Genomic DNA, 144,179 nt, shown 5'->3' with positions numbered 1-144,179 from the left:
TATGAAGAATTTTGAATGCACATGTTCGGATATGCAATATTTTGCCACTTTACATTCATATGGTCACACCCTACCCTCGAGTATGTGTTAAAGCACATGCCAAAAATAAGTGTACCCCCTACATGTCAAAAGAAATTGAAATTACATATAACGAGCAAGACAGGCAATTGATAGGTTCAATTATTATTATTATTATTATTATTTGCTGAGAGGGGGTTCGGAATGTAAAGACAGAGAAAGAAATAAAGTAGATTTGTCACCTTCATACGTCGCTCTCTTAAAGCAAGCAAACCAGCCTCAGTACAAATTGCTTTGATATCGGCCCCAGAAAATTCATCTTTAGTCATCACAAACTCTTCTAAGTTGACATCATCTGCCAATGTCATTCTTGACGTGTGTATCTGCATTCCCAAAGAATACACATTGCAAAAAGATCTTTACAGAGAAAACACACTGAATTTTGTCAACAATAGTTCCATTTCTAAACATATTGTATCCAAAGTACCTGGAAAATGCGCCTCCTTGTTTTTATGTCTGGTAGAGGGAATTCAATCTTCCGGTCAATTCGACCAGGACGCAGCAAAGCTGGATCAAGACTCTCTATTCTATTTGTAGCAAGAATCACTTTGACATCTCCTCTTGAGTCAAAACCATCTAACTGGTTCAGCAATTCCAGCATAGTCCTCTGAATCTCACGTTCCCCACCTGAATGTGCATCGTACCTGGTAAAAATAAATAAACCAAAATATGTTATCAGAAGAATGTTCCGGAAAGAAATATGGCAGAGCTATATTAAATAAAGTACCTTTTTGTGCCCACTGCATCAATCTCATCAATGAAGACAATTGATGGTGAAAGTTCATCTGCAACTCGAAAGAGTTCCCTGACTAATTTAGGTCCATCGCCCAAGTATTTCTGAATTAATTCACTTCCGACCACGCGCAAGAAAGTTGCTGAGGTTGAATTTGCCACCGCCTGAAGTAAAATTTAAAAGCATAATCACAGTTCCCAACCACATCTATGATGGGTTAACATGCAGGGAAATCCAGGGTGAATTCTATGAGAATAGTTAAAATTGTGTTTTAGATGTTTAATGAAATACCACACAGGTGCCAAAAACATGCATGCATTATAAATGTTCTACTAAAATACAATTACACTTAAAAAAAAAAGAAAAAAAAAAAAGCATATCTGCAATGTTACAGAAAAACGTGCAATGAAAACTTAAATGTTTATCCCAACTTTCATAAAATATTCTACACTTTCGGAAATGAACCCCACCCCAAAGAGAAAAGAGGAATATTTTCCATCCAATTTGAAAGCAAGGGCCAAACTGACTCTACCTAACTTGCAGATGTCAATCTTCAAAATAAAATCTATCGATGCCAAACTGACTTCCTACTTTCATATTTCAAAGTGCAGCTCAGCATGTTCGAAAAAATGTATGTCAAGCCTTTGAACCTAAGCCAAACTCTTCTAGCAAAGGGACTCCAAAGCCTAAAAATACCCCTCGGATTCCAAGAGATCATTAATATATGTTTTTTTATTAAGTATATATAACTATTAATACATACTAATTGGAAAGAATGTGAAGAATGCACTCAAGAACAAGCATGGGACTTCAACCCAAATTCATGGGGAAGCTTCCAACAAACTTTTTAATTCTGAGATGACTGCGGACCATGCCGTATAAAAAAAAAAAAAACAAATTATTTACCTTGGCAAGCAAAGTTTTCCCTGTCCCAGGCTCCCCATATAGTATGACTCCTTTGGGGGCTTGATACCAATGTCTTCGTATAATTCAGGATGAGTAAGAGGAAGCTCCACCGCTTCTTTAATTTCCTGAATCTGGGCATCCAACCCGCCTATGTCAGCATAAGACTCCAGTGGAGCCTTCTCAACTTTCATCACGGACACCATGGGATCAACCTCATCTTGAAGAAGCCCAACCACAGAAAGGACCTGAACCAAGCATGAACAACAAGAATACCATTCAAAATCTCAATACCATTTGATAACAAAATACTTTTTTTTTATCGATAACAAAATACTGGGATGACAGATAGCTAGACCTAGTTGTGATGATTAATTTTTTAACCTATATTCCTCCTTATAATCATTCAGAGTCTTCCCATTTCTCTAGGTCATCGCCTTTGTATAGAGAGAAAGATGTAGCTAAAATGAATGTCAATTGTACAGCCAATTGCCTTTGGACCAAATGGAACCCCCTCCCCCACAAAGGGTTGGAGGGTGTGGTCACAGGTTTTGATCTTATGTAAATGTTTGCGCCGCATTTATAAAAAATTAGGGTTAATTACACTTTGTCTCCTCAAACTTTCATTCAATTCATAATGTGCCTCCGAAACTAATAATTGCATCAAATGAACTCTCGAACTTTCAAAACTTCCCAATCCCCCCTTCCATGTACCAGCAGCATTAAATCTAACAAAAATTCACTGCACGTGCTGCTCATGTGCATAACATTCACTGCAAAGATTTAATTTTCATCTAATTTATTATCATTGACCATATAAAATATAAAATAATATATGTTATCAATTAATAATAAATCATAAATCATTAAATAATTTTTTTATTAATTTATATATGGTTAATGAATATCAAATAATTTCATTGTGTATATAGATTATTCATACTTGCTTGCAACTTAGGTATAAAATAATCTTATATATGGTTAATGATTAATAATTTATTATTAATTGATATCATATATTATTTTATATTTTATATAGTTAATAATAATAAATTAGATGAAAATTATATATTTGCAGTAAATTTCTGTTAGATTTGACATTGCTGGTAGACGGAACGGGGGATTGGGAAGTTTTGAAAGTTTGAACGTCCACTTTGATATTATTATTAGTTTCGGAGGCATATTGTGATTTGAGTAAAAGTTCGAGAGGACAAAGTGTAATTAATCCCAAAAATTAATATCTCATTTAAACCAATACACAATTGAACAATATTTCGTTTAGATCAATACATGTGGCCTATACATATAACACAAGAACAACAATTACCACGTGAAAACCAACGAATATCTCACATTTAGTGTCAGAACTGTATTAATATTAAGTACTACTTTGACCAAATTTTTCTTTACTTAGAGACTTAAAAAAAAAGTAATTGATGGCCGTCTTTTGATTTTCCTTTAGACTAATTCAGAGAGTTAGGGATTTGCAACTCGAGACAGGGAAAGTCACAATAATCATCCTAGATTGGACGCATGGTTCAGATCCTACCGTTTAGCCATAAAGCATTATGAATTTCAAGAAGTTTAACACTCTTGAATCCAGCACAAAATTTCTATAATCCTTCCCTTAGAATTTTTTCCTAAACCCTAGAATTCACAAACTCAGCTCCACAAAAAATAAATAAAATAAAACCTAAAAACTACCGCAAATTTTTTAAAAAGAAGAAACAAACCTTATTGTGCATAAGAATGGCGCATCCGGGCTCCAGCTGATCCTTGTCCACAAACGAAAGGATCCCAACGTAGTACTCGGGCCCCACCGAGGACGACACAATGGCATGATTCTCGTCAATCAGCTCCTCCAGATTGCCTACACTCATGGGGGAGCCACGGAGATCGTCGACCTTGGAGCGGTCCTCTTCGTTCTTCTCCTCCTGGGGCTTGAGCCTCTCCTGGTTAGCCACGAACTCCTCCTCCATCACGAGATAGTCCGTGATGCGCTCGAGCTTCAGGAGTCGGAGCCTGCACTTGCTTAGAGGAGTCACAGTGGGGAGCCGGGCCGCTGCCTCGGGACCCTTTTGCTTACGCTGCTTGCGGCCCACGCGGGAGGGAGGCGCCGCGGGCTCGTACTTTTTCTCCTTTTTGTTGCCGTCGTCATGTTTGCGGTCGCCTGGGCGATTAGGCCCGCCGGATGGAGCCTGACCCATTTCTCAGAGGAGAGAGAGAGAGAGAGAGAGATTGCTTGAGAGAGGGGATTTGTAAACAATTTGGGCGGTGCTTTTCAAGATTTATTGGTGTTCATTTTGGCTTTCGAGCATTTCTATCGAGATTTTTTTTTAAATTAATGATTAAATAAGTATTTTTTTAAAGATGCTGTTAGAGCATTCTCATTAGATTAGTTAAAAGTTAAATTTAATGAGTATTTAGTTATTAGAGAGTAAAATATGCTTACATTAGATTAGTCAAATTTTAAATATTTAGAATTTAGCTACAGTGACTTTCAAAAGTTTTTTCAAATTTAAAGGTCACTATACATACATCAAATACATATTTTATTAATTATTTCTCTCTTCTTTTCTTTCTATCACATACTTTATCACAATTGATATATTAATTTGAGTTAGTGATATATTAATTTAATAAGAATATAATTATTAATTAATATATAATAGATAGAATAGTAAAATATGATAAAATAAATTAAATTAATAATTAAAAAATTTTAAAAATTTTTAAATTATTAGTTATTCATTATTATATAATGAATAAATATATAATCTAATGTGGAGATTTGATGTGAATAACTAAAACCAAATTGATCTTATATTATTTTATTATTATATAATGAAAAAATAGTTATTCCAATATGGAGATTTATGTGAGTGGAATAGTCAAAAGTTAAATTTAGTGGAATAGTCAAAAGTTAAATTTCTCTTATATCCATAAAAAATATCTTTTAATTTTGACTAATCTAATGAGAATGCTCTTAGAGCCACAGAAGAAGGCTGTCGAAGGTGACCACCAAAAAGAGCAAGGCTTCATTTGGTTTAACGTAAATCCATTTCAATTCATCTCAACTAATCATTACAATTTTTTAAAATCTTAACACAAAATATAATAAATAATTTAACTTTTTCAAATCTTAAAATAATAATAATATTAAAAAATAATATTCTAACAATATATTATCATCTTAACTCAACTTAGTTTAACATTCAAATGCAATCTAAATGTGTTTTTTTTTCATATATCTTTTTAAAAATTCATAATATCATTTAAAAATACTTCTTTAATCATTCAGTTAAAAAATAATAAAATAATGGAATTGGTGGCTCCTTTGGTGGTTTCATATGTGGGGTAAGTATTATTTTTTTTTAATGATGTTGTTAATTTTTTAAAAATATAAAAAAATATACGAAAAAGAAAACATATAACTTATCGAAATCATTCTCAACCTGAAACAGCTCGTACCCTTAAACATATCAAATCAAAATAAAATTTAAAATAATATTAGTTTATTACCAATAGTGGTATATAAATTGTTATTTAGTAATAATTTTAAGAAAAATTTAATTGTAAGCGATTCTGCACACTAATACGTACATTCATTCGATATGATTAGTCAGAAAGTATATTATATTGAAAATAATATTAATTTGAATTTATAATATGAAGGCAATATCATTCGTACGCAGATTGGTACGCAAATTTACTTGTATATAGCAAAACTTATAATTTTATCATTTTCTTTAATAGAATATAAATAGTAAGAAAAATGATATTTATAATTTAGGATATGTAAAAGTTATTAATATTTATATAACAAATTATTTTTTTAATAGTAAATCTTATTTTGTTTCAAAATGAATAAATGATATTTGCATACTCTATTTTAGTGGATATGGAGGAGCATGAGAGTTTTCTTACCCTTTCATCCATGTATACATAACATTCTACCCGTTTCATTTCACCTTTACCCAATAAATCTAAAAAAATACCTAGTAACCAATAAGTGGTTTATGAACACTTTACTAAAGTGCAACATATTGACCACAATAACCTAAAAGTTCAGTGCAATTATTACGCTAAGCTATACAGTTACTACTACAAGAATGACATTTCATTTATGATACACTACCTCCAAGATGCATGTGAAACCTCTCATTAGAATTAAAGGAGTTGAAAAAAGTCAATCCTCTAATGTTAAGTGGGATGTGGAGTGAAGAGTGTGTAGCCCACAAGATCTAGTGAAATATGATGTAAAAAAACTTATGATGTCAACTGCTAAGTTTTTAATTATGTGTGAATTGCCTTTTAGTAGAGTACAAATAGTTTGTTGAGTTCGTAGCTGATTTAGAGTTTGGATTTACTTTATCATCTTGAATTACTTTAAAAATTGATTGTATTAAGTTGTATAACAAATAGAAGAACAGTAAGAAATTGTTGGATGGTCAAATTATATGTCTTACCACCGATACTTGAACATTGGTGTAAAATATAAAACTACATGTGCATTACCGCACATTTTAGTGACTGCAATTGGCGATTGCATAAAAAATTCTTGAGTTTTGCCAAATTCTTGACTATAAGGGCGAAACTATTGGGAGGGTGTTAGACTTGAGATTCATTGAATGAGGTGTTGATAAAATTTTGACCATCACAATTGATAATGCCTTCTCAAATGATGTTACTGTTGATTACATGAGGAGAAAAATAAAGGATAATTATTGTACTATATTGGGTGGTGAATTTATTCACATGCGGTGTACTGCCCATATATTAAATCTGATTGTTATGGACAGCTTGAATGATGTTTATGAATTTGTAACAAAGATTATAGGTGTCATCATGTACGTGAAATCTTCATTGTCAAGATTTGTCAAGTTCAAGGCCTATGCGGCAAATGAAAAGATCAGTAGGATAATGATCTGCTTAGATATTCTTCCTAGATAGAACTTCACATATTTGATATTGTGTACTACTGAAAAATATAAACAAGCCTTTGAACAGTATATATTTGTGGATGAACAATTTGTGAACCCCACTAATGATGATTGGAAAAATGCACGAATCTTTGTAAAGTTGTTGAAATTTTTTTATGACATTACATTGAACATTCATGATTCTTTGTCTGTGACGACTAATGTATATTTCAAATAACTTTGCACAATTGAAGATACATTAAATGATATGTGCTTGAATAATGATATTATCACCAATACTATGAGCGTAAATATGAAAAGTAAGTATTTCAAATATTGTGATAGCACAAATAGGTTCAACTTGATGATATATGTTTCTTTTGTGCTTGATCCACGATATAAAATGATGACAATGAAGTATTGGTTGCAAAAGTGCAAAGGAGATGAGTTGGCGGATAAAATAGAGGACAATGTTAAACTCCTTTTAGGTTGCTTGATCTAGCAGTATAACACATTTCATGTGGCTAGTGGAGGGAGTTCTAATGCGGCTCAAGGAAGGCCAAACACTACTAGTGGGGAGAGTTCTAATGAGTCGACACCACCTTCGACTAAATTTTGGATCATGTTCAATAAATACCTTGAGGAGATGAGTGTAATGGAGTTTAGATCAGAACTAGAGATGTATTTATCTGAGGCGTGTGTAAATGACTCGCTCGGTTTTGATATCTTAGATTGATGGAGAGCTAATGCAACCAATTATCCTGTTCTTGCTGAGGTAACATGTGATGTGTTAGCCACCCCCGTTTTCACTGTTGTCTCGAAGTCCATATTCAATACTAGATGATGCATATTGGATCATTTTAGAAGTTCATTGTCTCAAAAAAACTGTCAAATCTCTCATTTGCACCCAAAATTGGTTAAAAATAAAACCTGTCGACGTTTAGGAATTTGTTGAAGGTAAGTTTGAAATTTGAAGTATATTTTTTAATATATGTCTAACTCAGTTTATTATCTATCTAATTTAGTTTTTAATTTTTTTTAGAAGGTTATCTAGCTTCATCTTCAACCGAGACTGTTGTGAGTCTCTCTTCTCATTTATGTTGAAAAATTTAGAACCTTTTGTCTCCCCTTAATAAATTAGCTCTAGAGATTAACTATGTATGGTTGTAAACTTGTAATTATTAGTTCTTCTATTTCGTCTTGGCAGGATTTGAGACTATGACCTATATGCTGCAGGCGTGTGCATTAATCCTTACAGCTCTATGATCTCGTAAATCTAGAATAAGTGCTTTTTTCTTGCATAATCAGCCAGTTCTTTTGAAATTAATTTTGGCCTGTGATGCTTATAAGTTATAACTAAAGTTGCATGAAGTTTTACTTATCATTAATGCTGTTAAAGACCTACTCTATTTTATTAATTTCTCAACTTATCCATTGATCTGACTAATGAGACTTCTATATTTATCCATTGATTTTGTTAGGAGTTCCTTTGACCACTGTGATTCTCTATTTTCTTCCTTAAATCTAACTTGACACCTCACTTTAGGTTATAGAAGAAGAAAACTGAGATTCAATTAGTAGGACATGTCTGTATTTTAAAGTTAAAGGATATGTGTATTTGACGGTTAAACACTCCAAACTTATATACTAGTGTGTGCATAAATTAAGATATAATGATCTCATATCAAGCTGAAGCCTGGCATCTCAATCTTGAAAATGTGGACCGTCCATTTTTCTGCACTCACCAGCAAAATCCATCCAGATTCCACCCTTTTCTCTGTGCAGTTGACAAAATCCGACACTCCTATTTATTGTGTAATCTGTAATTTTATAGCTGCATTGGTGATGGATGGATAATATTTAGTTTTAGGAAAATCTTCTTAAGTTTTATTTTACAATTTTCTCGTGGAAGTTGATGATGAAAATACCCTGATGAAAATTCATGGTTCCTTTATCTGCAGAGAAGAGGCGTGCTGAAGTTGCAAGGATTAGGGAGAAAAACCCTCATGGAAAATTTTCTGGTTTTTTTGTAGATAATTTGTTGTGTATTAGAGTTTGATTAAAGTAATATATTTGTTTTGTAATATTTTTAGGAAAGTAGTTTAAACAATATAATATGTAGTGGATTACATCTTCTATGTCGCATGCATTTTATATGAATAATATTGATTTTTTTTTTACATGCATTTAGTGAAACAATTAATTATTTGTTTATAGGCTTGTAGCTTTAGCTATTTTTTATATAAATTTAGTTCTCCATCTTTTAGTTTTATAAAATATATGCTTTTAGATAAAAAAAAAAAAACTTTTCAACACTATTTTTTCTTGAAAAAATAAATAAATAACATATAAGTTTTTGTTAATAATAATAATAATAATAAACCCGGGTTAACAGTCTAGAATCTAGATTTTCGAATTTCAACAACCATGATTCATCCGAGTTTCGGCCCGAGTCATATCCCGGTTAATCCGGGCCGGGTTCCTACTTGGGCTTGAAACTCGGGTATCCGATCCGGAATCCGGGTGATCAGTCCTACATAGGTGTTGTCAAGATTATATTTACCCAAATCGAGGCATTAATATTTCTTCAAAACAATTATAAAAATCTAGAAATTAAAAGACGAAAAAAAGGTCTAAATCCAATTCAAAGGCAACATTAATCGGTAAACGTTAGATTTGTTTTTAATAATTTAACAGGGAATATGTCATTTTAGATTCATAAAATGATTATGATTTAAATAAATATAAAAAAAAACCTCAAAGTGATAATGTATTGGAGTTGAGAAAATTTATTCCAAATTACTCCAAAGAAACAAAACAAACAACATAAAATACCAATTAGTAAACTCGTATATGTAAATTGGTTAATGGTAATCGAGGCCTATAACATTGGATTGTTGGTACGCAGAAGCAAAAAAAAAAAGTAAATGAGTTAATATTGAAATTTTTTTAAAATTAATTAGGATTAAGGAAAAAAAAGAGTAATGTGTTAGATACAATTTTAAAATGCATAAATTTTGCATACTTTTTTTAAAATAAAATGAAATTGAATATTGCAAATATAAATTTTATATTTATTATTTTTAAAAATAAAACACATAAAATTTACACACTAAAAAGAATCCACACAAGGGCCAATCGATCGTACTTACTCGTTAGTCTTATGTCTTGTTTGTTTTTATAATTATTATTATCTCATATTATTTTATATAATTATTATAAATTTTTTAAATTTTTATATAAAATAAAATAAATAATTTATTTTTTTTAAATTTTAAAATAAAAATAATATTTTATAATATTTTATTTAATTTTTAATTTTTATTTTAATTTATCTCTTTATCTCATCTGTAAAATTAAGTGTGATCGCGATTTACCATTATTAGCATCGTAGGATTTGGAAATGATTTGGTTTTTTTTTTTAAAGAAAAAAAATTAATTAAAAGGAAAAGAAAATAAGAAAAAGAGAACGGAGGGCATATGCTTTGGAGGAGATAAATAGATGCCAAGAGAACGCAGAAACCAGGGAGTGCCACGTGGGACACTACCTGGCACCCGGGCATCGCATCTTGGGGAAGAACCACGAAGAGAGACAGCCAAGGCCAAGCCACCACTCTTCTCTCTCTCCCTCTCTCTCTCTCGCCTATGGCGGTTCTTCTGCATCACCTCCATTCCTAATCATCACGGGGCATCTCACTCATTCTCTCCCTTCTTTCTCTGTATGCATATCTCCATCTCTCTCTGCTCTTATAGATCATCCGCTCAGAGCTGAAACCCACGCCGCAAAGCTTCAACGGAAGGTAGAGGGGGTTAAATTAGCTTGGGAGTTCCTCCGAAAATTCTCAGAGGATCTATTTACGACTGGGTTTCAGAATTTAGTCGTGGGTGTTTTGGTAGTCTCCAATTCAGGTACCCAGCTATCGTTTCTCCCTGGAATTGGTTGATTCGGGTTTTGATCTTTGGATCTTTGTTCAGAAATTTGGGAAATCTTGGAATTTCGTGGCGGAAATATTCACGTGCTCATATATTTTTTCTAGATTTTTTTGTCGTAGCTTTCAATTGTAGCAGTGGTTGTTATTAGGAAATGTGATGGTTTTTAGTGTTAATGATGAGTTTAACAAAGGAGAGTTTGTTGATTTGGATAAGTGAAGTTGGACTGCTTCGTGGCTTTGCTTTTGGGTTTCCGCTCCAATTTGCGACAATTTTAAGCTATATTGTGTGAGTGACACTCGTGCAATAACAGAATTGTATACTTGAGGCAGTCTGAGAACCCTGCTTATCGGCAACACGCTTCTCAATCTGCATACTCGATGGAAAGCCCTTGCGCAACCCCAAGGTCATTCTTGGGCTCGACCCCTTGTTCGAATGACGAAAGCCCGCGCGTGAAATTTTTGTGTAGTTTTTCTGGTAGTATATTGCCGCGCCCCCAAGATGGAAAGCTCCGGTATGTGGGTGGAGAGACACGAATCGTGAGCGTGCCGCGAGGTATTACTTATGAGGAGTTGATGAGTAAAATGAGGGAGCTTTATCAAGGAGCTACTGTGTTGAAATACCAGCAGCCTGATGAGGACCTTGATGCGCTTGTATCAGTTGTTAATGATGATGACGTGACTAACATGATGGAAGAGTATGATAAGTTGGGTTCTGGCGATGGGTTCACCAGGCTTAGGATTTTTCTGTTTTCCCACACTGACCTAGATGGGTCGCACTATGTTGAGGGGAATGAGAGGGAGACCGAGAGGAGGTATGTAGATGCTCTGAATAGTTTGAATGATGCTTCTGATTTTAGGAAACAGCAGCAGCCTGAGTCCCCCAGGATTAGTGTGGTTGAGGATATCCATGTTGCAGAACATTTTTTTAACCCAATTAGTGTGGAGGGTGGCCTTCATAGCCAAAGGACATCTGAAACGCCCTTGCCACAGTTTAACTTGCGTCACCTTACAATTCCCCACGTGGGATCGGCACCACACCAGCCGCAGAGGTATAATGAAATGGAAGCTCCATGGAGCCCTGCATACTATTCTCCTAGGCACTATGGGCCCCATGATCCTAGACAATTGGTAGAGTATCCATCTTCACCTTCTTCTGCTCGTTACCGTATGCCATTCACAGAATTAACAGAAAAATGCTTTGATAGAATGCCAGATGAATATTCTCGGCAGCAAGTAAATCACCAGCCCAGGCATGAGCACCAACCACAATATTCTGAGAATGTTGTATGGGTGCCAACTGGAGCTATATCTGGGGAGAAGTCTGTTTTTCCTGGTAATGTTTTTCATAGCCCAGCATTCTTGAAGGGAACAGTGTCTGTGAGCATTGCCGGATGACTTTCCATCGAAATCAGCCACATTTGGAGCACCCCCACATGGGGAATGGGTTTTCCCATTTTTCTAATTCATGTGCTGATTGTCCCCAAAATAGGGAGACTCTCATTCTGAATGCAGATGCCAACTCACACCATGGTATTTACCCCAACGAGCCAAATAGCGATCATCGATCTATTCATAATGAAACTCGAAATCATGAGAGAGGATGGATCCTGCAGCAACAGTTGAATGCTCAGGTTGATGAAGCAAGAATGCATGTCTCTGGAGCTGGAAGATTGGGCGATCACTTTATTGTAGATGGACCAGGGATGAGTTTCCCTCTTGGGCATGGTAATATAGAAGATAGCCAATCTGTGTCCACAAACTATGCTCATCACTTAGGTGGACCTGACTTGGGGAATGAAGTGTTGCATGACCAAGCTATGGCTTCTCTACCCCACATATGTGTTCCTCCTCCTGAAGAATGTGGGGTCCAGTATGGGAATCTGCCTTGCGCATATGGAGGAGATAATCTTTATCCAATGTCACATGGAAATGTACCTGGACATGCTTTATGGAGAAATAATCCAGTGCATGTTACTGCTTCTTATGAAGCCTCCAGTTCAGCTCAGCAAGTGAATGGTACTGTTAATCCTGGATTTACTAGGCGTGAGGGTAGTCCAAGGTTCTGTGTCGGTGCGGAAAGTCAAATTTCTAGGGTAGAGTCCTCGCAAAAAGTGATGGGTCTCGATGGGAAAGCTGTGCCAGAATATTCTTATGGCCATGCTTTAAAACTGAACCCAAACACATTTTATCAGGAAAGCCACCACTCATCTCGGCCCCTGCCCGACATGGCGAACTTTGCCGCCCCCTTGGAACCTGTGCCACCTTTGGATTCATCTTCAACTTTGGTTCATGATAAACTGGTTTCTTTGGCAACTCCTGGTTATAATTCAGATCCAAGAAATGTGAAAAGCATCCCTGAAGTGGTGAGATCAGAGGTGAAAAGTATACTTGGTGAAGAAAAAGATGCAAGTCAAGTAGAAAAAGTTGGGAACTCTGATTTTCGGACTATATATTGTCCAGAGCCAAAGAAAATTGCTGATAAGATTTGTGAGGAGACCAATTCAATCTGCTTAAAATCTGCAGAGGGAGTAGTGGTGTTGTGAAACCGGGTGAAAAGGACCTTTCTGCTGCTGAAGGTCCCAAGGTTTCAGTTGACCATTTGAGTCTCTTACCCGAGTTGATCGCTTCTGTAAAGAGAGCAGCATTGGGAGGGGCTGAAGAGGTGAAAGCTAGAGTCAAAGAATGTACTAACCTTAAAGAAGCAACTGGAAATGGAATGGAAGCAACGGTGAGAAACAAGTAAATTTTCTTTATAGAGGGGCTGTTGTTTGATTAGTTATTCTCTTCTAATGCCGTGTTTATTTGATAGAATGCCCATGGGGATCTAGAGTTGGATTATGATAATGACAATCTGAATACCAACAAGATTGAGCCAACAAAGGCTGAGGCAGAAGCAATTGACAGGGGATTACAGGTTACTGTTTTCTGTCTTATACACATCATTACTATTCTTTCTTCCTTATACTTCTTTTCTTCATTCATTCCCTTGATTCCTTGATTCTAAAGTACTGCTTGTATTCTATCAGACAATAAAGAATGATGATCTGGAGGAAATCCGGGAATTAGGCTCTGGAACATATGGGTCTGTTTATCATGGGAAATGGAAGGGTTCTGATGTAGCAATAAAGAGAATAAAAGCCAGTTGTTTTGCGGGGAGACCCTCTGAAAGGGAACGCTTGGTAGTGTCTTTGTCTAACGACTCTTGCTTTTGTTTGACTAGCATGCTTGAAACATATAATGGTTGACTTCTCTTTAGTTGTTGTGCAATTTACTTCGTATATTATAATGTTCTCCTGCCCAAGGATGCCTGTGAGTAACTGAACGTATGTTAGTTACTAATGCTATGTGCAAACCAGTGCTCAAGGAGGCCTGAGAGTATCTGGCAGCCTATTTGGTGGAGGACCACTAGTGTTACCTGGTACTAAACGAAATATGAAGGAAAAGCTAGTAATAAACAGTCCTTTTCTTCTCAAGTGAGAATCTCAAATTTGCTTGGGGTAAAACAAAAAGAAATTGAAGTCTTGACTATGCTCAGTTCTCAATATTTTTTACTTTTGGTCAGGTGCTTATTGTTTGTATGCTTTAGCTAAAGCACTTTCTTGCCTGCTCATGTAATGATGACCTGAAACTTTTGATGAAAACAGTAGTCATTGCCCGTGTACACAGGACATATACAAGAGAGACACCTAAGTAGGAGGTGTTGCAATTATTACTTTTGATATTATGCAGACTCGGATTTCAGGTGCAAGCTCAACAACGTCACAAAGTAAATTGGTTAAATATTTTTGCAGCTATTAGGTTGGAGGTTTTACTTGGTTCAGCATTGTGCTTGTCATACTGTCTTTTGTGAGCATGCTTAGTTTGTGAATAGGGGGATTAGATGTCAATGCAGAGGTTGCAGGGGAGAGCAAGAAAAGAATTTTTCTAGTCAAGAAAGAATTTTCTTGAGCAAATAAGTAGAACTTATCGCTGGCCAAGATGTAAATCTGTGTCATGAATTAAGTTATGAACCCAAGGAGGAAATTAAAAGGGGAAAAAATGAGGATAACATCTACAAGAGTGTGCTGAATACATATTGAGGTTTTCCCAGAGGCTTTGACCTTTGCTAGTTTAACATATTTGTTATTATTTATTGTGTTTTTTATTGCTATTAAGGCTTTAATTAGCCTCTTTAAATACTGCCATTTGCTGTTATTTTATCATCATTAAATAATCAAGTTAAAAGATCTTTCTGTCATATTTATGAGTGTTTTTTCCTTACTCTTACTGATGGCAATCCCACCTGAATGTCTGGGACTTCATTTTTGCTGTTTATGGATTCTGTGTAAAGAACTGTTTCATACAGATCAAATTTTCTTTTCTCAAGACTTGTGGTTATGCTAATGGAATTGGCTATGATAGTGACTGGCTGTGTGTAATGTTGTCATAGATTGCAGATTTCTGGAAGGAGGCTTTGATATTGAGTTCATTACATCATCCAAATGTTGTTTCTTTCTATGGAATTGTTCGGGATGGTCCTGACGGATCCTTAGCAACCGTGACAGAGTTCATGATCAATGGATCTTTAAAGCAGTTTTTGCAAAAGAAAGACAGGTAGCTGTTCTGTTGGCTTTACACTGTGTTTCGGATTTTAAATATTTTTGCAACTATCTTTTTATATGAAATGTATGCTGTATGTTATTTTGACTGTGTGCTCAAGTTTATATAAAGAATTCATTGAAAATAGAATGCCTGATGCCATAATGTAATTGAACAGAACTATTGATCGCCGCAAGAGACTCATCATAGCCATGGATGCTGCCTTTGGAATGGAGTACTTGCATGGAAAGAACATTGTACATTTTGATCTGAAATGTGAAAATTTGTTGGTTAATATGAGAGATCCACAGCGGCCTGTGTGCAAGGTATGATTAGGTAGACATATCTATAGGAATGACACTTTAAAAAAAAAAAAAAATTTGGTTTCTTCTATTTTCTTTTGGAACCACAGTTATTAAAAAAAAATCTTTTGGTACCTGATACTGTGGTGTTACCTGCTTACTTATTGTTTGTTTATAATAATGTCCTTTATATATTTCTTTGAAGTCACATACATTCTTTTACCAATACAAAAAATATACTTCAAATATATTTCTTTGAAGTCCGGAATTGTTTTGCTTGAACACAGTAATTTTAAGTAGGACCCAGTAGGAAATCAACTTGTGATGGTTTGTTTGTTTGTGTATTTTCTTTGGATGCTCCTTTTCACCTTAGTCACTTTTAAACATACTTTTAACCTTGATAATATATTTGGAGGTGCTTGGATTTGGAAACTCACATGATCTGCAAATATCCTTTTAGATTGGCGACTTGGGCTTATCAAAGGTAAAACAACACACTTTAGTGTCAGGAGGTGTCCGTGGAACTTTACCCTGGATGGCACCTGAGCTTCTCAGTGGGAAAAGCCACATGGTGACCGAGAAGGTAATTGTTACCAAGTGTGAATGCATAACTTTTGAGTTTCAGAGGTTAATGTTTCTTTTTTCTTTTCTTTAAGATGTTTTCTGCTGTTCTATTTCATTATCATTATTCTATATTGCTGTAGATTGATGTTTACTCGTTTGGGATTGTTATGTGGGAAGTGCTCACGGGTGATGAGCCTTATGCAGATATGCATTGTGCTTCCATAATTGGTAAGTACCGAATTTTCTTGCCAAATGTTAAGCTTTTGGTTGTGACCTTGTAGTTATTAGCTTTTAGAATTCCATTTGATATCTTACTCTATTACTTAGATTTTTTTTTTATAAGTATAAATTTTAGTAATCAAAGAGTACATATAGCCCAAGTACACATGACGTATATGAAAGGAAACACCTAATTAAGTAGGAGATATAAGAAAATCACGAAAATTAAGCCCATTACAGTTACTAGCTACTTAGATTCAATAGTTTATTTTTGCTTATCATCCAATTGTCAGAATCCACTGTCTTTCTTCCGCAAAGCATATAATTTCCTATTGTTATTTGAATTTACAAGCCAGTTGCTACAATATTTTTATTTTTTGCCTCCTCGTAATGTCCTCCCACATATAGATCTTTACAAGCCAATTGTCGTTATTATTATCATTTTTACTTATATATATATATATATATATAAGATTTTTATTTTTTGCCTTCTTGTAATGTCCTCCCACATATAAAGAGAATTTCCTGGGTTTGGTTCACAAGAAAATTTTATGTGAAAGTATTTCTCAAGAAAAGAAAAGGAAATGCACAAAAAAAAAAAAAAAACTTTTACAAAGTGAAGTCTTTTTATAAGTAACTTTGAAATCTCATGGTGTAATCTTGTTAAAAGGCAGGATGGTAGTTGGGGTGAAACATCTCCTGTTGGAAAATGGCTAGTGGTGGACTCATGACTTTTCCCGTCATTTGAATGCATGGAAAATGCAAGAAAGCGGTTCTATTTTTCTTTTCTTGTCGATCAATCACAACCTTAATGTCAATAGCTAGTTGGATTTCCTCCTTTCCAAAGTTCTGAGAGTCAGAAGAGCTAATTATGAATGAAATTGACTTTGTTTTCCCTTAAGAATATTTATTTTCCAGAGTCTTCTTTAAATATTGTGTTAGGATTTGGTTGTTTTGTGAAGACATAAGAAAAGTAAATGTGAATTCAAAACAATGTCGCCAATCATGGTCCCAAAAAAAGTCAATTTACTTTTATATGGGGAATGATATCGCAGTATCCATCAATTTTAATTGCCGGGGTTAAGAGAAAATCTGACATATGTATAGGTATAGGATTGTGAATGTAGGAATGTGAAGTGTTAGGAAACATGGTTTTTGGGAGTACTTGTAATGGCTATACTACAAAACTCAAGTATGTTTTCCTTCTTTTTTGATTTGCAGGTGGAATTGTAAACAACACATTACGTCCACAAATTCCAACATGGTGTGATCCTGAATGGAAGTCTTTGATGGAAAGTTGTTGGGCTTCTGAACCATCGGTAAGGCCTTCATTCTCGGAGATCTCTCAGAAGCTGAGGAATATGGCCGCAGCAATGAATGTGAGATAAATCTATTCGTGGGGTTGGTTTCACTTGTACTGTATCTTGAACGAGAATCGATGCAAATGGAAATTAAATGCAATGCAGCAGTTCAAGGCAGCCTAATGGTTTTTCAAGTATATGCTGGCTAATAGTGTAGTCGCTTTTTTTTCCGACTTGGTTCATTTTTAACGAACCTTTTCTAGTACTGCAGTAAAAAGGGTATTAATATTCTATTCTTTATAGAGTGCAATTGTATGCTCTCTACAATTGATTTTGCCAGAAGATTACATGATCAACAAGAGCTACTGCTGCACAATTAGTATGTGAGTATTTCCTATCAATTTTTATTAAATTTCTAACCTCTTAATTATTCTATTTTAATTATCCTCACTCATTGTTCGGGGCAACAGACTAGTTTTCTACTATAATGGAGCAATTTCACTGTATCTCGTTGTTTTCAATGTCATCAGGATGGCGTTGATGATGCCAGGTGATTCTAGTATCGATATTGGAGGTTGGACTCGAGCCTTTTGGAAGGATGTATATAAAAATTTGATGGTAATTGCCGTATTGTAAGCTTTACCTTCAGAAAATAATGAGGCATATTATATGTTAATGCTATAACTGGGATGAAACTGAAAACTTAGTTTGTTATAGTTCTCTCTCTCTCTCTCTCTCTCTCCACCATTTTGTTGTTAATTATCTGATATGAAATCATACACCCAGGATATGTCATATTTAAAAGAGAATGCATGTGATTATCTTTTAGGACCTACTTGCGTCTCATTAGCCATTGTAGTATTATATTGCTGTTAACTCTGGCCATTGGGAGTTAGTTCTAGGTTTTCTTTATTTACACGGAGGGTCTTAGTCACATTGATGTCCTGGATTACTTAATAATTACTCCAAACGTTAATAACGACCCACCTCAATGGCCAACCACCCTTCTCACGGCTATTGAGGCGGGTCATTCTCAATTCAAGAAAGCTGGATCCAAAAAATAGAGGGAGCTTGAGCAACTTAATTGGTCTTTGAATAAGGGTAACTCAAGTCGTTATAGGTCCAAAGGGAAGGGTACTGTTGTTTCTTTATAAAGTCGAAAATTGTGTTGTGGTACGTGTGTGGGCTGAATGAGGGTAATAAGTGTTTTCGTATAAAAAAACTTGCTTCGAGAAGGGAAGGTGAACATTGTTTGTTTACGAGGAATAAAGTTGAAATGGGTGACCAAAAAACTAGTGAGAAATGTGTGGAGCTACTTGTATTGTGATTGGATTTATCTGGCTTCAAATAGGGCATCGGGTGGTATTCTTGTGATGTGGGATAAAATGATAGTGGAGAAAATGGAGTTTGTAGAGGAATACATAGTGGCATGTTCCTTTAAGATGGTGGAGGATAATTTCTTGTGGGTTTTTGCAGGTATATATGAACCAAATGTTAACAACATCAGAAGTCATTTGTGGGAAGAACTTGCTGGAATATATAGCTGGTGGGACCTCCCTTGGTGCATAGGTGGTGATTTTAACGTAATAAGGTTCCCTAGCGAAAGATCTAGAAGCTCTCGTATACGCCTAATCATGAAAAATTTTTCAGAGTGCATTTTTTACTTGAACCTGATAGATCTTCCATTAATAGGTGGTCCATTTACTTGGTCTAATAGTCAGACGTGGTGTCAACTGGACAGATTCCTAATGTCGCCAAATTGGGAAAGTCGTTATCCGAAGGTATGTCAGAAGAGATTGTCGTGCCTCTGCTCGAATCACTTTTCCATTTTGCTAGATGGAGGCAGTATTCAAGGGGGTTGTCACTACTTTAAGTTCGAAAACGTGTGGCTTAAAAGGACTTCGTGGACAGGGTAAGGCTTTGGTGGTCATCTTATTAGTTTCATAGTACCCCCTCTCATATTCTTGCAGGCAAACTAAAAGCTTTAAAGAATGATTTAAAACTTTGGAATTCTCAAACATTTGGTGACATAAGGGAGCAAAAGAAATCCATGATGGAGAGGAATTACAAATTCTTGAAAGGATTATTGAAGATAGAGTCCTCACCTCAGAGGAAGTCTCACGTAAGACAAAGCTGGCCTCAGAGTTGGAAAGAGTATTATCTCTAGAGGACAGAAGTTGAGCACTTTAGTTGAAAGAAGGGGATCGGAGCACAAAATTCTTCCATAGAGTGACTAATCCTCATAGGAGAAATAATACCATTGAGATGCTGAAAATCAATGGTAGATACTGCATGGAGGCTCCTGTAATCCGGGAACATGTGGTGAGTTTCTTTGAACATTTATTTATAAAAGGTGAGGGTTGGAGGTCAAAATTAGATGGACTTGGTTTTGATTCTATTAAGCCACAGTTAGCATCTTGGTTGGAGAGATCTTTTGAGGAAGATGAGGTATATGATGTGGTCAGAAAAATGGTAAAAGATAAAGCACCAGGTCTAGACGGATTTTCGATGGGTTTTTTCCGAACATGTTGGGAGGTAGTAAAAAAGGACATTATGAATGTGTTCTAGGAGTTATTCTTGGCTGGGAAGTTCAAAAAAAGTTTGAATGTTACTTTTATTGCTTTGATCCTGAAGAAGACCGGAGCATCGAAAGTGAAGGACTTTAGGCCCATTAGCCTCATAAACAGGGTTTAACAACATCATTTCCAAGGTGCTTGCAAACAGACTAGGGGTGGTCATAGCTAAGATAATCTCAAAACCACAAAATGCTTTTGTAAGGGGTTGCCAAATCTTGGATTCAGTCCTAATAGCCAATGAATGTCTGGATAGTAGATTAAAGTCTGGTATTGCATGGATTATTTATAAGCTAGATATGGAAAAAGCGTATGATCATGTAAATTAGGACTTCCTCCTTTATTTATTGAAGAGATGTGGCTTTGGGGAGAAATGGTGTATGTAGATTAGATGGTGCATTTCAATGGCAAGATTCTCAGTTCTAATCAATGGCAACCCAAAGGGTTTCTTTAACAATTCTCGAGGCCTAAGATAAGGAGATCCCTTGTCCCTTCTTTTTTTTGTTGTCATCATGGAGGCACTGAGTAGGATGCTATCGGCTGTGGTTAGCAATAGTTTTATGGCTAGATTTTTAGTGGGTGATCCGAATAGGGGCCTTATCTCGGTTTCACACTTACTATTTGCAGATGACACATATTTTCTGCGAGGCAGAGCAAGACCAACTTAGGGCACTGAAGGCGCTTCTTCTTTGATTCGAAACAGCATTAAGTTTGAGAGTGAACTTGATAAATTAGAATTAGTGCCAGTTGGGAACGTCAGTACTCCTCGGCAATTGGCTAGCACACTCGAGTGTAAGGTCGCTTCTTTTCCTATGACATATTTGGGATTACCGTTGGAGGCTACATCACAGGCCTTATCTATTTGGGATACAATTATTGAGAAAATAGCACGAAAATTGGCATGGTGGAATAGATTATATTTGTCGAAAGGAGGCTGGTGATTCTTATCAAAAGTACACTCTAACTTACCAACTTACTTTCTGTCAGTATTTTCAATTCCAGCTTGCATGGCGACATGGATCGAAAAACTCTATCATGATTTCTTATGGAGTGGGATGAGGGATGATTTCAAGTTTCACCTAGTCAGTTGGGACAAGGTGTAGACCAATTCTGTTAGGTGGGTTGGGGATAAAAAACTTGAGAACTTTTAATCGGACACTTCTTAGGAAATGGCTTTGGAGATACAATATGGAACTGGAAGCTCTCTGAAAATTAGTGGTAGATTGCAAACATGACAGTTTATGGGGATTGGTGTACTAGAGAGGGGAATGGGTCCTATGGTGTGGGGGTTTGGACACAAATAAGACGAGGGTAGGGGTGTTTACTCGCCATACTAAATTTATGGTGGGGGAGGGTGGTTAGGGAGGGTACTCGTATAAAACTTTGGAGGACATTTGGTGTGGAAAGGAGGCTCTAAAGGACTCTCCCATCTGTTTTTCGAGTGGCATGTGATCAAGAAGTTTCAGTGGCAGACCACCTAGTTCGTTCAGGGGACCAAGTCTAATGGAATGTCACTTTTAGTAGAGCAGCCCAAGATTGAGAAATAAATAGTTTTGAGGCTTTTTTTCAGCATAGTGTATTCTATGAAACTGAATGAATTAGGGGATGATAAGCTATGGTGGACACTTGCAGATAAGGATACTTTCTTGGTTCGCTCATTTTATAAGTCCCTTACACTTATACCAAATACTCATTTTCCATGGAGAAGTTTGTGGAGGAATAAGGCGCCTCCCAAGACACTCTTCTTCTCTTGGATAGCGGCCCTGCATAAGATTTTGACTACTGATAATATGTGAAAGCACTGGGTAATTATCTCAGATTGGTGTTGTATCTGCAAGAAAACTGGCGAGACAATAGATTATCTCTTGCTACATTGTGAGACAACGATAGCCATGTAGAGCGAAGTGTTCAGTCGAATAGGGTTAAACTGGGTGATGCCTGCGGCAGTGGTTGAGTTATTAGCCAGTTAGGTGATGTCGGGTGGTGCTCCACAAATCAAAACTGTGTGGAAGATGGTCCCTACCTGCATTATGTGGTGCATGTGGCGAGAGCGTAATGAGCGGACATTCGAAGACAAGGGGCAGATACTAGAGGAGTTTCGAGTTTTATTTTTTGCACCTTATTTCTTTGGGCTATAGCTGTAGATTTTAATGGTCTAAATGTACATGTTTTTCTTTCTTCTTTAGCAACCTAAATAGGTCTTATATCTTGTATACCTTTTTGTGTACTTGGGCTATGTTCATCATTATTAATACTACCATTTACTTATAAAAAAAAATTCCAAAATTAATGAAAAGTGGCTAAAATTTCACTACTACACTTTGATTCTCGCTCGTTTGGATGTTGAGTTGAATTAATATGAGTTAAGTTCTTTATGAATAGTAGTAAGTTGAGATGGTGGAGTGGGTTTTGTGGGAATCACCTAAGATGTGTTTGGATGTTAAGAACACTTTCAATGGATTAACCAAAGTCAAACTCCACTTTTACCATATTTTATCATATTTTACCATTCTAATTAGACTCATCTAAAATTCTATATAAATGTCTTAATTACAAATCAAATTTATTCAAAAAGGCTACTAAACTACTAAATTGCACTACTAAACTACATTTGCATAAATCTATACTAAGAAAAAAGTCTACTAAACTATTAAATTGCACTTGCATAAATATGAACTTGCATAAACTGCACAACACATCCAAATGAAACCAAAATAAGTGGAAGTGCGAAACCAAAAACAATAGTAATAGTAAACAATTGATTTCAATAGAAAGAGAAACAAAGAAGGAAAAAAAAAAAACTAGAGGGAAAAGTAACAGATTTCAGTAAAAACAGAAAAAGCCAAAGGAGAGATTAAATAATAGTAAACAATTGATTTGTTAGTGCTACAGTGCATATCCAAATATAACCAAAAGTTTAAATTTATTGTAACTGAAGTCTATCTTAAATGAATTTGTCTAATTCAATGTAGCATATTTTTATGTCCTATTAGTCATTTAAGTGATTTTATTTGGACTTGACTAATCTATTGAGAGTACTCTAAAGAGAGTTTAGATGTTATATGGAAAGTTGAAAAAGATTGTAGGTCTTGCGTGTAAAATTGTGTTGAGTTAAAAAAAGTTATGGGTCTCATATGTGAAGATATTTTGAATTAAAATGAGTTTAACGATTTGAGAATTGAATATTTGAATATTAAATTCAATTTAAAATTAAACTAAATTGAGAGTTCAAATTAAAAACGACCTCGAACATGGCAATGTGGGGGTACGTATGTTGTTAAATGTTAAGAAGTATCTATGCAGCATTAAGTAAATATGAATTTTCAACGTCAAAATTATAATTTATACCAAGGAGCTTTTTTTTTTTTTTGAATCAAATTTATAGCAAGGGGCTAGTCGTACTTCTACGAGCATAAAAATCTTTCTGGTTTGAAAACAATTAAGATCAGTTGCATTAATTGTAGGTCCCGCTAGCTACTGACCCAAGACTGATTTAGCAAGTACAAGTGCACGGTTGACTTTCTTCGTGAAATTCCTTATATTTATATTTTTTTTTTTTTTTTTTCTCCAAAAACAACTGGGTATCGATGTGCTTATGCGGTTTGGTAATGATTAAACTATCAATTCTGAGTCGTCACAGAGCAATTTCTGGGTATTGGTACCAACAACTCTGAACTCCTATATATAGGCTATATATTATATTCTCCTCGAATCAATCGGTCTCTCGATCGGGGTATATATATATATTGGGAAATCCACTGGGTCAAATTCTGTGACACCATCATGATCGATCTGATTCTTCACACCTAGCTCCTCATGCAATACCTAATACACGGGGAAAGACTACTTCAGTTGCCACGTTAACGTACCAATTGACTTTTGCATATATATTAAAACTGCCCCCCATATATACGTACCATCAATTAATTTTAATGATTACCTGTCGATCTTATAATTAATTAAATTAATAGTTTTCCTTGTTGGTTTATTAATTTGGGCTTTGTTTGGACTCTGAGAAAGTAGCCTGTGTGGGTACTCGTACGTACGTGCAATATTATCTCTTCCAACAACTTGATCTTCTACCTTTCCTCTTGTTGTGACCTGGGTCATTATGCCCTCTGCTTGGGTTTAGAAGACATTTTCCAGTGTTTGGAAGATGTTAGAAAACAAAATCTCACAGTTTGATCAGGAGATAATTAAGAGCATATATATATATGTGTGTGTGTGTGTGTGTTCCTTGGATGCTCAAAGTTATATATGGCCGGTTTGTTACCAAATTAAATTAGTATATATATAGTTAAAAATGATTTTAATTAATTATATTCTTGCTAATTAGATAACTGCAACTATATAAAATAATATTAGAGGTTTGACAATTGTCGATGACTTGGGGAGTGGGTCGCGTTCCTATATAGGGAGGGACCTGGTATGAGTTCAGCAACTGCGTCCATTTGTAGCGTCTTGTGCATTATATTACGTAAAGTATATTGGAGATAGCAACGGCTAGCTTGATTGATTGATATATTAATTTTATTGATTGATGCTAATTAATTAATTATATATATATAAAGTCGTTAAAGTTAAGCAAATTATTCATTGCACTGTCTCATTCAAGAAAATTCACAACTTAATTAATTCTGTAAAATGTTATACGCTAGTCGCCAGCACTGTTAGCTAGCATGTTTGTCAACCCCCGTGACGATCATGATCTATATATATATATACTTTAAGTAACCTTCTGCAATTTTTCTATCTTATTTCTTAATAAATCAACCTTAACTTTTGAATCAAGATTAATACGAGAGGCCAGATTTCAAAAAGATTGATCATCAAGACGTACACACGGTAAGTGGAATTTCTAGAAACTGCGCTGCATCACGATGCGTATTCTTCAAGGTATGTAAAAAGGCAATTGAATAATAACCTGCTTAATTAATTTAGGGAGGAAAAAAAAACTGTTTAGGTAAGAAATATATATATATATATTATATGCATGCCTCAATTTCTCTTTTTGAGTTTTCTTTTCGATCTTTTTGTAAAATAATGATGAGAGAACAAATAATATCAAATGCGAAAATGATTATTTTTTATTAAAATAAATTTGTTTTCATCGTAATTAATAGTCATTCTCATCGTAAATAATTCATTACAAATATTCATTTTTATTATAGTGATGTCGATTACAGAAGTTTAAGCTTAGCAAGTACTACATGATCTGTCGATATATGGACATGAAGAAAATTGCAATCCTGAAATTGAGTTAATATATTATAATTAGCATGCCCAATCATTACGTAATAATTCTTATATATAAAGCTAGCTAGCTCAGTAGTGTTTATCCATACTTATCCACCATTATCGAGACCACCTTTATACCAGCTCTATAATTTATAATTACAATAGCCGTCTTAATTATAAAGGCTGGTCTTCTGGATGATATAATGCAGAGACCTTTCCTGTAGTTGTTTGATGAATTATTTTTTCTCTTTTTCTTGGATGTGAAACGCATTGTCAATGCATTGATTCTAGGATTCAAGTAAGACAAGCAGAAGCATGTTTTCTTCCTCACAAAGATATACATATATGACGAGTGCATCTGCTGGCCATTATGACATTAATAATTAATCAATAAAGGTAAGATTAATACTACTAAGTGCTTTTGAATTTTGATGGTTTTCCTCTTGTTATTTTTATGTCGGTGCGGTTCCCAACCTCGTTACTCTTAATAATTCCTAGCTACTTGATTATAAAGAAGCTGAATACGTACGTACCTAATTAATTGGAAACTATTAAATTAGAAAACCAAACGATCGAGATCAATAATCAGTAGCACTCCGGGTGCGTGCCTCAGCTTCTAATGTTTGAATTAATTTGAGAAAGCCTAGCCTGCCTCCTAATTTCTGTTTGGTATATATCTTTATTGTGTAAATATTGCACGCCTTCCTAGCTGCTCACTGTTCAATATATATTAGCCCTAGCCATGCAGCCTGCAAGGATTAATTAAGGGTTTTCGAAATAATATATAATAACAATAGCATATACGTACAGTACTAATTAATATTATAATTAGAAATAGTAATATCACTCATGCAAAGAAAAATGTTTTTCTAGACAAGATATTTGGCCGAAAATGACTTTTTTCCGATAAAAAATGTGATCGAAAATATATAAGTGTTTTTCTTGTAGCAAATTAGAATATTTCAAAGTAATTAAAGGCTGCCTCATTGAATTTTTTCCCCTTCTGATCTATTAATCATGTCCTGGTTGAGTTGATCAGTACTTAATTGACCGTGCTTGCATGGTGCTAACAAAATGTGCTCAACCATATATCTTGGCCAGGGATCGGTGACATGAGGCCGGCATCGAAATCATGATACTTTCAGATGATCTCATGTTGGGCAGCTTGGAAATTATTCATAATTGTAACGTACTGGATTTCTCTGTCTGCACCAAAATTTCATGACAATCTTGTAGCTAGCGTACGTGCATGTTCAAATGGAGTCATGAAATCCAGCTTGGGTCTATTCGGCATTTGGAGTTATATATATATATATATATATATATATATATGCTTCCGTGAATAGATTTCAATTTCTTGCGCCAAGCTAATTACAAAAAGAATTTCTTCATCTAGCTACGTACTCACAATTAGTGACTGAAAAGCATGCATGCATGGACTTGATCTATATAATTAAACTCTCGACTGTACGCACATACGTACGTAATTTATAAACTACATACAGTTTCTAATTAAGCTATGCCTGCCTGATCTTTTATGCATTTGTGATCCGGTACTGCTTAAGCACATGCATGCCTTCAGATCACATGTTGAGAGTACGTACAGTAGTACTCCTTGTTAATCTCTGATCATGATTCGATGATCTTGCGTACGTACTGATCTCCCGGGCCGGCCACCTAATGTGGGACATATGACCACGCAGCCAATGACCACCGCTACAATGACCTTGACTTCGTTGCTGCAGAACTTGGGGCAAATTGAGAACCTTTCACCTGCTCAGTTGTCTCTCCGCGTAAGAGGGGCTAGCTATTTTAGGCCATCAATGCGCCATCTTCCACTAGCAGTACTGTTTGCCCAAAACTTATATGTACAGTCACTTTTTGTACTCTCTGCATTTTACTAATTTGATTAGCTGCATTACTTTTTTTTAATATAAAATAATTATTTTGACCAATCATATTAGTGTAATACATAAAAAATATATAAAAGTGATTATATATAATAGAACTCATTTGTGATAATTAGTTAGAGAATGTAAGAGATCATGCATGAACCGATGAACAGACGAATATTACGATTATTCAGGGGACTATATCACTAATTGGGTCATTAATTGATCGCGAACATGAAACTTTAATAACGTACAAAAAAGGGGAAACCCATTAATTATTACGTACATATAATATAGATATATATATATATATATATATCACTGATCGCACCCTTAATGTATATGACTGATTGCTGACATTTTTATAGCAAATTATTTTAAAATTATAAAAAATTTTATATGCAGTGAATTTTATGTATTTCTAATTACGCATTTCACTAATGTGATTAGTTGCGTCACTTTTTTTAATATAAAATAACTGTTTTAGCCAATTATATCAATAAAGTGTGTAAAAAATACATAAAAATGACTATATGTAGCAAAATCTTTGCCACAAATTTCAGGGACATTGGTAAAAAAGACAGCCAAATATGTCATTAAATTAGAAAACATCTGCCAATTATGTTGACATATATATGCATTTCCTTGCATACCATTTTCCTTGGTATCGCCAATTAACGTTTAAAGGATAATAATGACATAATTAATTAGAGGATGGAGGCTTCTTCGATCAAATTGATCTACCTGCAGCATTGTGTTCGAATAATAAATTAATTGGATCAGAAAAGCAGTTTAATTTTTATTTTGATAATATAAAGTAGTTTAATTTCAAATTAGTCATGTTATACTTTTTCCAGTTGCATGAATATTAAAGAATTTACCGATGGACGAACTAATCCAAAAAGGAAGAGAGAGAGAGAGACCTAGCTCGCAAGAACCCTAAAAGAGAGATAACTAGGGTTGAATAGTGAGGAAAGAGAGAAGGTGAGGTGAAAGACTCTTTGTCACCATCACATCACCCACTATTCTAAGCTATAAATCTGTCTTCCTTCTCCATTTTTTTCTCAACAATCTCAGACAGGCGCCTCAGATATTTGCTTGAAGAGAGAGGAAGAAAGATATCATGGGTCGAGCTCCATGCTGTGACAAGGCAAACGTGAAGAAGGGGCCATGGTCTCCTGAAGAGGATGCCACGCTCAAAGCCTATATTGAACAGAATGGGACTGGGGGAAACTGGATTGCTCTTCCTCAGAAGATTGGTTCATCCTCGCATCTTGTCTTAATATCATTTATCTTTGGATAGGAGCGTGTAATTCTGAATGACCAAGTTTGACCATTTGGTTGGTTTGAATTCACAGGGCTAAAGAGATGTGGAAAGAGTTGCAGACTTAGATGGCTAAATTATTTGAGGCCCAACATCAAGCACGGTGGGTTCTCCGAAGAAGAAGACAACGTCATCTGCAGCCTCTATATAAGTATTGGGAGCAGGTCTCTCTCTCTCTCTCTCTCACACACACACACACACTCACGCACACAGTTCTATGAATTTTTCCCCATGAAGTGCTTGTCCTTTTTCTTTGTCCATGATGCTTTGGCCTGGAATAACTCCTTCCATGTTATAGATCCAGATCTCCTTCTGTAGGGCTTCTTATTAGTTGTTACTTCTCCTTTTTTAATTTCTTACTCCGACCTTGTTTTGCATCTACCTTTAGGTGGTCCATTATTGCAGCTCAACTGCCTGGAAGGACAGATAATGACATCAAGAACTACTGGAACACTAGACTGAAGAAGAAGTTGCTCGGAAGGCGCAAAGAGTCCAACATGAATCGGTTTTCATCCATTGGTGCAAAAGATGCCAATGACCTAGAAGATAACTCCTATTCAATAGCCTTAAGCAGCTCGGCCCTTGAAAGACTACAACTTCATATGCAACTTCAAAGCCTTCAAAAACCTCTGTACCACAACAACACTGCGTTGTGGCCAAAGTTCCATACCCTGCAAGAAAAGATGATCCAAAGCCTGCAATCTTTGAATGAAAGTCCTACCCATCTGTGGCAACATGCCTTTCCTAGTCCTCTGCAGCCTGGGCAAGGACAAAAAGTTGACTTCTATGAACCACCCACTGCAGCTATAATTCAAGAGGATTTTGCAAGAATCAGCAATACAAGGCCGGTAAGTCATGAGCTGGAGAGTTCTTTACATGCTATCCCATCCTCACATAACTCGATGGCCTTCGTCACTGGAAATAATATTCCAACGGATTCCAGTACTCTTGTTCCTAAAGCAGATGGTATAGAACATGAGTCTATTGCTGGAATTGAAGTTTCAGCCTTCCAAGCTGAACTCGATGACTTTCTTAGCAACAGAACTGGGGGTTTCGTATCACATGATCAAGATCATCAGATGGTTGAACTTGATTGTTTCAAAGAAATGAATAGTTCAAAGGACAGCATGATTTGGTGGTCTAACGTCGACTTCGACACAAACTCAGCAACCTCAAACTCTTGGGACTCCAGTACTTCTGTTCTTCAGTCTGAGAAGATGTTTCAAGATTACGAACTAGGTTACAATCTCTAGTTCGAAGCATATATAGAGAGTGGGCTATATATCGTAAGTTGTGATTCTCATAAAACGGGGAAGACGGAGAGAATTATGAATATGAGAACGCGTATGCCTTGTCATTAAATTATGTGATTTGTGAATATATAATTACGTGACTACGTCAATGTCCCCAGTTCTTACAAATTCTGGAGTTTGCTGTGAAAATTTGGTGCTATCCTGCAGAGGAATATTCAACTTACAGCTCCATTAGCTAATCTGCAGAAATCCCGATGATCAAAATTAAGATTCATATACTGACGTTCCTATATATATATATATATATATATATGTCCGAAATCATGACTAAATGTAGACATTTGTTTGAAGAGAAATCGGTTGTATTGTACAATGAAGTTTCTTGTCATTAAGGGCGGTTTTGTTATATATAATTTATGGTATCAAATAAAAAAAATGTGTGGTAGATTGTGTTAAAAGTTTAATTTATCAACAGAAAGTAGATGGAAAGAAAAATTTGCAAGTAAAAAAAAAGCAAGCTAGAGATCAGCGATCCTCTAAACTCATATAATATATATGTATCCAGTTGATATGATATATATATATATACACTAGATATATGGGTCATATCTTAGCACACATCATTCATGAGTTTGAAGATGTAGAAGCACCAAGCTAGACTCAAGCTAGATGTTCGAGCTTGAGGGTGCATGCATGTGTAATTGCAGGCCGTCCAGTACTTCTTGATCAAACTGATGATCTTACACGTTTTATGGCTGATCAGTGACCAAACGCATATACAAAACCCTGTTGGGAATTAAGTTTGCTTTCGATATTGTTGTATCATGTCTCCCATAGAGGCATTAATGTATATATGTAAATTGCTTGAAGCTTTCTTGTACGTGCAAACCCTCACGGAAGAGTCCAGGTCAATTATCAATTCTTGCTACATAATCACGGTCATTCCCCGGGAATAATTTGAATGTAATAAGCCAAAGCCAGGAAAATCCGAAGAAATTGAGACGATCGAATATGAAATATTCATATAAGAATTATATATTATGAATGAGATCGATCCTTTAAGTTATATATATATATATAAGCATGCAAGCAGGTGACTATATATTAAAGTTTACAAAGATTTCAATGATCCATAGCACTTCCATTAGTTTGAGTTTCTAGCATTAAAAAAATTAGATAGAACGAATACATACAATTTTAATAGAGTTTTGCTACGCACAAACCGGTGCATTAAAACACCGCTTATTATAAAACCCACCACACCATTTAAAAAAGGCAAAGTTAATTAGCTAATGTAGAAGCCTGAGCATCAAGACTTTCACATGATCAACGGTGTGTAGAGTGTATTAGATTGTAATGTAAACTCTTTACACGTGTATGTTTATTTTATTCTTTAATTAAAGTCGGTACATGGTGTATAGGCAATGTTTTGAATATCGTACCGGATGCCGTACCAATCAAGATACTGAAACGAAATATTTCAATACCGGTACCGTTTCGTATACCATTTCGGGATAGTCGATATATGAATAAATTATATATATAAATATATGTATATAAATTATATTTCAAAATAATAATCTATATATGAATAAATTATATATAAATACATATATATATATAAATTATAAATAGTCTAGTCTAAATTGGGGGTAAAAAAATGAGCTTGTAGTGTGAAAAAATGAAAAAAAAATTAAGACCGAAATATCGGCCGGTACAAGCCAAAATATTGGCCGGTATTTGAGCTAGTACGAAATATATATAGTACCTGTATCGGCCTAGTGGCCAGTACGGCAAATACCGGCTGTGCTGGCCGATACAGTACGGTATTAATAACAGTGGTATAGGTGAATATCAAATGTATAAATAGGATTTTAGTCTTGTATAGACATATTATTTTAATACAATGAATTTCTTACATTGGAAATTGGAGAGCTTAATATGGTATCAGAGCATCTATTATTCCACAATTACCCTTGCTTTCCAGAGCCTTCCATTTCGCGATTACATCTCCTTCACGATCTCATCATCCTCTGATTCTCATATCTGATTTCGAGTTCACAAATTTCGTTTTTGATTTCATTGTTTTGCCTAAATCACAAACCCTAGAATCATGCCTAAGAACGATTCATCCTCTTCTTCCTTTTCCGTTGTCCATGTCGAAGCCGATCCTCGCAATCCTATTATCTAACGACTGCGGATCATCCTAGTGTGCTCCTCGTCAATGAGAAGCTCCACACAAGTAATTATCATTCCTGAAGCCGATCTACGTTTCTCTCTTTGAAGGCAAGAAACAAGTTAGGTTTTATTGATGGATGTCTTGATCCTCCTGCTAAAACTGACTCTCTGTTTTCTCTGTGGAGCAAATGCGACACTATTGTCCTCTCCTGGTTTCTCAATTCTTTGTCCCCTAAAATCACTCAAAGTGCCATTTATGTTGACTCTTCTCGTGCGATGTGGCTCGAATTAAAGGAGAGATTTTCTCAGGGGAACGGACCTCATGTTTTTGAGTTACAGACTGCCATCTCTGCCTTACGACAAGATCAAAGCGATGTAAGTACTTACTTCACTTAATTGAAGGTACTTTGGGATGAATTGTTAAATTACCAACTATTGTCAGTATGCATCTGTCAAGGATGTACATGTAATTCATCCAAGACCTTTGCTTCATGTCATCACCAAAGTTATGTGATGACATTTCTCATGGGGCTTACTGATGCATTTGATGCTGTGAGAGGCCAGATCTTAATGATGGATGTGAGGTCTCTAATTTTCGTGTGTTTTAAATTCCCTTTTTATTTTATTAAATGTGTTATTTTAAATTATGATATTTTAATTTTTTTTTTTTTGTATGTTTCTATTTTGGGATTTTTAATTTTATTGTGTTTATATTATTATGTTGGGCTTGTGTGTGTGTGTGCTGTTTTTATTTCAGCCCGTGTGTGTGTGTGTTTAAAAGTGAACCCAGCCTGAGTAAAGCCCGAAGCCCAGCCTTCTGCATTGAAGGGCCTAGCCCGTGCGGTTTAACCCAGCTCCTCCCCTTTAGTTGCAACAATGCCATTTTGAGGAACCTTAGGGTTCCATCGTGTTCCTTCCTGCGCCGCACTGCCTCATCTCCTTTCTTCTCCTTTTCTTCTTCTTTCTTATGCAATTTTCCAGCTCCTACTTGTTCATTCAGCAGCTGCCGCAAGCCAGCACCTCCTCCTTCCACTTTTCAGCTTCGTGTCGTTTCGTGGAGGCTCCGAATCTCACTGTCCAGCTGCCGCTCCACGCGGCCACTACCATCCACCTCATTCTTGCATGAGCTACTCGGTGTTGTTCAGTGGGACTCCGAAATGCTCGCTATCAATCCGTCGATCCTCGCGGCCACTTTCACTTCCACCTCAAGCTTCCACTGCTTGCTGTCGTTTTTGCTTTTCTTCCACCCGTGCGACATGCATACCTCGCAAACCGCCACACTCGGTCTATTTATAGTCCACGGGTTCCTCAATAAAATCCTCTTAGTTCTTCATCTTTCCTCTTTCGTTTAAAGCATTTTACATCTCTAGATGTTTAAGGATTTGTTTTGAGAATATTTGTTGGTGAACCCGTGAGCTTGTGTCGTTTCTGCCGAGCTCTATTTGATTCTAAAATTGTGAATTTCACTTGGTTTCTTAGTGAAATTGTTAGTTTGTAGTGAGTGGAGTTTCCATCCTCTTGTAAATTGACCCAACCCGTGAGTTGAGAGGCCTTTTTGGCACTGCTTTGCCGTGAGCTCTACCGTGTGCCGCCATTGAGCCGTCACCTTGAGCAACACTTCCTTTCGCTTGATCTTTCAGAGTTATTTCCCATTTTTGTATATAATTTTTTAGTTTTAAAATGAAATTGTTATAATTGTTATTTGTAAATTGTTGATCTGTTAGTTTTGTTGGAAATTGGGCCTTAGGTCATTAAAGTGTTGGGTTGTGATTATAGTTGGTTTTGGTGTTGGGCCTTGGGCCGGATTGGAGGTTGGGATTACGCATGTATTTGTGAAACTGTATAATTGTAAATAGAGGATTATTTTATTGTAAATGAGATATTTAATATTTATTCCAATAAGCTGTTGTAATGCAATTTATCTTTTATAATAAATTGTGCTGTGATGTCACGTTATATGTTGGAATTGAGACTGAATATGTGGGTGCGTGTGTTTCACGACCCCAAGTCGAGATGGGGCATTATCTCGGTGGAGTTCCTCTGGTAACTCAGGAGCGTTACAGACTGATGTGACATCCCCTGAGTTGTCGCAGGGCGACGACGGGAACGGAAGAGACGGTAACGCTCTTGTACCGATTCCATGACCTTTTGGCTGGCGTGGTTAAAGGATGCTTGGCCATGTACGCGCTGTGTGTGGAACTGAGCATCACTCCTTACGAAGTCTCATGCACGGACGTTACCCGTGATGTGATGATGAGAGCCAGGGTGTGCGGACGGTCCATAGGAGAGACCGTGGTACATGTGTAATTTTGTAATAATTATGATCGGGGCCAAAAATGAGATTTTTGGTGTGAGTATTAAAAGTGTATTTTTAGGAAAAAATAATGTGGGTTGTTATTCTGCTTATTTGTCCGTATGGGGACGCGTGATTATTAATGTATTTTAAATCTATTGGATGTTGTTTTGGTTAATTACTTGCTGAGATGTCATAATCTCATTATGGTGTTTTACCCTACGGTTCTGTCTTATGGTGCCGTAGAGTCTGACGCAGAGCCCGAGTATGAACCCGAGGGATCAGCTCCGCCGGAGGTCTGAGTTGCTGTTATTGTTCAGCGTTATGAGATTTGTTTCCCTTATGTTATTTCTTGTTTTTAATTTATCTATCGGATGACTGTATAATCCTTGTAAAGTTATTTTACTTTTTTTGAACAAATTATGGTACTTAATAAAGAAAGACCTTTTTATTTCTCCACTGTGAATATTTTTTGTACGCTTATTGCATGTTGTATACACTCTGAGCATTAGTCGTTGGTGTGCGTGATCCATGTGGTCATTATCTCGGTGTCACAAACTCCACATAAATAACACGTGGGGGTCGAGGGTGCCACAAGAACTTCTGTCATCTATTAACAAAGCTTTTAGTCTTGTTATACTAGAAGAACGCCAAAGGCTAGTTAGTCAGAGGCATACTCCTTCTGTATCTATTAAGTTTGTTGCTTTAGCTGCCAAGCCAGACATTGTAGTTAGGAATTTCAAACCTTTTACCCGTAGCTAGGTCACTTGTAGTCACTGTGGCATTTCTAGCCATACAGTTGACAAGTGCTACAAAATCCATGGATATCCTCCTAACTATAAATTTCAAGATTAGACTAAAGGTGTCAATGCCTCTGCCAATGCTGTTCAGAACACTGATTCGTCTTCCTTGCCACTTACTGCGGATCAATATCAGTAATTACTAGCCTTACTCAAACCAGTTGCTTCCTCTCTACCTCCTTCGGTGAACATGGCTTTAATTCCTAATTTTTTAGGTAAATCTAACTCTGTTTGTGCCTTTGTTAATTCATTTCACTCAAATTTTTGGATAATTGACAATGGTGCATCAGAACATATGGTTTATTCTCCATGTTTCTATACCAGCAAGCCTGTTATTGTCTCTCATTCAGTCAAATTACCTAATGGTACATTTGCTCAGGTTACACATATTGGTGATGTTACTTTAAGTTCCTCTCTTATTCTCACCAATGTTTTATGTGTACGTAGTTTTACTTTCAATCTCCTAGTAGTCAGCAAAATTACTCAAACATCATAATGTTGTTTAATTCTTAAACCTCATCATTGTTTCTTGCAGGACCTAGTAATCTCGAAGATGATTGGTATGGGTGAAATGCAAGATGGCCTCTACAAGTTGACTTTTTCTCAGCCATCTACTATTTTCAGGAAATCTTCTACTCCTACATCTTATTTCTCAATTCAATCTAATGTAGCCTTGTGGCATTTTGGATTAGATAATCCATCTTCTTTTAGACTGCATTCTTTACAACAATTTATTCTTGTTTTGCATTCCAAATTTGATACATGTACCGACTTTAATTAAAGAATAAAATAAACATACACGTGTAAAGAGTTTACATTACAATCTAATAATGTAAGACTTATAAATAGAATATCTTATTCCAATATGATCTTAATCTCAATCCTCACACATTATATATTATATGCTTATAAAGTAAACATGTTATAATATTCACATCAAAGTTGTATAATTCACACGATCAGTACTGATACTACTCTCTCTTGACAAATTAAATTCCAGATGGAGCTAGCGGTAAAACAGTACTACTCTTATACTTTAATTTTAAATTCACAGATAAATCTTGGTTGCTAGTTATATGTATAAAATTCTCTCTAAACAACTATAATTAATTAAAGAAGCGTCCTTTTAAAGTAAAATACAAGGGGCCCCGAAGAAATTTTGAACATATTACCGATCTCGGATTAACGAAGATTTTTTGTTAGAATTCTATTTTTTTTTTTTTCAAGATTCCGTATTTGCATTTTTGTTTGTCCCCGAAATAAATGTGAAATTATAAGTTCTTATGAATAATAAATTGAGAAAATTTTGGAAATTCACCCTTTCCGAACACGATTAATTAGTTTCAATCAGAAGCTGCTCTGCCTCCAAAACCACGTACGGCTGCCACAATATTGCAGAACCAAATATTACCAAACGTGCTACAAACAGCTAGCTAATGAGAAATAAACAAGCGAATAACTTGTTCCTCTAGCTTCTTGCTCAAGTCCTCTAGCTTTGTGCCTTTCAAGACTGTGATGCGGTCATTGCATTATGTACTCTATCATCAGCTTTCTTCACCTACAAAATGAAAGAAAAAATAAGCATCAGATGAAATTGACTTGAGGTATGATATCTATGACAGTTTATGTTCAGAGTACTTTACTTCTTTCTCCCAATCAGTGCATAGAGTTATTATCGCCAAGGCCAATGCTTGCACAAACAATGCTACTATAATTCCCGACCACAGTCCCTGTAGATCAGACACAAAATAAGTGCTTTATTCAACCCAAGGATGTGATTACATACATAAAGCTAGCTAGCAATGGAAAAGCTAGGCAACTCCTTTACCTTTCCACCAAAATGGAAGACAAAAGCTAATACGATAGCCGTGGGAATGCCCACAACATAATAAGCTCCTAGATTAACAACAGCCCCTATCTTCTGCCATCCACACCCTGCTGCAGTGCCTGAAATTTTCAATCAAATTATAACCAGAATTAATATTGTTTTTCTAGTAATGATGGCCCAAAGTATCAGCTTACCTGCATTACAAGAAATAAGATTTAGATGTGAGCAAGAGAATGTGCGCTTAGAAAAATTCTATTTTCCATGGATTTCTTCTATATGTTATACACTGCATATCAGCTAGGACTCCACAGTAGTGGTGCTACTTTCTCTATCATTGGAAATTGGTGGTCCTTCGTTTATTAAGCGTACAGAAAATTAATTTAACTGTTTTCAGTGAATAGAAAAGGCAGAACATAAAGTTTGCCACAGACCTGAAAACACAGATTGAAGACCATCAAAAAAGTGGGAGACTGCAATCAAGATCAACATTTCTGCCACATATCTTACTACTTCTTCTTCCTTGCTGTAACAGTAGCCCCAAACATTACGACCCACTATCATGATAGTGGCTGCCAGAATGCCCTCTGTAGCAACCATCGCTACAGCAACACGTACTGCTAGGCGAGCTGCTTGCGGTCTCCCAGCACCCAGTTCATTTGAGACTCTTGTGCTAAAATAACAGAGAAGAAAAAGAATTGTTGGTAAACAAAGAGTCGCAAACTAGAGGATATGCAGCTGCCCAATTTAGCTCAGAATCACCTTGCTGCACCATTGAGCCCGAGGGGTATCATATAAACCAACGAACATGTGTTAAGGCTGGGAATACACCACAAATCGTTAGTAGGGGGGAAATTGTTTCTGTTACGCCTTTTTTATGGCATGCACACCAACATGTGTTCTTGGTATGTTCTTAGTATAGGTTACAGTACAAACCTGATTGCCAGCACTGATGTTTCAAGCTTTGGGTTAGGTAGAAGACCAGATAAAAGAACCATCATTTCGAATGACCAGATTTCGAAGCTGCTCCACAAAATGAACGTGGGAAATTAGCATTATAAATAACTTTTGTTCATTTTATTTTTGGCTGCTTGTTTATCTTTTTTCTATCAAATTTTCAAACAAAGAAAAATAGAAGGTTCAAAAGAGTTGGAACCAGAAACTTACCTGATCATTACAGCCGAGGGAATGGACAGTTTTAGAAACTCAAGGATCCCACGAAATGCTTCTTTTGAAAATCCATTCCATGTCTTCTTACAGGAGGGAGATATTCGAACATAAATTATCAATGACAATGCATTGATCCAATAAGATATGGCATTTGCCAGAGCCGCGCCCTTATTTCCAAGGCCGGACTTAAATACCAGAATCCAACAAATGAGTATATGAGATAATGTTGTAACTCCAGTGCTAACCACCATGGGAGCTACCTTACTTTGGGTTTTTAAGAATCTAACATGACACTGAAGGATCGCAAAAGCAAAAATGCAAGGTATCATGAACCGAGCATAAAGACCGGCTTCAGCTGAGATTTCTGGATCTTGTCCCAAGAATACAAGGATGTGGCCGGCATTGGCCCATATAAGGGCAAGGGGAATGCAGACCAGTAGAAGAACAAGCATAGCCCTCTGCATGTGTATACCAAGCATGTGATACTGTTTTGCACCGTAGGACTGACCACAGAATGTGTCTAATGCACTTGCCATTCCAATCTATCCAACCAAAGAGAGAGACTAAACTAAGATCATCGATCATATTAAGAAATGTTTGCAGCCAGTTAAAACAAAGATCGAGCAACTGTTAAATTAGAGAGGAGAAGAGAAGAATCTGAAGTAAGGGAATTATGTTCATTCCCACTAAAGAATTTGAAGGAATCCAGGATCTTAGATGTTAGATTTACAAGATACCCTCAACCTTCAGCATCATTGATCAGATGAAATTGGATGTGTCCCAATAACATTAATCAGCTCCCATGTAAATTAATTATAGGCAGGATTATACATAGATCACAAGCCTTTGGCAGCCAAAGCAGAGTATGCATGCTTCCGGCTTGAAGAAATCAATTCCCCAACCAATTCCTTTCCATCATACTAATAAATGAGAAAGAAAATACACGTTCAACTCTCTAATTAAAATGTTTTATACTTTTTTTTAACCCTAAAAGATTAAGACCGATATATCACGTCCTCTATTTTACAAAAAAAAATCACAATTTGCACCGTTCATTGTGATTCTACTGAAAATAACTCATGCTAAGAATACAAATTTTGATATCTAATGGTAGTGAAGGAGGCTTACGGTGGAATGACAAAGTCCAAAGTACAAATAAATAAAAGGAGAGGCATCGTCATCTTCAAGAAAAATAAATAAATATAATAAAATTAAAAACCTTTCTATTATGCTAAAGCAGATAAAGCCATAAGCTAAGCAACGTAAAAGAAGATAAGAAGAGTAGACTTTCATACCAACAAGCTGAAACCAGTTACTGATGCAAAAGAACTGGCCATGGAAGCACCAGCAAGAGCTAGCTCTCCAAGATGACCCACAAACATGATTGAGATCACCTGCAAACCGTTCACCAGGAGATTAACCAGCACAAGTGGCCCTGCTAACCACAGCTGCTTCTTCACCTCTGCTATAATATCCTCTTTGTCGAATCCCTTTCTAGATTCTAATGCCTTTCCTTGTGCTATTGGAATCAATGGTGACTCAAGACTTGACCTTTTTTCTTCCATTTCCGTATGCTATTTTTCCCTAACGCAGAGAGCTAGCGCAACGTAAAGGGCCTCGAGCTAACGGAGAGAGTAGTATCGTGAATGATTTGGCCTAGTAGCGCTTGCGATAAAGGTTCGTTCTTCATTCAGTGCATTTGTCAAAATGAATCAAGGTTTCGACTCAAGTGGCTCTGTATCTGCGTTTAAGAATGGTCATTAATTCCATAAAAAAAAAAAAAAAAATGGCCATTAATCGAGAGATCTCTTAAAAGCAAGATTTCCAAGAGCTTGCTTGTCCCAAATTTCAATTTGACTTCTCCACACATTCAATTACAATTGAATTGAGAATAAATAAATAAATAAAATACTATTTTGTCTATTTAATTTGTCTACCCCTTCGTGTATTTTAATTTTTTTTTACTCAATAATTAAAGAAATGTTATTAATGTATTCATATTTCTTATACATTTTTTAAAAATATTTTTAAATAATAAAAAAATATGAATGAAAAAAAATAAAATAAAATAAAAAGGACAAAATGTCCAGTCCAAATGAGCGAGTAGCCCCGCTCATAAATAAATATAGCCGCCAACTCTTTATCACTCCTTCTGTCCTCTCTGTCTCAATTTTTATTATATACTATATTTTTTGAGCAGCGCTAGCACGAGATCTGTTCCGATAAGAACAAAAAGCGTTTTTTATTTATTTTTTTTTTCATTTTTTTTTAAATAATTTATACCATCACTAAAAAATACTTTCTTAATCATTAAATAAAAAAAAAATTATCAAGACTCAATCGGTACCAAATGTGGTGACTGGCATTTTTTTTTTCTATCATTTGTTGATCATACTTTATTGAAAATCAGTCGCTTTTGACGGATGAAAATACCCCTTACTATGCGATGTAGCCTGCTTGGAGGAAGGATTGGCGTAGTATTAATAATAATTCTATTCGAATACTTTAACTCTATATATTATCTACTTTACAATAATTCTATTGGAATACTCTATATTATCTACTTTACAATTATTCTATTGGAATACTTTAACAGTATATATTATCTACTTCACATCATTTTATTTAAAATATCATTTGAGTCTTATAAATTAAATTATATCACATAAATAATATGTGATATTAAAGTTTTCAAACAACACTAATACTAAATCTTGATGTCACGTTGAAACAGAAAATAAAATATTTCGTACATCCAAACCGGACAAGGCTTAGTTTGGATTGATAAGAGTTCTCATCTCATCTCATCTCATCATTATAATTTTTATAAATTTTTACATAAAATATAATAAATAATTAAATATTTTAAAATTTTAAAATAATAATAATATTAAAAAATAATATTATAAACACCGACACTTTACTCTTTAACCACAAACAAAACAACATAAAAACTAGCCAACGCAATAAGCGCCGCCGTGACACCTAATCAAGACATAATTCTTAACATCAAAAGACCAATAATCAATCCACCGAACAATTACTCTCCATGCTTTTCCAACGACTCCTCTTTGATCTTACGTGTCCTCAATTTATTAAGCAAGGTGGCTGGAATTGGATGAAGCTGAACTCTTTGATTCATTCAACAAAGTTAGTTCCAGGGCTTTTACTGCTCCATCTTTAGTGAAAACCGTACCCTCAATCCCCAGGCCAATGCCACTGGCTCTACCACCCTCATGTTCAGCATCTGGTCACCGAAAAATGGCCTACAAATCATTGGCACCTTGCCCACAATACTTTCCAAAACTGAAAACTGAGTTCCATCCGCAGGGAGTCATAAACACTCCTACCGAACGATGTCTCAAGACATCCATTTGGGTAGCCCATGGAACAACTTTTCTTCTCGAACTAATCCTTTCTATAAGTCCCTTCGGCAATTCTTCGTCTACGTTGCCTCGAAATGACCAAAGAAATGAAACCTACTTGTCTCTAGTGCTTCTGCCAAAGCCGCCAGCTCATGAGGTGGGGGTGTTATTACCCTTCCGAAGCCAATGTATGCCACGGGTGCGGTTTTGTGCTTGTCCAACCCACTGTAGGCTGCCATGCTCATCAGAACTGAGCGGTGGCGCCCATGTTAGGGTGAAGGGACCAACATTGAGAAATTTCTGGAGTCTTGACTTGAGCTCATTCACGGCTATTCGGTCTAGCTCTTCAAAGGAATTTATGACAACCGCAGTTGCTTGCCCAAGCATTAGTCCCACACTGTGTAACATTTTTTAGAAGGGTGATTCTAGATTATCGAGAAATGATTTGTACAAGTTTTAAATAAATAAGTCACATACAAGCTTATGTAAAAAAATAGACCTCACTTTAAAAAAGTATAAAAAAAAATTATTATTTATTAGTTGGATCTATTATTTTATAAAAAATTTGTATGAAACTTGTAATTTGTATATAGCATTACTCTAGATTATTTAACAGTACTTTTTCACGCAAATCAGCCCCACGTACTTAGGAAAATCCTGGAATGAAATCAAGGGTTCTTTGGTCTTCAGAGTCTGCAGAAGGGAAAAACAAATTTCGCTGATCCGATCATGAATGGGAAAAAATAGCATAATAATTTAGCAAAACAGATCATAATTAATTTTTTGGTTAATTAACCCATAGAAGAATGCTACCAATTATACTGCAAATAAACGGCTCAAATAAATCATGCCTACCATTATCGTTAGCGATTATCAAGGGCAAAAATTCTATGTACAGTCATTTTTGTACTCTTTATGCATTCTGTTAATGTGATTAATTGTATATCTTTTTAATATAAAATAAGTATTTTAGTTAATTACATCAATAAAATAGCAAAAAATATGTACGTAGAAGAGTTCACATTTACTTCAGAATTTTCAATAAAGTTTTTTTGAATTTATTAATACAAGAGGTATCAATACAAATTTTGTACCTCAATTTAACAAGATCTTAAAAAATTTATTTAAAATATAAATAGTTTATTGTATTAAATATTAGATTTAGTATTATGTGGCCTTGCATACATTAAAAAATATTAAATTATTTCAAATTTTATTTAATAAAATGATTTTATTTTTTAAAAATTTTTAAAAAAATACATTATTTTTATTTTTGAAGTCTTACATACGGTGAGAGGGCCTAAATGACCTTACCATTGAGCCCGCCCTTTTGCTCTGCTCAAAAAGCCCCATTGCTACCTTACCTTAGTCACCTGCTGTTGCATGTGCAAGCCAACAGAAATTAAAAAAATAATAAATAAGTCCCGTTTGGATAGTAAGATGAGGTGAGATGGTTTTAGATAAAAATTAAAAGTTGAATAAAATATTATTACAACTAATCATTACAATTTTACCAAACTTTCAAACAAAAAAAAAATCAATTTTTTCAAATCTCTAAATAAAAATAATATTATAAAACTATATTCTAATAATATTTTAACTTTATAATATTATTTATTTATTTTTTTCTCTCTCATATCTTAAAATTTCAAAAAATATTCAATTCAAACTATCTCACTATTATTCATAAACTATTTTATTATTATTCATAAAATTTTCATCTCATTTTTATCTTTATTCGGTTAAAAATACATCATTAATATCATTATATAGCACGATTTTATTTGCAATATTCAAATTTATAAATTTTTCTTACAAATTAAATATTGTCACATCACCGTCGTATAGTTTGCATTATCTACACCACAATTTTTCATCTTGCGACTGAGAAGAGTGAGGATAAGCTTGGAGTGTGAGTTAAAGATATAATTTTGTGAATAGTAGTAATATAATTTGTGAATAATAATGAAATAATTTAATTAGGAAAATGAGAGATAAAAAGTTAAATAAAAATATTATAAAGTTAAAATATTGTTAGAATATAATTTTTTAATATTATTTTTATTTGAAAATTTGAAGAAGTTGAATTATTTTTTTATTTTTTGTTTGAAAGTTTGGGAATGTTGTAATGATTAGTTTGAAAAAGTTGTAATAATTAGTTTGAAAGTATTTGTATTTAAGTGATGTTTGGGAATGAGATGAGATGAAATGATAATTTTGAGATGAAAACTTTTTACAAACAAGCCTTTAGAAATAATTTCATCTCAAAATCTTCAATCATCTTATTTTATATCATCTCATCTCCTTCCCAAGCATGATTTAAATACAAAATTTTCAAACTAATCATTACAACTTTTTAAAATAATCATTACAATTTTCTCAAACTTTCAAATAAAAAATACTTCAACTTTTTCAAATCTTTAAATAAAAATAAAATTATAAAACTACATTCTAACAATATTTTAACTTTATAATATTTTTTTATTCAAATTTTTCTCTCACATTTCCTAAAATTTAAAAAATACTCAATTCAAACTATCTCATTACTATTCATAAATTATTATTCACAATATTTTTATCTCATCTTACTTCCCAAACTAACCAGCCCGCTATTGAACTTGAATAGAACACTGGATATTCAAGCCCGATCACAATTGATTCAGCTGATTTTATTTCAATTCTAGCTTTAATTCTTCCTCTCCCAGCAAATATCATAATCCATTTTAATGAACCTGAAGAAGAACCATAGTGATTTAATATTTTTTGTGTTATTTTCGGATAGTTTTGCATGTAATAAGATTTGAGTTCATATTTAAATACAAATTTGACTAGTTTAGTATTAGTCGCTTAAAAATTTATTGCAGTAGAAGAAACACGCCCGATTATCTTTTTTTTTTTAATCGTACAAAATATGCTAAAGGGGCAAAAGGATCGTGGGTATCTTTCAAAATAAAAATGCCCCATACGAGTATTGGTAATGGTCTAATTATTATGAAGTCTAAAATTTGACTAAAAATTGAGATTTTGACTTCAAGTCAAAACTATTAGAGAGGTTAATTATTCATATTGGACTATTCATTCAAAAGTCAAAATAGTAATATAATATTAGATATTTTAATAATATTTTGCAAATATATTCTATATATTAATTAATAATTTAATTTTTACTTAAAATTATTGTTTCTTAATTATTTTTTTCTTCAACTTAATTATCCAATAGTAGCAATTGGAAATATTTTTAGAGTAAAATATTATTTTAGAGATGAATAGTGATTGACTAAATTTAGAAAAATGGATGAATATAATATAGCTCAAAAGTGAAGTTTTGACTACTCCAATACAGATTACTTTTGAACTACTTAGTCAAAATTTAGCTAAGCACAAACATTTGACTAAGCTAATTCCAGTACTCTAAAGACGAAGGTCCCAAAAATTATAAATGCATTCGCACATTTAAAAAAAATTAAAAAAAGATAAATGTTATAAATTTATGATAAAAAACTATGATAAAAATTAAATCCTTGTATTGATGAGTGTGAAAAAATTTCAAAATAATGATAGTGATGTAATATTAAAATCTAATAGTTTTATTTTAAATTTTTGTAGAGTTTTAATTCGCATTGAGCTGCTGTCAGTGCAGGACGTACGTGCTAATTAATTGAGAAATGATTTATATAAATTTTAAATAGATAAGTTTCATACAAACCTTTGTAAAAAAGTAGACCTCACTTTAAAAAAATATAAACAAAATTATTATTTATTAATGAGACCTATTATTTTATAAAAAACTTATATGAAATTTGTCTATTTAGGACTTGTATTTAACATTATTCTAATTAATTTTGATGCACAACATTTATGGCACAAGTCCAATTAGCTACTTTCAACATGAAGTACATTGATATTAATATAAAATGAAATGATCAAAATACTCCGTATTTAGTATGAAATGGTGTCAATATAGGTCTCGCATAGAAGATCGAACAAACTTTTACGTATTTGGTCTTTAACACAAAAAGACAATTAAGCACGTTGTGACATAGTGATCCACTCAATTAGCTCCCCTCTAGTTAAGCACACTCAACCTACTAACAATTTATTTTAATTTATCTTATCTAATTATTATAATTTTTTTAAATTTTTACATAAAATAAAAAAAAAATTCAATTTTTTCGAATTTCAAAATAAAAATAATATTTAAAAAATATATTTTAACAATATTTTATTTAATTTTTATTTTTATTTTTAATTTATTTCTTTTCATCTATAAAAAATAAACGAGATCCCTTGTTCTTCGTATGCCCAGTTGTTGTGCTTGACATATTAATTAGCTTTTAAAGTTTTAAGGCACTTAATTAATGCATTATGGCTGGACATGATTTATCGGGAGTTGCAATTTGAAGGAGTTATGTATATGAGAAAAAAAAAAAAACGCTACTCTTTCGCGTCAAATGTACCGATCGGTTTGATGGTACGGTAATTTTTTTTTTTTTTTTTTACTGAATGATAATAGAAGTGATTTTAAGTATATTGATATATTTTTTTATTTTTTAAAAATATTAAAAAATATGAATATAAAAATTAAAAAAAATTACTCCCATATGAAAAAGTCTTATCTCTCTCTCAAAATTGTCTCTAGTCACGACATTCGTATACCGTAGAATATGAGTATTGAAATGATTTTTACCGCATGGAATACAACACTGGCGAGGAGGATGAATTTAGACAACCAAAAATCATGAAAAAGTCCGTAAAACAACCAAATTTAAAACTACTTGCTCGCTAAATAGTCTAATATATAATTTCTAAAAGATACCAAATCATTGTGGCCACACATCCCATACATATAAATACGGATAGAACAAATCATTGTCTTTCGCTCACTTCAACAAAAATTTTCAATTGTCCGATCTGATTATTATAATTTTTTTAAATTTTTATATAAAATATAATAAATAATTTAGTTTTTTTTAAATTTTAAAATAAAAATAATATTAAAAAAATATATTCAAATAATATTTTATTTAATTTTTATTTTTACTTATCTCATTTCAACTCTTTTAGGAAAACAAACAAGGCATAACTATTAATAGCCCACGCAGTCACCGCACGATCAGTTGGAGTCCACGTGGAGCGACCACCCCAGAATACATGATAAAACTCGATCGCCATCCAAGAAAAGAATGTGCGTTGTAACTTGCAATCCGCTTTTCTTCGGCTAGCCCACCATTATCTAGATCCCACATCAGGGGTAGCTCCGCCTACTTCATGTATGGCCTAACCAAGTTGTGCAATTAATTTGTCTCACTAATCAACTAGGCCTAGTTCTTATATTAATTCAAGCCGGCCCAATCGATGGAGTGGGGCACGCGGAGCAATTGGAAACTTGGAAGGGTAGTTGGACTAAGTTTGGTATAATTGCTTGCATGGTAGGGTCGTCTTGGAAGCGTGATGGTATTGTGGGCGCTCGTTGGCATTGTCTTGCATGGAATGTGACTTGGCTAGGTTTCGGTATTAAGAATATTTCAAGTGTTCTCAACGTTCTTTATTATTATTTATTATTTTATTATTATTTTTCATCAATTTTTTATTATTATTTATTACTATTCAATATTTAATTTTTACTTTTTTATTATTATTCATAAATATTCTCAATACTTTTTAAATATTTTTACTATTTAAACGTATCCTAATCAATTATCCAAGGACTTCTCGTGGCTCTTTGTTGTTTGTATTATGGGACATAGAGCCCACCATCGTGCATTCTAGAATTCAGTATGTGGTCTGAGAGATTCATAGACTCGTATTCCACGGTGGGATTTTCTGATCCCACACTCCGCATAAAATTATTATATACACATAAATCAAATTATCAAAGCCTTGACTGTTGTATTATTTGTTCCGATATACTTACAACTATTTTCTAATTATTTTATTATAATCATATAGAATTATAAATAAAAGAGTTATAAGTTAATATTTTTCCTATTTTATAAGATCAAAATTATTAAATTGTGTGTCTTGAAAATTAAGCATGAGAAAATAAAAATACAATAGCAATCTCATTAAAAGAAAACTAAATACCAATTTAAGGGATTAATATCTCATATAAATTTATATATTATAAGGTGACCTACTTATAGGTCTATTTTTCTATCTCTCGAACCCTCAAATTTGGCAATAACTTGAGAGATAAGATTTTTAATACTATTTATAATACATTTGAATAGATGGATTTAGAATGGAAGATTTAGGTTCTATTTAGATACAAAAATAGTTTTATCTTATCTTATTATTATAATTTTTTTAAATTATTATATAAAATATAATAAACAATTCAACTTTTTTAAATCTCAAAATAATAATAATTTTAAAAAATAATATTATAAAAATATTTTATTTAACTCATCTAAAACCATCTTATTTGATTTCACTATCCAAACAAGTACTAAATTTAAACATTTAAAAGTCAAGTATCTTTTGTACAACATAAACTAAATGTTATTAATATAAAAAAAAAACTAAATATTATTATTATATTTGGATTAGATAAAGCCCAAGCACGGAAAATTTTAATTTTCGAATTATATTTATAGAAAAGAGATTTTAAATCATTTCAGTTCTTTTAAAATTCATTCATACAAAAAGTTCTGAAGCTACTGCTACACCCACCGAAGCTATCTACCGAGTGTGTTTATTGAGAAGGCTAAATTTTCTTAATTTTTAAATATTTTAAAAATAAAAAATAAAAATCATAAATTTATTAAAAAATACTTTTTTAATTATCAATAATTTATAATAATAAAAAATCCTCGGTGAGTCCAGGATTATTCTATAAAATAATCAAGTCCTATTATGATTAAGGACACGTGTGCTGTGTGATGAAGGCTAATGGTTGGCTGAAAACTCAAAACTCCCAACGGGACCAGTTTAGAGGAAAACTAACCGTCGATGTCGAAAGCCAACGAAAGTAGAAGGTTCTCTCTTCTTCGTGTTCGCTTCCGCCTTCAATTACTGTAGCTTTTGCAACTCCCAGAGAAACTTCCTCCTGGCTTGCTTCTTCGTCCATTCTCCACCATCTCTCATTCATTCCTTCCTTCCTACTCATCCTTCTTCCCTTACAATTACATTCATTTCATTGTCTGTTCCATGATCGCCGCCGCTCCCCCACTCCGAACCACGTCCTTTTCGTCATTATCATCGCTTTCGTCGTCATCCTCTGGACCCTTGTCGCATAACCCGATACGCCGTGAATTCTTTGCCTTCTTCAACTTAGGGTTCCGATTTTTGACTCCGAGGCCGCTGACGGAGCTGCACGCGCTTCCCGCTAGCTCGATCAGGATGGAATGGTTGAGCAAGAAGGGTGGAGGATGCTTTAGGAGCAACCAGGGAAAGGACGTGCTTAAGTTTGAGGCCGATAGTGGCGGCGTGGATGTTTTCGATGCCACGCAGAGGGCAGTCCCGGACCACCTTGTCATCATGGTTAATGGCCTTGTTGGAAGGTATATGGATAAACGATTATTGATTCATAGTAAGGTTAAGTTTTTGAAGCATTGAAGATCTGTATGCTTTATTGGTTGTAAGATTGCTTGATCGGGCTAACGAAGCATATGGGACATGAATGTGTGTGTGAGTCTGTTCGTGTGTGTGACATGGAGGAGTTGCCCTGAGTACCAACAAATTTTGGTGCTTTATGCAGTTCTAGTGATTGGAGGTTCATTTTAGAGCTTAATTGTGTGGCTAATGGGCAAAACTGGGAATTAGAAAAATCTGGAGCTTAAACTTAGTTATACGACACAATTTTACGGTGAAATCGAAATTAACTTGCGTAGCACTTTGTTGGCTGGTAGGAGAAGACCCTGGAAATCCTTTAAGGTATATGGAGCCCTAAAACTGAAGCCACTCTATGAATTTGAGCCCCCAGAGGGGAGGAGGGGGGTAGTCAATAGAGAATTCGTACATTGCAATAATGGTTCTTGTATTCTTTCATCATAAAGGTGTGATGTCTTAGATTTCGAGTGCTGCCTCAAAGTTGCTTGTTAATTAATAATAGTTATTAGTTGCATCCTGCTTTTATTCACTTATTATTCATGGGAGATAAATACTGAATGTGGGAGGGAGATTTGTTTTTTAGTAGAAAAAAGCAGAAAGAAAAATTTAAGAAAATGAGTATAGCCAAAGTACAACTCTGAATCGGTTAAGACTAAAAGTGAAGTAGACTTACTACTCCCAAGCTAAAGCCTTTGGCCAGAAGAGGAACCTCTGCCACAAAAATGTGTAGAGCAATGTGAACTAATTGCCTCTCTGGTCTAATCTCCAATGTGTGCAATATTGTCATTGGTTCACTTTCTTGGAGTCTTTAAAATTTCTTCAAACAAATGTTGGAAAAACTTCATGTCTATTATATCTTCCTTTCATTAGTTGAAATTGGCCAGTTCGCTAAAACTATCTATGGCAAGACATCACCATTAACTATTAAGCTCTCTGATTTGCTTAGCAATTCATTGTCTTCTCGATAAATTTTAGGAGAATCATACTCTAATGGATGAAGGCTAAAATAATCATATGTGATAACTTAAACTGAATCACTAAAACTTTATCCAGTTGATTAAGCATAAATTCAGGTTGAGAGAACAATGAGTTTTAGCACAAATGACACCTCCTTCTCCCATAAGAATGCAATAGAGGGTTAGGATCAGATTCAACACCTAATCGGTGCGTGTATAAATTACCAAAGAAAGAGATATCAGCTTGAGAAAACAAGTTTATTTTTGAAGTTTTTGGGACAGACAATGTTGTTTTTCTTTAAAATTTTATTGTTTCTGTTCCAATGGGATAATTCTGTCGCTGATGCTGAAGATTTTCCATATAGTAGGTGTGCAGTATATACCTAACATTGTCAAGGATCTGGTTATATAAGTTTTCAAAGTCAGTAAATCGGACAAACCTGACACATGTTTGCAAATATAGAGATATATTACCGGACAGGTGTGCCTGCTAGACTTACTGATTCAAAGTTGTTGCATATCTCTCATCTGTTATGTCTTCTTTGAGTAAGTAGCTTCGGTTCGTTGATGCACTTAACCTGTCCTTAGTTCACTCTCAATAATTTTGTTTGCAATGGTACATACTTCTGGGTTAATCTTTTAGTCTGAGCCCTTCTATGTCTTCCTGATCCCACCAATCATCCACCTCAGATCTGATTTTCATATGAATGATTATTCTTTTTTCTATTAGGTAATGGTTACTTTGCAAAAAGAATTTCTGTTTGCCAATAGTTCAATACAGATTTTCTGTGTTCTCAGTGCCGCGGATTGGGGATATGCTGCAGAGCAGTTTGTGAAGAAGCTTCCTGATAAAGTAATTGTGCACCGTGAGTTCTCTCCTTCACAAGTAGATCCTTCTTTACCTGCACATTAAAGCCTTTTTCAAATCAAATAGGATGTTGAATAAATATCTGAGTTTTTATTCGACTCACAATATGTAGCTGATAGATGCTGATGAGAATAGCTTTTCATTTCAATATCGTTCTGTGAAATTTTTATTTTATCCGGCTATCTGTATGTGTATTGTTCCACGAGCAGACATGGCTTTGACCATGGTGGTAAATTTTTTTCAATTGTCCTATCAAAAAGAAGTTTTTAATTGTTAAACTGCAATGTGCTGAACACGAGCTCCAAAATTATGAAATATTTTTTTCCTCCATGATGTTTTATGCAACTTTGCTTTAGAATTGTGTATCTCAGTTTGCACTTTGCGTATTGACCTGGCATGATCAAGGCTTCCGTGCTGCATTCTACTTACTATCACACAAACTTTACAGAGTGGAACAAACATGCAATTTGAGGGGATGACATGATATGTTCTGTTGGAGTTTCTAGTTTTTGCTGATTTTTATATGAAGTATACTGACACGGATATATGTTGAACATACCAATTAAAAACCACGGATATATGTTCAAGAAACCAAAGAGGAGGAGAATGAACAAGTAATCCAAAAAGTAACAACCTTGGAGCACTTTGTCAATCAGAATTTCTCTTAATTTTATCTTTTAAACCTGTCTTGTATGGAGCCTAGTTTGATTTGAATGGAGTCAAAATTAATAGGTAATAGGTTCAGAATTTGGTTGAATTCAACAAAATCCTGGAAAACTTGGTGTTGGAAAAACTTTAAATTTATAATAATTGTGTCAAATTTGTAAAGAAATTTGACAATTAACTTAAGATTCATGGACAAGCTAATGCAAATATTCTAAAAAAAGAGAAAAAAATAGCCTATCCAAAGTCTTGAAAATTTAAATTAAGGCCTGGTTTGCTTTCAAGACTAAAACCCAAAACTTTGAAAACCTCTCATCTCATCATTACAACTTTTCCAAATTTCCACACAAAATAAAATAAATAATACAACTTTTTCAAATCCCAAAACAAAAATAATATTAAAAAAATATTTTCTAACAATATTTTCTTCAACTTTTTAACTTTAATCTAAACTCATCAAATGAGGCTTAAGTTGGATATAGGATGAAGTCTAAGTGGCTAGTTACTTCATAAATGAAACAGACTCATCTAGTTTTTTCTCGTGATTGTTAAGAGTTAATTTAGATCCTTATGCTCCCCAGTTACTTTTTGGTTTCACTTTAAAATTATGTAAAATTTGTTCATTTTAAAGCTTTCCGAAGTTTGCAAGTTATTGTCTTCTTTAGTGCCTTCCAAGGGCTGTATTTATGTACTTAATGCATTGACCTGAAACATAAGTGGTTTCAATTTGATATCTTTCAAGCAGGCAGTGAATGTAATTCCTCGAAATTGACATTTGATGGAGTTGACCTGACGGGTGAGAGGCTAGCTGAAGAGGTATTTGGTAATAACATTATGACCTCATAATCAAGGCATAATTGATATACTGAACTTTTCTTACCTGAACTTTCCTGGGTTGTTTCTATTGCTGTTGTTATTATTGTTGTTTTGGCTATTTATAATAATTACTAAATTAGATATATCTTTACCACAAGAATCTTGAGTTATAGATAATCATCTGATGCAGGTGTTGGCTGTTGTGAGGCGTAGGCCTGAGGTGCAGAAAATCTCTTTCGTGGCACACTCTTTAGGGGGCCTTATTGCAAGGTATGCCATTGGGAGGCTGTATGATCATTCTATAAAACTGGAACCTGCGGGTCTTACTGGACATTCTTCAAGTGAAGAGCACAAGAATTATATGGTGCAAGGCATCGGGCAACCTCATGAAGCTAAAATTGCTGGATTGAAACCCATGAACTTTATAACATTTGCAACACCTCATCTTGGTTCCAGGGGACATAATCAGGCAGGTTCAGCATGCTTATAGGCAGTTTGTGCACCATTATATATCTACACATACCTACACACGTACGTGCATACATACCTGTTGGTCATGTAATGACAATTTGACTTTTGACACATGGGAATATGTACAAAAAATTAAGAGAAAAGTCATAGACGGTTGTGGATATGTGGAGATTGTATTCGGTACAAATTCTTTAGAAGAAAGTAAATACACGCTTGTTGTGACCATTGATATGATGTAAATGAAGCCCATTGAGATTGCTATTTGGATTTCACCTTGATGACGTTTCAATTCGTTTATTTCCATGCTAGTCTGCTGTGACAATACTATCAATCTCAATTTGTTCTGGTTTATCTCTGTATTAAATAGTTCATGGTGTGTACTCCTCATGTACTTGGATTGTGCCTTTTTGCTCATTAATAAAGTTTATCTTACAAATAAAAAAGGGTATCAGATTTGTGCTGATTACAGGTGTCGGTACATTGATCCTCGTCTTTTGTTCTCATGTTATTTATTTATTTTTTTTACAGCTCCCATTTCTCTGTGGTCTTCCTTTTCTCGAGAGAAGAGCATCCCAAACTGCACACTTGGTTGCTGGGAGGTCTGGGAAGCATCTCTTCCTTACTGACAATGATGACGGAAAACCTCCTCTTCTCCTTCGAATGGTTAATGACTCTGAGGACCTAAAGTTCATGTTAGTGTTATTTCATCCATAACACTGATACATTCCCCAAATAACTTTATCTTCTAATTGTTACAATTATGGTAATATATGACCAATGACCTGTGCAGATCAGCTTTGCGTGCTTTCAAACGCCGTGTGGCATATGCAAATGCAAATTATGACCGTATCCTCTATAATACTTTGATAGCATTTGGAGTTTGAATGTCTCGTTTAAACATAAGCTCATGTCTTTTCTGTTTGTACGATCTTATGTTTTTTCTCTTCACTTATCATGAAGATATGGTTGGCTGGAGAACATCATCGATCCGGCGTCAGCATGAACTTCCAAAGGTCAGGTTCAGTTTTGTTCTTATATATGCATATAAAAAAGTACGTCTTATATGATAAAAAAAATTTCATTGTAATGTTCTTTTCTTTCCAGTCAAATCTTCTCGTAACGGATGAGAGATATCCACATATCGTATATGTTGACCGAGAACCTATGAACAACATTCATAACAAAGATTCTTTAGCTGTTGGAGACCAACAAACTGACTTGGAAGGTTTGTAGAACTTCCCTCTTTCTCAATGCTTTCAGTGTTTGGCATAACATTCTACTTTTCTGACGAGTAATGCTTAAAATTTGAAGCCTTTTCTGCTTTTCTTGGTTGGTTTCTCTTGGAGATAGAGATCATGGGATGTGAAACATTAAAACACATACACCCCCCATTAGATGTGAAAATGGTAGTGAAAAGAAAACAGTGCATTTGGGGAAAAAGAGAGTAAAACAACAGTAGAAAGAAGCAAAGTTTTATTTTTCTCTTACATTTTTTTAAAACTATTTTCAAGGAAAGAGATTGTGCTGCAGTGCTAAGGTTGAGACTGTGTTGCTGTTGCTGTTCTGGAATGAGTTTAATTTAACTTCCTATCAGTTTTCATTATAGCTTATAAAGATGCATTCACGGAGAAGGGTAAGCTTTTTTTTCTTATGAAGTGATTGTGTTGGGAAGAGAGTATCAATTGATTAGCCATTAGCAAGGGAAATAGACAGAGGAAAGGGCTTAAATTCAGTTCTTTAATTAAGTTAATATATATTTCTTTCTCAGGAAACATTGACCAGGTAGGGGCTTTAGCTTTAAGTAGGACTTGAGGGACTGAATTCTTAGCACATATGATCTTAAAGAATGATGATCTTAAATTTCTTGAAAAGAAGTGAGGATCAGACTTTAACTCCCTGACTCTAGACGTCCGAAATCAAAAGCTAGACCTTCATATAGTTCAAAAATTACATAAAGTAGGATTACTTGAACTCAAAAGACTCCACTAGAGAAGAGATACACAAGGTACCTTGAATTTAATTGCTGTAGAAATACAGTATTAAGATTATTCAGTTTGTCAGATTGGGGAGAGCGAAAACCTATTTGGGGAGGAGAATGGGATGTCTGCATTGTAGTGGGTCCCTGGTGATGGGGAGCCCACTCCTCTGAGTCGTATGTTACCGGATGAATTCAGTGTGTCAGATTGGGTCCTCTGCAAGGTAAAGGAACTCCAATTTTGTGTGGGTATGAAGTGTGTGGGTTTTGAGGAACAGTTTATGGCCCTTCTTACTGCCATTGAAGTGACTCACTCACAGTCCAAGAAATCTGGTTCTAAGAAACAACGGGAGCTTAAGCGACTCGATTGGTCGTTGAATTATGAGGGCAGCTCTAGCTGGGTTAGATCTAAAGGGAAGACGCTAGTCTCTCCTTTATGAAGCCGAAAATTGTGTCTTGGAATGTTTGAGGGTTGAATGAGGCAAATAAGCGACTTCATATAAAAAATTTGCTTCGGGAATGGAGGGCGGACATAATATGTTTACAAGAAATCAAGTTGAAACTGGTTTCTAGGAGAATAGTGCAACGTGTTTGGAGTTGCACTTACGCAGATTGGGTTTACCTTGCATCAAATGGGGCGTCGGGTGGTATTTTAGTGATGTGGGATAAACGAGTTGTGGAGAAAATAGAGGATTTTGTGGGGGAGTATTCAATGGCTTGCTCATTTAAGAGTGTGGACGATAACTTTTTGTGGATGTTTGCATGTTTATATGGGCCGAATGTAGACAATGATCGAAGACTTTTATGGGAGGAACTTGCCGGGTTACATAGCTGGTGGAATCTCCCCTGGTGCATAGGTGGAGACTTCAAAATCATTAGATTCCCTAGTGAAAGATCTGGAGACAGTAGGATGCGCCCAACAATGACAGATTTTTCAGATTGTATCTTTGACTTAAATTTGTTGGATTTCCTCTCATGGGAGGTTCTTTTACTTGGTCTAATAATGAGACATGGTCCTGGCTGGATAGATTTCTAATCTCCCCAGAGTGGGAAGAGCATTTTCCAGAGGTGTGTCAAAAAAGGTTGTCTCGCCTTTGCTCAGATCATTTTCCAATCTTGCTGGATTGTGGTGGAATCCAAGGTGGTTGTCGCTATTTTAAGTTTGAGAATATGTGGCGTAAAAGTGAAGGTTTTGTGGAAAGGGTTAGGCAATAGTGGTCATCGTATTAATTTGAAGGTAACCCTTCCTACATTCTAGCCGGCAAATTGAAAGCTTTGAAGCATGACCTTAAGCTTTGGAATTCTCTATCCTTAGGAGACATAGGGGAGCAAAAGAAAACCTTGGTTGAGGAGCTTCAACAGTTTGAGAGAGTAGTTGAGGATAGAGCTCTCTCTCCTGAAGAAGTAGAGCGGAAGACAGAGTTAGCCTCTTAGTTGGAGTGAATATTATCTCTTAAGAGGAGATTTCATGGCGTCAGAAGTCAAGAGTATTGTGATTGAAAGAGGGGGATCGAAGCACAAAGTTTTTTCATAGAGTGGCTAACTCTCATAGAAGACATAATACTATTGAAATGCTGAACATCAATGGTGTTGAGTGCAGGGAGGCTCTAGTGATTTGAGATCATGTGGTGGATTTCTTTGAACAGCTGCTGACAGAACGAGAGGGGTGGAGGCCTAAGCTTGATGGACTTGGTTACTCTATTGAGCTACATACCGCATCATGGTTGGAGCGTCCGTTAGAGGAAGCGGAGGTATATGATGTAGTAAGACGCATGGCTAAAGATAGAGCACCAGATGGCTTCTCCTTGGACTTTTTCCAGATATGCTGGGATGTAGTAAAAGTGGATATCATGAATGTGTTCCAAGAATTGTTCTTGGCTGGGAAGCTTGAGAAAAGCTTAAACGCCACTTTTATTGCACTAATCCCGAAGAAGATTGGAGCATCAAAGGTTTAAGGATTTTAGGCCCATTAGCCTCGTTAATGGTGTATACAAAATTATTTCCAAGATGCTCGCGAACTAATTAGGGGAGGTGTTGGGGAAGATCATAATGAAGCAAAATGCATCTGTTCGGGGTCGCCAAATCCTTGATTCAATCCTTATTGCGAATGAAGGCCTGCATGGTTCCCCTGGGATTATTTGCAAATTAGACTTGGGGAATGCATACGATCATGTAAACTAGGATTTCCTTCTTTATTTGCTGGAGAGATGTGGTTTCGGGGAGACATGGAGAAAGTGGATAAATTGGTGCATCACAATAACAAAGTTTTCAATCTTGATTAATGGCAGCCCCATTGGTTTTTTCAGTAGTTGTCGTGGCTTAAGGCAAGGTGATCCACTCACCCCATTCTTATTTGTGATTATCATGGAGGCCCTCAATTGGATGATTTTGGCGGTGGTTACAAATGGGTTTGTGGCTGGTTTCTCTGTTGGTGACCCCAATCGGGGGCATTATTTATTTGTCTTATTTACTTTTTGCAAATGATACACTATTATTCTGTGAGGCAGATCAAAACCAGTTGAAGGTAATGAAGGCACTTTTATTATGCTTCGAAGCAGCATCAGGCTTGAAAGTGAAATTCGATATGTTAAGAGTTAGTGCCAGTGGGGAATGTCAGCAATACTCGGCAGCTAACTAGCATACTTGGGTGTAAGGTAGCCTCTCTCCCCATGACTTATTTGCGTTTACCTTTGGGAGCTACTTCACGGGCTTCATCCATTTGGAATACAGTCATCGAGAAGATAGGAAGGAAACTGACAGGGTGGAAGAGATTGTACTTGTCAAAGGGTGGTCGGTTAACTCTTATTAAGAGTACCCTTTCTAACTTACCTACATACTTCTTGTCTTTGTTCCCTATTTTAGCTAGTGTGGTGGCTCGAATTGAAAAACTATACCAGGACTTCTTATGGAGTGGGTTGGGGGACAAATTCAAATACCACCTAGTCAATTGGGATAAGGTGTGTAGGCCGATCTTGTCAGGTGGGTTGGGCATAAAACATCTGAGAACATTTAATCAGGCCCTACTAGGGAAGTGGTTATGGAAGTATAACATGGAACCAGAAGTCCTATAGAAATTGGTGGTTGATTGCAAATATGGAAGCTTGTGGGGTGGTTGGTGTACCGGTGAGGTAAGTGGGGCTAATGGAGTGGGGGTTTGGAAGCACATCAGGCGTGGGTGGGGGGTGTTTAACCGCCATTCCAAATTAATATTGGGCGAGGGTTCAAGGATAATGTTTTGGAGGGACAAATGGTGTCGGGACGAGGCCTTAAAGGACTCTTTTCCAGCCATATTCCAAGTGGCACGTGATCAAGAAGCCTTAGTAGCGGACCTCATGCTTTGATCAGGGGACCAAGTCTGGACTGTTACGTTTAGTAGAGCGGCGCAAGATTGGGAAGTGTACAGCTTTGAGGTTTTCTTTAGTTTATTATATTCTGTGGTGCTGAATGGACAACAAGCTGATAGGATATGGTGGACACCTACGAGTAAGGGTGTTTTCTCGGTTCGCTCTTTCTACAAGTCCCTCACACTTTCACCAAACATCCAGTTTCCATGGAAGAGAATTTGGAAGAATAAGGCGCCTCCTAAAGCGGCCTTCTTTACTTGGACAATATTCGTGGGGAAGATTTTGACTACCGATAACTTGAGGAAGCACAAGGTCGTCATCCTATATTGGTGTTGTATGTGTAATCAATCTGGCGAGATAGTAGAACATCTCTTGTTACATTGTGAGACAGCTAGAGCCTTGTGGACTGAAGTGTTTAGTCAGGTGGAGTTTTTGTTTGTAATGCCTGCAATAGTGGTTGAGTTACTGGCTAGCTAGACTCTCCCAAGAGGTGCTCCACAAATTAAAGAGGTGTGGAAGATGATCCTGAGCTGCATCATGTGGTGCATTTGGCAAGAATGTAATGATCAGACTTTCGAAAACAAGGAGTGGTAACCTGAGGAACTTCGAGCGTTAATTTTCCATACTTTATTTCTATGGGCCATAGCTTTAGATTTTAAAGGCCTGAATTTTCATGATTTTCTTGTTTCCTCTACTTCGACCTAGATAGGTCTCATTTCTTGTATATCATCTTGTGTACTTGGATTATATCTATCCTTATTAATAATATTGTTTACTTATAAAAAAAAAAAAAAAAAGAGTATTAAGAATATTCATTCGGAGTTAAAAGGACATAAGCTCTTTGATGTTACACCTCTACTCTCTATGTGTCTCATTATGGATTTCACCATCATTGTGTTTGACTACATACACCTCTCAGATTTTTTGAGAACCATTTTTATTATTCATCTTTTCCCTTTCACTTCTGGTTCTTATAAGCATTCTTTCATTCCTGAATGTAGAGGAGATGATCAGAGGTCTCACTCAGGTACCTTGGGAACGTGTGGACGTTAGCTTTCATAAAAGTAGACAGCGATATATTGCTCACAATACCATTCAGGCAAGTTCTATATGTAATTGGGTTATTTAGTCTGAAAAGTTTTATCAGTTTCTTTTAATTGCTCTTTACATGTGTTCTAAAACGCCCTTTTTTTCAAATGGGTGGGACATTCCTCTTTCCCTGTGATGTTACGAATCATTTAATAGGACATTTTGACTTCTATATCATTGACTGAGGGGCTTTTTCCTTTTCTAGATGTTATTTTTAATGTGCCTTATTTATCTCGCAAACTTGCTCATTAACTGTAAATGTGCCCAGGCAAGCATAGTCACGTCCAGCTTCCTGAAGTAGATGTTCTAGCTATCATCATAACAGGGGACAAGTATGCGGTGCATTTAGTTCAATCTGGTCAAGTCAGCGAATAGCTTTCATAACTCTTCTACGTACTTCAGAAAGTGAAAGAATGGAACATGCTCCACTTTTCCTTTTGCCCACCACATGGCTGGGACGGACCTCTTCTGATTTCTTCCACCAAAATCAGACTACTGTCTTTCTGAACACAAAAAGCTTGACCCCTAGTTTAAAAGACCCCCTTTTTTTCTTAGTCAAGAAATTCCCTGTGCTGATCAGTGATCGTTAGCACATCCAAGGTCACAGTGGCCCAGCTCAGCTGGAGTGGCCTGCCAGCCTGATTGGAGAAGTGCTGGTCCAGGTCGGATAGACTTCATTCAAGAATGCCGCCACCCCTGGATTGATGAGAAAACAATTACTGAGATAAGATCAGAGAATAAATCTAAATGGAAGAACAGATGTTTCTTGCTCAGTGCCTAAAGCACTCTATGCTTCATATTTCTTCTTCATGCTAACAGGGCTAATCTCAACTAAAGAAAAAATAATTCATATCCATGGATAAATTAGTAGTTCTTAGAGGCTTTGGTTCTAATTTTGTTCCATTTTCTTTCCACTCGCACCTTGGACGTGAGACCTTCATATTAAACCTTGAATAGGTCTAGTTGAGTTTTTGGGCAGCAGGAATATGATAAACTCTAGACGCAATATCTAAAATATGGCCAAGTATGGTCAATAACAAATGCTTGGTTTTCTATGTTTTTTTAATAGCAATTATCTACTTATGCTTTCAGGTGAAGAGCTATTGGTTGAATTCGGATGGTGCTGATGTGGTTTTCCATATGATCGACAACTTTCTTCTCTAGTCCCTCTACATGTTTGGGTCGATGATCTGATGATGGGTTATGTCGCATCTATATTTTTTGTACCGAACATTGTCACACCTGGGAGATCTTGTTGTGTATATTTCATTTCAATTTGCAGAGAATAGGAGATTTACATAATTTCTGCTTCCTATTTACTTGTAGTTGTAGGTCTGTTTTAGCTTTTCATTTGTAACCATACCTGTACTTTATTTCTTAATCGATGAAATAGTTCATAATTTCTTGATAAAGGTTTAGGGGTTTGTATGAAAACCTTAGTGGTGGACATAGGAATCATGCATCGTAACTCCATGCTAAATGGGCCGAACCTATGCATCCGGTTTATGTAAGAGTTTAGAGGATGGGGCTCAACGAGACACATGAGGGTTTCCGAACCTCCATATCAAAGAAGCAAATGGTTGGTAATATTAGATGCTTCTCCCAAAAAAGTTGAGTTTTCCCTACGCCAGTATATGAATTCTCCCAAATTTTTGTTTTTTGTTTTTTTGTTTGTGTTTTGCTCTCACATGTCTTGCTTTTCTGCTGCCTACGGTTTAGGAATTTTTTTTCCCAAAGATCTACAAGCTTCGAGGACCAAGATCTGACCTTTCAAATTGCAGATCAAGGTACTATCCAGAAATAAAATGAATAAAATAGAGAAATTTAAAGTTCAGTACTGTCTTGATTTTCCTCTATTTTGCCAAATCTTAATGTTTAAAGTGATTCTTATGGTTGTAGACGTTGGGTAATGATTAATCTCCTGTCTTGTAAAACAGCACAGATGGGTAACTGTATGCACTTTTTTGTTCTTTTCAAGCAAAAATTATAATATTATTGATAGGCTTTATTTGTGACAGAAGAAAATCATTGTTACATTCAATCACCTTGGGGTTACACTTGTATGTAAAAGCCTTATGACGATCAAATCTATACAAAACTATATGCATTTTCATTTTATCTTTAGGTTGCAAATTCGTGGAATTGGCATCGAAATTGTATCATTTTTTTAGAAATATTTTTGGGTGAAGAACAATTATCCATGTAATTAATTATGTAAAAAAAAAAAAAAAATCTTGATTTCTTTCACCTCTAGTCTTTCTAGGATTACGGGAAGTTTCATAATTCCATGGTTGCTGCTTGAGGCTATAGTTGTGGGCCTTAGGTATTATTATTATTTAATTAATAGGTGATTATTATTTAAAAAACAAAAAATATCTAAATTCTGGGCTCTCTTCCTCGGTTTTTTATTTTTCTCTCTTGCTGTTCACGCCCTTGGATATATTTAGGAGGCTTGTTTGTTTTCTTCGTTTCAACTCCGAACCATTTCTCCTCTCATCCCTCTTATTTTTACCTAAATTGTTTTTTTTATACATTGGGAGAGGGGTGAACCCGTGATCTCCATTTTGGAGGAGATGTGGATCTTGTGCCATCAGGCCAGAGGCCGTTGGCATCCAAACCAATCATGATACCCTGAAGTATTATGCCAAGAAAGTTGCACTATCAAGTTTTCTCGACACCATAAACCTGAATCTATAATCATTTAAGACAGTCGTAAACTGAATAATAAAACGCTGTCCTACGTTTGTTGTTAGGCTAGGGCTTTGTTGGGTTTATTGTTCCTCGTATCTGTTTTGCACCCCAATTAGGTGTTTTCTCTTGTATACATCCGCCTATTAGTATTAATAAATTTTTACTTATATAAAAAAAAAAAAAATGTTCGGGCCTATTCCGCCTCTTTTAAGTCATTACCAGAATACAGTAAACAGGCAGTGCATATAAAGTTAGTGCTGTTGCTTTTGTTCAACTCAACTAAATAACTAAGACTCGTGCTCTTGTGATATGACTAAATTTAGGCTGGTTGTCGACCTACCACAATCCTTTCGCTGTTGCTGCAGTTGGGATTGGCGGGGTAAAGTTTAAGACTCTGATAGAGCCGCAACAGCAGTTCCAATTAGCATTTTTTCAAGGTTAGAAACTTCCCCAATTAATGTTTTGGGAACAAAACGTGAAAAATGAGAGGATAGACGTGAGAGTTCTGTAGCAATTGGGAAACACAGATTGTGGTCTGTCTTAGCCATTAATGCAAAGACTTTGTCTGCCACGTTTTGGCTGGGCTACTTAATATGGCAACAATTATCAAAGCCAGCCAAAATTGGAATCGTTTTTTTAAAAAATAAGGCTTAAAAGCGTGGGTCTCGTGGGCAATCCAATATGTGCTCCATAGAGCTTCGGCTTGACTTTGACTCTTATGAGTAAATGCTGCTGCCAGCGGTGAGATAGAGCAAGTTGGTAGGGCCTTGGCTATTTCTAGAAATCCCAACGTACCTACTCCTTGACACTAGGTGACGTGCTATGGATATGCGTTAAAAGTTATGTATTCCTTTCTAAATTCCGATTTCTTGTTAAATTATATCTATTGTAACTTGAAAAACTGGTATTATGTTATAGGAAACATTCTAATAACTTGTAGTTAATGTTCCCAGGAGTGTTGTGTTTAGATCCTATGCAGAACTAAGAAAGAACCTCTCTCCCCTCTCTTATCATTGTTTTCTTTATTTTTTTTTTCTTATATCTCTCACTAGTCTCTTGTAGGCTTCTCTCTTCCAAGCTCTGATTGGACTTATGTTGCAGTCCTATATAGGAAATCTGGATAGACAGGAGAGCTGATCTTTAACCATGGTTGATAAAATGATATCTGCTATGGCAAGCTGTCACTGGAGATTGTTCTAGTCCAATGACATATCCGATTAATTATGGGAAGTCAAATATGGACAGCCTAAAGTTGATCATGTAACTTGACGTATCTATGAATACTTTTAAGTTCGATGAATTTAAAGGATATCTGGTGGTATTGGATTCAAAATAGTGTTAATGTCCATTTCAGCTTCACAGAGTATCAAGTCAGAGAGTCAAATATTGAGGATCTAGGCCTTGATATGCATTATATTTTGAATTTTTTTAGGGAGACTTTGGTTCTTCCGCCATTGACTTCATCGCATAGTCAAAATTTTCAAATAGGATGTGTTAATATGATGCTTTTTCTTCCTGGATATCAAGCAATGAAAACGTCTTCTGTGGAAAAGTGTTACAGAAATAGCTTAGGAGATGATTTACTGCTTTGATACCTTTCAATTGAGTATAAATCTATGCAGTGGACAAAAGAATCACTAGGCCCAGGGTGGGAAACCGGAGGCACCAAAAAATTTACATTTTTCTGTCATTTATCATTCAGTAAGGATGAAACTAAGAGTTCCAACCTGTGGTATACATGTTTGAACAAGATATGTTCGTGATAGATGTTGACGGGAAAAGGAGCAAACGACAAACAATTTGGAACAAGAAAATAGCTCTGAAAATCTCAGTGTTGGCTTTCTGGTGGATAATAAAGTCTTAACCATGGGCAGTATCTCCTTTGAGACCTTAACTTGTAGTCGTTGGTTCTATGTGAAGTGCTTTACACCTTTCTTTGAGAATCTATCAGGAACCTGGGCTGAAGAATGTTGGAGACATAGACAAGCTAATCATCACGAGGATGAATAGCCACGGGGATCTTTTTTATGGTCTTTATAATTAGTATCTTCAGAGCTGCACACAACAGTTAAAAATTACTAGTGAGACACCGAGATAATTTATGCTAGAATGACAATTGCAAACTAGGTTTCACTTTGGTAACTTTACCATCCACTCTCTTGGATGTTTTTGCTATTTGCTGTGACTTCCTGCGGCTCTTTAATTTGTGATGAAATCTCCGATTTCTCTGTCAGCAGACTTGATAAACTTTTGCAGAACTGATTATCAACGCGGTATTAGCTCAGTAGGTAAACACTAATCCAGACATAACTATGTTAGCAGTATATTCTTTGTACCTCTTCGTACACTTGAAGCTCCCCTGAAGATTTTGATATACTTATTACACAATCAGTGGGAGCAACCTCAATCACCTGGAATTTTCCGGAGTGGTGAGAGACCTTGATATCTTAACTTGCATGGAGAGTACATGAAAATTGTTTACCTCTGCCGATATGTCAAGAGATGATCTAGAACATCTAGTCATCTTCTGTTTTGGATGCATCTTTATCTGTTTTGGTGCAGAGGAGTCATTAAATGTGCCAAAAAAAGTGTTCTTTGTTTGGTGGGGGTGTTGTTTGGGATGAAGAATCAGAGTATAAGCAGATTGTACCTTATGGTTTTTCATTCTTTCTACCGCCAAACTCACATCCATTGCTGCAGCTTCAATTTTCTTCATGGTTTCATGAATTGTATGCTTGGATCCAAGCCTTGTCACCTGCTTATTTTCATCCTGAATCATTTGGAAAAAAAGAACACTTTAATTAAAAAAAACGAACGAAGCAGTTTTTAGTATAATGACTGATGTTCTGACTTTTAGACTTGCCTTCTCTTCAAAGAGACCCGATAAATTGAGATCATGTGACATGGCTATCAACTGAAAGGCATTGATGAAATTTGAGGACTTGGGAATGTTTGCCTCAGTAGCAGTCTCCTGTTGAGAATTTCAGATCGTTAGTTCCATTTATGAAACTCTATATCTTGCTAATACAACAATCTTTTACCTCAATTGAATCAAAAGCAGCATTTACATCGTCCAAGTGAATTTTCTCATTGCATTCATATCCACAAGAAGGCACATAATCCTTTTGAAACCATTCATCTTCTACGATCTCTGGTATGGTTATTCGCTGTGGACATGAAACAAAAGGAAAATACGGACATCATTTTCTTTGTTAGAATCTGAAAATCGTAAATTACATTCAAAAGTTCTAAGGCTATTATTACCCTTTTAGGATTTGGATCAAGTATTCTGGAGAGCAGTTTCTTTTGGTCTTCGGTAAACCATTGTGGACATGTGTAGTCTGCTCTGCATATCTTTATGCGAACATACTCATCAGATAAGTGTTTGAAACTGAATTTATACATAGACTTTTGCCTGAATTTATACATAGACTTTTGAAGCTACCTTCTTGTATAAGTTTATCAGGTTACTGTCATCAAAGGGTAGGCGACCAGCAAGTAATTCAAACAGGATTACTCCACAAGACCAAATATCAGCAACTGCTCCATCGTAACCTTTATTCATCAGCAGCTGTGCATGAAAAAAATGAAGCCTTAGCCATGGTATAAAAGCAGGCCGGAGTTTTATCTTGCAATTGTTTTTCAGAATTAAGGAAAAGTTGTATGGGATGATTCTCACCTCAGGTGCTACATAGCTTGGGGAGCCACAAGCTGTGGTTAGAATGTCACCGGGCTGTTGATTTATCACGACTCAAGTCAATAACCCAATGGACATGTCAAGTTCAGATAACTCAACTGAGTATAAAAGAAAAAGAAAAGATGAAGAGCATTTGCAGCTCTTAACTGTTGCTACCTTCCGCAGTGCACTTAGTCCAAAATCAGATACTTTGAGATTTCCCTTTTGATCCAGAAGCAAGTTATCTGGCTGTAGATGGGATGCCAAAATCCCAGTCAGGGTTCTGAGAACGTCCTTTCGTAACAGAGAGATTGGCTATAATAGAACAATGGAAGATTGTATTCACTGACCTTTAGATCTCTGTGAGATACCCCTTTATGATGGCAATAGTCCACCGCATCAATCAACTGCTGGAAAAGCTTTCTTGCTTCCCGTTCCTCTAACTTCTTGGCATAAGACTGAGTGAAAAGACATGGAATATTAGTCAGAGTTTTCCCTAAAACAAGCTGCCCCAAATATCAGGTTTGGATCCCAGATGAAGGTATAGATTATTCACACAAATCTCACCAACTTGTCTGTGAGTTGTCCTCCTGGTACGTATTCCATTACGATGCAAATTTTCGTCTTTGTGCCTAGAACCTGTGGTTGGTTGGGATATTTGGACGCAGAGACAGGAATAAGTATAACTTCCCTGAGCCAATGAAAAGAATAAAAATGGAACTACTATGCCTCCAGAAACTGTCAAGCACACCTCATGTATTCGCACGACGTTGGGGTGATGCAGAAGCTTCATTGTTCTTATCTCTCTTTGTACCTGAAACAAAAATTAATCTCAGACGATTTAGAGAAAAGAAGAAAAGCAACGAATTCTTTACACAGAAAAAGATATGGAAATCTGCCTGGCACTTGAGATCGCTTTCCGTGACCATTTTCTTATCGATGATCTTGGCCGCAACATACTGCCCATTGGTGCTGTCAATAGCTAGCTTAACCTTGGCAAAAGTACCTTCTCCAATGGTCCGGCCAAGCTTGTATTTCCCTATGCTATTGGGAGCAAACCCCATTTTTTTATGGAAGTTCTTTTTTTTTTTCCCAAAAAAAAAAAAAAAAAAAACAACAAAAACGAAACCGAAATTCAAATATATATCTTCGATGATCTTCGTCTTCCCTACCAGCCAGACTATATATACTGTCTTCTAAGACCCTTGCAAATGCTCCTTACATCCGCTCTGCTCTATAACTATGTCCTTGTCGAAATTGGATGATGATGTCCGGTTTATTTGGGGAGATACCTCGTGGTCCTTGTCTGCAACCTTCATACTCTTGCTTCTCATGTCTTTTAAATGGGCAATTTGCTCTTAGAAAAATATACTTAAATTTATTGTTTTTAAGGGGTTGGACGTCTTCAATTTTGTGAGCCTTTGCTTTGGAAGGGACGATGACCGGTTGGTTAGTTGGAATGAGTAGCATGCATGTTTTGAATGGAAGGTAGCCGTTGATATCATCAACTCTCTCTCGCAAATAGCTTGTAGATATTTAATCCTCGCTGTTATTATTATTATTATTATTACTGTTTTCTGGGAGACTAATTAACTAGCTCAGCCAATTGCTGAAAGCCACCAATTAACATAATCTAATCCTAATTTGCAATTTGTTTCATTCCGACTATCTTATATCATTCATGAAAAATTCTTCTTATCGATAAGTAGTTATTCACCGTCCAAAACATTAATCATGCTCCACGCTTCGCTCACCACAAGTTATCCATTTATTTTTAATGGATAATTTTTTGGATTTTAGATAACATATTGACCCAACCGATTAGAACAGAATTTTAACACGTCAGCACGATTTAATCCCTGTCAATTTGCTTTCAGATTACAACTTATAAATATGTAATACTGTCCGTATCATCATGTTTTCAACTTCCAGACTGGTCGGTTCAAAGTCGGTTGCTGAAGTTTTTATATGAGCTCAACTAAAGAAATACTTGAGGATAAACTGGGAATTCAATTAATATTGGGAACATTTGAGGAAGGCTAAATAATCCATTCCTTTGATAAATTATTTACCAGTTAATTTGTTAAGTTACTTGAGATATTTCAGAATATAGTTGAAGTGGACAAATTTCGCGCATTTCAATTATTTAAAAATTAAAAAGAAAAAATTAGCGGAATGCTTTTAATATGCAGTACTGCAAGCTAAACGCTCTCCAGTTGTATACCATTTATTGACTTTTTATTATAAGAAATGTTATTTATCATTTTTACGCTATATATTAATATATAATTTGTTATTTTTATTATTTTATTAAACGTATCAATATGGATATATTTAAATAGAATAATAAAAATAATCACATATTAATATGTATGGTAAAAGATAAGAAATAAATTTATTATTATTATTATTATTATTATTATTCCGGAGTGAATACACGTGAAATAAAAAATAAAAAACTGTTGGAGGTAGCAACAAATTAATACGGTGAAGTTATTTCATGTTCTTTATTGGTCAATGTGCAATTAGCTGCATGCAGGATCACGAGATATTGTGATGATCTCCTATTATCTCTCTCTGTATGTGTATTATCTTTTTTTTTTATTAATTAATTAATGAATTGACTAATTGATTGATGATAATAAATAATATCTACGTAATATATTTCATAATATATAATTTAAAGTTAAAATATTTTATAAAAATATTTTTTATTTTAAAATATAATTATTAATATATTGTAAAAAATGAGGTGTATTTATATTTTTTTTAATTGATTGGTCTTCTGAATTGTTGGAGCTCTGGCAGATGTACGTACAGCTTCTTACCACAGCCCATGCGTGGCAGCGTGAGTCGTGGTTGGTTCCCGAGAATTTTCGCTTTCGTTTCTTCCTATTTTCTTAGGGGTAGATAGGGGCGTGGAAGTAGCTAAGCTTGTCCTGTATAGGTTATTTCGATTATCACGTTTTATATGTGCCGAGAAAAAGAAAATCACGCTATATATATATATATATATATATATTCCCTGTTGTGATGGGAAAAAGTCCACGTTAACGAAAACAGACCCGGAGTGTGGACCGCTGATCGGTGTAAATTACATACAAACAGACCCGGAGTCCAGCTTCCACCTTTGACCTCGAGTTAATTTCAAGGCTTATGAATTTATAATAAGAGATTACGAATTTGGTGATACCTTCAGCTTTTCCCGCACAACTAAAGACGTAAAAGTCTCGAATTTGAAAAAATCAATAAATTTGAGATTGAGATAAAAAATAATAATAATTTTTTTTAACAAAATTTTTAAATACAGTGATTTTTACGTATTTTTTAAATACTCTACTGTTATGATTGGTTGCGTTACTTTTTTTTAATACAAAATAAATATTGAGTTGTGCTACTTCAATAGAGTGCACAAAAGTAATTGTATGTAATATAATTATTTTTTTATAATAAATATGCATAAAATAACTGTATATAATATTATCTAAATAGATATGTATGTTTCAATTCTACCTAAAAGTATTAAAATCTATTCATCCAACCAGCAACGTACAATAATAATATTATTATTGGAACTCATCAAGTGCTAGCTAGCTGTATACTGATCGATCTTCAGAGATATGAATCATGAATGCATCTGCATATTGCTTGGTTGATTTTTTTTCTTCTAATTTAAGCAAGACTTCGATCCATTGATGAGCAAAGAGCTGGGAATGGGCAATGCATGTGAGTTTCCCAGCTCATGTCTAGCTATGACTTAACATGAGATAATGCATGATATCATGCTTTTTTTTTCTTTTCTTAATTAATTAAGCTACTATTTATAATTCTTATTACCCTATTATAAGATCAGTAACTAAAATAAGAAGATATTAGATGGATGAAATCTATTAAAATAAACAATGATCGTTAATTAATTATGTTTTTAACAAACTGTCATATATTAATCTTATTTTCTCCTAATTAACAGCGCATGATCATAATCACGAGGATATAATAATAATAATATTGTTGGTTGTTTGAGCGCATTATATATAAATATATATATACACATATATATATATATAGTCTAGTAGTACTGGAATAATAATATTGGACAGATTTTTGTGGTCTCAGAAATAAGAGTTGTGCTACACATAACCTTTACACTTTACACACCACTTAAAAAATATATAATTTTACTCTTTTATCCTCATGTTTCATATTTTATATTTTATAAAATATAAGGATAAAAGAATAAATTCACATATTTTTAAATAGTATACAGAAATGTGAGGTTTTTGTATAGAATTTTTTTAGAAATAATTGCATGCATGCATGCTCATTATCCTTATAATTTTATCCACAAATTAAGTTAAGCTTGTGAGAGGAGTAGTGGGGATGGCCGGATTTTTGCGGGCAGCTTTGAAATAATCTCGAATGATTCTCTATATATCTACAGGCAGATCAAATCTGCCAGCAAATCCAACCCCAAAAGCACCGACAATGTTAATGGCCGGTGGGACTCATGCATGAGTTAGGGATCAACTGAATTCTATTTTGAAATTTTGATTTGCTAAAATTTGGAGACATGATCATATTAATTTTGAGATTCTGAAACCTAACCAATAGCCTGAGAAAATAAAACAGGACAATCCATAAATAAAGTCTAGATCGAAATAATTAGTTAGCATGTCTTTATTTAATTCATCTCATCTAATTATTATAAATTTTTTAAATTTTTAAATAAAATATATTAAAAAATTCAATTTTTTTAAATTTTAAATTTATAAAAATAATATTTTAATAATATTTTATTTATTTTTTATTTTAATCCATCTAATCACAATTTACTATTCAAACCATCACTAATATCGATGAGAAAGCAATAAAGACGCGAACCCTCCATGTGGCTAACAATACTGCATTTTATATATTATAAATGAAAGTCAATAAAACAATTTATAATGGAAATAAACTTCTGCATGCATTGTAATTAACTATTAAGCCGAGAAAAAAAAAATTAACTATTATTATCAACAGAAATAAGTCAAAAAATAATAACCTGCAATTAAACTCGATTAGCTAGACTTCCTCCAGGATTTAATATTGCAATTTATGGTAAATTATTACACTTCAAATTTAATTGCTACGCCTTTGCCTCTCGAAGCCCTTTTTTTTTTTTTTTTTTTTTTAGGGGTGGTTTTAACCTTTAATTAAGGTCTCATTTGGTTGTAAGATTTAGATTGCGTTTAAATATTAAATTGAATTGAGTTGAGTTGAGATGATAAAATATTGTTAGAATATTATTTTTTAATATTATTATTATTATTTTTAAATTTGAAAAAATTGAATTGTTTATTATATTTTATGTTAGAATTTGAAAAAGTTGTAATGATGAGTTAAGATGAGTTTAATTTCCAAACGAACCCTTAATTGAGATTAATTCAGTTCAATCTAATTTTAAGCTAAATTTAACATCTAAACACTCAACTCTTAAATTACTAAACTCATTTCAATTCAAAACCTCCTTACACGTGTGATCTATAATTTTTTTCAACTCAACACATCTTTATTATACGTGGAATCCACAACCTTTTTAAATTTATCATAAATAGTATTAAATTTATCTTAACATCCAAACATATTTAAACTTATTTTAAATAAATCTCACATAACTCACTCCACCTATTCAACTCATTATTCTCATAAAAAGTAACTTGGAAATAAAGAAAAACTGCGTCATAGCTACTTAGCTAGCTAGTAAAGATGAGAAAACAAAACAATTTTTATCTACGACTTGCATTCCCTTTTATCATTAATAATTCTGAGAAACTTGTTGTTATCTATCATCATTCGAAACTGTTTAATTTATTGTAAAATGTTGAAAATTAGGTGCCCTCAAATCAACCACTGCCGTTTGTTGTCACAGGTTGTTGATGAAAAACGTTAGTTCTCATATTACTAGGAAAGTTTAGTGTCGTAACTAGAGATTTGTCGTAACTACTGGAAAGTCTCCATGCATGTTCTAAAGATCAACCACATCATCCTTAAACAAAAAACAAAAAACAAAAAACAAAAAACAAAAAAACAAAAAAGCTAAATGATGAGGATCGATTAGATCCCCTCCTAATTGCATGCAGGATGGTTAGGAACTTAGGATCGATGATTAAATAAATGGTGGTCTTATCTTATCCTTCCCGGGAGAAAAGACACCGTCGCATATATCTTTACCTTCGAAAAAACAAAAACAAAAAATCTGTAATTTCCTTCAATAGCCAGTAGATGGTGTGAAGCTGTCGATGTCGATGAAAACCTGACGTGGAAATTAAAATTTTAAATTGTTGAAATGACAGCGCGTGTCAATTTGTAGAGGGAAAGTATTGAGAGTAGTTTGTGTCATCAATGACCTCAGTTTTTTTAGCCTCGTCCAAGTACGGCAACACGGAATCATGTGCATGGCGGCCGATGCATTGATGTCATCAATGTTTCTTCCAATTTTACTTCCTTTTAGTAGCGGTTTGGTTAATATTAAGATGGGGTAAGATATTACTAAATTATTATTTTTATTATTTAAATTTTAAAAAATTGAATTATTTATTATTTTTATATAAAAATTTAAAAAAATTATAATAATGAGATAAAATATTTTTACTATCCAAATAAGACCTATCCTAACATTTTATATTAAAAATATTCAATAATTAGAATATTCAATCTCGATTTCCATAAAAGTAAAATAAGATAAATTTATAAATTAAAAGAAAATCCTAAAAATATATGTTTAGAAAACTCGATCAATTAAAAAATGTAAACATGCATATTTTTATTGGCCGGTCTCACTGAATTAAAAATAAATCTCATACAACACATCTTTTATTTTTTATGAAACTTTTTAATTAGTTGTGCATTTTAGGTTAGAGTCGGGCTACTCTGCTGCCTAACCCTCTCACTTTAATCGTTAGTTATTTTTGTAATTTTTTTTAATTTTTCTATTCATATTTTTTAATATTTTAAAAAATAAAAAAATATACCAATATATTTAAAAATGATTTCTTTAATTATTAAATAAATAAAAAATTCTCAACGATCAGGGTAAGAATTAGGAGGCAAAATAATTTTTTCCTTTATAGGTTATTTGCCGTACTTCCTATACAAGACTCCAAAAATGGCCAACCCTGCCTGTGGGGCACCTAACTAATAGCAGTTATCACCTTTGAAACTATCAACCTTGAAAATGCTATCAATTAAACTAATTAATCAATTAAAACTCTTATAAGAAGAAGAAATATGCATATATATATATATATATATAGGACGTGAAAACACGGATTTAACAATGATCTGAGAGTTAACACTCAACACTCTTTGCAATTGCCTAACCTGCTTTTCCATCTATATCTAGAAGTATTTGAATTATCTACACATAATTAACATTAATATGCACTTGTGCCGTATGGTACATATGCATTCACAAATATATAATATATATATATATATTCAAGATTTAGGATTTTTTATAGTACATATGAGATATGAAAGATACATTTTAATTAAAAACAATAAATGATTGGTAAAAGTTAAAAATATGTACATACATTATATTATACGTGTCAAATATATGGAATGATGTCAGAATAGATACCGTGTGCAATGACTTTTTTATATCTATCGTTCAAGCCATCCTTACGATGCACCTAACAATATAATTACCATCCCACCGAAGTCTATATATATACATACACACATACAACTAGCATGTAAGATCTACAGTACCCAATTTTCTTTAAAATTGACTAATGGGTGTAATTAACTTATAAGATAGAGTATTCGGTTATGTTTTGATAGTCTACTGCTATTTAATATTTTATCATTACTTTTTACTTAATATTTATTTTTTTATTACTATTCATTAATATTTAATATTTTATTAATAATTTTTCATCACTTTATTATTATTATTTATAGATCATATAAAATCATCTCAATACCCAAACGTAACCTAAAACTGACAGATTATTGCATGCATAGTGTGTACTAAAACTGACCCATCTCTCATGCAATGATCCAAATCTTGATTAATCATTTTTTAAGAAACTTAGTTATCTGATAATTGAACCAATCAAAATTATTGAACCATCTCGATCGATCGTTCATGTCACCAATTAATTGCATGGGGCATGTGCATACATACATACATACATTGGCATATATCGCAATAATATTACATCGGTAAACTATATATATATATATATATATATCTTTTATGTTTACAGAGTCTGTTGATGGGGTTATATATATTACGTGCCTTCTAATTAATTAATTTGTACCTCTCGCGGGCGGGATTAGACCTTTAATTATTCAGGTAGCAAAATAAAAGGAACTCATCACTACAACAAATCTAGTTTTTTCTCAGGAGGGAGTGTGGTCGAAAAGTGTAGACTTCATGGAAAATTGTATGTTTCTTACCAATTTGTGTCATGGGAGACCTGTGAAATAAAATTGGTGGGAAAAAATTTTTTTTCCACCAACTTTTGATTTCATGAGAAAAACCATCATTTTTGTCACGACATGAATAGGGGATAAAACATTTTAATTTTGTGGCAACTAAGTTCACTAACATTAACTCGTGGTCAGTAATAATGTCTTTATCCATGGAAGAAGTTCGTGGAAAATTAAGTATATCCATAAATTTCATTCGTAACAAAAGATGTGTCTTTTAAGTTTTACCCACCAATTCGATCGTGGCGAAAAATTATTATGGATGATCAGTTTGTTGGAAATAAACAATTCCTACCATAATCATCTAGTATAACGCGGTGGAGAATAACACCATTTAACTACTGTACTGGTTCAATTTTTTTTTTCTTCGTGACAAATAAGATTTCATCTAGTATGATGTGGTGGGAAAAAACTCTTCACATTTCCCTTGGGAAGAGGTTGTGGCAAAAAGTGTTTGCCCATGCCATATTTTCTTGGAAATATATATTTTCCACAAAATACTTATTTACGAAGAGATTTATCGCTGCAAATGAAAACACATTGTTTTTATATTTCAGTTGTATGTAGTATAGAATTGCAAATTTATGGAAAAGCCATCCTCTAGATCTATAAGAGCTATTTTCAAAGTGAATGAGATAAATTTCATTTAGGTGAAGATAATAAAACAGTAAAGAATCAAAGGCTTGAATAAGAAAAAACACTTACTACATGTCCCAAAGACCACATTTGAAAACGAAGACCTTTGGTATGCACGAAATCAATAAGGGTCCGGCCATCAACTGGCGAGAGCTCCAGTGAGCCAAAATCTGCTACCTAACAGGGTAGAGAAGCTCATCTAACTCCCAATCAAATTCACAGAAAATCTGCAGAGACAAAAATAGAATAATCAAATTGCATATAATTTAATAGTCCATCTATCATATTTATTCCAGCTCCAATGAGCATCATAGAAAGTGTGTATAAACACAAATTTGGATTATTAGATGCACTTAAATCCATCTATATTGAAACAATGATAAGAATAAGTTTTTTTTTTCCCTTTTTGCCATCACATTTTGTAACCTACAATGTTTGGTTGTCCCGAAAAAATTATTTGAACTTCAGTGCTTTGCTTCAGCTCGTCTTCCTTGAAGGGCTAGTAGAAAAGTGCCAAAAAAATTAGAGCAACCCTCAGACACTGGAAAAGTTACATATAAAACAGAGAGAGTTCGTCTACAAGTCTTCTTCAGAAACATCTAGGGATTGCCTATGCATTTTTGTAAACTTGAAAAAAAAGAATTGAGATTTTTACAACTTTTTACTTTGTATAACCCAGTTACATGACTTTTTTATATCTATCGTTCAAGCCATCCTTACGATGCATCTAACAATATAATTACCATCTCTCTGTAGTCTATATAGACACACACACACACATTCAACTAGCATGTAAGATCTATAGTACCCAATTTTCCTTAAAGTAGACTGATGGGTGTAATTAACTTATAAGATAGAGTATTTGATTGTGTTTAGATAGTCTACTGCTATTCAATATTTTATCATTACTTTTCTTTTAATTTTTATTATTTTTATTACTATTCATTAATATTTAATATTTTATTATTAATTTTTCATCACTTTTTTATTATTATTTACAGATCATTTAAAATCATCTCAATACCCAAACGTAACCTAAAACTGACAGATTCTTACATGCATCAGTGTGTACTAAAACTAACCCATCTCTCATGCAATGATCCAGGCATGTACGTACATTGATATATATCGCAATAATATTACATCGGTAAACTATATATATACATATATTAATCTTTGATGTTTTCAGAGTCTGTTGATGGGGTTATATATATTACGTGCCTTCTGATTAATTAATTTGTACCTCTCGCGGGCGGGATTAGAACCTTTAATTATTCAGGTGGCAAAATAAAAAGAACTCATCACTACAACAAATCTTGTTTTTTCTGAATAGGGAGTGTGGTCAAAAAGTGTAGACTTTGTAGAAAATTGTATGTTTCTCACCAATTTGTGTCGTGAGAGACCCGTTAAATAAAATTGGTGGGAAAAAATTCTTTTTCTATCAACTTTTGATTTCATGGGAAAAACCATCATTTTTATCACGACATGAACAGGAGGTAAAACATTTTAATTTCGTGGCAACTAAGTTCACTAACATCAAGTCGTGGTTAGTAATAATGTCTTTATCCATGGAAGAAGTTTATGGAAAATCAAGTATATCCATAAATTTCTTTCGTAACAAAAGATGTGTCTTTTAAGTTTTACCCACTAATTCGATCGCGGCGAAAAATTATTATGGATGATCAGTTCTGTTAGAAATAAGCAATTCCCACCATAATCATCTAGTATAATGTGGTAGGAAATAACACCATTTAACTACCGTAGTGGTTCAAACTTTTTTTTCTTCGTGACAAATAAGGTTTCATCTAGTATGATGTGGTGGGAAAAAATTCAGAAATATATATTTTCCACAAATTACTTATTTAAGAAGAGATGTTATCGCCACAAATTAAAACACATTGTTTTTATATTTCAGTTGTATGTAGTATACCAGCCATGTAGAATTGCAAATTTATGGAAAAGCCTTCCTTTAGATCTATAAGAGCTATTTTCAAAGTGAATGAGATAAATCTTATTTAGGTGAAGATAATAAAATAATAAAGAATCAAATGCTTGAGTCAGAAAAAACACTTACTACATGTCCCAAAGACCGCATTCGAAGACCTTTGGTATGCACGAAATCAATAAGGGTCCGGCCATCAACTGGCGAGAGCTCCAGTGAGAGGGTAGAGAAGCTCATCTAACTCCCAATCAAATTCACAGAAAATCTGCAGGGACAAAAACAGAAGAATCAAATTACATATAATTTAGCAGCCCATCTATCATATTTATTCCAGCTCCAATGAGCATCATAGAAAGTGTGTATAAACACAATTTTAAATTATAGATGCACTTAAATCCATCTATATTGAAACAATGATAAGAATAAGTTTTTTTTTTCCCCTTTTTTCCATCACATTCTGTAACCTACAACCTTTGGTTGTTCCGAAAAAATTATTTGAACCTCAGTGCTTTGCTTCAGCTCGTCTTCCTTGAAGGGCTAGTAGAAAAGTGCCAAAAGAATTAGAGCAACCCTTAGACACTGGAAAAGTTACATATAAAACAGAGAGAGTTAGTCTACAAGTCTTCTTCAGAAACATCGAGGGATTGCCTATGCATTTTTGTAAATTTGAAAAAAAGAATTGAGATTTTTACAATTTTTTACTTTGTATAACCCAGTTACATGATGTATGTCATCCAAATAAATATCAAAAAGTGGAAAAAAAATGTGTCGACTATTGCCTAGTATCCTTTGCTAAGTGGTGATAAAGCTAATGTAGAATGCAACAATTTATACAGAAGTAGTTCGAGAACTAACACGATAAACAATATTCATATTTCTTGACACGGTCTATCTTCAAGTGTTCATAAAATTACAACCAAGGATTGCTAGGACAAAAAAACAATTGAAAATATCAAGAACCTCATGCTTCTTATTAATTCTTGCCTAGTAAATTTGAAATGAAGACAAAGTAGAAAGTTTAGTGCAGAGAGAACTTTACAAATTTCCAAACATCACTGTATGTCACTTTCCTTCACCTCTCTGCTTGTCTCACTCTAGTTGAGCTTCCATGGAATGTACATATACGAATCAAGTTAATATACATGAAAAACTTCAAATCCTTTAAAAAATCTTACATAACATAAATCCAAGGCAAACAAGGCATGGAGCTAATTTAGTTACGACGCTCCATACCATCACAATTATTTAAGGCAATACAAAAACACAACAATTGGATTTGAGAAGCAAAGAAGTGTACACCTTCAATTTTCACTTATGAAAACATAAGATAATCAATCCCCCCTCCCTAAAAGAAAATAAACAGAACTAACAAAAATTGGAAAACAGAGAAGAAACACACCTGAACTCTACTCTCTTCATTCCAAGTGCTAAGGGCATGAAGTGCTTTCATCTCTTCAGCTCTATTTTCATCCACGACTAACCCAAAACTATTTTTAGAGCAGACTCAGAACCCTGTGAGGTGCAATTTAAGTAGTTGAAAATATTTGAAATAGTAATTTACATAGATACAAATTTGCCAAGGCCCTTAACACCACACCATACACGTTTATATACACTAAAATAATACACTTGAGACACAAAGGTGAGATTTTTACCATGCTTAAGGGTTGGACAGCAAAGGAGGCTTGCGGGAGGTGCTACTGTGTCTATGGGTTGCTCGTGGTGGTACTGTGTCTTGGCTGGAGGCGGCAATGGTGGCTCACGCCCGCGGGGAAGGCCCATTATAATCAAAAAACCGTGGGGGGTGTGCGGTGGAGACCAATGAAAGAGACCATGCGAGGGAGAGAGATGTGGGAGTTGGGGTGGAGCGATAGTTGGTGATTGGAGGAATTGTAGGGCGGCTGAGGGTGGCGATGACCATGGCTGGAGACGACAAAGGTGCATGGATCTGCTAAGATCCGAGACGGAGAGAGAGAGAGTATAGCGCAGGTGCTTTTGTTAGGGGGAGAAAGGAGCAGAGAATTTAATTTTATTAGTATTTGTGGTGGGTTATTATTGTTGACAAAGCTCATAACACCGTCTCAAGTACTAATAACATGAATTAAAATGGTTAGTCTATTTGCGGCAGATAAGAGTCGCTGCAAAAGATAAAAATCTCGTAAAAAAAACTAATAACCCGAAACCAAAAAAATAATTCTAGTAAGACTATTTGCAGCGAGACAATGTCATCGGAAAAAAATAATAACTTTGTTGCAAAAAACTAATAACCCACGAAAGGAAGGCGACTTATAATCGTAGCAAAAAATATTTATTTCATGGCAAAAAGCCATTTTTCCACAAAGTTTTACTCACTGACGTGATCTTGTAGCAAAAGACTTGCATTTTTTTCCCACGAACAATTTTCGTGTCATAAGCCTACTATTTGCCACAATCGTATATCTTAGAAAAAGAATTCATGGAAAAAACTTATATTTGTTGTAGTGCATGTTTTTAGGGTAATTTCTTCTTTTGGAACAATCTACAGCTTATAAAAAAATTAAGTTTATAAAATGAGTTTTGCTACACTCATCATCCACACACACCACAATTTTATTTTATTTTAAAAAAAAATTTGATTATTTTTTTTGTTTTATTCTTCTTAAATTAATTGAATTATTCTATTTATCATCCATATACTACACATTTAGTAAGAGAAAAAAAGTATAGTGTGTGATGTGTAGATCAAATAATGAATAAATTTTTTCTTAAAAATTTACAAGGAGCAAAATCCGCTAAGTATAATTATGCCCTGACCCTCTCAATTAATTAAGTGGATGTATGTCACTTAATTATGCACGGTTAGTACTACCACATGAAGAGTGAAATTTTGTAAGCTTATTTCTTGTTTCTGCTTGTCCACCGATCAATTCTCTCGATAAATTTGTTATATACACAACAAAAAAATCATAAAAGTAAATTTATAAATTAATATAGTTTCATGTCATACGTTAGATTTAATTTATAATAAAAACAACTTTATAATCAATGTGATATATCTTTGTGATCAAATCATTTCTCTTCTGGTGTGGGAATGATTCTTTGAGATGAGATTTGGAAGATGCTCTTTACAGCTAGCAAATCCGAGCATGAGATCATTGATCCTATGGAAGTTGAACTTTTGGCTTTGCTAAGGGGTCTGCAGTTATGTTTTCCATTGAAAATTCATGAGCTTCAAGTGGAAAGCGATGCTTTGTTGGTTGTTCAAGAGCTTACAAAAGAGGAGAAATCGATGTCTATTTGGAAAAATCTAGTATTTGTGATAAAAAAAAATATATGTTAAAAATATTTCCTAAAATTGAAGTACAACATAGAGGCCGTATGGCCAACGCTGCAACTGATTGTTTGGCAAAGTACTCTTCTTGGCATCTACATGACTTAATAGTTTGGTAGAACTCTTTTTTTGAGATTGTTTCCTATATCATTGAGCATGATGCCCTCCTTTCTTTTATGATGAATGAAGTTGTTTGCTTTGTTAAAAAAAAAAAAAAAAAATCTCTTCTCTTCTCTTAACTATATTATTCTAAACTATAAATGGATGTCTTAACTCCCTCATTTTTTCTTTTTTCAAATATTAATTTGTGGTCTGCAATATTATTTCGACTGTCGGGTCCAATATTGTAATTAGATAATAGATCCAAGTCAGAGAATGAGACAAGAAACTGAAAGCTTCCCAAATTAGGAGTTTCCACACTTGCGAATAACGAGTTTGACAAGAAATTAAACAAAAGTTTCCAAATTTATATATAGTAGATGATCCCTTCCTGGCGGGCGGCCATAATTTTATCCCAGCTGTTTCCGTTTTCCATATAATTAGGAATGGGTCGGGCTAAGATTAAGCTCGAGCATTATAAGGGTTGGGCCAAAGTTAGATGTGGCTGAGGTGGCAATTCAGGTAGGTCCAACTGTCGGAATTGGGAGTTATATAATGCATCGGCATCTTTCTTTCTTTCTTTTTTCCTAGACCGTTGGTTGGATTGTCATTTTGCCCTCTTGCGGTGTCTAGTCTTTCTCAACAGCAAAAGTTAGCCGTGGATCCACGGATATATCATATCGTCCAGTCTTTTCTTCCTCCACTTGTTTAGTCTTCTTTTGAAAATTCTAAACGAAAAATCTTACACAACTTACTTTTCTATCTAATCAATATATAATTTATTATTTATATTATTTTATCTTAAATATTTAAATAAAATTGATAAATTACATACCGATTTGATTAGATGAAGGTATATGATGTAAGCTAGACTTCTTGTAACTTTTTTTTTTTTTTAATCCATAAACTATCACTCTTTTTTTACTTGAATTTGCACTAAAAAATGCTAAAAGCTTCCGATTTGCATCCAAGTGTGTGACATGCATGACAGCTTTTACAATTGTGACTTGCGAGCGTGACTGCACGCATGCCTGCCTAGAAAAGCAAACACAGTTGCTTTATAAGGTACTGCTACGACGTACGTTCCAAATTGTATAAAAACCAAGTACCCCGTGTTCATTATTATGATCGTCCCGTTACACTAGAACCTTGAAATATATCCTTGCCTTTTTTTCCTCTTTTAAAATAAAAAGTTAAACTATGTTGGAGGTCTTAATTACTCTTCAGTGTAGTTGACGACTGTCCAGATATTATACTCCGCGTGAACAGAAATAGCAAGGCATGAATAAAGGTCCTAGAAGAAAGTCATGCCAATACTAGAGCTTAATTTGTAATCATTTCAGTAGAATTTTTAAGCCCATTTAGATTTAGAGATGAATTGAAATAGTTTTAAATGAGTTGAATAAAATATTATTAAAATATTATTTTTAATATTATTATTATTTTAAAATTTAAAAAGATTAAATTATTTATTATATTTAGTGTAAAAATTTAAAAAAATTATAATAATAAAATAAAATGAAATAAGATATATTTGAAATCGGAAGGTGGCCTTAATATTTTGTACCAATTTGATTAAGCTAATGGCTAAGCTACCTACTGCTAGCCCAATATACTTGACTCTACCATTCAGCGACGCTCTTGTCCGCTCAGTCAGTATCATTTGAATTTTGGATTTATTTTGTCATCCACGAGTACTTCCTATCACTATCAAAAAACGGAAAATCTATTTAAAAATATGATATCATTTCCCCCTTCAATTTCAAATATATAACCGATCTATTTGAAAATATGATATCATTTCCCCCTTCAATTTCAAATATATAATCGATGTGGGACCAAGTGTTACTCCCTTTGAATAATGCTAGAGGAAGTAGATATTTTCGTTTAGAGTGAGTACATCTGTCTTCTCTGTAGAATAACCTAATTTTCATAAGAGCCATTGTCAGAGAGGAGGGTGGAGTTGTGTCTCTCACCCTCTTCTCATTCTCCTTTTCATTTTCGCACTGTATTTACACTTTCTATGTAGTATTTTTTTCCCTCCTCTCTCTATCGGTTCGGTTTTGATCAGATCTGCTACTCTTCAGCTGCCATCCACCTACACACGCCCCACCACCCCATCCTACAACTGTCGATCTATTGGGACGGCGTTGAGTCGCGCCAAAAAGGTCTACGCGTGGACCTCACGTGCGGCTTGTTTCCGCGCGTGTTCCCCACGCACCGCTACACAATGACGCTTTTGATGGTTACACGTGTCGTTCCAGCAGCTTTGTCTTGTCGAGATCTTTCAGATCCGGGCCACCCAGCCTCCATCTCACCAGCCATCACATGCGAGTGGGAATGATGATCAACATATCAGTCCACTTGATACCGATTTTTTCCTTATGTTATCGCTTTCCCTAAACCGTGATCTCGAAGAAGGGATTGATAATCTTTCCAAAAATCATCTCAAGACAACAAACAATAGTGTACCTTCCACTCTCATCGCTTTCAGCGGACGTTCCACTGCTATCGGCGGTGGTTCCATTGTTTGCAATTTTTTACGAACAACTATTTCCGTCTTTTAAGACGGCATCCACTTTGTAGGATATGGGTGATGACTAAGAAATTGGTCATAAAAATCTATTTTTTTCTTTTTTATCCACCACTTTGTACTGTTGTTATTGTTTGGGATGTTTGTTGGGGAACTTCATCCCCTCCTCTTATATTATTTTTCCTAATGAAATATATTTGCTTGCTTAGAAATATATATATATATATATATATATATAACTGACGTAAAAATGTAATTGTGAAATTACTATTTGTTCAAAAAATTTAAATTGATGAAAAAAATTTAGATTTATTATTTAATTTATATTTTAACACCATTCCTTAATGAGTGAATCCAATAGTTACAATATTTAATTAAATTCGAGAGAATGTAGAATAAGGTTCAAAATCAGTTATGCTACTTTGATACTATGTAAAATTACAATTTGTTCAAAAATATTTTTTTTAATACATGGATGAGAGATTCGAACCTAGTTCTCCTATTTAAAGATCAAACCTTATGCTATCTAGTCTAAAGAATCCAATCTCTCTTCTCATTTTATTCTCACCCCATTATTCTTCATTGGGTCAAAGTCTATATGGGCCCAAGCTCCCAAAGAATTAATCCATCGATGCAATTGCAAGCACGTGACCCAAGTCCACTCTAGAAGTCCGAAGTAAGAGAACAATAGATTTGGTTTGGATAACCATTTCAATGGATTTCATTTCACCTAATTTTCTTCAAAATTTTTTTAATTTAGGTGAAGTTTGGATAGTGAATTGAGATTAAAGTTAAAAATTAAATAAAATATTATTAAAATATGAATTTTTTATATTATTATTATTTTAGGATTTAAAATAATTATATTGTTTATTATATTTTATATAATAATTTAAAAATATTATAATACTTAGATGATATGAGATGAAATGAGATGAAATTGACTCTGAATCCAAATGAGACTTAATCATTATAACTTTTTAAACTTTCAAACAAAATATAAAAAACAATTCAATTTTTTTAAATCTCAAAATAAAAATAATATTATAACAATATTTTAATTTTATAATAATTTTATTCAATTTTTTTTTTAAAAATATAATAAAATATTTTAATTCAAACCATTTTATTACTATTTATAAATTATTTTACTATTATTTACATCTTTCTCGTCTCAACTGATGATTTAAACAACACCATTAAAGATAAATTAAAATGTCATAGCTGACTCGGACAGAACAAATCCAATCCATTATCATTCCACGTCATTAAAGAGTGTTATGACTTATGAGTCATAGTCAGCCTCGCGGCCTCGCCAACCAATCTATAGACAGAATAACGAAAGTAACGATACTGCCTCCCCTCACGAGAAAACAACTCTATCGCCGCTTTTTAAATTTAGAAAATATCCATCTCCTCTTCATCGGAATGGCATTTTATGCAACAAATCAAACCCAGCCCGACACGTTTGCATGTTGATTAGAATTAATTAGTCAATTGAAATTGTCTCCAACATATTGATTATTAATGTTGATATCGACCAGTATACTATTTATACATGTAATTCTTAAGAGCTGTGATTGTGGGAGGTTTCTTTGTTATGTTCGTATTGCAATAGCAGGAAGGCCAGTTTCAATCTGTAAGTCTTTCCCTCTTTCGTTTATTGCTTTTACTATATACAGCAGGCTTTTTTGTTCCTTTACGATGATTCTTTTGTGAGTTTGTTGCCGTGGAGGTGAGTCTTCTATTTGCTTGTCACTGATAGGTTTCGTGCTTGAGGGGTCATTTTCTTTTTAATCTGCTGGTTTGGTCATGAATATTTCCCGAAATTGGTGTATTGTTGGTTACGGATGTTCTCCAAAATTGGTCAAATTTTGTGTTAAGATATAAAAATAAATAATAAAATCTACTTGAGATCTCTCCTTGATGCTACGTGAATCAACCCCACTTGTTCCGGAAGCTTAACTGAAGGGAAGGGGTCGATTGTATTATTTATTTTTCTATCATAACACTGGGTATTCTCCGAAGTTGGTCTATTGTGCGAGTCTAGAAATTGCCGGGTGAGGTTCTTTGTTAATTTGACTTTGGGTAGTCTGTACCTTTGTTTATTGGCTGATGATGAGTGGTTTTATGTTGCTTACATTGCAGAGGAGTTTGCATGAGACTAGAAAATGATGGTTCTGAAGACTTTGTTGCTTCTTCTTTTTTTGGCACACATTCAGTGGGACTGGGAAGATGCACCAAATGGGTCACTACCAATTCAGTGGGACTGGTAGTGACCCATTTGGTGCATCTACAAAGTATTGGCCATGGGAAGATGGAACAAATTCAGTGGCCATGGCCAAGAGAAGAAGTAAGATTGATCTCTATGAGTTCATTTTCTGTTTATGGCATTGATAAGTGTGCAAGTGGAAGTAAAACGAATCCTTTTAATGCATAAAACAGTGAGAGCCAATTTTGAGTTCATAAACAAGCTTGGAGTCGATAGATGGTGCTTCCATGACAGGGATATAGCCCTGATGGCAAAACCCTGGAGGCGAGTCATCTTTTAAGGTCAATGTGCTAATCGCATTTGTTCTATTCTTGTTTAAACTAGAGAGAAAGGAAGTATAGGAATTGAAATTGTATTGCTTACTCAACGTGGCATGGCATCAAAAGATGTTGCTCTGAAAATTTTGAAGTTTTGTGTTGTTTCTACTTCTCGATAACATTCAACTGCTCTGACTATACTTTGACAAAAACAGTCATTTGGCATTATTACCTCTGTCACAGGAAAGTAATGCAAACTTGGATGAAGTAGTGGCCCTTGCTAAGGAGCTTCAGGTATGTTTATATGAACGAACAGGCCAATTGTCATGTCAATAACTGTGATGTAAGCCACACCATCATTTACTGCATCTTGCCAGGATTAAGAGTTCTGAGGCTTAAATCTCTATGGAGATTACCGTTTCCTTTATTTTATCAATTTGAGTGCATGTACCCATTGACCAAGTGAAACCCTTGATAGTTAAATCGTGTGCTTAAAGACATGGCCTTCCCTTTTTTGCAAATCACTAAAACCAATATAGAGGAGAATTTTATTATGACTGGATGATAATCTAGATGATGAAGAGTTTTTTGGAATGTTTTGTGCAATAATATTAATAGTCATTTTAAGCCACACTGATTTTTTATTGTACCCTTTGTAAAGGAGCCAAGCATACCCAAGCTTCAAGGAACTGGATACTTTTAACCTATAATGGCTTCAAAGATGAAGAAGGGCAAGAAGAAAGATTAAAAGCTTATGATGAATACATTCATCTCTTAACAAATTGTTGTTTTCAAGGCTGTATGTTTGTGCACCTGTTTTGGCAACAGCAAATTACTTTCTTCGATGTCAACTTAGACCTTTATTTATGTTTTACAGCAATTTTTTTTTTTTTTTTAATGTTGCCATTGCTGATATGAAGTCTGCCTCATTTAAATGCTTCTATCATGCGACTGTTTAGGGAACCAAGATCCGCCCTCTGTGGGGTACAGCTCAGCTGTTCATGCATCCCCGCTACATGCATGGTGCCGCTACAAGGTAATTTATATATATGTACGCATGTGTTTATGTAAAAATACATATATATATCCTAAGTTAAGCGTGCTCTTTCATTCCTGGACTTATATATCAGAGATACTTGGTTTACAGCTCTGAACTAGGTGTATATACATATGCTGCTGCTCAAGTCAAGAAAGCCATAGAGGTGGTATGTGTGTGTGCATGCAATGCTTATTGCAGAAATTTGGCTGTATGCTTTTCGGTCATGCTTACAATTTTGTTTTTCTTTTATTTTACTTACATAATTTTTTTTCCTACGATATTTTAAGGTGCCTTGTTGACTCATTCTACAGGTCACACATTATTTAGGTGGAGAAAATTACGTGTTTTGGGGTGGTCGTGAGGGTTATCAGACTCTTTTGAATACAGATATGGGACGAGAGCTTGATCATATGGTGCGTTCCTTGGGATCTATTCTACAATTAAATCTCTAGATCCTGAACCGCAACACAAGCTGGGAAGTTTTGCCAAGACCCCATCCAACTCTGTACAATTTATTGATGGTAATCAAGGGCCTCTCTGTGGAGCTGAAGCACTGAGAAGTGCAACTAAGCCAACTCTTGTTGATGAACAAGATATATATTGTGCTGATAAAGTGGGCAATGACTTTATTGGGTACACTGTGTCTTGATCTTAATTTGTTTTGATACTACTGTGCCACCAAGTGGTCTTAACTTTATTTTTTTTGTAATCTTCTTTTACATATCTTTACTCATGGGTGTTATTTCTCTTATTCTTTATTATTTATCCACTGACAGGCAAGGTTCTTTGAGGCAGCTGCTGCTTACAAGAAGAAGATTGGATCCATTGGTACCCTTGTGTTTGATTTATTGCAATGCCGCATACTAGTTCAGTTGTGTTATATCATATACAAAATTAAAAAGCCGATTTTTATTGTCTATTGGGACAGACAGTATGAGTAATTTGTATCTTAATCAGTTCTCTTTTCTTCTTCTTGTGCTTTTTAGGTACATTGCTCATTGAACCCAAGCCCCTGGAACCTACCAAACATCAGTATGTTTCTTAACTTTTCTGTTTAATTCTTATATGGATTGCACTTTCCATTACGCTTACATATGGTAAATATCTCCAGGTATGACTGGGATGCAGCAACAGCTGCTAATTTCCTATGAAAATATGGTCTTACAGGTAATTTAAAGTTTGTTATTCATGGTCCTTTTTTTGCCTTTAATCTAATGGTAACAAATTATTTTTAATATCAGAATTATCATTTCCATACTGTTTTCATCTACATTAGTATTTTCATGAATTAAATTTTGTTGAATTGAATGTTTTGCAGCCCTTGACTAACATTTAATTGTGAGATGAAAGCCTTTCTATATCTAATGTCAAATTCATGACCTTGACAAATTCATGATATTGTTGTCCTGTTTTCTTTTGTAGGAGAATTTAAACTAAACATCGAGTGCAATCATGCCACCCTATCTGGTCACAGGTATGCCCTATTTTGTATCTTAAGCACGTGGTAAATTCCCACCTGTAACTTTTCCATTGAATTAAACAAGCAAGGAGGAAAGTGTGAACCTCTACAAATATGTAATGCTTTTGTACTTGCAGCTGTCATCATGAACTTGAAACCGCAAGACTCGATGGTCTGCTGGGAAATATTGATGCAAACACGGGTGACCCACAGATTGGTATTGAATAGTTATAAACAAAAACTTTTCCTAGTTATGTACTTTTAAAAAAAAATCATGGACTTCATGTAATTTAGAACGCTGCAATTTTCTTATCTGGAGCTGTTGTCGTTTGCTACAGGTTGGGATACTGATCAATTTCTCACAGATATTGGAGAGGCAACTCTGGTTATGCTCAGTGTGGTAAAAAATGTAAGTGATAAATGTGTCTTTAATTTGTAATTACAAGCATCAAATTGTTTTGATGGATAATGCAATTTCTGCAACTGTTGTTGTTCCTATCACAGGGTGGACTAGCACCAGGAGGATTCAACTTCGATGCAAAACTGTCAGGCCTTTCTTTCATTTTGTTTTTCTTAAATTTGTGCTTATCGCCACAGTCATCCCGTTTCCTTTTTCATGATCGATAAATGAATACAATTGACTTTGTTTTGATACGTTTCTTCACTTACTGACATATAGGCGAAGAGAGAGTACGGATGTTGAAGATTTATTCATTGCTCATATTACTGGAATGGATACCCTGGCCCGTGGACTTCGGAATGTTGCCAAGCTGATTGAGGTGATAAACTAATGTTTCATCTATGTCTTTTATGGGCTGGCTGCATGCGTTAATTTAAATCAAAAGTTTCTATTCTCTCCTCTAATTTCAAGACTAAATGGTTCTTTTTTATTGTCATAAAACAAAGGATGGTTCTTTAGCTGAGCTTGTTCGCAAGAGATACGAGAGTTTTGACACAGAACTTGGAGCTCAAATAGAGGTAAAATGTTTTCATATCATCCCCCCCTCCTCCCCCTATGCCCGTGGCTAATGCAAGGTCGCATCTTTCATCAGGCTGGTAAAGCAGATTTTGAAATGCTCGAGAAGAAAGCCTTGGAATGGGGAGAACCCAAAGTTGCTTCGGGCAAGCAGGTATTGGAAGGATAAATTTCTTTTATTGAATTATTTCACGATATTTCAGAGCATCCTTCTCCACCTCTGAACTGGCGCATGTAGAACTAGACATAGTAAAGACTAATAACTGATATAGGTTAGTCAGTGAAAATGGGAGATGGGAGAGAAGAAGCGTGAAAAAGAATTACAGAATGAAAATCTCCGCTCTCGTAATAGCACAAGTGTAGTCAGTGTATTTACTTCCCATTCAAAATCAACAGTACCATTTAGCATAAAAAAAGCAGGAAACAGACGTTTCTTCTTTTTAGTTTCAAGTAATCTTTTGATTTTCTGGTGGATATATCATTTAATTTTCAGGCTATTATTGCTTGGAGTAATTTGTTGTTTTTACCTATTTATTTATTTAGTGACTATCTCCATTCGGCCTCAATCTGAATCTATTGTTGCAGGAGCTGGCGGAGATGATTTTCCAATCTGCAGTGTAGAAAACAGCATGAGGGACTCTCTGGTCACCAGAGTCTGGTGTATTAATTAGTTCAGAGAATAAGACAGGGAGATGGATGAGTCTGGCGTGGGATGATATATTGAGTCTTCAGTCTGGACTCGCCAACTGTCACACAGCGGAAATGATTTATGATTATTGGTAGATTCGCGAAAATAAACATCCAACCCACAATATTGAATATACTTTCTCGAATTCAATTATATAAGATTATTACTCTCTCTCTCTCTCTCTCTCTCTCTCTCTATATATATATATATATATATATAAGAGTAAGTTCCTTTAAGGTCTCATCTTCAAGTCATATTTGGAAAGTAAGAAAAAAAAATGAATAAAAGTATTATAAAATTAAAAAATTATTTATTATTTATAATATTTTTGTTTTAAAATTTGAAAAAGTTATATTATTTTTTTTTGAAGAAATGATAATTATTAGATAAAAAAATTAAAAATTAAAAAGTATTTTATATTTAGAAAATATTTAAAAATATCTAGAGTCACTTGAGAATAGTCGCAAGTACACAGAAAAAGAGAGAAAAAAAAAAAAAAAACAGAAAATACAAATTTCACCTCAGCAGATTTGAAATCATGACTCCCCAAGTTTTATTCTTAACCACTCGCCTCAGTCGAGCCAAGGACGTTATCTCCCCTCCTATACAGAACCCCACAGGCCACAAGAAATGAAGAGACACAGGCACAGCAGCAAAAAAGGAGAAGAAATGAAACTCAATCTGCTTTGCTTGGCCTCTCTGATCTTCCTTTTCGTGAGTTCTTCCGCTGAATTGCCTCGTTCCACCCCAACTCCCTTGCCATGGCCCGAGCAATTTCACGCAATTCTCTTCTTGAACTTGAACTCCACTCGCCTCCAAATCAACGACCTCTGGTACGACTGGCCCAAAGGCCGGAACGTGAACATAATTCAGAGGCAACTAGGTGAGCTGCAATATGATGTTGAATGGAACAACGGCACTTCGTTTTATTATACGGTAGGTGCGGGAGGGCATGCGAGGTAATGCATTTCGAGGTGGGTATTCCTCGCCCAGATTTTCTTGATGGGGCTAATTACCTTGGAACTAAGGCCACCGATGGGTTTCTGTGCAACGTTTGGGAGAAGGTGGAATTTATTATCTACTACGAGGATGTCCTCACGAGGAGGCCAGTTCGGTGGGATTTCTACGATGGTATGTTTGTTAATTTGTTGCGAAGTATTGTCATTTTTAACTATCAAGTCATGTCAGTATGATCATTTATCAAGAGTACTCAAGATAGAGACTGATATCATTTGGAAATTTACCTCTCCAAGCTAGTAATTACTAGTTTGTTTCTTCATTCAAGGAACTACTTAAAATGATAAATCTGAGTTTGAATCATGTGACCGTGCATTTTGTAGGGATCTCCACACACGTGCTTACGTTCGAGGTTGGTGCGGTACTGCAAGATTCAGTCACCCAAGCACCTGCTTACTGTTTCGATCAGGAAACTAAGAGAGAAATCTTAGAAAGCAGATTCGATCAGGAAACTAAGAGAGAAATCTTAGAAAGCAGATTAATCTAATTTGTATATGAAGAACATCATGTGTATGCCCGCTTTTTTTATCCGATGATCTCTTACTGTACTGTGCTTGAACTCCGTCGTCTCCAATACTGGTTGATGTTTAGCTTTGGCCTTGTAGTTTGCATTTGCTTGGAAAAACCTCTAGTAAAGATGCACTTTCAATGTGCTGGGGATGCATCCGATAGATATATACAACACTTATGCCATGACAAAAGTTTCGAGTACACTTCAATTCGCTTAAATGCACGTATGCAAATGAGGAATACTAACACAATGAAGCAAACAATTAGTGATTACTGACTCTCGCTAGATTTAGACTTGAGAAATATAGCTATAAAGATATCTATAAAAGTAAATTCATAAATTGAGATAGTTTCATATGATAAGTTGAATTTATTTTATAATAAAAATAATTTTATAATCTAAAAAAATTTATGGGCCTAATTGATCTCATAAAACGATTTTATAAGAGAAGATTGCTCATTCTTTATAAACATGCACAATATCTTGTCTACAAATAATGTGAGATTATTCTTTAACATCCTCCCTCACGTATAAGCTAATATTTTTTTCCTGATCCTTGTCACGAATAAAGTAGAGTGGGGCCCTATTCGTCTTGTGGTAGGCTCTGATACTATAAAAAAATTTATAAGCCTAACTCATATCATAAAACCGGTTCTACAAGAGATAATTGTTCATTATTTATAAAGATGCCCAAGACTTTATCCACATGCAATGTAAGATTATTTCTTAACAATATAACGTATCATATCAAGCTACATCAGTTTGTAAATTTATTTTTATTTGATTTTTTTTATAATTTTAGTTTTATTTGATCTCTTTATTAACTATAACATTTTTCTTTAAACTTACAACGTCAAAAACCAGCATTAGTTTGTAATTCGGACAAAGTTCCCAGAATCACAAGAATATTGGTCCTTCTCGATCATCAAGAACCCTTTTAACTTGGGTTGGAAGTTGGAACGCGAGCATTGCTCCTAGCATACGACTGCGATCCAAATTTAAAAGCCCATAGGATTAGATGGGCCTTGAGAGACTGCTAAATTATAATCTGCAAAGCTTTGTAAAAAAACATGACTACTAATTATCTAAAAAAAACATGCTACTAAAAGCTACAGTATTTAATTTTCATATAACTTTTAATTACAGAAATCTCTGATAGAAAAACAAAATCTACGAGTAATGGAATGGGGCTGGCAACAGCCAACAGGAGTAATTACCTTAGGACTACAGAAGTAGGCCCTACAGATGTTACAAAAGAGCAGAAAAAAGGCTAACAAGCGGGACTGTATCTATTGCACCGGAGAGAAGCATGAGTATCACCTCAGGTTCCCTCTTCTATGCTTGCGCTTGCGATTCACAGTCTCTGGCGACTCTCTGCTTCTGAGAAACTGAGGTACTCTGCTCATCCACAGTCCCTAATTCCTCCGAAAAGGAAAAAAGATTCCCCAAGATCTCGAAATTCTTTTCAAGCGGACCCTCTTAGGACCAGAGGGTTCTGCTTCGAGATCTCAAAGAACTAAAACAAAACCGAATAAAATTCCGTCTGATCTGCTCTCAATTTCATGCACCGAGAGTGAATCTCTCAATATGGGTATACTGTTTACGAAAATGTTCACGTCCCTCTTCGGCAATAGAGAAGCTCGGATTCTCGTTCTTGGCCTCGACAATGCCGGAAAGACCACAATCCTCTGTAAGTTTCTCTAATTCCACTCGTACCCGGTTCTTAATTTCTCACTTTCGAATAGTGGGTTTCTGTTCAATTGGGGTAATTCAATGGTTTGGGTTTGGATTTTGTGCAGATCGGCTTCAGATGGGGGAGGTTGTGTCCACGATTCCAAGTTGGTATTCTTTCCCAGTTCTAACATTTATGTTACTTTTTACTTATCAAAAAAAAAAAAAAAAAACATTTATGTTTCTTTACCAGTCCATTCTTTTCTCTCCAATATTATTCAATGTTTGTTTGGTAGGAAGTTGTGGTTTCATTATGTTTTCAAGTACCCTGGAGTGTGTTTCTTGGGTTAAATCTGTTTACATATTTTTGGGTGCAGCAATTGGATTTAATGTCGAAACGGTGCAGTACAATAACATCAAATTCCAAGTATGGGATCTGGGTATGGAAATCTCTTCCCTTGATCCGTGTCTTCAATTTACGATCATCACATTTGTCAACTAGAAAGCCAAAGGAGTATTCTGATATTTGCTTAATTTTAATTGCTAACCATTATAAAAACAATGTGAGTTTGAAAAAAAAAATGCTCATTCTGTGACCGTCATTGACTAGAGATTGACTTGATTTGAAGTTGTATGCATTTTTATTTATTTGATAGATTTTGTATTTTTGGTGGACGTGGCCGTGGACTCTATGTGTGGATCATGAATTGGGTTGTTGATATGAGTTATTTTATTTTCAAGTCAGTGTGTAGAACACATCATCCACATCACTTAAATGATAAGATTTGATTTATAAGATTCAATTTTAAAATTTATTTTCCGTATCAAATTATATCACGTAAGCAGTGTGTGGGTCTTAAAATAGCAATACTCTGTTGATATATATAATGAAGCAGCTCATTAGAACTTGTTGGAGCCCCATCACTTTTTTTTTTTTTTTTTTTTTTATAAGTAATCAAAGTGTATGAATAAAAGAATAGGCAAAGCCATCTGTAGTACAAAGAATGCCCTAACTACATAGGGACATGAGATACAAAGAAATCATGGAAATCTTGTCCATTACAATAAACGGAAAAGGCCCAAGTACAAAGAGTACTAAAAAAGAAAGGAATAAGTTCCTCCATCGATCTCTCTTTGTTCTCGAACGTCCGTTCATTGCACTCCTGCCATACGCACCACATGATGCATATAGGAATCATCTTCCATACAACCTTGATCTGTTGATTTCCTCTTAGATCTGTCCAGCTAGCCAAAACTGCCACTACTGTCTTGGGCATTACCCAACCCAAGTCTAGTCTACTAAACACCTCATTCCATAACCCTCGGGCTACCTCACAGTGTAGTAGAAGATAGTCCACAGATTCACCCCCCATTCCTACACATACAACACCAATATGCGATGATCACCCTTCGTTTTCTCAAATTATCCGTTGTGAGGATCTCACCCAAAGAAGCCGTCCACACAAAAATGCTGCTTTGTGAGGCGCCTTATGTCTCCAAATTCTTTTCCAAGGAAACTGAATAGGGAGCTCATGTGAAAGGGATTTATAGAACGAGCGAACCGAGAACACACCACCTGAAGGTATCCACCACAATGACTCGGCATGCTGATTATTCGGTTTGAGAGAGTGCAAAAGTCTGTAAAAGGCTGCAAAGCTGTCCACTTCCCAATCATCTGCCGCTCGGCTAAAATTGACGTTCCACTGGATTTGTTCCCCAACTAACACTATGACATCCGCCACTGAAACATCTGTATCTTTGCAACCTGGAAGAGGTCAGGAAATAGATCCTTTAGAGCACCATTACCACACCAAGCATCATACCAGAATTTGATCCTGGCCCCATCTCCTAAGCATAATCTTGAGTGACGAGAGAAGACCCTCCATCCTCTTTTTATATGTTTCCACAACCCCCACTCTATATGCCAACTTGAATGCCTAATTAAAGAACTTTGTGTTTGAAGTTATGGCATAAGAAAAATTCTAGTCATCATCCCACACACCACACATAATTTTTTATTTTTTATTTTTTTTTTCCTTAGCAAGTATATGGTATAGGGATGGTGAATAGAAGTACTCAATTAGTTTAGTAGGAATAATAAAAAAAAAAATATGCGATGTGTGGGATGATGAGTAGCAAAACTCGAATAATAGTGAGATGATTTGAGTTAAAGATGTTTTATTGGGTTTTGGAAAAGGAGAGAGAAAAAAGTTGAATAAAAATATTATAAAGTTAAAATATTGTTTGAATATATTGCACTAATTAAAAAGCCGGGTGCAATAGAGGTACAAGATTTTAGGCCTATCAGCTTAGTGGGCAGCATATACAAGATACTTTCCAAAGTCCTTGCTAATAGGATGAGTACGGTTATGGACAAGCTTATCTCTACGTCTCAAAATGCATTCGTGAGAGGGAGACAAATCTTGGATTCGGTCCTTTTAGCAAATGAGTGTTTGGACAGCAGAATCAAGTCGGGAGAACCAGACATCTTATGCAAATTAGATATGGAGAAGGCCTATAATCATGTTAATTGGGACTTTTTGCTATATATGTTGAATAGATGTGGGTTTGGGGAAAGATGGAGGAAGTGGATGAAGCATTGTGTGTCAACAACCTGTTTCTCGGTATTGGTTAATGGTGACCCTGTGGGCTTCTTTAATAGTTCGAGGGGTCTAAGACAAGGGGACCCATTATCACCCCTTTTATTTGTTCTAGTCATGGAGGCGCTAAATAGAATGGTGTCGGCTGCGGTAGCAGGGGGATTTTTCTCAGGATTTTCAGCAGGAGCTAATAATTATGGGTCCATCATCATTCCCCACCTTTTGTTTGTGGATGACACATTGCTATTTGCGAGGCAAGTGTTGGACATGTACAATCCTTGAAGGCTATCTTACTTTGTTTTGAGGCGGTATCAAGGTTAAAGATTAATCTTGCTAAGACGGAGATGGTTGCGGTGGGTGAGGTAAGTAACATTAGGGGGTTGGCGAATATATTAGGATGTGTGGTTTCTTCGTTGCCATTGAGGTATCTCGGTCTTCCATTGGGGGCTTCTTTTAAGGCTAAAACAATTTGGGAGGAGGTGGTGGAGAAAATAGAGCGGAGGTTGGCTGGGTTGAAAAAATTGTATTTAATTAAAGGGGGGTGGAGCACTCTTATGAAGAGCACTTTATCCAACCTTCCCACATACTAGTTGTCTCTTTTTCCTCTCCCTGCTAGCATTGCAAATAGGATTGAGAAACTTCATCGTGACTTTCTTTGGGGTGGAATAGAAGATGAGTTTAAATTTCACTTAGTGGGGTGGGATAAGGTGTGTACTCCTTTGAGAGATGGAGGATTGGGAGTTCGCAACATGAGGGCTTTTAATAAGGCTCTATTGGGAAAATTGTTGTGGCACTATAATAATGAGAGGGGAGCTTTTTGGAAAGGAGTGATCGATATGAAGTATGGAAGTACACCGGGGGGGTGGTGTTCTAGAGAGGGGAGGGGGGCATATGGTGTGGGATTATGGAAGTATATATGGAAAGGTTGGTGCTCCTTTGTTCGTCATACTCGGCTGCGTTTGGGGAATGGCAATAGGATTAGTTTTTGGTATGATGTGTGGGTGGGAGACATGGCTTTGAAGGAGGCTTATCCCACTATTTTCAGAATTGCACGGGTCAAAGAAGCTATGGTGGCTGACTTGCGGGTTATAACTCATGGCACACAAGAATGGAACATTAGCCTTACTCGAGATGCACATGATTGGGAAGTGGCGGAGCTGATGGAGTTTCTTAATCTGCTGTATAATGCTGCTATTGCTGCCACAATTGAAGATGAGATGGAATGGAGACCCTCTAGGAAAGGGATTTTTTCGGTACGCTCCTTCTATGAAGCCTCTACCATGCAACATCAACAGAACTTTCCTTGGAAGAACATTTGGAGAAGTAAAGCACCTACAAAGGTTGCTTTCTTTGTCTGGACAGCAGCTTTAGGGAAGATTCTGACTGTGGATAATCTTAGAAGACGTGGTTTTATTATCACAGACTGGTGCTGTATGCTGTATGTGTAGAAATAGTGGTGAATCGGTGGACCATCTACTCTTATATTGCGAGTTTGCAAGAGAAATCTGGAATTATTTCTTCAGTAGAATGGGAATGGCATGGGTAATGCCGGGAAGGGTGGTGGAACTTCTAGAAAGTTGGAGAGGGATTACTGGGACATCACAAATAGCAGTTGTGTGGAAGATGGCTCCTTTATGTATTCTTTGGTGCATTTGGTGTGAAAGAAATGATAGACACTTTGAGGATCATTAACGCTCATTGGAAGAGTTTAGGAGTTTTATGTGGAAGACTTTATTTATGTGGGCCATTGCTTTAGAGTTGAATGGTCTCAGCTTCCATGATTTTCTTGTAACTGTTTTTAGTTCCTAAATAGGTGTATTCACATGTATACTTCCAGTGTACTTGGGCTATGCCTATTTTTGATAAATAAAATATCTTATTACTTATAAAAAAAAAATATTGTTTGAATATATATACATATATATTTTTTTAAAATTTGAATTTTTTTTTTTTTATTTGGAAGTTTGAGAAAGTTGTAATGAGTAGGTAATGATTAGATGAAAAAGTTGAAGATTTGAAATTGAGAAGTATTTTGTGTTTGAGTGATGTTTGGAAATGAAATTATGAAAAATTTTGAGATGAGATGATCTCATCTAAGTGCCCAAACACACTTACTGTTTAGCAGATTACAACTGTTTTGTAAGAAGTTAATGTATATGTACATGCCCGTATTCAAAAAGTAGAATTTCATGATCTCATATTATTGAGATTTTTAGGTATTATAAATGATGTAAATTTTTGTTCTAATGGCATTTCTGCACTTGTACAGGCGGACAGACAAGTATCAGGTACATGATTTTCACTCTATTCTTTTGTTTTTTTTTAATAGTTTTGAAATGAAAATTTTTGCCCATTTTATTGTTGAGAGCTCTAAAGTGGACATCATTCTTACTTTGTGCATGGAGTTGGGCAATATATCCGAAACTTGAACCCTACTGACCTGACTCGACCGGAAACTGTTTCATATTGCTTGGTTTACGAGAATCAGCTGGTCAATGTTGATTCAGGAATTAAAGAAAAAAAAAACAGTGGGGTTTGGATTTTGGAGGTTCAACCATGCAAATCTTTCTTTGGTTTTTCTCTGTACGCTAGGGTTTGGGATTAGGTTTGGTTATGGAGGTCATTTGATACCATGGCTTTGCTGTCCGATGTGTAGCTTTGCTTTGATCTTATTGTTTTTTAAAAATGTGTTGTATATTTGAAAGTTGAGTATATTTACCTCGTTTTATGATCAAATTTAGTTTATATTAGGTTTGTGGCTGGAAAAAAAAGATTTAAGTTATTGGTCTCCTAAAAAAGTGGCTTTATAAGAATTTATCCTATAGTAGCTAGTTGTCATTAGCTTTTATTTATTGATGATATCTGATAGAAGGAGCCACACTATTTATACTGGTGTTGAATTTGCAAACACCATGGAAGATCAATTAATCACTGCTTTTTGCATTGTCTTGGTGCCTTCGGAACCTTGGCGCCTTGTATATTATTTATTTGGGGTGTCTGTGTTATTTCCATTTTGGTCTTTGAATTGCTTCAAGGTTGGTTTGCCTGGTTTGGATAGCTTCTCCTCTACAAGTACTCTGGTTTATATGAACTTAAAAGAATGGCTTGACCCATCTTTAATACAAATGCTAAAATGGATTTAAAAATAACCTATTTTACAGCTCTTGAAGTTTATAATAGATTTCTGCCATAAAATATATTGGCTAGAAGACAAAAAATATTTGTGCCATAAAATATCCTTGATTTGATGTCACCCGCTCATCTTTTTGCACTCTTGAGACTATTTATTCAGTTGTCCCTTTTTTAATCGTCGACTTGATGTTGTCTTCTGCCACTTTAGTACATGGGGTTGTAATTTTCCTCTGATTTCAAGTCATTTATTTTTCATTAACATTACATGCTCAGCTAACTGCTCATTGGGTTTTACGCCACAGGCCATATTGGAGATGCTATTTTCCAAATACCCAAGCCATAATTTATGTTGTTGATTCAAGTGACACTGATAGGTTGGTCATAGCGAAAGATGAGTTTCATGCAATCTTGGAGGTATGCTTGTTCCATGTTAATGCTTAGAGGACTATAGGATTAATTCGCAAAGTTGGTGGATATAATTTTATTATTTTAGTGCTCTACGACCACCTTTTATTAAATATCCAAAATCTTGGATTGGCTGCTTATTTGAAATGAGCCGAGTCCTATTGATAGTATTGATAAAAGTAACCTTTTATCAATACTATGTGATATTTGAAATGAGCCGAGTCCTATTGTGATATGTGATATGAGATTTTGTAACCTTTTTAACATTGAAATTTGGCACCAGAAGGTGGTGGTGCCATACCTGGATTCGTCCCCTTCGATTGCATTCTCTAGACAAAAACATACATGCACAAAAAAACTTCTTCCCTTCACTTTCCACAATGGTCAAAGATTTTGGTTTTCTCACTTAGCGACGCATTTTTCTTGCATATGTTGGAAATCTTATGATGTAGGTTTACATCTTAATCTTTGTCAGGAAGAAGAATTAAGAGGTGCTGTTGTTCTCATTTTTGCAAACAAGCAGGTTAGTACTACTGCCATATTATTAATTACTCAAGATCTTGTCTGTACAGGAAAAGATTTCATGCCTTATTGAGTTTGTAAATAAAGGTAAAGAAAATTAATATGTTGTAGGCCCTTCGCTATCCAAATATATATAGAACCTTATGGCATGTGTCAAAAAGAATGACAATGCCTTTTGTCATCCATTGTACAAGGAGTTGAAGTCTGTTTAGTATGTGTTCATGTTCCTGTATGCCTTCTGAATACAAGTTGCAAGCTGCTAGGTTTTTTCTCCCTTTTCTTTCTGTTCTGTTTTTTGTTTTTGATATATCCTTTTGGTCCTTACAGGATCTTCCTGGCGCACTTGATGATGCTGCTGTTACTGAGGCTTTAGAGTTGCACAAGATAAAAAACCGCCAATGGGCTATTTTCAAAACTTCTGCTATAAAGGGTGAAGGTCTCTTTGAGGGCTTGGACTGGTAAGTTTAGTTACAGCCAGGTGGTATACGTTTTGGCATTGGTTTAGAGGTTACCGCAATATTGCTTCTACACTTTCCATAGACTTCAAATTTACACATCGCATCGTATTAGACCTGCACTTCCAATACTCTTAAGTACAAGAGGCAATCAGACATGTGGCCTCATGATCTCCCTGTGTTCTATGATATTGAGCAATGCAGTATAAAACCTTTCGGGATGAAGTTGCCTGAAGATTGGTAGGTGAGGATTATTTTATGTAGCAAGTGGTTGGTTAAATTATGTGCTTGGATGCGGTGATTGGGTTATAGAGGAAGTTAGACAACTACATAACCCTTGAAGAGTACAGTGCTGGTTCTGCACCTGAATCCGTGCTGTCTGTTGCCTGAATTTCATCTCCAACCATAGCAAGTGAGAGGTCAGACAAAATCACAGCAGGTGATCTATTTGGGTGAATAACATTTTCTAGAAAGCTTGCATTTATTATGTGTATAGTTTGTTGAACTTGGCAGTGATTGCTTGCAAATTGTTTTGGTTTATTGAGCCATCAATGGTCGCTAGGACAATATTGACAGTGGTAGTGGATGGTGATAAGTGATAAATGGAGTGAAGATGACTTTAAAACATGGTCTGTTGTGATGGTGGTGGAGATACTTGGTGAAAATGGTTGGCTCAGATTGATTATATGAAGGCAGTGATTTTTAGGACCTACGATCTAGAGTGAATTTAGACACTCGACGAAGGCTGAAAGAGAATGGTGGCCGTGATGCAAGAAAGAGTGAGCAAGGGACTTCTCACACAGTAATATGGTGTAAAGGTGGGCTGGGACAAGAAGTAAATCTGGTTTCCATTGCAACCATTTTCACATCACGAGGAAAGGAAGAGTGCGAGGGGCATTTCAACCTTTCAAAACTGGTACAGCACCGTCCTGAAGATGGGGAGGACACCTTTCTGGTATATATATGCATACATAATGGTTTGTTTTTGGCTGTGAATACTTGAAGGTCCAAAAAGTTTGACCGATGAAGACTCAACCTAACTACCTCAATTTCTAGCAGAAACAAATACAATGAAAGGATTATACTATAAGGTACAGCCCTCATCCAAAGCTCTTTCCACTTCTGTTACTGTATTACAGGCGTGGATTGTGACTACAAGAATTGGGAAACACTTGCAGTGATCGAATTTGAATATGCAAACAAATCATCCATATTGGCTGGTGGATCTCTTGTCACTCTGTTCTTAATTGGCTAGTAGATAGCTTCTGTGCCTTCACTTTCTTCCTATCAGGATTAGTTGCGTGTTGCCAAAATCAGTCCTGGATCTAATGGAGAGTGGATTTGGGTGCTATGTGGGGAATTTTGGGTTGGACAAGCACCATCATGTGTGATGTGGGCAGTTTGGATGGAGAGAATGTGATGCTTATTAAGTTCTTAAGAGTTGGTTTTTATCACTGTGAGTCTCATATTGTTCCATTTCCGGGTGTTTTTGATAATTGTCTTGATTCATTTCTGTTATGTTAGGGGCTGCGTGATTGCTCTTGTACTTGGTCCTGCAAATCCCTTACTCTGTTTTTCCATTTGTTTGTTTTTTGATAGTGCCTTTAATTTTGGGGGTTTTTTATTTTTTATTTTCCCTGGAAGTTCATTTCTGCTTCAACACTTCTACTGTGACATAATTAATCCACAGAGTACCACAAGCTGTGAAACTAGTAAAATGCATTATCAAAAACCGTTCCGTTTCCTTTTCCCTTTTCCTTTTTGTAGTCTTTTAGCAAAAGCCTAGTGAAATGAACAATTTGTTGATGCAGGTTGAGTAACACGCTCAAGTCTGGAAGTTCCTAACTCTTTCAGTTCCAGTAAAGGATATAAGCCTGCTGTTGTTTGGCCAGAACGGAAAAAGGGTGAAGCGTTTAGTTTGGATTAACTCGGTAGACTTCTCTAATTGATTTGGGAGTAAACCAACCATACGTGTAAAATTTGTGATCATATTCATGAACCATTTGGCTCTTATTTTTGTTGTGATACTTTTCTTTATTTTCTATCCAAATTTCTTATTTGTTTTCCCCATGTTTGTGGATTATGAATCTTTGCAATTTTCTGGCGTAAACTTCCTAAAATTTAAAGAGATATGGATACATTATCTGGACTCAAATGTATTTAATATGAAGATTTACATTGTTCCATGTGCAGAATTTAATGTTGTGGCCCTTGTGGGGGTCCTTAGACTCTGTCTCTCTGGATTGTAAGAAGTGTTTGAGTAATTGAGCCGGAAAATGATGTAAATCTTAGGCCCGTTTGGATACAGAAGCTCATCTCATCTCATCTAATTTTAACTAATAATCTTATTACTATTGATAAACTATCTCAACTCATTTCAACTAATAATAATGTCTTCTGTTCTATTCTTGAGTACTTTATCTTTAATCTTATTTTTTTAACCTAGATGCGGTAAATTTTATGTTGGGAGTGTGTAAGGCAGCATTCATCGATCTATTTTCCCACTACTAGTTCCTTCGTCGTACATCCATAAATTCTGAATATTAGTTCTAAAAGCCAGATTTGAAACCTTTATGAAACTCCTTATTTTGTTGGTGCACGTCTTCTCTTACCAAACCGTCAGCAGTTAACTTCGTTTCCCGGAGTCCTCAATAAACGTTAGCTTTGAACTTCTATAGATGCATTTGAACTGCTTAATTGTCTCTCTTTCTTTCAATTGATCTCCATCCAACGCCATTTCAGCTTTATATTCATCCATCCAAGGAGCAATGGGATTATCTCTCGCTGTCTAAGGAGCTTTATAATGAGATTTCACAGTTATCTCATTATATATAATTATCTTTTCTTATTTCTGTATCCATCAAACATGTTTTCCCCATGTTTGTTCATCGCAATCAATCAGCTTTATATATATATAACGAACTGATTGATTGCGATGAACAAACATGGGGAAAACATGTTTGATGGATACAGAAATAAGAAAAGATAATTGCCCACCGAGCATGAGGTGCTCTCTGACTTTAGCGTTAACATTAACCAGTAGCCAACGACTACTACTACTATTACAATCGTAAGCTAAATCGTCTCATTTAATAAAGTTCCTATTTTTTTGGCGAGCTCGCACCTCTAACATTCATTTGTGTACGTGTTAGTTGTTATGTAACCTTATCATTTTTATAGTGATGGTACAGTTTTTTACAACAAAAAATCTTAATACCCAAAAATTAGTTATTAATTCTTAATCAACGGGCCTCGTAATAAAATATTTATATATACTCCTACGATTTAAAAAAAAAACAAATTGATAATCTTCATTCAGTTATTTTATAATCAATAAATGTCATATATAATTGTCACTTTATTTAAAATACTAAAAGAACTTTCTATTTGAATTTAAAATTTTACTTAGCTGTACTTTAGTTAAAATATAATTATAAGAGATTATTAAACGTGCATCATTAGTCCCATAAAAAAATTTAGGATAGCGTTATTTAATTTCCAAAAATTTACTTCTCTACATGTCAGTTATTGATATGCTGAAAATTATAAAATTTAAAATTTAAAATTAAAATTTTAAAAAAAATAACAAAATGAGTATTATAAGTATAATTGTAAGTACACGTAGCACTACTCTTAAGCGAAAACTTGCATTTAATCTATCATCTTCGATAGGGACATTTGCTCCACATGTTACCCGTGATGAATCAAGTGCTAGTTAATTTGATACTAATCAAAACAACATTTGTAGAAATATTTTAAAATTCAAATAGGATTGGATTGGATATATATCCTAGTATGCTTTGTGTGAAATTTTAAAGAGAAATATTTTAATTATAAAAAAATAAATCTACACCTAACATGAGGGTGGACAAGTCTGATTGCAATTTGGCACCACATTGCGGTACACATGCGACGTCCATAAAACCAATGCTATTAGTATTCACTAATTTGTTGCCCTCCAGCAGGGCCCAATTAGGACGTTTGTCAATCAAATCTAAAACATCGAATAAGACATCAATCAGACGCCCGCCCCGCCTAAATCAAGACTTTAATTTCTCAGAAATTGTTTCATTTGTCCGCTTCGGTTACCACGGTTTACACGTGGATCATCATGCTCCTGCTGCATGCACATAATATATATATATATGAAAAAAGTATATTCATCATCTTTTTTTATTATTTTATTCCTCTCATCATATTATAATTTAAGATTAAATTATAGATTTATAAATAAAATATAATAAATAATCATCAATTGTTCAATACCTCATCATCTTAATGAGAATTGAAATGATGAGAAGTATTATATATATATATATATATATATATATATATGCTTTCAACATACTTACTTGTAGTTGTTCGATACGATTCTTAATTATTAATACGTTTACATTTTCTGTAGCAGTGAATGTTAATTTGTGTTTACTACGTACGTACGCACTGTACAACGAGATAAGCTAACTTAAGATTAGGTTTTTTTGTATTTAGAGATGAGTGCTAGAGATAGTTTTAAATGAATTTAATAAAATATTATTATAATATTATTTTTTTAATATTATTATTATTTAAAAATTTTAAAAAAATATATTATTTATTATATTTTATGTAAAAGTTTAAAAAAATTATAATAATAAAATAAAATAAATTGAGATGAACTTTTAATACAAACCGGACTATTTTTCTATGTGCGTACGTACCTATGTATCGAATAAGGAAAAATATTTATTGCAGCCAACTGTGTGCTGCAGCTGCAGCATACCCTGTGCTACGTATAAAAAAAAAAAATTACATGTGGAGTATGCGGAGAGTGCGGCTGATGTATAGCCGCACTCTTTTAAAAATGTTTTTGGGTTCACATAAAACTTGTTTGGAGAGAGCACAAATCGTGCACGTTTGGAATGAGCTCAATTTTTCTTTTCCTAGTAGTGACGTTGAATGTGATCGGTCCACCATATATATATTGAAAAATTATTCTTATTATTTACTATTCACTATCTCATAGCCTATAAAAAAAGTTATAAATGTGAGATATGAAAATTAATAATGATTGATGTATAAAATTCCTCATGTATATCTTCAATTATAAAATCCACTATAGGCAAATGAACAGGAATGAACAATGTCTTTGTTTGACACTTCCTAAAGCTCTACGATGCTAGGAGCCTTGTAGATTGTCCTCAACGACTCCAACTCACCAGGAGTCACCATCAACTACCACGAGAACCCGTCGAGTTTTTGTAACTCGGTGCAGACCTTAGAAGGATTTAGGCCCCCGGGAGCATGCAAATAACTAGAAGGCTTGGCAAACTTAGGATTTTTAAGAGTAGGACGTGAAGAGTTCTTTGAAGCCAAGTGAATGAAAAGACTGAAGAAGGGAAAATGAAATACCCGCAGAGAGAAGTTTGAAGAGAAAAAGAGAAGCGCGAAGAGATCTGAGAGAGGAAGAGAAAACAAAGTGGGCTCCAATGCCGAAAAGGGATTTAAATCAACTCCATTTGATGGTTGGCATCCCAAAGTCATGGGAACGCACGCGCCCACGAAGCTGGCAAAACGTGCATGAATCTTACGACATGTACTATACAATGTGATGTAGAGAGAAGGAACCACCTGACACCATCAATGCTGAAGGAATTGGAAGGACATAATCAAGTGCAAAATTCAACTGTCAGAAAACGTGCCAATAAAGTCAGAAGGGGAACCATCACCTGATATCGTTAAAATGACAAAAAAACCATACGGATATAACCTAGAGCCCAGAACCTGACAAGTAGAAGAGTTGGGAGAGTAATAACCATCCATTTCTAGAGAAGATAACCTTAACGGAAGTAGAAAAATATATAGCATAAAGACTAAGGCAAGAAGGAATTCCCATCGGACTAGTCCGATAAAAATTTACGGGATAACTGTAAGGGATTTTTTTCTCCTATAATTCCATATAGCAAACCCACGAGGGGAGTAAGTTGGAGAGCCAAACCAAGCCTAACAACTCTCTTGTAAAAGGAGTCAGTGGACATCTACAAAGTACTTGGCCCACTAGCAAAACTCACCCAAGAAGCAACCCACGTGTAAGGAAAGCGAACAGTAGGGACAAATGAGACTCACTGCCCTGACACCACCCTCATGAAACCCTACTCTCAAAAACCTACACAGGCAGGTGGAAGAGAAATATGGAGAGCCATTGGTCTCCTGATAACAAGCATGAAATGGGTTAACAGGGAAGTCCATAGGGTAAAGTGAGTCAGGAAGTCATGCTGCATTAATGACGTCGCTCCTTGGACTCTACACCATATTTATGACATTGTCCTAAAAGTCATACCGTATTAAAGGATTATGACTAAACAAACAGTGGAAATGACATAGGCTCTTCAAAGTCAGGTATGAGCTGTCCCCACCAGAAACCTAGTATAAAAGTTGACCTTCAGGTATGAAGAGCTCTCTCTAATTTTTCTAAGTTTACACACAAACTATTAACGAGATATACTAATTTTAGCATCGGATACTCCTTGACCTCTAACGAGGCCCCCTACTCTCCGTGTTTCCTTAATTGTGCAGGTGAAAAAACTCAAAATCTAAATTACTGGAACTCGGTCCAAAGACGTACGAAACACAACGTTAACAGTATTCTTTCTTTCTCCTTTCCAAATTAATTTTCTAATAAACATTGTTGGCTGGCTTTACGGATATATCTGAAGAAAGATTTAGGTAGTTCTAATCCCGTTTATAATTTTATATTGTTATGACAGTCGATGTGTATCCCATATAGCTGCAGCTATAGAACACACACAACTTAATTATCACATGGTGAGAAATTAATTAAGAATAAGATTAGGATACGATCTTGCCTTTTCCTTTTACTATATATAGATATATTGTATACTACAAATCATCATGTGTAGCTAATCCATCGTTTCTTTTGATTTGTATAAATTAGTAATTCGTTATAATTCCCTGGCCCATATGATCGTTATCCTTTACCGAGCAACTATTCATATAATTAAGTAAACAAGGTAAACCCATCTGATGCATGTAAGATTTGGGAGAAAAATTAAATAATAAAAGGATAGTTAGAATACTTAATTCCCTTTGGTCACTATTGATCAAATATCTGTAGAGGCGATTATTATTTTTTTATTGTGAATCTTCAATGGAGTATCTCATACTTTTATATAGATAAACCAATACCCTTATGATCTACAAGTTTCCAAACGTTATTTCCTTTCATCAATAAACATAACCGTTCATTAATTCTCAGATTTCCAATTAGCATTTATCTTTTATTTTAATTACTGAGAGTATAATATTAATAGAATATATTTTAAAATAATACAATATATATAATACAATATTATTTATAAAAATGTGGTACTTAGCCTCGTTTACATTCAAAACTCACTTCAACTCATCTCAACTCATCTAATCTCATCATTACAATATTTTCAAATTTTTACACAAAATATAATAAACAATTCAACTTTTTCAAATACCAAAACAGCTTTCCCAGATCTCTACACAAAATATAATAAATAATTCAATTTTTATTCTACTATTCACAAACATTCTCAACTCATCTCTGAATCCAAACCACTAAGAGTCGTTTGCATTCAAAACTCATCTCAACTCATCTCATCTCATCATTACAACTTTTTCAAATTCACACACAAAATATAATAAACAATTCAACTTTTTTAAATCTCAAAACAACATTAACTCATCTTTGAATCCAAACCACTCCTAAATTCTCTTAGAGTACTGCTACATCTCCGTAGTCCGAGAACCCACCGAAAAGGTAAAAGTAATTCTTTTTTTTATTTTCTTTATTTTCATATATTTTTTTAATTATCATAAACATTTTAAAAAAAATAAAAAATTTATAACATCAATAAAAAACACTTCTTTAATCACTAAAAAAAAAATCTCAGTATTTCTGACTCTCCTGAGTCTTTTATAAAGAGACGTGCTCTTAAACAAATAATTTATCCAGTTTAGATTCACAATCCATCTCAACTCATTTCACTATTATTTATTATTTATCAATTTTAATTTATAAATTTTATTATTATTCATAACTTATCTTATTATTATTTATAATTAATCTCAATTGGTCTTCAAATCCAAACGAGGCAACGTGTTAAACGTAGGCTCTAGGAAAACCATTGACGGCATCTTCTTATATATAATCCAAGTAGTCATCGTCAGAACGAGAATCTGAGTCTGACGTACGCAGAGGTGAGAGTCTGATAGCAACGTATAAAGAATTAAAGCAAGGTAGGAAGTAGTCTCATCGTATTTAAAAATGTAGTGGACTCTCTTTATGTAAACATGCCTAGTCAAATCAAGCAGCGCAGCATCTCATCCCGAACAGAGACAAATATTAGGAATATTCCGAACAGAAATACGGTTTAACGTAGAAGTTTATTTTGTGGCAGCATAGCAATAGTCTCCTTCGTTTGTTACGTAAACTTATTTCAATTTATTATTATAATTTTTTTAAATTTTAATATAAAATATAATAAATAATTTAAATTTTTTAAATATCAAAATAATAATAATATTAAAAAATTATATTTTAACAATATTTTATCATCTCAATTCAACTCAATTCAATAAACGCAACCTTAATTTTATTTTTTAAAAATGTTTTGATGAAAGTAACGATAACAAGTTAATTTACACTATATACGATGGTCTCATAATTTCTATATTCTAAATATAAAAAATATATATATAAACTCATGTTTTCTTCTACATTCATGATCTATTTTATTGGTATAAATTCATGAAAACGAAAAATTAGCAAAACGAAGTAATTTTCTTTAAGAGAAAAATAATATTCAGAATCCAATTGGTCATAAATAAGGTGCTTTACCCACACCCAAGAAAAAAACATTGTGTTAATATCTAACCAAAATAAGGTTTAGTATCACGTGTATAAAAACAAAATAATGTTTAGTGTGAGTGACACTGTGCGAAACACATGCACCCACGTCTTTTTCTGTGCACGGGAAAATGACTATCCACGTTTCCTGGTTCCAACGCGAGACCCAACTTCCCTGTCCAGTGTCCCACACTGTTCTGCATTTCCTATAAAACCCGTTTAGCGGTATACTCATGATCAAGCTCTACCTTTGCCTACAGCCACTAGGTCAGTTCAGCAGATCCCCCAACCATTTCTGCTTCTACTTCTTTAGCTCTTGAACAACATTTTTCTCAAAGGCAGACATGAGTTCTTCGGTCCTTAGAACCAGTTTTGTTCCATGTTTCTGTCCTCAAGATGCGCGTTCTTTTCCAATCTCGCAGAGTTTAAAGACTACTGGTCGTCTGCCCCGGGAACTGAAGGTCTCTCACTCTCTCTAGTTTGTTAAAATACACTTTTGTAACTGCAAAATTAATAGATGGCATTATCTGTTTCTACAATATAATAGGTAAAAGTGTGTTTTGACAGTATATTCTCTTTCATTTTTCAGCTCAATAGAACGATAGTTGCTCAGGAAAACAATGCAAGCGATGATCTGGTGAACAGAGGTCAGATGACAAGGCATAACAGACTGGCCACAAAGTTCCTCAATTTCTCAGAAGAGAAGCCCTCCACTCCAATTCTTGACACCATAAACTACCCTATGCACATGAAAAATCTTTCCATTGAGGTAATAAACTTGAAATGATGCTTCTGTACTTGGTTGCTAAGAGAACCCAATTTCAGAGTGCATGTGAATTGATCATTCATATATGTATATGGTTCTCTTACTTCGCTTAAATTGATGTTTGAGCAATATTTGTTGTTTTAGGAACTTGAGGTTTTAGCCAATGAACTCCGAGAAGACATTGTTTATACAGTGTCAAAGACCGGAGGCCACCTAAGTTCAAGCCTGGGGGTGGCTGAGTTGACAGTAGCACTTCATCATGTATTCAACAGTCCTGAAGATAAGCTTATATGGGATGTTGGGCATCAGGTGATCCATCAGTCTTTTTCGATTTACATTTTTATGCAGTCTTTATCCAATTCTCCTCGTGCCTCTTATCTTCTTCCATTTTTTTTCTTGTAGAATTGAAAGTAGTTTATTGGATCAATTTGGGTGCGTGTTTGCAGGCCTACCCTCATAAGATTTTAACCGGCAGGAGATCCAGAATGCATACAATTAGGCAAACATGTGGGCTTGCTGGCTTCCCCAAGAGGGAAGAGAGTGTACACGATGCCTTTGGAGCAGGACACAGTTCAACAAGCATTTCCGCTGGCTTGGGTATAGAAAACTCTTGAAAACTTGTTTCTTGTGCGTATTTTAGAGTCAAAAGTTCATTGACATCAACAAATAAAAACGTTCCACATCAAATAATTTAAAAGCCATTAATCTACACTTTTGACCAATTGAGATGGTGTGTAATGTTAAATCGAACACCAAGAGGAGAAAAAAGCCCGAATTGAATCCCATAGCCTTGGCAAATTTCATCGGCCATCCAACACAGGATGTTAGATGGGCTTTAATCATTGCTGATTGATTGGAACTCTTACTAAAAACTCTCTGTGTGAAATGGCTTATAGGGATGGCAGTAGCCAGAGACTTGCTGGGGAAGAACAACCACGTGATTTCGGTAATAGGCGATGGGGCCATGACAGCCGGACAGGCATACGAGGCAATGAACAATGCGGGTTACCTTGACTCAAATCTTATCATCATTTTGAACGACAATGAACAAGTTTCCTTGCCAACTGCCACTGTGGACGGCCCTGCTCCTCCCGTTGGAGCTCTGAGTAGATCCCTGACTAGGCTACAATCCAGCAGAAAGTTCCGCCAGTTGCGTGAAGTTGCGAAGGTATTACCTCTACTCTCATTGAGCAACAAAAAAACTTTCGTACTTTGATGGAAAAAAAAGGCAAAAGAAACAAAAAGGGCCCGAGCAGGCCCAGATGCCTAATATATCCAGACTATTGGATGACAGCCCGTGTTGGAGATGAACCTGGTTCAAAAGCCCAACCTCCTGTCAATTGTCGTATTAACTCGAGCATTATCAACTGCAAGATAACAATTTATGACTTACTTGAACAGAACGTTTCAAAGCAAATTGGAGGGAAATCGCACCAGGTTGCTTCTAAGCTTGATTTCTATATGAAAGGGATTGTGGGTGGTGCTGAGGCATGTTTGTTTGAAGAACTAGGACTATACTATATTGGTCCTGTAGATGGCCATAATGTTGAAGACCTTGTCTATATTTTGAAGAAGGTCAAGGCCATGCCAGCCCCAGGACCTGTTCTCATCCATGTTATCACTGAGAAAGGAAAAGGCTATGCTCCGGCTGAAGTAGCACCAGATAAAATGCATGGTGAATGTCATTCTTAAAACTCACCTGAAAGATTTTCTTTTTATAATTTAATGTTAACATGTGGTTTAAGGGGTTTTGGTTTTACATTCAGGTGTCGTGAAATTTGACCCCAAGTCAGGAAAACAGCTGAAGTCCAAATCGAGTACTCGTTCATACACCCAATACTTTGCAGATTCATTGATTGCAGAAGCAGAAAGAGATGATAGGATTGTAGCCATTCATGCTGCTATGGGAGGGGGTACAGGACTTAATTTATTCCAGAAGCGATTTCCGGATAGATGTTTTGATGTTGGGATAGCTGAACAACATGCCGTTACCTTTGCTGCTGGCCTAGCTGCTGAAGGGCTTAAGCCATTTTGTGCAATCTATTCTTCTTTTCTACAAAGAGGATATGATCAGGTGAATAAAGTCATCTCTCAAATAATGCTTCATTTTGATGTACTTGTTTACATTACCAGGTTACTTTTCTACATGTTTTTCTTCTAAAAATAATATTTTTGGAAAGTCTCGAATTGCTTAGAGGTATGGATGGTGATGCAGGTTGCTCATGATGTAGACCTACAAAAGCTTCCTGTGAGGTTTGCGATAGACAGAGCTGGCCTTGTCGGTGCAGATGGTCCAACCCATTGTGGGGCCTTTGACACAACTTTCTTGGCTTGCTTACCTAACATGGTGGTCATGGCTCCTTCAAATGAAACTGAACTCATGCACATGGTGGCCACAGCTGCTGCTATTGAGGATCGGCCTAGCTGCTTTAGGTACCCTAGAGGAAGTGGCATTGGGTCGATTCTTCCACCAAATAACAAAGGGACACCCTTAGAGGTACTTAAATATAAAGTCTCATGATCCCAGCTATTTGTATATATATCCCATTTGCCTAATATTGGAGGTACTCAAACGTTATTCTGTGCGTTGTCCTAACTTAAACGTTTGAACGTACGTAGGTTGGTAAGGGAAGGGTGCTAAAGGAGGGAAGTAGGGTGGCTATTTTGGGTTATGGGACAATAGTACAAAGTTGTGTGGCAGCAGCAGAGCTGCTTCAAGTGCTTGGCATTTCAGTAACTGTAGCTGATGCACGATTCTGCAAGCCTCTTGATGGAGATTTGATCAGACGCCTAGCTCAGGAGCATGAGGTCCTCCTCACTGTTGAAGAAGGGTCTATCGGAGGATTTAGCTCTCACGTTTCACACTACTTGGGACTGAATGGATTGCTTGATGGAAACCTCAAGGTTTGATATTTTATGTTTGGTTAATGCATATCTTTATATATATATATATATATATGTATGTATATGTATATATGTTTAACTAGATCAGTGCTAATTAAATTTTGGGTCTTTTTTGTGAGTGTAGTGGAGGGCAATGATGCTTCCTGATAGATATATCGACCACGGTTCTCAAACCGTTCAGATCGAAGAAGCAGGGCTTAGTTCAAAGCATATCGCCACTACTGTATTGTCATTGATAGGTGAACCGAGGGATCAGAACCTTCATCTTCTCCAGATATAGATCATGAACTCGTTCCAGACATTATTAATGTCACTGCACAAAATTGTACCTTATACTTATTGGACCAACCAGCTGATATATTAGCAATGAGTCCACTCAATTATATAAATATATATATATGTAAAATGTAGCTCTAGAATATTCATACATAATGTAATTAATTAATTTAAGCAGATTTGAGCTTCATTTTAGAGAAAAAAAAAACATGTTTACCCTCCTTAGTATTTATGCATTTACAAGTATGTATCCCGCAGCTAGCTAGCTTGTTTGAACGATGAGATCCTAACAAATTCATATTATTTAACATATATATATGTATATATAGAAGCACGTAGTAGTACTGCAAGGAGTAATTCAGATTACTTGGGCTTAATTAATTTCCTTTCTAGCTAACCGGACAAGCTGGTCAAGTACTACTCCGAATCTCGGGATGCTCTGCATAATATACCGTATTCTCCTAAGCTAAATTAGTCTGATTATTGATGTTGAATTATATGATTCAAATATTCTCATGATTAGTATTCTGGACAAATAGATAATCAATTAGTTAAATAAAGAAGAAGTTTAAAATGATATATTTTTTTGAAGTTCAACATAGTAAACTGTAGTGGATAGGATAGTTATTGTCGGAAATGGCCGAAAGCATAACCTATAAATTACTTAGACTGATTTTTTAATGCTCACGACATGACCATTATACCCCTTTTCAACAAGAAAAAGTCTCGAGAGCAGCCCTTGTTCATGCATCATCCAAAACACACATTAGGTGTCAAAGTAAATTGACAAATTTATCCCTAAACAAATTGACAAGTCCCACAAAGTCCCCTTCCCCCCTCCCGAATTCAAGTTGAAAACACTCCATTTCGGGTTGCCGTGACTGGGGTTCGACGATGGGGGTTGCTGCGAGGTCATGAGGCTCGATGGTGGTGGCTGGGCTGGTGTACGATGGCGGCGAGAGATGGGGGAGACCCATTTCAGGTTAGGCTGATCTGAGCTGCAATGAGGGGTTGTCGTGACTTGGGGTTGGCGGTGGGGGTTGCTGGGAGGTCGTGTGGCTCGGCGGTGGTGGCTGGGCTGGCTTATGGCGGTGGGCAGCGGCATTTCGGGTCTACATTCGTGAGACCCATTTTGGGAGTGGAGAGGGGGCTGCGCGTGGAGGCTCGAAGGTGGCTGGAGGGTCACCGGTGTGAGGGAGAGCCGGTGAGGTGGTCGGTGGCGCTGCTGGGTGGCCGACAACGGCGGAGAGAGGCCGAATGCTATTTTGTTGCTTGGCAAGGAAGAAGTACGCGGCGCGGCGAGGGAGGAGTACACGAGCATCAGCAGTATCGACGGTGGGGCTGGAGGCTGACGATGGTGGTGGCCGGTGATTGCAGGTGGCGCACGGCGGGGTTGGGTGGGCTGAGAGAGGGAATTGGGTGGAGGTAGGGGCTGGGTGGGGAGAGAGAGAGGGAATCAGTTTTGGATAAAAAAATAATAATAATAATAAAAAAGAAAAAAAGCACAAGTCACGTCTGCTACGGATCAGTCGTGAACAGGGGCTGATCCGTAGCACAGCTCTTTCAACAATTATCACGCGGTGTGCCGTATGATCCTCTACTCCTTTCCGACCTTTCACCTTGTGACCGCCCTATAAAGCGACCTCTTGACTCAATACATTTATTTTCAAAAAAAATCTAAGACTTTTCACGTCAATTATTATTTAAAAAAATGATTTTTCACGTCAATCTACGCGCAGTTACTTTCGAAACCACCTCTTCTTTGATCACGACTTAAAAAATCATAGAATCGGGATTCAAAACCATGCATTAGGTAATTTGATTTTCTTATTTTATTAAAATGCAATATTTATTTGGATTTTTTTTGTTCCCTCCTATTAGGACTGAAAACTGAAGGTATCAAATCAAAACCGTACCGATACCTAGAATATATGTTATTCTTGACCGAAATCGGTTGACAAGGAGAAAGAGAACCGATTGGAGTTTGACGGTCGGTATCGTATCAATTCAGCGATTAGGGGATCTTTTTTCCCATCACCGGACAACATCACGGCACGACACAAACCAGAAATCCATCTCGATTTTTCTATCACTATTCTCCAAACACAATCCACAAAACAAAAGTTTGAACTCAATACTATCTATCACGATGTAACAAAACCATTACCTGAAGTTTGAACTCCCAGATTTTTTCATAGGCGGCAAGATGAGTGACAGAGTCACGGAGGTTCGAGGACGATGAGGAGAGGGCAAGATGGATGTCATGGATTGTTGGAGGAAGAGGTTGTGCAGCGTGAGAGATGAGAGATTCGCAGCGGGGTGCGGTGGCTGTGCATGAGAGAGCTGAGAGAGAGTCTGAGAATAATCATTTCGGGGGAGAAGAACTTAAGAAGAAGAAGGAGAGGAGGAGGGAGGACACAAGGGTATTAAACCCTAAAGTGAAACGATTAAACCAAACGACGTCATTTCACTTTACTTTTTTCTTTTTCTTTTTCTTTTTTTGTAAATGACAAGTAAAAAATGACACCGTTTCTATCAATTAAGCGAAACGGCGTCGTTTCATATATATATATATATATATATATATATATGTATAAACATTTATAACCTATCAGCCGGTTCAGCGGTTTGAAATTGGTTTAAACCGGGATCAAACCGGTTGATGATGGTTTTAAGAAATTCCAACTGCTGGCTAACCGGTTCTCCATCTGTTCCTGAATCCGATGGCCGGTTCCCATCGGTGACCGCCGGTCCAGTCTGTTCCTGTACACCCCTACCTCATACTCATGTATTTTTAAGTTTTTATTATTTTATTTTGCCCATAATTTGTTTTTCCTTTTCCTTTTTTATAATTTTTTTTTTAAATACTTCATACACGTTGCAGTTTATAACTAATTCTCTAGAACTGGAATGAATCTTGAGAAGGTCGCTGGCTCCATAAGCTAATAGGAAAAAACTGTAATAACTATAATATTTTTCTATATATATATATATATTGGCGACTTGTTAACCGTTTTGTAAGTGCCTAGCTAATTATTCATTTTATATCTGTGTGTGTGTATGCTTACTGAAATAAATAATTCGGGTCATGATTAGTAATTGAGAGTATCAAACTCAGACCAACAAGATTAATTTTTATTAAAATACTTTGTCCTGCTCCTGTTTGGCGAAACATATTATTGGAAAATTTATTGTTATATAGATCAGTAATGATCATACACAAATATTTTCACAATTGTTTGTAAAACTATGCTTTAAAATAAAGATATCTTTATAAAATGATATTACTTTTATTAATTTATATTACAAAAATGCCACTTATTTAAATATATATATATATATATATATATATATAGTTGTTTAAAAGATTGTAAAAATGGACGTTGTATGTCTCTTATCATTTTTCAAAACTACTTATTATAATTCGGATATATGTTATTACAGCAGAAGTTTTACATGTCGGGATGCATGTCATGAAGAGTTGACTACACGAGCCTCTATGCTTAAATGAGCAGTAAGCGATTGTCGACAGATTCTCTCAATATAAACCAGTTATAACTTTTATAATTAGTTGATCATGACTTGATGTAAACCTCCCATAATTTATAAGACGTAACAAAATATGGTGGTCTTGCCATTATTCTAGTACCAAAAGAAAAAAGAAAAACAATGGTTCTAATTAAATATAATTTTCTAGATATTTCATTTAATATTGTACGTATATGTTATCAAGCCTTCATAGAATTTCGGTAAAATGTTTTGTTTTAGTTATTTATCATAGCTCAACAAGAAATTAAATTGTATTTATAAAGAGAGATTTGACTTCAGTTTTTCTTAGAATCAATGGATGAAAATAGGACAGAATCTTTCCCTAAATTAGCTTAGAAGAGTAATTGACATATATATGTCTTTTGAATATGTGAGAAATATATATTTTAAAGGGACAGCCAACTTTTTAGGTTAGACTTCTAGAAAAACATATACATGTCACGTGCTCAATAAACACTTCTTATTTAAAAATGAGTTAGAGAAAGTTTCTACAACTTAATTTAGGGGAAAGTTGTAACAGAGAAGTAGTGTTTTATGTTTATAAAGAAATCTCACAAAAATAATTTATAAATTGACATAATTTGATGTGATACATTAAATCTACTTTTATATATAATTTAACATACCACATCAAATTATGTTAGTTTATAAATTTATGTTACAATAGTTACAATACCTAATCAACGAATTAAATCTAACCATGCTTTAAAGTCTCGTTTGGTTACACATATGAGATGAGATGAGATAAAATTTTTAAGTTGAATAAAATATTAGAGAATACCTTAGAACCGGTCCATCTAATTTTAACCAATTAACAACCTGCCAATAGTAAATTGACACGTAGGCTTCCTACCATCCCTATCATAGAGTGCATCGCAGATGAAATGAGAGCTACTTTCTTTTGCCCATAAATTTCTTTCAGGATAGAACCATAAGAATGCACTTGCACTCATCTGTTTTCTTAGAAATTACATGCTAGAGAGGAAATCTAGACATGGCATTGGAGTGATAGTCACAAGATTGAAACATTTCATTTTTATTTCCTTTGTAGGATTCAAACGCGAAAAGTTACCGCATGGCAATATCATTAGGAAAGGGAAATTAAACCGGGCATATTATTGAAAAAGAAGACACGAAAACAAAAAGTGAGGAGTTGTTTGGCCTCATCTTGACTTTGTTGTGGGAGATTAGGGTCCACACCAGCGCAGCCATGCACAACTATAGCCCACCCTCCCGTATTTCTCTTCATCTCTCTTATTGTTGTTGGGCAACCGACCAGTGGCGGCAGAAATCTTAAGGGGCAGAGTAAAGTGATTCGGCAGCCGTGTGAGAGGGGACAACGAGGCTAAAGCCTTGCGAGATGTGCAAGAGGGATGCGAAGGGGAGACAGTGGTGTGAAATCAGTCAAGGCAATGGACCGTTGGCGTCGGGCTTATCTGGTGGTGGTGGAACTGACTTTGAGGTTTTCTAGTCGTAGAGGTTTTCTGGTAATGGTGCAAAGAGAAGAAGCAGTGGTGTAAAGTGACGAAACAAAGCAAAATGGAGGACAATTAGACTTCTGGTCGTGGAGGTTTTCTACAGATGAAGTTATTCAGTGTGAGTGAGACTATTGAAATTATTGTGTGATTTCTAATATAGCAGTAGATGAAAGGAGGGCTATTTTTCTTCTAATAACAGCCTGACCGCTTAGAAGCGTAACTGAAAATATTATTAGAATATTATTTTTTAATATTATTTTTATTTTAAAATTTGAAAATTTTAAATTATTTAATTTTTGTATATAAATTTTAAATAATTATAATAATAAGATGAGATGACTCATCTTCCAAACCAAACAAGGCTTTAGTTTTGTGTACCCGCATACAAAGGAAGACTTTTCCAGCTCTGAAGAGTCAATGAAAAAGGGTCCCCCGAAGGCACGTATTTTTTCTTCCTCACTCTTTAGCGTCTCTTGTCATATATATAATTCTTTTTTCTATTTATTTGTTTGTTTTCTTTGATAAATGATAGATGTAGACGAACCATACCCATCTTTCGGTGTTGTGCTTGACTTGATCTTCTCCTTTTCCAGTCTTCTAAGGCATATAATATTACAGCCGAGCGAGGGAGGTGATTTTGCCGTCCGATGGCTTATCCTCATACATGCTTTATTAAATTACTTGCGTGCTATATGGCCCATACCCATATATCATTCCCCTCTACATAAGTTTGCAAAGTTAAAATATTGGATCTATATATATATATATATAAACACATTGAATCTAGGCTCTAGCCACCTAGGCATGCAGACAATAGTAGTGGTCTCGGTTAAATGATTTAGTAAGTTCCTGTATAGTTCTTAATAGAGAAACACCATAGTTACAATTTTATTTTATAAAATTAAACTCATAAATTGATATAATTCATGTAATATATTAAATCTATTTTATAATCTAATATACCGCAAGTTACGTTGATTTATAAATGCGTGAAATTACTTTGTGATCACGAAAACACTTATTTTCTTACTATATACATAAATTAGGTTCCATATATATCATTAATTAATGATGCTCGAGAATTTATAAATAATGTAAATTCTATTTTATATGACTATTTCCTCCTACTCTAAATCGGAATTAAAATATCTAATTAGAGACTAAAATGTGAAGTAGGGCTTCCCACACACTCTACAACATTGTACCACCTAGTTGAAAGTGATTAACATCAAAACAATTAACGAATGCTTGACACGACCCATTTTCTTGGGTGTAGACTACATGAACGATTATATATGTTTGTCTGATTGAACCTAATTTTATCTTGAATTAAATCCTTTTGACGTTAGTGTGTTGTTCTAAATTTCTAATCAAGTTCACGATAGAGGACAAAGCTAGGCTCTTTTCAATCCCGTGCCTCCCCAAGCTTAAGCCGATCGATACTCTTACTTGACAAATAACCGATATTAGTTTGGATGCTGACATAAACCATAAAATACAAAATTAGGTTCAAGCAAATAATATTTGTAAGCTACCGCTAGTTATTATAAAATCTCATCAAGTTATTAACATTCAATATTCGAAAAAAAGTTTCAATTGATTCAAGTTGAATCGGTTAGAAACCAAATCAATTTTAGTAAATTTGTTGAATCGTTCACTGAACCGTTTCAATTGACTGATTTAAACATATTCTACCAATTTTGGACCAAGTCTTGCCGATTCTAACCGATTTAAAACTATATTTATTTTTAAGTTGCCTAATAATTGTAATTTTTTCTTTTAATTTTTTGTACAAAAACATGAAAGAACTAAACTATATTAACTTTCTTATCATTGTATTCGATAAGAATCGTGGAATAATTGAAAAATAAGATATGTAGTGTTTTATTTGTTAGTTGAACAAACAAATTAATTGATGAATGAATATTTTGTATTAAATGTGAGTGTGCATAAAATATTACATTTGTCATGTGCTTATAACCTAATGGTTTTTATCTTCTTCATATTTGAGGTAAAAAAATCGAGAATTGAGGCTAAATATATAAATTACATGTTTATTGAAATTATTTAAATTCATATCATATTTTTATTGAAACTAGTTAGTGAATTTATATTTTATACATGATATTAAAGGCTTGAATTATATTATATATGATTTTTAATATTTTTTTGCTAATATTAAAATAATGAATTCAAAATTACCATGAATGGTATCAATTGGATTATTTTTTTTTTTTTTTAGACTTCCCAACATCTTGAATTCGTGAGGGAAGGAGGATCAGAACAAAGCTCAAAATTAGGGATGTAATCGGTTCGGAAGGATCATAGACCGAAAATTTCAGTCCATCATTTTTGCTAGACCAGACCATTAGCTATTGGTCCATTCGGTCCGATTCGATCCATGAATATTTTTCTTCTTCTTTTTTCTTTCTTTGACAAAAAATTTAATTATATTAGTAAAATTAAAATTAAGTGATCTCTTTAATATTTTATATATGGTTAATGAATATTAAATAATTTCATTGTATATATGGTCAATGGTGATCCCTTGGATGAAATTTAAATAATTAATTTATACAACTACTATATAAAATAATATATTATATATAAAAAAAAAAAAATATATATATATATATATATATACCTTCAGTCGGTCTCAATTCGATCTGATCCAAAAAAATCACACCCTGAGACCGACCAATAAGACTAGTGATCTGATTGGATCGATTTTTCTAGCCCATACTGATAGTCTTACAACCTTACTCAAAACCTTAAATTAAACCTCAACATTGTTGTATTTTGTTTTTGACAAAAATCATTAGTGTTGGTTGAATTTTTTACTAAATCTTAGTTGAAAAAGATTTTTCTTAAATTTTTCTCTAAATGTTTATCATATTTCCAAAACCTCCTACTTCTCACTTCATATTATTTGTTTGTTCTATTAAAATAATATTTTTCTATTTTTTTACTAATTTCTTTGTACATCTTTAACTACTCTTTTTTTTTTTTTTTTTTGGTCTTTCCGGAAAAGAGCCCTAGAAAAAATTTTAACTTTTTTTCACATTTTTGTAATTATTTAATTATTTTTTGTGCCCATGTTTTCGATTTTTCATTTGTGACAAATTTTTTTAAACAACTTACCTCTCTAAAAGATAATATCTTCAAAATCAATGCTTTTTTAATAAAAATATTTTAAAAAAAAATCATATTTTCACAAATGGCCAATATTTTAAAAACAATTGGATCATCTCAATTGTGACATTTTTTCAAATCTCAACTATAATAAATACGAGCATGAGAGAAAGTGTTGATGATTGGAAGAATGATTTGTTTGATTGGTTATAATAAAATACTTATAAAAAATTATTTATGGATGAACAGTAACTCCCCATATTTACGAAGTCTCAAATCTCAAAATTTTTCCTTAAAATATCAGCCAGATGGAGAGGGATTTTTATTAAAAAGTTAAGATTTTTTACTAAAATTTAAAAAATGATGGATAATGATACCCTTACACTTCATTTAATATTGCTTTATTATCAAGTTTTTTTTTTCTTTTGCTATTTAAATATGGATTAACAATCTCAGAACATGATCTTCTTTTATAATTTAAAAGAAAATAAATTCAATCAAACAACGTAATCATATAATTTAATTAAAATAAATTTGATTTTATAAAACTTGACATTTTTTGCTCTTTGAATAAACTTTTATAAAATTAAAGTTATTTTTAATTAAATTACATGATTATATTGATTGATTAAGTTTATTTTTTTCTAAATTATATAAGAAGATCATGTTCTAAAATTTTTAATTCAAATTTAAATAATAAAAAGAAAACAAATAACTGATAATAAAATAAAATAGGTACAAGGATATCTTTACCAAAAATGAGATTTTATGCTCAATCGGAGGAATATGCTTTCAAGGAGGAATATGCAAATGCCAATAAAAGGAAGAATTTGGCTAATAGAGCATAAAAATGTATTGCATTAGATTATGCAAATGTAAAAAAAATGACGTTTAGCTACAGTAAACTAACTCCTTAAAGCATCCTTAATGGATTAGCTAAAAGTTACGTCTATTGAGTATTTAGCTATTAGACAAAAAAATATTATCACAATGGATTAGTTAAATTTCAAATAATTGGACTTTAGTTATAGTGACTTTCAAAATATTTTTCAAATTTAAAGGTTACTGTAGATAGACCAAATACATGTTTTATCAAATTTCTCTTTCCTCTTTCTTATCTATTTCATATGAAACAACATTAATTTAATTAGAATATGATTACTAATTCACATATAATAGGTAAAATGATAAAATATGATAAAATTAAATACAATAATAATTAAAATAATTAAATATTTTTTAAAATAATATTTTTTTAATAATAATAATAAATAAATAAATAATCTAATGTAAGAATTTGATATGAATAGAATAATTAAAGTCAAATTCATTTCATATTATTTTATTATTATATAATAAAAAAATAACTATTCTAATATAGAGATTGGAATAGTCAAAATTAAATTCATCTCATATTAGCTAAAAGTATCATTTAATTTTGACTAATTCATTGAAAATGCTCGAAGATATTTGATGCTTACTGTAGCTAGACCAAAACTATAGAAAATGAGTTTTTTATGCTGCTCCTATCTCTTTTTGTCACTTTGCACTTGAAGTGTTGTTGTTTCTCATTAAACGTCTTGTATTGAATTTATTTTACATTAAAATATTATTTTGCTATTAATTAATTTTTTTCACCAATACTTAAAAAAGAATTCTAAGCTCATATGATTCTAGTACTTAATTATAGTTTGTCTCTACCAATAATATGTTATTAAGTCTATTCTTTCTGATTTACAGTTTGAAAAAAAATATTTTAAAATTAATTTTCTTACTATGCTAACAAAGTTTACGAATAGAATATTGATAAATTTTTTGAATAAAAAATCATTAATATCATAAGTAAAATGTCACTTATTGTAAATGTTTATATTAAAATGTCACTTGGTAGAATTGTAAAATATAAAAAAAAATTATTATTAAATTACTAATATTTTAACTAATAAATGGATAATTTTAAGATTAGATTTTGAGTAAAATAATTAAATCTAAAATAGAGTCGCATGATCCGCAGAATTGCCAGCTTGAGCTGGTGTTCTAAAAATGCCACGAGACACACTGTTAATTTAGTTTGTATTTAGATATTAAAATGAGTTGAGTTAAATTGAGATAATAAAATATTTTTAAAATATTATTTTTTAATAATAATATTATTTTATAATTTAAAAAAATTAAATTATTTATTATATTTTATATTAAAATTTAAAAAAATTATAATAATAAATAAAATGAAATCATATACTCACGGCTTAGTTGGTTGGGTCCCACGTCGGCACAGACACATGACAACAACTATAAGCCATTTCATCAAATGTGGCCGAGAGTCTCCCACGTATGCAGATGCTACTCGTCATTTAGCCAGATTTCCTCTCGCTGACTAGATAGATGGAGAGTATCTTAGCTGAAAAATCAAGGCCCCAAAACTCCAAATACACACGAACCCTCTCTCACTGATTCACGCATCATCGGTCTTTGCACAACGCCATTAAAGCAGAGCACAGAGTGAGTGAGGGAGAGAGAGAGAGAGAGAGAAAATCTAGTAACAGTGCATCTTTTAATAAACTGGTGTTTGTTTTCTCCTTCCTTAGATATGGGAATCGAAGCGGAGAGCTTGAAGGGGTTCGGCAGAAGCTGGGGCGTTACGGCCAAGTCTTGCGACTCCTGCAAATCGGCCGCTGCAGCCACCTTCTGCCGAGCAGACTCCGCATTCTTGTGCCTGAGCTGCGATGGAAAGATCCACTGCGCCAACAAGCTGGCGTCCCGCCACGAGCGCCTGTGGATGTGCGAGGTGTGCGAGCAGGCTCCCGCTGCCGTCACCTGCAAGGCCGACGCTGCCGCGCTCTGCGTCACCTGCGACGCCGACATCCACTCGGCTAACCCGCTTGCCCGCCGCCACGAGCGGGTCCCGGTCGAGCCCTTCTTCGACTCGGCCGAGTCCTTAATCAAATCATCGGCGCTCAATAATTTCCTTGTGGTCCCCACCGATCAGAACGTGAACGCCAGCAATAACACCACCGCGAAATCCGAGACTGACATCAACCATCACGACGACGCCGAAGCGGCGTCTTGGCTCTTTCCGAACCCCAATCTCGGTTCCAAGGTCATGGATGGTCTGGATGTGAAACCCAGCGACATTCTTTTCTCCGAAATGGATCCATTTCTTGAATTCGATTATCCAAACCCGTTTTACAGTGCGGGAACGGATAGCGTAGTACCAGTTCAAACTAAACCCGTCTCCGCTGCAGTCGTGAACCCCTCCGGGGAGAGGTGCTTCGATATTGATTTCTGCAGATCCAAGCTCTCTGTATTCAGCTATTCTACTCAGTCTCTCAGCCAAAGCGTAATTTCTTGACCCGTTCGAGAACCACTTTATTTTCCGAGGGAAAAAAAAAAAAAAAACCTTCCCTGGAGAACCACTATATATATAGTTTGTACTGATATGTATGTGATATCTCAGGTATCCTCTTCCGATGTCGGAGTGGTTCCGGACGGGAATTCCATGTCCGATATATCCTATCCTTTCGGGCGAAACATGAGTGCCGATCCGAACGTGCCGGTATCGGGGACTACAAACCAACCGGCGACTCAGTTGTGTGGAAGCGATCGTGAAGCCAGGGTTTTGAGGTACAGAGAGAAGAGAAAGAACCGGAAGTTCGAGAAGACTATTCGCTACGCTTCGAGAAAGGCGTACGCGGAAACCCGGCCCAGAATCAAAGGCAGGTTCGCGAAACGGACGGAGATTGAAACCGATGTGGACTGTCTGTACAACTCGGTGTCCGCCGCGGCTTTCGTGTCCGACGCCCAGTATGGCGTCGTTCCTACCTTCTGATCAACGAACGAAGTTTCTCCGATGATCGTATTGCGCTCCCAGATCACGATTCTTAACTTTGCGCCCTAGCTGGAATAATTTGTGCGGTGCTCGCTCTTATAATTAATAATATATAAAGTTGGTAGATTTGAATGTTTTGGTGTAAATTATTCGCATTAAGCAAGAGGGTTCTGTGTGGAGTTTAGGGGGTTGAACTTGAACTGCAGGTGAAAGGGGGAAGAAGAGCAAGCAAGAGCAATTCTTCAAGCTGAGCTTTTGCACCTAGATCTCCCTCTCGTCTTCAAAAAGCCCATTTGCTTTTTCCTATTTGGGGCTTCTGTAACTCTCTTTTTCGTTCATGGAAAATCTTTTATTTTCAATTTATTTTCTTGTCTTCTTTTTTCACGGATCTCTTTTTGAATTCTTATTGGCTCGTTGTAACTTTAAATTTTCATCTTGTTATATACTAATAAATTAGTTAGTTTGGATTTTGTCTCATTGGTACTAAATAAATAAATCAACGGTGTTTGGATTCAAAGAGGTAGAAAAGGGATGAGGTTTTGATAGAATATGCTCTTACGAAAACGGAAAAAGTAGTTTCTGCTTCTTCTGGAACTATCGTCTTTGAACTGTATATAAATCAAACTTAAAAGGGCTTTAAACTTTAAGGTCAAGTTCTGCTTTCCCAGCAATCTCTTCCAACGAAAAGCTGCATATCCCATCCAATATGAACTTTGACCGGCATCGGCCTTTCCTTTTCTTTTTTCCTCTCTCTTTCTGGTTTTCTATTGACAGGCCGGTACAACTTACAACTAGCAAGCAAATCCGCCTTACCAAAATAATAATAATAATAATAATAATAATAATAAAACTTTTTATTTATATGAAATTTATTGGTCGGATGGTTAATCACGTGTGTTGTTACGTAGTTTATAAAAAAAGTAAAATACTAACATAAAAATGGTGGAAGGAATTTATGATTTTAATATTTCTTTTTTATGGTTTTAGATGTTCTTTTATTTTAAATATGTTTTTTTCAAATAAATTGAGTTGCACCACATGCGTCAAGGTGACCATTTAAGTCTGAATTCCCAATAGTTGTCATCCGAAAATACAATTTGCCCCAAATCTTAATCCTTTCACATTTGTTTTTTCAATCTAGCAACTAATATGAACCATTAGGCTTGGTTTGGATTTAGAGTTGATCTCAACTCATCTCATCTTATTTAATTATTACATTTTTTTTAAATTTTCATAAAATATAATAAATAATTCAATTTTTTCAAATCATAAAATAATAATAATATTTTAACAGTATTTTATTTAACTTTCATCTCATCTCACCTCAACTCACTACCCAAACCTCACCTAAACTGTCAATAATACTATATGTCATTATATTGCAATGTTTCCATTAACTTTTCTTTTAATGATATATTGCAATGTTTGTAACTATTTTAAATGGATTTATTGCAAGAGAATTTCTAACGTGGAACCAAATGTAGATAGATAAATTTATCTACACAACTTTACTAATAGTCACTTCCTTAATAATTAAGTAAAGAAAAATTAAAATAATTAAGATTTAAGTTTGAGTGATAAGTTTGAGGGATTCCACTAGTATTTTCCATTAGGTTATTTGTATCAACTAAATCTTTCTTAGGGAAAAAAGATCCACACTCAAATTAAAATCTATTTAAAATAATTTTCTTACTTATCATTTTTATATACTATATATTATTTTTATTTTTATTTTTTTATTTTTATTTTATTTTTTAAATTAATTGAATTATTATATACATCATTCATATATCATATATTGGATAAGAAAAAAAATATAATATATATGATGGTAACGAGTAAAATTCTTCATGATTAAAAGCTTGGCAGAGTGGACGAAAAGGAATACAGTGAGTAAATAGTGCATTGAAGTGCGGTCAACAAATCCAAAATCACAAAAGCATTGATGCCAAGTAGAGGGAGGAGTGAAAAAGTGTCGGCTTGTAAAGTTGGGAATGCACGTGCAGTCCCAATCGAATGGGGACCACTAGTGGGCCAGGACATCACCCCCTTCACGTGCCCCATAAGCCCATGCCATCACAGCCGTGGGCCTCCACCTGTCACTCAGGCCACTTTCCAAAGTGGTCCATCCCCACTTTAAAAACATCCCCATTATCTCTATCCACTAACCCAGCCCGCGCATGATTGGTCATATTTCATCAGTCAACGGCCCGATTTACTCGATATTCATCGCAGCAAAATCTACCCTCATGCGTGAAACACGAACTTCATCCAATTGGAATTTAATTCTTTATTTAAAATTGCGCTTAAATTCCTAATTGCTTTGTTAATTATTTATTTGAAAAATGGGAGATTTATTTCTAAGTACTTTCATCCTTTTTCCATATTAAATACCGTGCTACAAAAGGAAAGTGGATAAATGTTTCATTTATGGCATTAAATTGCTTGTTTTTTTTATTATGTTATTAAGAAGTTCATTTATTGTTCTTTTTTTCTTTTTTCTTTTTTTTGGCTCCTTCTATTTATTGGGGGTGGACAGTGGCACCATCAATCTCTATGCACCTATCTTTTCAGTCAAAAGATGCCATTTAAGTGTGTTTTTGTATATGTATTGGAACTGGCATCTAGAAAATATTCAATCTAGACAAACCGCCTATAAATCCAAACTATCTTTACCTTGAGTCATGGTTTATTTTTATAATTTCTCTCAATTCATTTTATTTTATCTAATTATTATAAAATTTTTAAATTTTTATATAAAATAAAATAAATAATTCAAACATTTCAAATCTCAAAATAAAAATAATATTAAAAAAATATTTTATAATAATATTTTATTCAACTTTTATTTTTAATTTCAACTCATCTTATCTATAAAAACAAGACGTTAAAGTTCTTAAATTGCAAAATACATGCAAAACTTAACATCATATTATTGGTTGCTCACAAGGATTTCAATGTTATTGATAGGATAAGAGTGCCGTGTTACTCAAATTAGTTACCATTGGTAGAAACTAATCCTTATAAACAATAGATGGTGTAGGGGCTTCTTATTCTATTCAATAAGTAATTATACTCATCATTTAAATTCTCTCAATCTTCTCATCGTCCTATAATGTAATATTAGATGATTGAAGATTATTTATTATATTTTATTTACGAACTTATTATCTAATACCACGTCACGGTATGGTGAGATGATGATAAAAAAATAGATTATGAATATATCATTTTTTCTTATTCAATTAATCAAACCAAGTTCCAATTGATCATCATGTTCCAAGTGAGTGGTGAAGCAAGATATTTTTTGTTGAGAAACTCGTTATTTAAATAATGCTATATAGTACACCCATATTACATTTTCATCACATTTCGTAAACGTGACATTTCATATATATAACTCATCCCAATGATCAGGTGAAAATATAATATTATTTTCTAATTTTTTATTGGCAAAAGAAAATCTGTCTATTTGAAAGTATCTCATCATATTGATCTTTTTTAAATATTGACATCTACCCCAAATTTTAATTACTTTGAATTGCCCTAAATTAAATTCCATGCCTTGATCTGTTCCAGTACAATATACATGCATGATAACCTTAAATTAAAGCTAGGATGTGGAATCAAGGAGTGATAATTAAAAGAAGTAACAAAGAAGCCATATTTATTTATGTCCTCTTTCTTTTTTTGCTGATGGATGGAAGTTTAATTTCGTACCCATAGAAGAAGGTTTTGCTTTGATGAATCCACGGGTCTCCGGCCAGTTATGATTTCCAACATCCCGAACGCAGAAACAATTAATATCGGTGATCTTTCCATACACGATTCCATGCATGCATGAAGTACTCATGTGGTGCTATGTATCCGAACGTACCCTCTCTCCATTGGAACGACTGCATGCATGGTGTGTCAATTTGTGAGGAAGATTATCATTTCTCACGAATGAGAGAGAGAGAGAGAGAGAGAGATCCACATCAATGCCTGCCCATGTAACCATGTTTATCTTGGACCATACCTCACATTCATTAATTAGTAAATCCTAGAGATGCAACAATCCAAGCTTTTATGTACAACGTCACGTCGGGGTGAAAAAAATAAAGAAAAAAAAAGAAAAGAAAGGTGAACGACCCAATCAAAACGATTTGGTGAGTTTGGTCTGGATCTAAATCAATTCGATCTGGTATTGGTTCTATTTTTTAAAAACAGATCGAAATCGGTTTGATTTTCCTTTTTTTAATACTGGATCGAACGGGAATGAGCCGGTTCATATAAATATATATATATATTTTACTTTTTTATATTATATAAAATGTTTTTTGTATATTTTTTGTATTATATATATAAAATAATCTTGTATTATATGCTAAATTACTAATCAAAATAACATTAAATTTTAAAATCTTATATAAATAACTATATATTATCACTATATTATCATATACTATAATATATATAGCATATTATATATACTATATATATAATATGTTGAAAAAACCAGACCGAACTGAATCGAAACCGGTAAAATCGAAAGTATTGGTTTAAGGGTGTAACTGGTGTAGTATCGATTTTTCAAATCTCAAAACCGGTATATATCAGTTCGATTTTAAAATATGTCAAAAATCGGATCAAATCGATCCGGTTTCACCCTTAGAAAAAGGTTTTAAAGTTATTGTGAGGAATATATTGACTAGCTAGATTATTGATACGGTAATATTTGATTTGTAAGATAAATTTAAAATTAAAATATGAATCTTAGTAGTGTGAATGATATGTACTTCGTACTAGCTTATAAGTTTTTATTTTTCTTTTCTAAAATGAATGTAACATAGCATCTGAATTCTGGAGCTTGACGTTCTAATTCATCACACGGTGCTTTATTGCGAATAAAAAACCTCGTATACATTATTAGCAATATTTAGTTGGGAGGGAAATTTAATTAGGTACGTACTCTAAGAATATCATACACACCCAAATTGGTATCATGGACATGAACTCAAAAGAGTATGCCGTATTTCTGTGTTGGACATAATTGGGTTGTGTACGAACTAACTGACCTGTTTGAGGTACGGAGAGTGGACCCAATCAGCTTATGAGCTAATGAGCTTAATTAGTAGATAAGGGTGTATTTAAATTGTGTTTGAATATTAAACTGAGTTTAATTGAAAAAAAAATTAAAAAAATAATAATAATTAGATAAAATAAATTGAGATGAATTTAGAATCCAAACTGGTTCTAATTACCCTATATAGATAAGACCCAATCGAATTATGAGATAAGTTTTAGGTCATAAGATAATTTTGCGATTAAAGAGTTCGATGTTTAACGTAATAATTTTTGGATTTTTTTAAAAAAATCTCGTAGAAGTTTTAAAAATTTAATGGGATTTTATGAAAGTGGTGAAACGGTTAAGAAACATGTTTAGATGGAGAAATTCTATGAAGATGCTTGCAAATGCTTTGAAAAAGTGATGGATCTATTAAAAACATGTTTGGAGAGAAACTTTTCGTATAATATTTTCTTTTTTAGCTTTGCAAAAGTTATTTTGTTATTTTCGTTGATATGGAAATCAAGGTAATTAAGATGTTTTAATAATGAGTAATTATATAGTACTTATGGGTTATATAAGCGCCGTACATTCATTTTAAAAAAATAGTGAAATTTATTGTTAAAAATATTAGTTTTTCTATATTGATCTCCATGCATATTTAAAAATTGGATTCATTCTGAGTAAAGATGTTTAGATTTATACCAAGACATTTTAAGAAAATTTTGAAAAATCTTTAATTCCCAATTAATATTGACCCAAGTCTCGGATCATAGAAAAGATTCCCAAAAATTTTGATAAAACCTTTATTTTCAAACATTAACCTAACAGCGAACTCTTTATTCCCTAAAATTGAGCCAACTTTTTCTCTGGAAAGAGATTTACCGTTGGTTTGGATACTTTGAATGTTTCAGATTATTTGTAAATAATAGTGAAATGATTTTATTGTTTGAATATAATTTTTATTTTGAAATTTTAAAAAAATGGTATTAATTTTTATGTTTTATTTGGAAGTTTAAAAAAGTTGTAATGATTACGTAATAATTAAATAAAAAAATTTAAGTTTTAAAATTGAAAATTATTTTATATTTTAGTGATATTTAAAAATAAAATATATTAAAATATCTAGAAATACAAGTAAGAATAATGAGAATACTTAAGACAAGTTTGAAAAGTGAGATGAGATGATAATTTAATATTTTATAGAGTTTTGGGAAAGAAGTTTGAAAAGTTGAATTATTTTTTAATTTTTATTTGAAAATTTAGAAAATTTGTAATTATTAATTTAAAAAAGAATATAAGATAAGATGATGAAAATTTTATAATGAAATTTTTTTCAAAACAAGCCCTTATGAAGATAAGACTTCCATGTATGAAGAAATTACTTAATACGTACAGCTTCGGATAGTGGTAGAATGGTCAAATTATCAATAAAATAAAACAAAAACCTTGCCTTATGGCCAGTTGGACGTAGTAGGGGGCAGGACGCTCTTCTATTAGGAAATGTGGGTGTCAGTGTCCTCTATGCGTTGGTAGGTGATAGGTGTCTAAATTGTCATCCAACGTGGTGAATGTTGGGCGTCATTCTGTCTACTTTTCCATCCGATGATGCGTGGGACTTTGGAGTAATTATAAGAGCAAAGTTACAATTCAACTATATTTTATTTAAAAACTTATTAATAAAATAATATTTTAAAAAAATTTATACACATCAAATCAAAATCAGAATTAAAATAACTATTTTAAAATGTATTATTTTATTTGAAGATTATAGAAAAATTGTAAAGGGGTGGTTGTTTTATCATTTTTCTAATTATCTGAAATATTCTTATGAACAATAATAAATATTGTTTAGAAAAATAAGGATTAAAAAAGATTTGAAAAAATAAACCAATAAAACCTAGAAAAAGAAGAAGAAAAAGGAAGCTAGCTAGATTCACATCAATAATAGTCTAGATTAGGGGTGTAAATCGGTCCGGTTCAGTCTAGTCTGGTCTGGGGGTGATGGATCGAAATTTTCAGTCCATCATTTTCCGTGGATCGGACCGAACTTCCCGAACCGGACCGATAGCTATCAGTCCGGTCCAACCCAATTATTTTCTTTTTATTTTCTTTTTTTTTTTAAAATAAAATAATAAAAAAAATTTATTTAAAATACTAAATTAAAATTAAGTGAATTATTAATGTAGATTATATAACTAACTTAATAAAAAATTATTTTATATGGTCAATGATAATAAATTAGATAAAAATTACATTTTTAACTTATATAATTACTATATAATTAATTAATTAATATTATATATTAGTTAAATGATAGAATATTAATTTGTTAATAACATATTTAAAATTTTATATTTTTAATAGTGATAGGTTAGATAAAAATTACATAATTAATTATATAATTATTATATAAATAATATATATAAAATATATATTTTTTTAAATTCAGTTTGTCTGAAAAGTCTTGATCCTCTATTTCAGAGATCAAGAACGAGCGGTCTTGGTCCCGAGTCGATCCGGTCCGTCCATTTTCTTCGGTCCAGACCAATTAACTTTCACCCCTAGTCTAGACTAGTCGCAGTTTTGAAGAATATTGTCATTGTACTTTCTATATTTCAACTTCGTACATATAAAGCAAAACATTAAATTACATGAAGTCTTCACATTTGCATCTTCAAGGAAATATATATTACACAATATTAATTACTTCTGATTTTTGGTGCTATTTTTCGATCGCCTGCCATGGGAAAAATGTGTGCAAACTCTTACGCGTTTCTGGTCAATCTCCCGCCGTCTCCATAGTTCTGATAAGGACCGCCATCCAAAGCACTAAAAACCCCGTAGTCATCGGGACCACCACCCTCATCATCACTAGGTTGATCAAGTGCTAGCAATTCTTCCCTGTATTTGATACTTGAAATTCTCATAGGCATAACCTTTACTTTTGGCTCACACCCTTTCAGAAGGCTAACCACTTCGTTCATGTTGGGTCTCTTTTCTGGCTCACTTTGCACACACAGGGCAGCAACAGTGATGGCTTGTTTAAGCTGGTTTTCGTCGAAGTTCCCCCTAAGTTTCGGATCAACAATATCCTTAAACCTTCCCTTGGTTATGAGCGGCTCGGCCCATTCTGTTATTGTCCTCTTAGTTCCTCCCCGGAGCTTTTCAATCGGTTTTCTTCCGGTGACGATCTCCAACAGAAGAATTCCAAAACTGTACACATCACAGCTCTCGGAAACCTTTCCCCACATGGCATATTCGGGTGCTAGGTATCCCAAAGTGCCCTTAACACGGGTAGTCATATGGCTAACACCCTCTGGAATAAGCTTCGCAAATCCAAAATCAGCCACTAATGGTTCAAAATCCGAGTCCAAAAGCACATTACTTGCCTTTATGTCCCGATGAATAATGTGGGGTGTTACTTCATGGTGCAAATACCTAGCAACAAAAGAAGACCATTATAAAAAGAGAGAATTTTTTCAAGTGGGTTTTATGTTTTTCATAAGGCTGTACGTATCAACAATAAAGAAAACGGCCCACTTACATTAGGCCTTCTGCAGAGCCCATTGCAATCTTCATTCTCCTCTTCCAGTCCAGTAGTACTTGGCCAGCAAGTAGGCCGTGCAAATGAGATAGCAAGCTGAGGTTTGGCATGTAGTCATAGACTATGAGCCGTTGATCAGTCCCAGCGCAGTATCCCCTGAGACCCAACAAATTCTTGTGCCGAACCCTTCCAAGAACTTCCACTTCCACTGCAAATTCCATCTCCGCTTTAGAACTCATTGCCTTCAATTTTTTCACAGCTATCTGCACGAAAATAGCCACACAAAAAAAAAAAAAAAAAATATAATGGTTCCTGAACATTATTGAACAGTACCGGCGACCGGCAACTGAAATTTGACGGACATGATAATTAAGCTTATGTGGCCATTACCTGAAGACCATCGGAGGTTTTTCCCAAATAAACACTTCCAAACCCTCCTTCGCCAAGCTTCTTCTCGTCGCTGAATCCGTTAGTTGCTGCATGCAACTCTTTGTAAGTGAATATCCTCCATGTAGCGTTGCTTCCAACGACTGCGTTGACCCTAAAAAAGTCCCCGTTCCAAGTTCCAACCACAAACAAAGAAAAAAGAAAAACAACAAACGTTTCAGGCTGAATTCGAGAACTTCTATTCAGAGATGAAATATGCAAGGAGAAGCGTTGGCTTTTACATACCGGCCTTCATCATCGGCCTTCTCTGGACAAATGCAACTCAGGACGGATCCCATATAGTATGAACTACGTACGGGATCGAATGTCTAGAAAATACAGTTGAGCTTCTTAATTCATTGGAGTTTCCCCTTTTAAACCAGACTAGTGCTTATTTTAGTCATTTCCCCTGTTGTTGTAATGTCAGCCGTCCTTGGCCGGCTTGATGTATCTAAAATGTAGAAATTTGATTAAATTCAACTGATTAAATTAAACCAAGAAACAATAATTAATTATGAAATTAATAGAAATTAACACATGATGCATATGGATGTGTTAGATTTAATTAATTAATTTATTAACTCCATAAAATTAAGAAAATATGATGCTATTTAGCTAGTTAATTTCTGAGTTTGTTGGATGGTCCGTCATCATAAAAGTCGTAAAATCTCAGCATCCATCATTTTGGTCGAGTATAATCCAGCTAGCCGCATGCATGTCATATTATATATATATCAGATCTAAAAAACATATCAGAATTTAGGGTGTCTTCGGTTTTGGTACCCAAAACTGATTTCCGCCAAACCAAAAAAAAAAAAAAAGTGTTTGGCCTTTTGACTTTCGAGCACTAATTGATCTCTTCCATGTTTGAATTAATATTCTGGTTAATTCGTTGTCCTCATTTCATACATGAAGCTTTTGCTATTCCTAAAGTAGTAGTACCATAACCAAGGCCGATCGAAGCTTTAGCTATTCCTCATCTTAGATATAAGTTCCAAACTAATTACTAGCTGCATAAAAAGGAGGAATATTTCAGACCACCTTATAATATTTTTCTCATGATAATGTCGATGTTACTTATTGGATACATCGTCTCAAATCTCAGTGTCTCAATATAAACCGCAGTGAGCTGCAAGACAGACTATACCCGCGTATACATACATATATATATATATGTATGTATATGTATATGTATATACTCATATATTCATAATTGATGATGTATGATCTGCATGATGACCGAAATCTTCATGATATTCAAAACTTGTAATCCTTGATCTCCAATGATCAGCTGCATGCATGCATGCCTAATATTTAAGTCATTTGAGTCGAACTCATTGATTAAATAATGATTAATCAAGTGATGATGACTAAGGAGTCATTTGGATTCAGAGATGAGTTGAGATAGTTTGTGAATAATAGAATAAAATAAAATTATTTATTATATTTTGTGTAAAAATTTGAGAAAAATTATTTTAAAATTTAAAAAATTTGAATTATTTATTATATTTTATATAAAAATTTAAAAAAATTATAATAATAAGTTGAAGCGGATTTTGAATTCAATGAATGCCTAATTCATTCGGTTTTCTGAAAAGTTTAATAATCGGGAATTTTGATGTTGCTCCAGGTGGACGAATTGCAAGAAGGGGTTGACGCATCTGAATTAATAATTAGTGGGACAAGACAGTAGTAGTTGGTAGTAGTACTACTGCATGCCTCGAATTAATTGGAATAGCAAAAATATTAGACAATATTCCAACTGAAGGGATGGAGATGTCATGTACATGTTTTGGGTCCGTTAATTAGACGGTCAAGCTGCATGCGTTGAATCTTTAGACAATGGGATCATGAGTTTTTAAAACTTTGAAATGCACAACAATATACTATTAATCACACCAAGCTCCGCACTTTTTTTTTTTTTTTAATGTGCATATTGGGGGCATTCTCTCTGTCTGCTTTCCAAACTGATTTACATATTAAATGTGTTATCTTTTGTACGCTTATCCCATGGATCTTGTTAATTCGTGATTCCACAAGTTTCTTTTCGCTTTTAATTTTTCCCTTCTCCTGTCGTATATGGATCCTTCGCTTTGCCATGGTAGAGAGAGAGAGGGAGAGAGAGCGAGAGAGACAGATAGCCTTCCAATCTTGCATAACCCATGACTCTTGCAAATAGACCCAAGACCTGAGACGTTGTAGGCCTAGTACTGAGAAAGCCTTCCAATCTTCCATAGCCCAATCTGTCAAATAGATTCATTTTGTATACACCCACTGCACAGCTAGCACAAATCCAAGTAATTCCAAGATGCCAACTCTACAAATCGTGGCCCGCCAACCATACCAAGTCCCACTACTTTTCTATAGAAAAAGTCTTTTTTTCATCACATGATATGGTATTAAATAATAAGTTTATAAGTAAAATATAATAAATATTCATCAATTATGATCTAATATCATATCATAAGATGATGAGATGATGATAAAAAAAGAGATAGATGAATAACATTACTCTTTTCTATAAGCCCCTTGCAAAAACAAGATGAGTCGATGACTCTGATCGGATAACTTTTTGCGTTGATTGGTTAGCAACACTTGCTCATATACTCTGTTATTAATTTAGGTAAATGTTTGTATGTCTGATGGTAATGACAAAAAGAAATGACCGATGCTTTTTTATTATTATTTAATATTAAAAACAAAAAATACCATCGATCACTTCTTTCGGTCATATAACCATCGCATCGGGGCAATAGCACCATCCATTAATTTAACTTTTGTTAAGACTTTTTGCAAAGCATTTGTACAGCTTTATGCCTCGAATTTTCTCTATCAAGTTTAACTAGAGTACCAGGGAAAAAAAATAATTTAAATCAGTTTTCTGTATTTTATATATATATATATAATCTCAGGAGTACTTCCATGTCTTAATTCGTACGTAGTCTCAGTCTACACTTGATTCAGCTAAAGAGTATCAGATCAGATGAACTTCAAATGCTCGATCATCTTACCGGCCGATCGCCACATTGATGAAGAAATATATAATTATTTCCGTCACCGTATATTCTTTTTTTCTCAGCATTGCCTAATTACTAGAAAACAACACGCGCGCACGGATCAAGCAGCTTCCTTCCACCCGAATTTGAGGTTGGCATAATAATACCAATGCGATTCACCGACGCGTTCAAGATTATGGGTTGTAACTGGCCGGCCACTCTGCCACTAAGCTTCAATGGCCAATCTTTGTCCCGAAAATTAATTGAACCAAGACCTTTAGCTGATCATCCACATGGTCCATTTCTGGCCATAAAAATCCTAAGAATAGTAGTTTTCAAAACTTTATATGGAGAAAAAAGAAAAAGTACTTACAAATCAAACGGCTACAGTTATTTCGAATTATAGATATTCGGAATGTCTTGATTTGACACGAAGCATGTAATGAAGGTCTCAATTATTGGCACCTCATCCTGATCTAATTTGAATCCACAACTTTTTTTTTCCCTATGATCTTTACGAACAATCAGCTTCAACCACGTACAAAACCCTAAGAAATGGATTTTACAGAGATCTCCATTAATTTAGCATGCATAAAAGCAGGCAGGGCAACTTTCAAGTCAGTCAAATATACATATAGAGAGAGAGTTTCAGAGAGATTCATGAGGTATACAAACAGCCTTTGATCTATTAATCCGAATTGATCTCATGATCAGTGGGCCAAACAAAGCTGGGTACATGAATTGTAGCAGTCAAGCTAACATTATGGGGGAACGTGTGATGCAGACCCTAATGGATGTTGTCGTAATGGCACTGTCGATCATCACGCTTTGTGCTATTTAAGCATACTCGTGATCATGATTTCTTAACACAATGTGACGTTTGTTTCATTCACAATATCGCCACCTATATTGGGTCAAGTCGTTACAAAAGGCAGCATATTCATGAGCAAGCCTAGAAGAAATCAATGGTGCTTCCCACTCACCAAACTATACATATATATACATATAATGTCTTAATTATGATTTCAAGAAAATAATAATAATAACAAATTTTTTTTTTTCTAAATGTAGTACTGTAACTCATGCAGTCTTTAAATATTTAGTGTATAAATCACTGACAAAAATGTATAGCGGCGATTTTATACCCTTTTTCCGGGGAAATTAATCGCCGGTAAAAGTGAATTTCCTTGTAGTTAATTTAATGTAGTCTTTATGTTCGATATCAACGTGCCTACAGTACCCAACTTTGATAAGAAAAGTTCATCTGTTTTTTCTTTTTTAATGAGCAGATAAGAAAAGTTCATCTGACTATATATATATATAATATATATATGGCAGATAAGGAAAGTTTTGTTTTTGTTCTTTAATTTGTTTATGTACCCCTTGTTTCTGGTAATGTTAGTGAAGTTTATAGTTGCCTAGGTACTGATTGCTATAGTTGCCCCATACTTATTTCAACGAATATATATGGCCTTCATTTATGAACTTATATTATATGGTAATTTAATGATGAGTTGATATATATATATATATATATATGTATGGTAAGATATTATTACTTTTTCTTAATAAAATAAATAGTAAAAGACATGAGTTTTCGATTATGAACTCATGATCGTTTTAGACCGTAAATCATGGACTGGCTGCATGCTTGAGTTATAAATTAATCAAACCGAAAAAGTGGGTCTATTAAATAAGGAGAAGGTACCACGCAAGTACCTAGATATACAGGAGGCCGGAGACGAAAAGATGAAAGTACACACGAATTAAGCCTCTGATCAGTAGAAAGAAAGAGCATCAGTACTTCACTTTCCTTTGGGGAAAAAACCGGAAAGTGATCGAAAAGCAGTTGGAGTAGGGTGAATTGCATTATGCATATGCAAGGAAAGAAGTCACAAACACCTGGCATTCATTAATTTGTCATAAAAGGGAAATGAAACAATGGGCTCGTAGTTTCCAGAGATCGTACAAGGTTCTTCATTTTTTGGTTGTTTTTTTTTTTTTTTTGTTTTTAAGGCTTTTGGGTTGCTTTTACCCCATGCTCGTACAAATCTCATCATTTCTATGTGCATTATGTATAATAAAAAGCATTCGCATGATCCTCTCTTATTTCTCTGCCTGCTGGGCTTCTGATCTCTCTCTCTCTCTTAAACTATTATATTATTATATTTAGTTTATATACTTCGTAATTATAACACTTTATATTTTTTCTTTTGATATATATATATATATATATATCTTTTACGCTATTGCATTCCCGTTTTTATTTTTACAAATTTTCTTTGATTTATTTATTTATTTTTGTTTGGCCGTGAATATGTACGCGCGTACCGTGGTTGCTCACATTGCCAAAATGTAGTTGTTTGTACTCTTTGATTTTTCCTTGGATGTCTCGGGGAAATAAAAATAATTATGTGTTTAAATTAGAGTACTACCTATCCTCTATCCAGTCAGTAACCCAGCTCTATCACAGAACTTCTGACGTGAATTTATTCTTCTTGGGCATAAACTGTTGAAGTGTATAGAGCCTGAATTGGCTACAAATTCACTAAATTAAACCACTCTCTCGGGTTGCTAACTATTTGAATCATAACGAGACGCGGTTTCCAATCATTGTCGTATGCCGTCATTTTCAACATAAATGAAGGTTCAACTAACTATATATCCTCTATACCTATCTGGCAATGGGCTCTATCACGTGTCATCACGATGTGTGTGCAGCAGCTATGAAACTCAAACCCAGAAATATTGCTCATTGCGGTGTACCACTCTCAAAACATGATATTTGTGCCTAAGTGAAATCGTTATTAACTATAAACAATTCACTATTATTTATAAATTATTTATTATTTTTTTATTATTTATAAATTTCCTTTAGTTTATTCCTAAATAAATTAAGGACACGGCAACAGACCCAGGGAAACATGGCAAGAGTGACGTCGTTTAATGTAATTTGACCATACCACTCTGTCTAGATACAGTACTGAGTCTCATGACAAAGACTGCTGCAACAGAGAATGGCATTAAATCACGATAGTCACGACAGAACAACCCCAAATATTTAATAAATGTACACAGGTAACAAAATTTGAGTACATTAAAGCCTCACCAACAGTACTTGTGATCAGCAACCTGGGTGCAGCTTCACCTCGCCGCATCAGGCACACACCTACAGAGTCTATGCCTGCATAGCATTACACGTGCTCTCCTTTTACTATGACCCTCAATCCCAGCTCCCCACGTTACTCTTCCTTCTCTACCTTTTCACCAGAATCCGGATGATGTCAAATTTTAGGCTTTTTGATCCGGGCCGTTTTGTCCTGGTTTCTGAATTTCCCGAAACCATACCAGCCTCCCAGAAATGAAAATCCCCGCAAACTATGTACAATCTAATCTTATAAAAACTGAAAAAAAGAAATTAATAAGGTGAAGAATTGGTGCTTCTTCCATTCCATTCCATCTCAAATCAATTTACATTTCCCGAAGAGAAAAAAGATTGAGAAAAAAGATTGGGAAGAAAAAGGAAGTACATCCCAGAATAACCCACACCAATATTCTAGCATGCAAGCTCATTCACAGACGGACGCTCCCAAAATGACCCAGAATAAAAAAGTATACATCTAGTATGAGCTCGCACGAGTACCAAACCATCTAGAGCCAAGAACCACAAGAGCCAAAAAGATGGAAATTAATGGGCCTGATCTACTGAGGTTTCGGGGGTCTCCCTGTTCTCATTCTCATGTGGTACCTGGACATGATCACGGCCAACACCTTGCTGCTTTGCAGTCTCTGCCATTTCCACCGTCTTTTCGTTACCACAACTGCTACAACTATCCGTGAAAGAAGACGACCGACTGGACATGGGTGTAGCCAAGAATGTTGGCTTCACTTCACCCGCCATAATCACCAAAATTTTCTCTTCAAACACCGGTGGCGGCTTCTGGGTGTCATCGCTCTTCCCCTCGCCCGCCTCGAGGTCTCTCTCTGCGGCGCCGTCTCCCTCGAGATATCCTGAAAGCCTCCAATAGGAGCATGCAAGGATTAGCAGAGCAAAAGCAATGAGGCCCAACATGGCTGCCAAGCCACCAAACAAGTAAGGAACCGGAGAATGCCACGGCAAGTGAGGCTGCGCCGCCAAGGGAGACTTGGCGGTTACGTTGAAAGGCTCTCTGGTTGCCATGCAAGATTGGATTCTGAGCTAGTGAGTTGAGAGGAAGTGGCGACCGGAGGAGAGGAGGTGATATTGGGGGGTGAGAAGTGGGAGAAGAGAGGGAGGTATTTATAGAAGGGAAAGGAAAGAGGAGATAATGGTTTTCGTCGGTTTGAGAGGTGGATTTGTTTTTGCTGGTGATTAATGTCGTCATTTTGCGTGAAGTGGGGCCCGGTACGGGACCCGATGAATGGGACATCTAAAAGAACAGTGAAACGCACTCAGGGGTAGATTGGTAATGATGACAGAGGGAATGGATTCCTGGGACGATTGGCAAATAGAAAAGGAAAACAGAAAAAAATAAAATAAAAAATGTCAAGGAAACATCAGATTCTTGGCTCTAGGACATCTGACATTTTCCTACCATACAAATAGAAATGCGATAGGGCATAAGCTTAATCACAAGTCCTACGAACATGGGGTCCCACTCCTATAAGAAATAATAAATTTAAGAGTGCTTTAGGTTTTATAAGTTCTAAATGAATAATATTACTGAGAGATGGTGCGTCACTGTGGTTAATGGGACACGTTTGAGTACTTTGAGTTTTATGTACAAAACTCGAACTTAATTGGATAAGAGAATATAATAGGAATGGAGAATAGAATTTTTCTAAAGCTTGGAGGCCATAGGAAAGGTTTCTCTCGTGCCATCATTACTTGTATCATGATGTGATCTAAATTGGGCTATTCTAAATGACTATATATGAAATTAGGAATGTTAATGTCTATATATCTCATCAATAAGAATGAGGTGGGTCCATTATTTGAGTTTATTATTTAGATACACATTAAATGCATTCAGCTACACTCGCGATCTATCTATATGCAACCTGTGGCTGAATTTGATACGCTACCTAGCTATGGTAGAAGTTGCTGGTTTAGGTTTAAACTTTTAAATCTCACTCAAAAGCTTTGTGCGTGTAAGCTCTACTCATGTCGACGTTGGATACATAATTTGAAAGTACATCACCATGCTCTACTTAATTAGGTTTCTATCTGATCATTCTTGGGAAGACGTTTGACTCGATTCGTATGTAACTCAAGAAACTTGTGTCGTAAATATTACACAACTTTGATTTTGATTACCGGTTTGGATTTAGAGAAATGAGATGATTTTAAATGAAAAAAAAAAAATTTTTTAATAATAAAATTATTTTATGATTTAAAAAAATGAAATTAGTATTTAAAAAAATAGAATTATTTATTATATTTTTATGTAAGAATTTAAAAAAATTATAATTAAATAAAATGAAACACGGCTTTCTAAATCTAATTCCAAACGGTTTTCTGAAATTTCAGGTGCCGGAATTACGTACTGGTATTACTTAATTAATTTTTTTTCTTTTTTTAAGCAAGCAGTTATATATATATATATATATATATATATATATAATGGCATAAAGAAACAAAGTATAGCAGGAGTATTACTTAATGAATTATGTCTGAAGAGCTTTGGAGCCAGCAACAATAGTTGTAACGGAAAACCGAAACAACATGGGAAATTGTGGGCCATAATTGCCTGGCCTGATATCGGTTTATAAATTCGAAGTTCGATCTGGGCCGTCAAAAGATTGCTTGCGCTGCACCTGATAATCACTCTTAGGAAGAAACTGTGGGCCATAATCTGCGGTTCCAAACTGTTGGAGGAGCGCGTTGTACGGTAACTTGCTACTTGTTAAAAAGAACAGAACGTACAGGAAAACAATTATGAGCGGGAAACCACCTTTTCTGTACACTTGTCGAGTTAGCTTAGCTCGTTCTTTCTTCTGTTCCGTTTTAATTTTGTTCTTTTATCACCATGTGTATCCGTTACGACTAAGCATACAACATCACAATGATATATATATATATATATATATAACGTTTTGTATAATATATTATATAATAATATTATAAAATGAAGTTATTTTTATAGAAATATCTCTCATTAAAATATAATTATATAAAATGTTATGAAAAATATTGGGTATAAATCATTTTTTACATAATAAATATGTCAGACGCAAAAATTCTATTACATCTTTATATATATATATATATATATATGCGTACAAAAAGATCACAGGGACTGCTCATGAGTAAGTATCATGTTGAAATTAAGGTGATATTTATTTACCTAGCTAGCTAGCTAGGAATTAAGGCGATCGATCGATATTCCGTCCATTAATAATCATGACTAATTGGTATTTACCTAGCTAGGAAGATCATGATGATATTCAAACAGAAGGGTTACTTATAAGGAGATTTGGATGGAATTAAGAAAGCTTAATTCAGTGTCACTCTTGAAAACAAAATATTCAATCAACAAAAAGAGGTCATGAGCCATGGGACCCATATGATGGTCCTACGTACCACTGGAATATGCTTTGATTGCCAGTATTTAATGTTGGAAACTGGGCAAATATTGCATTTTAAGCCTATATAAGTGATGATCAGTGTAGTACGTATTGGATCGAAGATATATTTATATATATATATATAATGACCGGCAATTAATTACAAACACATGATGAAGCAAAATTAAACTGTGTATTTATGCTTTCGATCGTCAAGCTTTTGAAGTTTTAACAAGTCTAGGTTAATGGAGGCCATCGTGAGGGTCCCATGCATTTCTCAAGTACCCCCTGATCAGCGTTCCCAAAATGAGTGGTGATCAGGGGCCCCATGCATGCAAGAGGAAGACGCAGTCATCGTCAGCTTCCACCACCTGACGTACACGCCAAGGACAATTGGATATTCCTAATAATTCCCACACGACACTTCCAAATTCCCCCCCACTCAGTACTCACCACGATGTTAACTGGTCAAGTCAGCATGCATTTAAATTCAGACAGATTTCGATCTTTATCAGTTTTTGATTCAGTCATCTTTAATCATATTTACATATATTTTAAATGATTTATTATTAATTTAGAGATCGATATTTAAATTTATTTAAAATATATCACATAAAAAGATTTAAAATAATAATAGATATTATTACATAATTAAATTAGACTCAATCAAAATAAAGCGAGACTGAGTGCATGATATGCTCCAATCAAACTAGCTAAACAGTTTTGGAGAGATTAGATACTAATTATAATAATACAAGAAAAATACTTATTTGTGATTAATTCTTTCTTACGAAAATGACCTACAATTTTCTTTTATCAAAATGAGTGCATGTATTATCATCACAAATACTTCTCACAATTACTTGTTTTTCTTGTAATATTGTACATATATGACTGCAATTTATGCATGTATATATGGTTTGATCCATTTTGATTAAGGGCTCACAGCCGGGAGCTCATTCTCATTCTCATAATGACTTTGCACCAATATTATATTATCTAATTATTTTCTCCACTAAGATCTTATCGTATAATTTGGTTGGAGTAGACTTAAAAAAATGAAAAGAATAATATATTGTGACAAACAAACCATACCAAATCCCACTCTCTAATTCATAATTAATAAATGGTGATTAATTTAATTAGTAATTAAACGCATCTCATGACTTTTTCTTAATAGGTTAGACCTTCTTTTACTTTGCTCAATTATTGTTCTGTCGTACTTAATCACATATTTGGAGTTAAGTCATTATATAT

General features: G+C 34.6%; 10 protein-coding genes and 4 pseudogenes across 12 annotated transcripts; 8 read left to right on the top strand and 6 right to left on the bottom strand.

Moving 5' to 3' along the window:
* The window catches only part of LOC121261005, a 4,538-nt pseudogene extending 548 nt beyond the window's left edge, over positions 1 to 3,990 (bottom strand).
* Positions 3,991 to 10,154: 6,164 nt separating this feature from the next.
* Positions 10,155 to 17,973, top strand: LOC121261004. The gene is given in 10 exon segments (XM_041163135.1): positions 10,155 to 11,913; positions 11,916 to 13,064; positions 13,067 to 13,296; positions 13,378 to 13,482; positions 13,595 to 13,747; positions 14,998 to 15,161; positions 15,325 to 15,472; positions 15,909 to 16,031; positions 16,153 to 16,240; positions 17,453 to 17,973. Coding segments are annotated over 10 exon segments (3,294 nt in total). The 5' UTR covers positions 10,155 to 10,946; the 3' UTR covers positions 17,620 to 17,973.
* Positions 17,974 to 28,326: 10,353 nt separating this feature from the next.
* LOC121261003 (transcription factor MYB36-like) lies at positions 28,327 to 30,043 on the top strand. The gene is made up of 3 exons (XM_041163134.1): positions 28,327 to 28,494; positions 28,594 to 28,723; positions 28,948 to 30,043. The coding sequence occupies exons 1-3, from the start codon at positions 28,359 to 28,361 to the stop codon at positions 29,810 to 29,812; spliced, it is 1,131 nt and encodes a 376-aa protein (XP_041019068.1). The 5' UTR covers positions 28,327 to 28,358; the 3' UTR covers positions 29,813 to 30,043.
* Positions 30,044 to 36,378: 6,335 nt separating this feature from the next.
* Positions 36,379 to 39,761, bottom strand: LOC121261002 (protein DETOXIFICATION 16-like). Of its 2 annotated transcripts, XM_041163132.1 has the most exons (8): positions 39,374 to 39,761; positions 38,076 to 38,620; positions 37,845 to 37,931; positions 37,671 to 37,727; positions 37,343 to 37,581; positions 36,912 to 37,030; positions 36,727 to 36,813; positions 36,379 to 36,641 (listed from the first exon to the last, which is right to left on the bottom strand). In XM_041163132.1, exons 1-8 carry the CDS (start codon positions 39,641 to 39,643, stop codon positions 36,588 to 36,590), a joined length of 1,458 nt encoding a protein of 485 aa, XP_041019066.1. In that variant the 5' UTR covers positions 39,644 to 39,761; the 3' UTR covers positions 36,379 to 36,587. The 2 variants fall into 2 exon arrangements, with proteins under 2 accessions (XP_041019066.1, XP_041019067.1); XM_041163133.1 differs by lacking the exon at positions 37,671 to 37,727 and having other exon boundaries at positions 39,374 to 39,755.
* A 1,412-nt stretch (positions 39,762 to 41,173) lies between these two features.
* Positions 41,174 to 41,872, bottom strand: LOC121260293 (annotated as a pseudogene).
* A 6,514-nt stretch (positions 41,873 to 48,386) lies between these two features.
* On the top strand, positions 48,387 to 60,576 carry LOC121261001. The gene is made up of 10 exons (XM_041163131.1): positions 48,387 to 48,945; positions 50,749 to 50,816; positions 52,227 to 52,297; positions 52,488 to 52,766; positions 53,297 to 53,460; positions 53,559 to 53,614; positions 53,729 to 53,781; positions 53,873 to 53,993; positions 59,089 to 59,186; positions 60,269 to 60,576. Exons 1-10 carry the CDS (start codon positions 48,593 to 48,595, stop codon positions 60,338 to 60,340), a joined length of 1,335 nt encoding a protein of 444 aa, XP_041019065.1. The 5' UTR covers positions 48,387 to 48,592; the 3' UTR covers positions 60,341 to 60,576.
* A 2,952-nt stretch (positions 60,577 to 63,528) lies between these two features.
* Positions 63,529 to 66,986, bottom strand: LOC121261000 (CBL-interacting serine/threonine-protein kinase 21). Its single transcript, XM_041163130.1, has 15 exons — positions 66,443 to 66,986; positions 66,295 to 66,357; positions 66,111 to 66,182; positions 65,894 to 66,001; positions 65,721 to 65,792; positions 65,547 to 65,600; positions 65,313 to 65,438; positions 65,132 to 65,221; positions 64,909 to 65,034; positions 64,731 to 64,838; positions 64,518 to 64,637; positions 64,350 to 64,415; positions 64,204 to 64,278; positions 64,016 to 64,125; positions 63,529 to 63,922 (listed from the first exon to the last, which is right to left on the bottom strand). Exons 1-15 carry the CDS (start codon positions 66,605 to 66,607, stop codon positions 63,862 to 63,864), a joined length of 1,416 nt encoding a protein of 471 aa, XP_041019064.1. The 5' UTR covers positions 66,608 to 66,986; the 3' UTR covers positions 63,529 to 63,861.
* Positions 66,987 to 84,751: 17,765 nt separating this feature from the next.
* On the top strand, positions 84,752 to 89,398 carry LOC121260999 (annotated as a pseudogene).
* A 388-nt stretch (positions 89,399 to 89,786) lies between these two features.
* LOC121260998 lies at positions 89,787 to 90,953 on the top strand (annotated as a pseudogene).
* A 1,059-nt stretch (positions 90,954 to 92,012) lies between these two features.
* Positions 92,013 to 101,618, top strand: LOC121260997 (ADP-ribosylation factor 1-like). Of its 2 annotated transcripts, XR_005939814.1 has the most exons (9): positions 92,013 to 92,453; positions 92,563 to 92,601; positions 92,812 to 92,874; positions 97,304 to 97,322; positions 98,469 to 98,580; positions 99,047 to 99,094; positions 99,421 to 99,551; positions 100,125 to 100,639; positions 101,360 to 101,618. XR_005939814.1 is itself a non-coding variant. In XM_041163128.1 (8 exons), the coding sequence occupies exons 1-8, from the start codon at positions 92,351 to 92,353 to the stop codon at positions 101,391 to 101,393; spliced, it is 549 nt and encodes a 182-aa protein (XP_041019062.1). In that variant the 5' UTR covers positions 92,016 to 92,350; the 3' UTR covers positions 101,394 to 101,618. The 2 variants fall into 2 exon arrangements, 1 of the variants encoding a protein (XP_041019062.1); XM_041163128.1 differs by lacking the exon at positions 100,125 to 100,639 and having other exon boundaries at positions 92,016 to 92,453.
* A 7,041-nt stretch (positions 101,619 to 108,659) lies between these two features.
* On the top strand, positions 108,660 to 112,549 carry LOC121260993 (probable 1-deoxy-D-xylulose-5-phosphate synthase 2, chloroplastic). Its single transcript, XM_041163125.1, has 10 exons — positions 108,660 to 108,887; positions 109,016 to 109,195; positions 109,337 to 109,501; positions 109,639 to 109,789; positions 110,089 to 110,360; positions 110,594 to 110,867; positions 110,959 to 111,266; positions 111,408 to 111,689; positions 111,812 to 112,096; positions 112,221 to 112,549. The coding sequence occupies exons 1-10, from the start codon at positions 108,771 to 108,773 to the stop codon at positions 112,374 to 112,376; spliced, it is 2,190 nt and encodes a 729-aa protein (XP_041019059.1). The 5' UTR covers positions 108,660 to 108,770; the 3' UTR covers positions 112,377 to 112,549.
* A 10,378-nt stretch (positions 112,550 to 122,927) lies between these two features.
* LOC121260996 (zinc finger protein CONSTANS-LIKE 5-like) lies at positions 122,928 to 124,830 on the top strand. The gene is made up of 2 exons (XM_041163127.1): positions 122,928 to 123,871; positions 123,989 to 124,830. Exons 1-2 carry the CDS (start codon positions 123,122 to 123,124, stop codon positions 124,358 to 124,360), a joined length of 1,122 nt encoding a protein of 373 aa, XP_041019061.1. The 5' UTR covers positions 122,928 to 123,121; the 3' UTR covers positions 124,361 to 124,830.
* A 7,206-nt stretch (positions 124,831 to 132,036) lies between these two features.
* On the bottom strand, positions 132,037 to 133,774 carry LOC121260994 (PTI1-like tyrosine-protein kinase At3g15890). The gene is made up of 4 exons (XM_041163126.1): positions 133,627 to 133,774; positions 133,345 to 133,495; positions 132,955 to 133,217; positions 132,037 to 132,848 (listed from the first exon to the last, which is right to left on the bottom strand). Exons 1-4 carry the CDS (start codon positions 133,677 to 133,679, stop codon positions 132,176 to 132,178), a joined length of 1,140 nt encoding a protein of 379 aa, XP_041019060.1. The 5' UTR covers positions 133,680 to 133,774; the 3' UTR covers positions 132,037 to 132,175.
* A 6,024-nt stretch (positions 133,775 to 139,798) lies between these two features.
* Positions 139,799 to 140,651, bottom strand: LOC121260992 (protein GLUTAMINE DUMPER 3-like). The gene has a single exon (XM_041163124.1). The coding sequence runs from the start codon at positions 140,554 to 140,556 to the stop codon at positions 140,065 to 140,067; it is 492 nt and encodes a 163-aa protein (XP_041019058.1). The 5' UTR covers positions 140,557 to 140,651; the 3' UTR covers positions 139,799 to 140,064.
* Between the last annotated feature and the right edge of the window lie 3,528 nt (positions 140,652 to 144,179).

Source organism: Juglans microcarpa x Juglans regia, chromosome 4D, assembly GCF_004785595.1.
Source record: "Juglans microcarpa x Juglans regia isolate MS1-56 chromosome 4D, Jm3101_v1.0, whole genome shotgun sequence".
Taxonomy (NCBI): Eukaryota; Viridiplantae; Streptophyta; class Magnoliopsida; order Fagales; family Juglandaceae; genus Juglans; species Juglans microcarpa x Juglans regia.
This window is presented reverse-complemented; position numbering and strand designations above follow the sequence as displayed.

Bases quoted from the DNA above. Each gene is read 5' to 3' on its own strand.
- LOC121261003 (XM_041163134.1), top strand. From the start codon at position 28,359: ATGGGTCGAGCTCCATGCTGTGACAAGGCAAACGTGAAGAAGGGGCCA. The intron at 28,495-28,593 runs GTTCATCCTCGC...TTGAATTCACAG, and splicing joins TGCTCTTCCTCAGAAGATTG to GGCTAAAGAGATGTGGAAAG. The intron at 28,724-28,947 runs GTCTCTCTCTCT...ATCTACCTTTAG, and splicing joins TATATAAGTATTGGGAGCAG to GTGGTCCATTATTGCAGCTC.
- LOC121261002 (XM_041163132.1), bottom strand. From the start codon at position 39,643: ATGGAAGAAAAAAGGTCAAGTCTTGAGTCACCATTGATTCCAATAGCA. The intron at 37,932-38,075 runs GTAAGTTTCTGG...TTTGTGGAGCAG, and splicing joins CCCTCGGCTGTAATGATCAG to CTTCGAAATCTGGTCATTCG. The intron at 36,814-36,911 runs GTAAAGGAGTTG...TCTGATCTACAG, and splicing joins TCTTCCATTTTGGTGGAAAG to GGACTGTGGTCGGGAATTAT.
- LOC121261001 (XM_041163131.1), top strand. From the start codon at position 48,593: ATGATCGCCGCCGCTCCCCCACTCCGAACCACGTCCTTTTCGTCATTA. The intron at 48,946-50,748 runs GTATATGGATAA...CTGTGTTCTCAG, and splicing joins GTTAATGGCCTTGTTGGAAG to TGCCGCGGATTGGGGATATG. The intron at 53,994-59,088 runs GTTTGTAGAACT...TCCTGAATGTAG, and splicing joins CCAACAAACTGACTTGGAAG to AGGAGATGATCAGAGGTCTC.
- LOC121261000 (XM_041163130.1), bottom strand. From the start codon at position 66,607: ATGGGGTTTGCTCCCAATAGCATAGGGAAATACAAGCTTGGCCGGACC. The intron at 66,183-66,294 runs GTGTGCTTGACA...AACCAACCACAG, and splicing joins ACGTCGTGCGAATACATGAG to GTTCTAGGCACAAAGACGAA. The intron at 64,416-64,517 runs GTACAATCTGCT...GCACCAAAACAG, and splicing joins AAAGAATGAAAAACCATAAG to ATAAAGATGCATCCAAAACA.
- LOC121260997 (XM_041163128.1), top strand. From the start codon at position 92,351: ATGGGTATACTGTTTACGAAAATGTTCACGTCCCTCTTCGGCAATAGA. The intron at 92,454-92,562 runs GTAAGTTTCTCT...GATTTTGTGCAG, and splicing joins CGGAAAGACCACAATCCTCT to ATCGGCTTCAGATGGGGGAG. The intron at 99,552-101,359 runs GTAAGTTTAGTT...TTGTTGATGCAG, and splicing joins CTCTTTGAGGGCTTGGACTG to GTTGAGTAACACGCTCAAGT.
- LOC121260993 (XM_041163125.1), top strand. From the start codon at position 108,771: ATGAGTTCTTCGGTCCTTAGAACCAGTTTTGTTCCATGTTTCTGTCCT. The intron at 109,196-109,336 runs GTAATAAACTTG...TTGTTGTTTTAG, and splicing joins TGAAAAATCTTTCCATTGAG to GAACTTGAGGTTTTAGCCAA. The intron at 111,690-111,811 runs GTACTTAAATAT...GAACGTACGTAG, and splicing joins ACAAAGGGACACCCTTAGAG to GTTGGTAAGGGAAGGGTGCT.
- LOC121260996 (XM_041163127.1), top strand. From the start codon at position 123,122: ATGGGAATCGAAGCGGAGAGCTTGAAGGGGTTCGGCAGAAGCTGGGGC. The intron at 123,872-123,988 runs GTAATTTCTTGA...GTGATATCTCAG, and splicing joins CTCAGTCTCTCAGCCAAAGC to GTATCCTCTTCCGATGTCGG.
- LOC121260994 (XM_041163126.1), bottom strand. From the start codon at position 133,679: ATGGGATCCGTCCTGAGTTGCATTTGTCCAGAGAAGGCCGATGATGAA. The intron at 133,218-133,344 runs GTAATGGCCACA...ATTTTCGTGCAG, and splicing joins AAACCTCCGATGGTCTTCAG to ATAGCTGTGAAAAAATTGAA. The intron at 132,849-132,954 runs GTAAGTGGGCCG...TTTTGTTGCTAG, and splicing joins GGCTCTGCAGAAGGCCTAAT to GTATTTGCACCATGAAGTAA.
- LOC121260992 (XM_041163124.1), bottom strand. From the start codon at position 140,556: ATGGCAACCAGAGAGCCTTTCAACGTAACCGCCAAGTCTCCCTTGGCG.